Here is a 144,179-nt window from a genome sequence, read left to right on the forward strand (position 1 = left end):
TTTGTTTTTTTGTAAACTTTATATATATATATTTATTTATTATAACTCTTGTGCAAAAATGACCCTCCGTGCAAAAATGTCTTCATGCAAAAGTGACTCTTTGTGCAAAATTGTCATTTTGTGTATATTTAATCCTTCGTACTAAATTTTTTTCGTAAATATTCCACCCGTTTCCTAAAAACAGTGATGTTAGTTGAATATCAATAAAATTTACCTTTTTTTTATCAATCTTTTAACCTTTAAATAATCTTAATAACTAACTTCTTTTTTAACAGATAATAAAAGTAAAGTTTTAGTTTTTTCAGAACTCTTTGATCTATCTATACCGCTAAACAAGCTAAGAAACTAATAATGTATCATATCATACCCATTTAGCAAGAAAAGCTAAACATTAAAAGAAGTTTTTTTTTCAATACAGGTTTAAACAGTAATATCACATTTGCGTTTTTTAATATTATTTATTTGTATTAAAGACAACTAACTTTTTTTTTGATGGTGACTTACTTTATTTCAAAGTAAATTGTTCGTGAAGAATTTCAACCTCAGAAATTACTCAAGTATTAAAATTTTGTTTTTTTTAAACAAAAAAAAAATTGTGAATGAATTAAGTCATAAAGTTAGTATTATGAACTTGGTATTGTAACTTTACATTCATCGTAAAACTTCTATAACCTTTTTATTACTAAAAATTTAGACCAGTGGTCTTCAGGCTTATCAAAATGGGTAGGTGTCAGATATGCACGAAGAGAAACTTTTGCATCAAGGGTCACTTTTGCACGAAGGCACTTTTGCACGGGTTTAATTTTAATAAATTTAATTTTTTATTAATTTTTAATTTTTATTTTATTGTTTTTATAATTAATATTACCCCTAACCTTACCCTCGTTCAGTATTTTTTCCTTTTGTTTTTTTTTATGTTAATTTACATTTTATTTATTTTTTCAAGTTTTTTATTTCATTAATAACTACATGGACATAAAATCAAACTGTTCTGGTGTACGACTCGATAACTTATTGTTTTTTTGTACACCAGGTCTTGGATCAAACTTTTTGAGCATATTTTTTGTCGTTCAATAAACATAAATAATAATTTATTAGTTTTTTTGATTTTACTATCACTGTTACCCCTTGCCCTTACTTTCGGTTGGTAACTTATTTTTTCTTCTGTTTTGTTTTTTATTAATTTCTGATTTAGTTTATATTATTTTTTTATGGTTTGTTTTGTTTTATTTTATACTATTACACTCGTGCAAAAATTTCCTCTTGAAAAAGTGACCCCTCGTGCAAAAATTTCTTTAGCATATTTACCCGTCCCCAATTAAAATATGTGCACCCTAAATCGCAAAAAAAAATTAGGGTGTTTTGTTTGTTTTGATTTAAAATCTAGTGATCTAGATCTAGAAACTGTGTGACGATTTTATTATAAAAGTCTGCTTCTGGTAGTTATACTATAAACCTCTAGTTCACAAGTGTGTACTGTGCACACCAAGATTGGCAGAATTCTTGAAATAAGGAATTTTCGATTGTTTTATTTTATAAAGTCAAGCTCTAGTAATTTAAAACAATATGTTTTTCTTTTGTACTAATAATATTTTTAATGTTTTCAAACATCTATGGATTTTTTTTGTTTAACTTTGTTATGTTTAAGACTCTACAATCTACATGCATTTTAAGAGCTGTTTTTTTTAATAAGTGATATTTTGAAAACATTCATCTTAAAACAAAGTCGCTTTTGTTTTGAACGTTGAAAGCTTGAGTAGAGAAATAAGAAAGTAAATAGACTGTAGTGAACTGAATCACATAAATTTAAATGCAAATATGCATAATTTTAAGGAAAGTATCTAGGTTCTAATATTTTATTCTGCAGAAAAACAAGCTTTTAATGTTAGGGTGACTATTTTGTTTTAATAATAGTATTTCAACAATTAATTGAATAAACGTTCAATCCAGTACTATTAAATTTTTGATTTAGACTTCTATATTAAAAAAATTACTATTGATTTTGTTGTTAAATGAGAAAAAAAATCAAGGAAGACTGTCTATTTAAATAGTATTATTTATATGTAAATCTATAGCTGGTTTTAAACTTACAACGTTACTACAGTTTTTACTACAGTCATTATTTTATTAAAGATAAATAGTAATAAGACAGTTTTATACTCAGAGTTTATTAGTTTAGCAAGCAATGATCACAATAACAAACTCAGATTAAGGCCATAGGGGGGGTAAGCCATGTATTTTTCCAAGTTGATCTTATTTTATAGAATTTTTTCTAAGCTCAAAGATGCATTTTATCAGTTTAAAAAAATCAAATTATTTTTTGAGATATGACTAGTCAAAGTCAGGCCGCATAATAGGTTCTCTATGGAAAGGGAAAACTAAAACAGCAAAAAAAGACTATTTTATTTAAAATCTATCTCCTCCTACATTTTTCAAGCAATCTTCTTCAAACTTTTACAGTCTAATCTTTATACAATAGGAAAAAAATGTTACTTTGGAATTTCAAAAATTTTTTTAAAATATTATTAAAAAAAAAAACGTTTTTTTTAATTTTTGTGATAAAATTTTTATTTTGTTACATTATTAAAATTCAAAAGTAAAATTTTTTCCTTTTAGTATAACGAACCAGGGTTGCCACTTTACCTGGAAACCTGGAATTCAACAATTTAGGCATAAAAAACCTGGAAAAACATGGAATTTGAAAAATTTTGAAAAAAACCTGGAAAAACCTGGAATTTAGATCAAAAATCCTGGAAAAACCTTGAATTTTAATTTATTTTAACATTTTCAGTGGTAAAATTTTTATTTGACACAAAAAATCTATCATAAAAAAAAGATTTTTTTGTCATCATCAAAAATTTTTTTTATTAAAAAACACATTTAAATTAACTTTACATTATCTTTTCAATACTATTTATCACAGTTTCTTGTATAGAAATTAACTTAAAACTAAAAATAGACTTAAAAATGTGTACTTTTAAAAACCTGGAAAATTTTTTGAAAAAACAAAACCCTGATGAACATGTTCTGAAAATTTAAAGAAGATTGCTTGAAAAATGAAGGAGGAGATAGATTTTTAGTGAATTTTTAAATTTCAGAGAAAATTGACTCTGAAAAATTTGCGTTACATACGTTTGTATCGGGAACTTTTTATAAAATATAAAATATCTCAAAAGCTAAATGATATTTTTGAATTCTATAAAAACTGGCTTGTAGATTGTATTTAAAGCTTTCATATAAAAGCCAAAGTTAATTTTTGTAAAAAAAAAATGTTGGACCCCCCTATGGCCTTAATTATATCAAAAAATAATGTTTTTCTCATATATAATGTCTTTTTGTTATTCTATAATCTATGAAGTATTAAAGCTGTATTAGTATTATTTTTTCTCAATTTTGGCTGTTAATAATTATTAAAAACGTATATTGTTGCAAGGGGTAGAGATTGAGACTGATGATTTTTTACCTTAATAAAAACAAAAAAATTGTTATGTTGAAAACTCAAGCTATTTATTTTTTAATTAGTCCATCTCTTTTATCTGATATGTCACTAAGTAAATTAATTTTTATTAATAAAACTGTGTAATTTACCTTTTTTGAAAAAAAAAATTGTTATTTCTTGATTTTTAATTAAAATTGAAAACTCTAAATTTAGTTTTTAGTTTAAAGATATACAAGTATTATTCTATTAGGGTCACCATTAACTTTTTAAAAGTTTAACAGGTAATTTAAAGTACATTTTGTTGACCCTTTTTAGTAAAAAATTAAATTTAATGTGTACGAATGTTTTCAATGGTTTTCAAAAAAAATATGCTTAATTGCTATTTTCAATTTGCTATACAACTAATGAAGATTTATATAAAGTATAATATTTAAGTCCTTTGTAATATGTCTTACCTAATCTAAGTTTTCATATATAATAATTATTCAAAATTTCAGGTTCTACTGTGATATTTTCGCCTAAATTTTTAGGTATAATGGCCAATCTTTAGGTTTAGAAAATTCTTTTTGTAACTGTTTATTTATCTTAACTTATTTTTGTCTTAATTATAATCTAAGAATACTAAATATACAAAGGTCTTATTGTAGCACTATACATACTTGAAAGTTATATATCATTTTTTTAATTTATAACATTTTAGTATGTCTGTTTTTAGACATAAAATGTAAGTCCACTTTACATAAGCCTTAAAATAGTGCTTTTAAAAGTTCAAACTACAAATAAAAATCTAAAAGTGATATAATGTTATTTAAATGTATAAATATTCTTTTAAAAAATCATTGAAAATTAAATAAGAAGTAATAAGAAGGCTTTAAAGTTTTACATTCACATTAAGTTTATTTGTTGTACATAGTTTAAAGAAGTTTTTGTTAATGACTAAATTTTATTCTAGAAAAGATAAAAAAAGTGTATGGAATTTCTAAATACATTTTCTAAAAGTTTGGATTCAAAAGTATGTTTAATAAATTATTAACTGTTTTAGTACATTATAATATTTTTTTATACACTTCATAAATTAATTTAGTGATTATTATTTAAAGTAATACACAAATTTATGTACAAATTGCTGTTAAGTATTTAACTTTTAAGATGAAATTTTTAAACTAAATTTTTCAGAAATATTAAAGCACTCAGTGTTTTAATTTTATAAAAGAATATATGTATAACTTTTGAGTTTAGTAATGTTTCAAAGCTTAATTTAATAAGTTTAAATACATGGTTTTAGTAAGTGTTTTAGAATTTAAATAAGTATATAACTTAAGTAACTTTTTTTAATGTGTAAGCAGATTTTTTATTGTTGAAATGTTTTTTTTGCTTTTTTTTTTGATTAAGCAATCTATAATTGAGGTTTATTAAGACTTATACCTGGTTAAGTTTTGGTGCTTTGCTAAAGTTCTAAAGAAATTTCTTATTGAATAACCTTTTCACACATGGATAAGTAATTAGCACCAAAACTTAGTCATGTATATTTTTTATAAAACCTCCATTATAACTCTATTTTCCTAGCTGGTTCCAGATTGGTTCCTCTCTCAAGAACATTTTTACTCTAATTAAATATTTATCACTTCACTTATAATTTCAGATTTCAAGAAAATGCAAGAAAAATGAAAAGGATCAAAATTTCTTTAACAAAACAGCTCCTATGTTTACTGAGATCATGCTTAGTGTTAGTTTAAACTTGTATACAAGTACCCAAAGTTTTAATAACAAGGAAACTGAAGCTAAGCTTCCATGTTTTATTTAATAATGACAAACTACTTAAAAAATATTAGTCTGGTCATTATATTTTATTGTAATTGGTACAAAGTGAAAATAAAGTTACTGGAAATTTTAATATTCTTGAGTTATTAATTGCTGTTTTATAAAGATGTTTAATAAAATAAATTTTAACAGGGTTGTCATTTTACCTAGAAAATTATAAATTTAAAAAATTTAGGCTAAGAGAACATGGAAAACCTAGAAGCTAAAACTAAAATAAGAAGAATCTGGAAAATAGAACAATTTTATTTAATAAATAATGAGTTTTAGATTAGAAAATAAATAACTAATGTATACAGATAAAATAATTATTTGCAGTTTTATTTATTGTAAAACACACTTAAACTAGCATGACAGTATCTTTTCAATAATTTTGTACTATTTAAAAGCTGTTATTACTTTGAGTTAATTTACATACTAAAAGGAGAAAATAAAACTTGTAATTTTAAAAACCGGGAAGAAAATATTGAAAAAATTTAAAAAAACCGTGGCTACCTTGTTTTGAATAGAAGTAAGACTTGAATTTTTTTAAAGCTCTTTTTATTTACACAATATACAATCTGTAAGTTTCTTAAAATTACAAATTTATAAGTTTATGAATAATTAGAAACATAGACAATGTTTTTACATATAAGTATACCCCTGTTTGAAAACTTTAAAATGCTCCTTTTTTCTGAGCATCAAAAGTACTTAGCTTTTTAAATGCTAAAAACTAACCTTAAGTCTATGATAAGACATTTTATATTAACCTTTAATTTTTGTGGTTGCCTCCTCTATTATTTTACAAAGTTTAATTTTTGAAAATGTTGATAAAAATTTATATATCATAGTTGTTATAATAGGAATTTTGCTAAAATGTTTTTACTCTTTTGCTAGTTTGAATTGAGAAGCTTAAAATATAGTTAAGTATTCGAATCATTCAAAGTAATTCTGTTTCATAAATTTTTAATAAAGCTGGTAATAAGTTGATAAAACTTGTGGTGTCAGGTATTAGGTAACAGTTAACAATTTTTAATAAATTCATTAAAAATCAACATAAACTAGGGTCAAAATTGATATTGAAGCTAAATTAAGAAGCTTTTGTTGCACACTATATTGAAATAAATGTTTTTCTTGTCTTTATTTTAAATATAGATGCTTTTTAAACAAAATAAGATATTAACAGTTAAAATGTTTTTTGTTATTAAAGACCAATAGTTGTTATTTTTAAAAATTTACATTAAACTGATTATTTGCTAAACTTATTTTGTAACAGGCGCTATCAAGTTTTACAAACAAGCGAAGTAACCATGCTTTGCCATTGAAAGATTCTAACAGTTTGAAGAAGAGCAGCAGTAAGAATTCAAAAAACAAAAAGTTAAGAAGAAAAGATTCATCAAAAAAGATATTAGCAATTAGAAGAAAACCGAATTACACAACTCCTGTAAGTTGATATAACATGTTATTATCTTAAAAAAAATTGCTTTTTCAATTCATCTTTTTTAGAATCTTATTTAATAAATATTTCAAGTCTTTTGTTATGTATTGTTAAATCAGTTTTGTTTAAAAATTTGATTTAGAAAAATCAAGAAGTTTTTTTTTTAGCTCGGTCTGCGGCAACGCTAATTAAGGTATATATTGACCTCTCTCTCCAACTTTTTGCTATTGTATCTTAAAATCTGAAAGAGTTTTATCAAAATGATAAACATAAGTGTTAGCTAGGTTAAAGGATTTCAAAATGGTTTTAACTTTAAAAAAGTGCCTTATCATCCTGTACCCTTAGATAGTTTTTGTAAGTGCAGCACAAATTTTCGAGACTAACTTAATGTTAAAGATTGCCCTAAGTAAAACATATTTTGTATAATAAAATAGTAAAGCAAAGAAGTTTATATTTACTTCATTTTTGAAATGCTAAGTGTAATTTTTTTATTTTTTCTCATTGAAAAGTTTATCTTGTTAAATATTATGTCATATGTTCAAATACATTGTTATATTCTGTAAGAGTCTGTTTAGTTATTATTAATATAAAATATTTACTAGGTTCAAAGAAAACGACGAAATGTTGAAAAAGAAGATACAGATACACCTGAAACTGATAAGGTAGGTTGTGTTTTTGTGCTGTAAAATTTTAGTTTTAATTATTTTAAAAACTATCAAACTTTTTTAGAGTTAACTATAGGTTGTACTAAACTAAGATTGTTTTCGTATTACTAAGAACTTGTTATCAACAAATACTGTTGTTGTGGTGACAAAACGTTTGATAGTGAATACTTTTAAAATATGCAAAATAATTACAGCGTAATCTACCAGCATTTTTCTATGATACCCCTCAAAAATTTGTTCCAAAGTTATCAAACGCTTTGCACGAAGCTGCTTGCAGAGAGTCGCCTATAAGCAATCAAGTTAGTATTATTTTTTGTTAATCTTCGAGAAAATTTTCCATATTTTTATTTTATTTTACTAAAATAATGTTTTTCTGCAAAAATGTTTCTTAAGGATTTATATATTTAAAATTTAAAATTTTTGTAAATAATTTTTGTTTATTTGTAATATTACAATCTAAAATTAAAATCTTTGCAAAGTGACAACAACTTTAAAAAATTGTTAGTTAAAAGTTGTAAATATTATATTAAAACATAAATGTGTATTTCAATTAAAGAAGTCGTTTGAAAAAATTAAATATAGAAATGTTTACCTGGATAATTGTAATATCAACACTGGCATAAATTTATTTTTGAAATAGTTTAAAATACAGATAGGCTTTTTTTATATTCAGGGAGCCATTTTTGTAAGAAAAAATCTTAGCAAGCTTAATATATTAAAAAATCTTAACAGGTTGTGTAAATAAAAATAAAATTACTAAAAAAATTCAAAAAAAAAGTTTTCAACTAAAATTGCAATGAATGATTTTGTTAAAAGAACTACTAAAGTGTACTGAAAATAAAATTAGAAGCACATTTCAAACTATTTTTTATTAAAAAGCTCAATATTGTTTGATTTTCAAAAGATGTTTTAAAGCAAAAATAAGACAACATACGGCCTGCAGGGTGGGATTTTGTTGGAAAGGTGGTTCACGACCTTACGGCGTACATTGCCCACAATCAAAATAATTTATTAGTTATCAGTAAAAGTCGTTTTAAAGTGGTTATATTGTCTGACCTTTGATATTTATCCTAACCTTTAGGTTACTTTACCAAAAAAACTACTACTTTTTATTTAATAGTTTTATTATTATTCTTATTATTAATTGTCTTTTTATATAGTTTGTATTGTGTATTGTGTTAAGTTGGTTTTGACATTTCTTATTGATAAAAATAAGGTTATAAAACGAGTTTATGTATTAGTTAAACATGACATAACAATAAAAAAATGGTTGAAACAAAATTTGCTTAAGTTTAAATATTACATCTATTGGTAATTTTTTAATCTTAACTTCTAGACAACTTACTTAAAGACTAATTTCATCTAAGAATTGATGGCTCAAAAATTTCAAGCAATATATCTATATAAATATTATACAACTTTTTTGAAAAAAAAAAAAAAAATCTATGTTAATACTTTTTTAGGGGACTAGTTTAACCGCTTATCAAGCAACAAAGTAACTTTTGAGATAGTAGGGATCTTTTTAAGTGCGTTTCAATAGGTTCATCATAGAAGGCGGGAATAAAAAAAGTGAAAAAAGACTATTTCGCTGTAAATCTGTATTAACATTAATTTTTTACCAAACTTTGTTTAAATTTTTAAGAGTAAGTCCAACACTAAAATTTATAACGTTCACAAAAAAAAACTGTTGATAACTACACTTTTTTCGACATTTTGTCTAGTTTTTTTATTTTTACAACTAAAAGTTTATATATTATTTAATTTTTCGAGCTAAAGACCTCAAATTTTAAGAAACATTCCTAAGAAGTTTAAAATATTTCACAAGTTGAAATTTAAAACTCAAAATAATTTTTATATGATATATAACAAAGTAATATTTTTAAAGTATCAAAATTACTTATCAATTTTGTTTACATATAATCTTGAACATGTGAACTGCTGGTATGATTTTTACAGTAAAGGTAAGCTCTTGTTAAACACTGTAAGAATGCACTTATTATTTGTCTTTCATGCCCGATATATAACACGTATTGTAAAATTTGGAAATAAATGTCATAAGTAAAATAAAAAATAATTAAATATTTTATAAAATTTAAGTATTAAACTTAACCATAAAAATATTGGTATATAACGAATTATTGCATGAATATTTTGAGAAAAATACAAAGATAACCTATAATTTAATGGAACATATCAATGCATAGCTTCTTATAACAAGTTTATCCTATAAATTTCTCTAAAAAATTACACTTTTAGAGTTTTTATATTTGTACTAAATGAATTTAGTTTATAAAGAACTGGTAACATTAAATAATTTTAATGTTAACGTTACATAAGTATACCTAATACTTTAAGTTCCAATACTATACAAATTGTTTATCCAATACAATTTAGAAAATAAAAATGTCCGCTTAGTTGTAGTAGAGAGTAATTTGAAATAAATGTTAATATTGCGATTAAAATAATATAAGTACTTTTTGTTTCTTAAATAAAATACAGCAGCTGTATTGTAACTATTTCGATCACAGTTGTTCCTTTGTTGAAGAAAGATGGATATTAATGAACACTGATGTAATAATTTATAAAATAAGAATATTCCGTACAAGTAAAATAATAATAGTAACATTAAATGTTAAACATTTTATGCTGAACACTAAATATTTGTTAAAGTTATAAATGTAATTAATGCTAAACACTTGAATTCATATACTAAGTTTTTATAATTATTAAACTATATCTAAATGAATCTGATGCATATAATTATATTTAATAATTTTGAGTTATGTTTACTGCATTGGCTTTAATTTATTAAAACAAAAAAATTATAATTAAGATTTTTATAAGTAACTAACTCATTTCTAAATTTAGTTTTTAACTACCTAAATAATATGATACTGAACCTATGTATTGTAGTAATAAAATTGTTATGAAGAAAAATATGCAGGCTTTATATTCAGAATTCTATGGTTTAAATAAATTAGTTTTATATTTTACCAATTTTTTATTGTTTATTATAGTTGACTAGTGATGTGTTTTGCGTCTGGTGTACTAGTCAAATTTTAATTGTGAACTGATTAGCAGCTTTATCATAAGAAGAGATGGTTGTTTGATCTCCAGATATATATATTTGAATGAAGCGTCACCCAGAACCTTTTTTTACCATTTCTCTTCTTTATTGTTGCTTCGTTATCTGTAAAGTAACTTTAACTTCACGCTGTGCCATTGTAGTTCACTTATTCAAACTTTTGAAGTTTCTGCATAATTGTCATAATTTTATTGTTACTGTGTTTTATTTTTAGTAATAGTATCCGAGTAGTTTTTGTCAGCTTTTTGTTTACAAAGTTTGTTGAGCTTTTCCATGCATTTGTTAAAGTAATTTTGTCCGTACATAAGAAGATATATGTAATACGTCTAAGAAGTAGTGGTACTTAATAAAAAATACATTTTGAAATATACACTTGATTTAAAAGTTGTGTAGGACTAAACAAAGCAATAAACTTGATACTATAGTTAATAGTACTTTTAAGCTTAATTAGGCTAATAAAAAATACCTTAAGTTTAGAAAAAGTCCAAGCTTGTCTTAATTATTCAATAATGTACACAATGTTTAGTCTTAATCCTAAATTATAAAAACATATGTCTGTAACACGTGTTATCTTATTTAAATACTTAACTAGGAAAATTTCAATAATCTACAAGTGTATGTATTTAATGAGCATATCAAAATTAAACTTTTTTTTTTGTGCAAACTGTTGTTCTGCTTTTTAGACTTAATAGTTATATCTGCTTTATATGTTAGACATGTTTAAGTAGTAACCATTCTCCAAATATAAATCTTTTAAGTATAAGTTCCTTTTTTGGTAATTTAAGAGAAATAAAACAACTTTTTTTATTGAAAAAAAATGTATTTTTGAATTTTTTTGTTTGACTTTCAACTAACTAGTTTAAAGTTCCTAAGTGAGGATCTTTCTCTTATGTTATATTTTTTTTCAAGTTTTATCTAAAAATACTTATTATAACAAAAGTAATGACATAGAAAATAATGTATTACTTTTAAGTAAACTGATCAGTCCTCGTTGAAAATATTTATTGAGTTTGTTGTATTGAATTTATATTTATTCAAAAGATAATAACTCAGTAAAAAAATGTTTAACATAGTTTATTGCTATTCACTTTTGTAAACTTGAAAAAAAAAATCTAAATGTAAACTGTTCTGTCAGAATGGTATTTATTTGGGTCTAAAAACGAGTTTTAATAGTTTAGTACTAGATAGATGACTAATATAATTCGAGAAGTTCTATAAGTTATGTAAACTATAAAAAAATAAATGGTAAAAAGATGATTAAATTTTAGTTTCTCTGTTTAGTCTTTTTATATTTTAGTATATTATAAGTCTCTATTATAAAACTAATTTAACTCTATATAAAAATAGTCTTTCTAAAACTTAGTTTGTGTGAAAAGTAAAATAATTCAAGTCGTCTGGGTTTATAATTTGTTGCGATCATTTAATAAGTTTATTACTTTTAAATTAAGCATGTATCTTTTGTTTTTTAACTAACATTTTTACAAACCTACTCTCCATGTATTGCAATAAACGGTAAATCAATTTTAATTAGTCATACCTTAAGAGCTGAAAACTTGTCTGCAAAAAACGAGACAGACAAAACGCATGTATTTAACTATAACAAAAAGTAACGAAGTTTATCAAACTCATCTGTTAGAGCAATATGATGTGTTCACCAAGAAACCTTTCACTTTCTTTTTTGCTCTTCATTTTGTATTTTCTCTGGCTCGCTGAAGCAGAGTACTTATTGTGTCTTCCTAAATCAACTGTTTTTGAAGTTTGTTTCTTGGAAGTTGTAGTCGTTTTTGATACTTGAAATGTGTTGGTTTGCACAAATGACATACAAATTGTCATAGTTTGTCAATACAGTTAAGCAAGCTTGTTATCTTTATATCAAAATCAAGATTTTGTGTTGTTTAATCCTATTTATCTATGCTATTTTTTAGTATAAAGGTTTATTCAAAAAAAAAATTACTTAAATAAAAGTAAATTTTGTTTTTAAAACTTTCTAAACTTGCCCTGAAATGTTAATGTTTTTACAAACATGCATTGAAATGATTTAAGATTAGTATACACTACCTAGATAACTCATACTTTTTGGTATGACCTTTATTTAGGAATAAATTCAGGTTTTATGTTTAAGGAATTTGTGTAGTTGCTGCTCAAAGTATACTTTTATTTTTCTCATCGAATGATTCTAAATTAGTTTTAAATGATGTTTGAAACAGGGTATTTATTATTTGTCAGTATCGTACTTAAATTCTACGAAAAAATACTTTATGACGATAATATGTGATGTTTCATGAAAATAATAGTTATAATTATAATAAGACTTTTCTAATAAGAATAGAGTAGCGAAAGTTTCATGTCAAAAAAGTATAAAAAAATGAAACTGTAGGAAAATGTTACGAGCATAGCTGCGGCTTAAAGATAATTACAGTTACATTATAATGCCAAAACTAAAGGTAAAACATATAGTAACGGTTGTGGCGATAAACATTTGGTTGCTGCAACTGCTGCATGGCTTAGCCCGTAACTCGCATGAATTATTGATCTCTTCTTCTAACTTGTTTACAAAGCCACTCTTTCAAATATGCACTTTATTATTATGTATAGCCTTTCGCATCTTTTGAATCAAGAAAGATTTACGTTTAGTCTATTGTTTTTTCAAGTAAAACGATTCTAGAATTTAATACAAATCAATATGGCTTGATTTTGATTATTTAAAAATTACAGAATTAAAAAATACAAAGTTATTTAATTTTTTTTAGTATTTCTTATTCTAGCAGTTTTCAGTGCTGTAATAAGCAAGCAACTTGTTTTGAAAAGTATCATAACTGTTTGAAGTTTTTTTTTACCTTCAGAAGACTAAAATTGTTGAGTAACTAATTGACAATAAATATTAACAAACTGTATCTTTAATTACTGCAGCTGTTAATTAGCTACAATTCAGATTATGCTTTTTATTATAGTTGTTATGTTTCCTCAAAAAAGTATTTTTAAAGCTATATAATATTTATGTGATATATAAAAAAATGTTTAAATCACTTAAAATAGTTAAATAAAAGATATCTATGTGAAATTTATAAATTTCCTGGTCCTTACTAACCAAAAGTTCTTATGTATTAAGTTAAGACTTTACGTTATAAAAAGCACACTAAGTTGTTAATTTTCTAACTAATTCATTCCCAAATTTTTACCTATTTTTCAGTTTATAAGTTGAGCACTAGAAAACTTTGCTATTACATAAAAAATATAGAAGTAGCTGTAATAAGTAACAACTTAATAGAAGTTTAAAAAATTTTAACTAGTTTTGCTGAGTTAAAAGTTTCGTAACTAAAAAACAAATTTTAAATTATATGCTTATATTTCGTATAATACTGCTCTAAGAAGTTTTTTTTAAAGTTGACTTTTAAAGAAATAAATAATATTAAAGATATATATTTAGTTAGTTTATTTGTAGTATTACACTTATCTTTTTCATAAAATGTAACACTAAATTTTGCACAATTTCATCATTTATCAAGTTTGCAAAAAAAAAATTAATTTTAGAATTTAAGTTCTTAATATTGTAGTTTTCAGCAAGAGATTAAACTTCTGATAGTATAGTATTAGTAGAATGGAGTTGAATTACATTAATCAAATTAAACACAAACGAATAAACATAATCTAAATCATTCAAGTTTAATTTACAACATTATATTTTAAAATAAGTTATTATAGTTTGTTTCACTGGTTATAATCGCTTAGTTTTATTTTAATAATAAAACTTTTTAAATCATGATTTAGTTCAATTAAAAACAAAAGTTGTGAAACACTTTGAATAAAGTTATTTCTAAATTTCGTGGTAACACCTTTTTTCGCTTTAAGTTATGGTTTGTTTTTAGTTATAATTGTGTATATTTTAAAATAATAAGATAAATGTTATGTTTGAAATATGACATAAATTAAACAAAAAATAATGTATTGTTTAGACATCATTTTAATTCAACAATTTAGAGGTATAAAATTTTATTTTTTCGATAATAAATATTTTAGAATAATTTATAGTAGCATATGTTTTATTTTAGCTTGCTTTATATTGATATATTATTTGATTTAAGTTGAAAAGGGTTATTTTAATTTTATAAAAATTTTTTTTTGCTTATAAACAAGCTATAGGTAAATTACCTTTATTGAAAATCATAGTTTTTGTCTTACTTACAATTGTAATATTTTTCGTAAAATGTTTTATTATTTAATTTCTCCCTAGTGGAAATGGAGTTTTATTTGAAATGTTAAACGTCATTCGTTTGAATATCGTCAGATAAATTGCATCACAGTTTTTGTAGAAATCAATAATAATGTTGGTACTGTATTTTATCATTAGTTATTATTTACATGCTTTTAGATATCTTTATTAATCTAGAATGAATTAATTTATTAATTAGCCATTCGATAGTCAAACTTTAATTAATCATTTATTATAAGATATTAATTTGTTAAATTTGATATTATAAAGAATAAGATAATATACTTAACATACTTTTAGTTACTTATTTTTTTACTTTTTTTATAAAAGAATTATATAAATACGTGTACATACCACAGCTATGCCTAGTTCATATCGTTCAGAGAGCTTTCTACAACTATGACAAACTTTGACTGAAAATATTTACTTAAAGAGCAATAAAAATGCTGAGTTATGTTAAACTTGTCGAGCTGAAATTAAATATTTTAAATTGAAGTTAATTTTACTAGATAAATAGCTGTTTTTTAAATAAAACTCTTATCTAGTATAGCTTCTTTTCTATTTAACTACTGTTTTGGCAGGTCTCAAAATTTTTTAAACCTAGACAAAACTTCCTCAAGAAATAAAAACAAATAGCAGAATAAGCTTTTAATTAAGTCTGAAAAAATATATAAATGAATCTTTAAAGTACTTTCAAATTATAAGCAACTGGATTAAACTAAAACGGTTCTTAAATTGACTAAAGTAATATAGTCTCTTACAGAACATTAAACTTTTTTATGCTAAACATGCAAAAATAATGGTCTACGAAACAAAAACATAACTTACTTCAGTAAAATTTTAAAGATGTTATAAATATAAGAACAGTCTTATAAAAAAAATTGAATCTTTTTATTTATATGCATAAAGTATTGTTTTCTAATCGATTGTATCAGATGGCATTTGAAACATATTCAGATTTATCAGATTACAAATGTGCTCGTATTAAATTTCATGGTTTTTATTTCTCTTTAAGTAAGTATATTTCTAATTAAATTTTATTGTATTAGAGCATAATAAAACGGTTACTAATTTAAGTGATAGGGGGAGGTAAGTTTTGCAGTTTTTCAATTTTGTTTTATATTAAAAAGAAGGTCTTTGGAGTTTTAGATCAAAAAGTGCACCTGTACACTCAGTCTGCATAAATTTGTTTACTGTTTATTCAAAGATATTAATTTCAGTTTTAAACCTATGGAAAGAAGTTTGTATAAGAACTTAAAGTAAACCAAACTGTATGTTTTTATGTTGTTCTAGAGCTAAAGACTTTAACTTAATTATATACCTTTTTTTAAGTTAAATTAAGACATAAATTAGTAAAAAGTAAGATATGATATGAAATTTGCTGGTAACTTATAATAATAGTTAAAACTTTATTATATTATAATAAAAGATGAAATTTTTCGATCTACTTGTATAAAAGTACATATAAACTTTGCTATCTGTTTGTTAATTAAGATTAACATTTTGTAATCAACATCTTTGTAATGTGCCATTGATGTTGTTATAAGTAGTTCAAACCTTTTTTATTTTATTAATTGTCTACATAAGTTCTAGAGTGTAAAACATTTTTAAATAAAATACTTAGACAGAAATTAGTTACGTCATTTTTATCTTATTATTTTGTTAGGTTGATTTTTTTTGAATTGATAATTGATTTATAAATTCTCTAATTTTTTATTGAAAAAGTAACATTTTTTACAAAAAGCGTTGAAATAAGTTTTATAATTATATAGTCTCATAGAATTGTTATTACCTTATTTATATTATTAATGGATAAAGCTAAAACGTCAATAAAAAAAGTTTCTCAATGTCTTTATTTGATACTGTTTTTTATTGGTGAAGTGTTGATATTTTTCTAATTACGTTTTTAATATAACGATTTTCGCCTGCTAGTTTTGAGTCATTTCCTATAGTTATGTAGTGTAAATAGCATGCTAAATTTGAACTTGAGAGTTGATATCTACTTCTAGTTAGCTTTGTGTTAAAAGCTTTTCTTAATGTTGTATACATATTTTTTTAAAATTATCTAAGAGAACTGCTTTGATAAGTAGTTATAATTGAAGCTTAATTACATTATTACTTATTTAGTCATTACAGTTAATGAAAAGCGTTTAAAGTTGTTTATAGTTATTAGATACTAATTTTGATTACTTTATGCCTATTATTAATTATGATTACTAGTAAGCAAAGAATTTAAACCCTGTTTAATGTATGTTAATCCTTAAATAACATCTAGAACTGTTATGCTTCAGCTTAGTGTAATAAACTTGTATAAAAACTGTTTTAGAATTAGTGTTTTTAGTTTTAAAGGATTATTATTTCTTAACTACAAAACAGTTAATAGTGACCTCTAGTGATTTATTATAAACAGCATATGATTAATAAGTTATCGTCATATTTTTTTTTTCAATTAAGCTTTTGTTAACGTTTAAGTTTAGTATTTGTTTTTTCATTATTTTTTTTTCTTGAAATAACAATAAGTTAGTTAAAAAGAATAGATTTTTAGCATATTTTCATTTTGTATACGTAATTTTTAATATAAACTAAAATTATTAGCTTTTTAAATAACGTTAAATAATTTCAATATATACGGCTCAAGCTATAGATATAAAACTAAAAATTACTATTTTAATACTCAATAAGTTGTTTTATAACTTTTTTATTGAAAGTTTTAGGTTCATTTTCTTTTATTAGAAAAACGTTTTTTAAGTTTGGTGTAGGTCACAAATTTTCTTCTGGTGTTCTAGTTTATTTATATTACGAAGTAATGGTAAAAATTCAGTATATAAATTGTCTTAAATGTGTACATAAGCGTTTAATGAGTTTTTATAACAAGTTTAGTTTCTATTACATTTTTACTAAAAACTTTTAATTAAGTATTTAAGTAATGTAAAACGCAAATTTATTAATCAGTACTTTGAAAAAGTCTTAAGACAAAGCTTTAATTTTTTATTAACGCTTAAACTATTATTTGTTATAGGTTTTAGGTTGTAAGTAAACTTAAATAGTTATAAAAAATGCAGCAGTGTTTATAAAAAAAAAATTAATAAATATTTTGGTAAAAAATGTGTTTTCTTTATACTTGTTAATTTTTTTTAACTTAATTGAATAATATCATAACTTGACATGATAAAAAACGTCTATTATTTTGTAACAAAAGCAATATTCAATAGGTGGTAATATTTTAATCACTTGCTTTTAATGAAAAGAGCTCTGAAAATAAGTTAAACATAATCCTTTAAAATCTACTTCTTTCTTTTCAAATTGTTTAATTTAAATGATTATTTACGAGTAATTTAAGTGTTTAAACTTAACGTATTAAATAGAATACTTAGTTTTTAGTTTTATTATTTCAGTTAAATCAATTTTAGCTTATTTAGTTTAAAACACATAACTAAAAATGGCAAACAGAGTTTAAGTCTTAAAGATGACTAGCTAAATATTGTACCAGACAAGCTTATTTTCTGTAGCATCAAAATTGTATTTGTAATCCAATTATTAAAAAGTAATTATTTAATACTTTATATAAAAAATTTCTTAATTTTATATTCTGACAAAATATTTTTTTTGTTTTTTCTTTCTCAATTACTTGTATACTAAGTTTTTACACTAACATATTTAAGCAGTTTGTAGGTACGATTTTTAAAGATTTAAGCTAACTAGTCTAACCGAAATATTAAAAGAACTGTTGCAAAATAGCTGTCAATAGTTTTACATTAAACTGGTTTGTAGGTATTAAACTAATTTACTATCAGATTATATTTTTTGAATAAGTAATTTTTAAAAGATATGAACAAATAGACTCACTTGATTTCTGTACTTGTACATGTTTCTACCGTTGTATAGTTTTGTACGAGAATAAACTAATCACCTAAAAATTTGGTTATAGGGGCTAGTTAAATTTAAATTTAAAATAAAAGATGTTTGGCAAGAAGAGTGCAAAAAATCGCAAGAACAAAAACAATGCCCGAACATTTTACGCCGACAACATTATCCCAGTTAAAAACGGCATGGCTTGCAACGGAAATGACCAATCTCAGCCTGCATATGCCTCTTCAAATGGATTTTATAGGACATCTACAGTTTCATATCCTATAAATGCTGTAAATACAAGAATACCAGACTCCGAGTGTAGTTCAAGAACAGCTTCTTCAGCTTCCAGTTACTCAAACAACTTCGTTGAAAGAAGAAGGCCAAATTCGGCATTTTTTGAAAATACTTCCTTAAATATGCAAACTAACGAATGGACTAAAAATAATGATCAAAAAAAGCAAAAGAATCCTAAAAGGAGTAGCGGAATTTTTAGTTTTATAAAAAAGCTAGGTCGCAAAGACCACACTCGCGGTAGCAGTTTTTATGACATTATGGATAAGAATGACAAAATCGTTCGAACCTCGACCGGTAATTTTAACCATCAGTATATGCCAAGAGGAGAGGCAATTTTACAAAAGAAGTACAAAAGTTCTTCAACACTGTGTGAAGATGACTTTTCAAACATGTCTATAGAAGGAACCGCTGAACCGCATACAGTTTTTACCGACTCTGTCGAAAACGTTTCTATTCAAACGGACAATGATAGCAGAGTTAATATCAACGAGTTTATAACCGAAGAAATTCAAACTCAAAGATCTTCTACACTTTCCTTAAACTGTAAACTTGAAAGCGTTCCAGAATCCGACACTACTTTAACTGTCAAAAATAGTAGCCATGTGACAAAATTATCTGAAGACGCAAGATTTAGACCGAAATCCTCACACCTGCCTAAAGTAGTTTCATTTAACCAACTCAGTGGCCCTCATTCTCATCCCTCCAACTTAAACTCCCCTATTTACAAATCCACGCCGCACTTAGACCTAATGGAAACTCCCAGCCTGTGCCGCAACCGCGTTGACACGCCAATAAAATGCGCCATTTCCCGGCCGGGCGTCCTCGACGGCGTGAAGTTGCGGCGAAAACCAAAGAACTACCAAGCGCACAAAGAGAAACACAAGAGCTTGAACATGGACGACAGGTCCGTGCAAGAAGAAATGTTTCGCAGGAGCTTCATTCTGGAAGATCTTGTCGGTGGCAAGATGGACGAAGAGCAGCTCAGCAGGGGGTTGAGCAGGGTCTCCCAAGTGATGAGAACCGCAGAGCGGGATGTTTGTAAAGACGAGGTGGAGCAGATCTTGATGATGGACGAAGACGAGTTCCTCAATTACTCCATCCAGTGCTCCCCTACGGTGATGCAGGTGACGTCATAATAATGCTTGAGACGTGATAATGCCTGTTTGCGTTTGCCTTGACATGTTTTAGTAAATTTTGATGTTTGATGCTTTGGTATCACTAAATAATCACTGCTTTTGTTATGTTGTTTTGTGTTAAAATGTTGTGATACATTTTAAGTTTTGTTCTAACATTCAAAATCAGTTGTTGGAAATTGTTGAGCTTTCGCTAAAACGTGGTTTTAAGATAAATGTCGGTATCTCTTATGCTTTGTTGCTAGAACGCATACTAAATCTCATTAAATTTTTTGCATTATTGTGTTATGTTTTGTTGTATAGCACAATGTCAACTTTTTAGTTATAACAACTGCTATAGCAATACAAACAAAATAAAATGTTGTATCTCACTTATTTTAAAACCGTAATATTATCTTAGCTTTTGTCGTTCTGTTTTGTATTTTAAGTGAGTCTACACTATTTTCAGTAAACCAATTACAAGATGTTATCGTTAAACTTAAAAATATCAAAGTTTGTATCATTATTGCATGAAAACTGTGTTTTACAGAAACTGTAGAACCTTAAAATAAGTGTGTATCGAAATCCTAGTAAATAACTTATAACAATAGATACTTAAACTTTATATTTGTGACTTGAGTATGATCCACAACTTGTTGTTTTGTTATATTAGTATTGATAAATTTAACACAAGTTGCTTGAAAGTATTTACATAAAAATATTAAAATGTATTTTATAACTAACAGAACGGTAAGAAGGTGCGACCGGTACGGAAGTCTGTAATCTCTTCAGTAAATAGTTTTGCCAATTTCATCTCTCCCAGTAAACCGAACAATAACAAGCTGACGGTTAGTTATAAAATACTTGTTTTTTTTGCTTTAACGTTAGTTTCAACTACAGCATAAATAATTAAGTAAAACTCTAATAACATTATTTCTCTAATTAGTTTCTTGCTACTTAAAGCAAAAATTACAAAATTCTAATTTTATTAAACCGAAACACAAAATTGTTTAATTAGAACTGAATTACACAAAGTTACTAAATTTTTGAGTTAACAACATAAAAGTAATAGTTTTTCAACACTTTTCGTTTAATTTATTTTTACTTAGTTTTATGTTTTTGTAATTTCGTTTACAACAAAATTTGATAAAGTTTAGTCTTACAATATAGTTCTTTTTTAAGTTTTATAGTTTATATTCGAAGAGCTTTGTATGTGGAACCATTTGTAAAATAACTCCCTCGTAAAGGTTTACAACGGCTTAAGCCGTAAATCTTGTAAACTTGTTATATTTGTTACGCTGATACAGTTTAACTTTGACTTATTAGAAACTTAAAAAAAATTTTTGGTGTAATACGTTTGTTAACATAAAGATATTTTTAAGTTTCATCTGGCACATGCAAAACATTGTGAAAAGTTTTTAATCGGCAAAACATTAAATACAAGTTTTGAACTATAAATCTTTTTTCCAATTCATACTAAATTACTTTAGTTGTTCAGAACTATAAAGCAGTATTTTAGGTATCATTTTTTACTGTAATATCAGTTAAAGATTTATTATTTTTGAAGTTATGTTTTTGAGTGGTTTAATCAGAACAATAGATAATTAACTCTGTGTTTATACTTCACTTTTTTACTGAGCTTAGTTTAAATCATAATTAGGAACAAATAATATCATGACATTAGGATTTATTTAAAAACCAAAATTATATTTTACTGAGCAAATTATTCACGAAAACGTGTAAACATCTTCGTGTCCTTTCACGATGGCTATGACACAAATTAGTTACTCGTTACTGTGATGTCATAAACTTGGTCATTTGGTGTCGCTGTGTAAGTTTCTCATTTGAGTGATCCTTATAACGAAAATCAAATAAGTTAATATTAAAACAGCTTGGCCTGTTTTACAATAAAAAAAACTACTTAGGAGCTTAATAACTATTTATATATGAATGTAATACAAAATTTTATAAGCTTGAGGTTTCTTTTACTAACTATTTTGTTATTTTTTTATTAAAATTAGAATAAAAATAAAATTACAATTTTGCTTTAACTAAATAAGAACCTTATGAATAATGAAAATTAAGAAAGAATTGTGCGTGATTTGATTTTAACATAACTTGTTATACATTATTACAAAACAAATATGACGTCACATAGTGTTGCACGCATGAGCAAGCATAATAAAAATGAGATACAAAGCCATAAAGAAAAAAAAGTTTCTTTATTTTATTGTTTATCGAATTGCAATTGTAAAAGCTGCAAGTAAAGTTTTTTTCTATCGTTTTAAAACGTAGAATCTGTTTTGGAGTAATAATAATACTATATTGATAATAATAATAAATTATTGTAGAGTCGAATTATTAGATTAGTTCGTTATGTGTTTGAAAGAGATGTTGTAGAAAGTATATATTGCACTTTTCATATACCTTATAGATTTGTAAAGTTACTTTTAGTCAGTGTAATATAGTTGGTGATTTTTTTTAGTTGTGTTTTTTAACTGAAATAAAAAATCTTTTAGAACAAAGGTCGAACATTAAGAACCTATTAGTACTTTAAATGACGTACTTGCATAAATCTATTACATTAGTGCTAGAATCAGATACAATTTTAAATTGTAACTGATAAACTTGACCTAAATTTTGACCTACTTAGATAAATAATTTATTTATTTGTTTTTGTACTTTTAAAATACGACGAGTAAAGTTTTAAACACTAAATATTTATAATTTTATACTTAATTATTTAAAATGAAAAATATTTTTCTGTACTTCAAACTAAAAATTATGTGTATCATTATCATTCAGCTAATAATCATATTTATTTAAGTTGTCATTTTTAATTTTATGCGGTTTAAAAATAAGCCATTATTGTTCAATTTTAAAACATCTAAAACAAATAGACTGGCAGAAAATTTTACTGTTTTATGTGCAACAATAGAGTTTGATTAAAAATTTTAAAAATAGTAACGTTAATTTTAGTTATCTTTTATGTCTATGATAAATTTTACTTTATTTTTAACCGAGGATCTGGTTGACTGAAGTCTTATAAAGATTCAAATGCGTTGATGTGATACGGTTAAGTGCGTATGATTTGTACAGACGTTTGTTTTGCAAAACACATGTTCGCCATGACTTGATGTAGTTTTGTTGAAACGTAGCTGATGTATTAGACACGATATGACATGAGAAACTGTTTAAACGTTATAGTATTGAGCATTAAATCTGTTTTAGACTTAATTATGACTAATTGTCGTTTTGTCTTAGCATTGTTTTATCTATTAGCTATATTTACTATAAATATATAGAAGTTTACAGCCTTTGTTAGTTAACATAGGCAAATAATTTACTAAAATAATTTATATAGTGTTTGAAATGAAAGCAAATTAAGTAACATCTTAGATATTTTACTGTTGAGTTTTGTTTATTTTTTATTATAATTTTTTATATGACTTTTATTTTTTATGAGACAGTCTTTTTCTCTAGTTGTTTTAATCAGTTTAGATTATTAATTTTATAACTTAATTTTCGAAAACTAAATACTTTTTAAAACTTTTAATAAAATAAAGAAGAAATCATGAAATCACGTTAAAACCCTTGTCTAGTTTTACAAATTAAGAGGCACTTAAATTATCTAAATCTAAATAAGTGGTAAAGTCTATAATAGGTATGAAACAAGCTAACACAACAAATGTGTTTTACTTGGTACTTGGCAGTACATGGCATATATGTTATACATCATAGTTGCCATAATTTGGGTTTTTATATATATAGAAGTGGTGAATATTAATATAATATCAATACAATTAGATCGTCATATATTTAGTCTTGAAAAATAAAGTACAAAAAAAGTATCAAATTTTAAATCCGTTAGTTTTAATGAAGCTTAATTAATACTGTCCTTGCTTTGAAAAAAATATTTGGTACGAACTTAAAGCAAAGTAACACCTGAATTACGCATGTTTCAATTAATACTATTTGAACTACAGTCTACTTTTATACAAAGTTATTTATTATAAAAAAAAAATATATCAAAATTTTTTTCTAAGTAACTTTATGTTAATAAACTGAGTTAAGTTCCTTATGTTTTTGCTTTATTAATCTTATAAACAACAAAACATTGTACCACTAGTATATGTTGTTATCTTGTCTTTACAACTGATAACGCAAGCTTGTAAGTTTAAAGTCCTTTTTATTATCTTATTTAAAGCTATCTACCGCTTTTGAAGTTTTATTTTGTTACTTTTTTTTAACTTACTAGCTCGACTTTATTTATTTAAAAGGTTTTACAAGCTTTTTACTACTCAGTTAGATATATTGTCTATTAGTAGATAAACCTTAAAAAGGATAGGACAAAATAAGCACTAGGTAATTGAAAATAGAATAATAAAGTATTTTGACGCTGAGTGTTTTTTTGTCTAAATTTCTTGTATAAGTTCTAACTTTCCTTGTATAAGTTAAATAACGATTTGTTTAGGTTCTTCGTAAAAAAAAAATTGATGAGCCTTTATTTAGACTTTGATTGCTAAGCTGTTTTTTATATATTATGTGATATTTTTTAATTCAGTTTAGCTTAAGCGCGATCAAAATAAACCTTGAAAATAAATTTTAGATCAATATTTTGAAAAGTTTTTTTTCATAGAATTAAATAACCCAAAAAGAATATTTTTAACTGACAGCTTTATTTATAAAGTATTTCATAGGTTTCATTTATAGTTAACATTGTAAATGGTTTAAATATTTTTATACTTTTAATTCTCTTCAGCTTAAAGATTTAGACAATAAATATTATGAATGTCAAAAACAAGTAAAATACGCAGCTTGATAATGGTCTTCACTAATAAAAGCTCTCAATATCAAACGTCAAATAGTAACGACCATGTGCCTACACCCGGTCATGTTGCTGCTGGAATAAGATTTTTTACAACGGTATTTATTTTTATCATAAACAATCCATTAAGTAGCGGTTTGTAATACTTAATCTAAAAAATTCACAGGGTTGACTATTTTTCTTTGCAATTTTTTTGTAGATTCTAAATTGTTTTACACCGATTAGTTTTATGTAACTAATACTAGTAATACTAATAACTAGTTTTATAAATCATAGTATTTTTTTAGATAGTATTTCTATTTTTGATACTTATATTAGTATTGAGTATACATTTTTTTTGAACATTAAGTTATTTTACTATTTTTATATAAGTTTGTTTGTAAAAGCTTATCTCTAGATGCGATTATAAGTATCTTAGCAGTGCTAGTTACGCGCAAAGCTTAATTTAATTTTTAGGGAAATTTATCTTCACTATTTGCCATTCAGAGCACGATTTTTAAACGTTTTAATGCAATTTGTTTAGAAAATAAGACAAATTTTTCTTACAAACGTTAAAGCAGGTGAATTTTTGAATAAAAACAGACATTTTATGTATTGATAACTTTATAGCTGTCTCCTTTTTGAAATTTTAGCATAAATTTTTTATAAGTTTTATAAATAAAAATTATATACAACATTTGCGTTTTAAGAACCAACTGTAAAAATGAAGAACTTATTAATTTATCTTAAGGAATAAAAAACTTATTCATATGTATATTTGAAAATGAGTATTGTTTAAAGTAATGCTTTGGTGTAAAAAAATACACTTAATTACTTGTAAAAAAACTAATTTTAAATAATCTAAAAAGTATTTACAATTTTTAATCTACCAAGTTTATATAGTTATATAAATTAATATGATTTTTTGCGTATTTAAAGAAAAACCTACTGATAAAATGTGTTTGTTAATTAGTATTTTATGTAATGTTTGTAAAACTAGTAGAAGTATATAACTATGTTGTAAAACTAAACAATTTCATACATTCTATTATTATATATTTCTTAATCTTTTAATCGATGTTTCAAAACTGTATAAGTAGTTTCTCATCACTTATTCCTAGTAACCGATATTTCAAAGCAATGTATATTAAGAAAAAGTTTTAGCACTAACTTATAAATAGTAAGTTTTTAAAGTGTTGTTGTTTTTGTAAACAAAGTTTTTATTCTTTATTTAAAGTTTGAATAAGCATAGTGTAAAACTTGTTTTTAACATAGTAAAGATAAAATCATAGTTTAACATTTTACTTTATCCTACAGAATTCACATTTATAAGCTTTGTAGATATTTGTTTTTAAAGTTTTCACTAATGGTACAATCAGTCAATTTTTCTTTGTTAAATCCATTCTAACTAATAAAGTTACTATATAACTAAATATGGATTAATTTAATTTCGAAAGATTTCATTTTCTATCTAATGCACTTCTTTAACCAGTAATATAAGATTTTCTTGTACCCAAAATATTTTTCAAATTTTAGTTATCCATAATTTTTATGCTTTTGTTATAATGAATTTCTCCTATTTTCTAAAAGAACGACTATATTAAACAATTAATGTTACGACTGGTTTGTTATAAAACTAGTTTTTTTTTTCTTTCAAGTGATAAAACTCACAATTACAGTATACTTTGATATGTCTGTAGAATAAAAAGTACAAATTAATTGTCGTTCAAATGTACATGATAAACGAATTTAGATTGAATTTCTTAAGGTTTGCCTTCGAGCCATCAACAAAAAATTATAAACCAACATAGTAGCGATACTTTATGCGCTCACAATAAATTATGCACATTTTTACCAAAATTTATTGTATATTTATTTATTTTTGAACTAGTTTAATTCGTGCATTTACTGTTTCTGTGCTGACTTGATTTACAATTTCATACAACGAGTTATAATATGTGTCAAACTTTAGTTTTATAAATATCTTTCTCATCTACACATAATTTTAAATAAAAAAATAATAATAATTTAAAGTTTTTATTCATATTGATGATTATACTGACAGTGAAACCTTATATATATTTATGTCTAGACAGTTTGCTGAAAACTAAACAAATACAAACTTTTCAGCGTTCCTCTAGCTTCAAGGAGAACAGCGCATCGTCATCTATACCTCAGCGAGGAACTACTGTTGTTAAACCTTACAGACCGCCAGAAGAAAGAAAACAAAGTAAAAATAATTCCAGGTTATCGCACGTTTATGTGAATTTAAGCAGTGTGTTATTTTTATTTACAAAATTTTTTTTTTTATAAACCCTAATTTAAGCATATAATTGTATAGTTGAGAACAATTTAAGACAAACATAAACTAGAACTTTAAGAAAGTTGTATGAGAAATAAATTAAACTTTTAATTTAACTTTGAAACTAGATGAAACAAAACTCCATACAAAATCTCAAATAAGATATTTTAAAATTTAATAGTTTAAATGCCAAATTAAGGTGCTTAAAAAATAAAGTTTTAGCTGTTTTAAAAATGTTATGTTTTCTTATTATAAAATTTTTCGTTAAATTATAAAAATGTTTACAAACTCTAATTAAAAGTTTAAATTTGAAAGTAAATTTAAAACTATTAGATAATTTGAAAAGCTTACTTAAAACCATAAATTAAGATCATAAAATAGTTTATATTTTTTAATTTTACGTGTTATAATTTTTTATAACGCTGACATTTGCTTAATTATTTGTTTTCTTAGTAGACAACGCATACAATTAAACGTAAGCACACTAGTTCACAGTAAAATATATAAGCACTTGAACATGAAATCACGGTTTTCATTCTTTATTTTTTAATATGTTTTGAGAAAGCAATTATAAGTTTAGAACTTCTTAAACCCCGTAATTACTTAAAGTTCACAAATTAAAGTTTCAGAAAAGTTTTATAATAAGACTTTGATGATAAAAGTGTTTGTTAATTTTTTTTGAATGTTATGAAAATATAAAACTCGAGTTTCAGTTATTAAAGACCCCATGATATTATTCTTAGTAGCTAAAACATTTTATGACACTGTTTGAGAGAATTTATATTCCGAAAATAGTTTTTTTGTGGAATAGTAAACAACAAAAAGTACATTGTATTATTTTCCAAAACTACGCTAGCAACTAAGGCTAAGACAACAACTGAAATAATTGTTGTCTCAAACGAGTGAAATACTTAACAAATTGTTGATTTATTTATAATTTTTAAATCATGATCTTAAAACTTGCTGTTTGAAAAAAGAATCATTACTATTACTTCAAGATGTGTATATAACACCTGTGACTATATTTTACAGGATATTCACTCAAAAACTGTGGTGTGAAACATACGATAGAAAGCAACTGACCAAAGATGAAGTTAAAAGGCAGAATGTAATTCATGAACTTTTTCAAGGAGAAGAAGAACTCGTCCATAATCTCGAACTTGCAGAAAAGGTTTTTACTTTTTTGTTAAGCTTAAAAATTATGAAGTTGCAATTTTACAGTTTGGAATTCGAATTAACTGAAAGTTTAATAGTTTTTTATTTGCTCAAATTTTTTTTGAAGATCTAAGATAATCTCTTTCAGCACCATATTTGTATAAGATAATTAATTAAGCAGCAGCAGATACTTTAAAAATAAATTTAAGTTGTTAATAAATAATGATTTATTGCAATTTGTTCTCAAAAACAACAAATCACAAAACACAGACGTACAGAGACGCGATGTTGACGTTGAAGTTGCTGACAGCCGAACAAGTATCGCTGGTGTTCAGTGAACTCGACTCATTGCTGCCATTGCATAGAAACCTCATACAAAAAATAAAGGATATCAGGGACTCGGATGGCAGAATCAACGAGATTGGGCGTGTGTTTTTGGAATGGGTTTGTACGATAGTTTCAGAATATTTATGTAGTTGCATTGTTATTAACTTACCAAAATAAAGGTCATAAAGTAATGAATCGAGTGATTTTATTGTTATATTAATTGTACATATAGCTAAGCTACCGCTACCAGTCGCTTTTAAGGTATAAACTATCCAATTTAGATAGTTTTATAAGTTCCCTATGAAAGGCGCAAATTAAAAATGGAAAAAAAAAGATTATTTAACTAAGAGTCCATTCCTACAATTTTAAAGCAACTGTTTTAAAACTTTCTTAGTCTAATCTCTTAAGAAAAATTAAAATTCGGTCATTAGAATTATTTAAGTAATTTGATTTTTTATTTCCAATAAAAACAGTTTTTTTTTTAATTACTTTAAGTCATAAATCTTTAACTTTTTCTGACAAGTTGTTCTAAATACTTCAAGGAAGATTTTCTGAAATATTGAGGTAAAGTTGCTTAAAAAACATAGAAGGAGAAAGATTTGTTTTTGTAATTCCGATAAAATTGACCATAAGAAAATCTCCATACGCTTGTGGAAACTTATTACATAATTTAATGTTTAGAACTAGAATTTAACTGAAATTATTTTATTATACCAAACGTATGTTATAGTGTGTACTTCAAACTTTATAATAAGCGCTAATATCAGTTTTAATTTTTAGTTATGTTGCACTTAAAATGTTTCAGTATAACTTAACGTGTGAGCTTGTTTTGTTTGATAAACACTATTAAAAATATTTTTGTCGTATCTATTTATGAATATTCTTTTAATCTTTTTTAGTTTTTATTACATTTTTTTGTTGTTAGAAGTACAAAAAGGTATTAGACATTAATAACTTTACTTGGTAGTTGTTAGTATTATATATTTCAGTGTTCTTAAACCTTGCATTAATAAAAAGTTTTTTTAATTTTTGCTGTTAACCACTAATTATTTTTGAGATCTTATACTTAAGTCAAGAAAAATTATAAGGTTATAACTAATTTCGTGATAATGCAACTTTATTTAATAAAATTAAACTCCTGTATAGACATGATAAAAACCAATTTACATTATTAGACGTTGAAGTTATAGTAGACATAAGTAATATACTGGTTTTTCCACTAACTTTATTCACAAACAGGTTCGATTAGACTTTACAAATTAGCAGACTTGTTATTATTAAAAATATATTAAAATCACTTAACTTACATAATAATTAGATTAAATTTTATCTTGTTAGTAGTTTGTCTTGTTAGTTAATGTCACACAATTAAGTTTGTGTTGAGTATTTATTGTAATGTACTTAATAGAAAATTCGTAACGTTTATGATTGCTTTGTCTTTTTGTAGTTAATTTCAGGTAACTCACACAAATTTCATTGTAATTTTTTTCCAAATTTAACATGATCATAATTATTACTAAATCAATACTTTCAACGTATTAAACATGTACTATCACTATAGTTATAACTTCATTTAGATTTAAACTACCAAGTCAACAGTTTTTCTTTGCAACTTGAACGAACCAAAAGTTTTACTAATTTTTAAAAGTGAAAATTTATTTTAGCTAATTTAAAAAGTTTATATTAATTTAACAATCATTTATCTTACAGCTGCCCACACTGACTCCTTACTACCAGTACTGCGCCAACATTCACACCGCCAAAGAAACCCTGGACACGATTGTGAAGCAGGACAAGCGGGTCAGCGACTATCTACGGAGGTGCAGGGAAAGTCCCTTCAGCAGGAAAATGGACTTGTTCATGTACGTGGACCTGCCGCGGCAGAGGCTGATGAAGTATCCCCTGCTCTTGAAGAGGGTCATGGAAGCGACGTTGTCGGAAAATCTCACCGATTACAATAATTTGAAGAAAGCTGTGAGTTTTAAATTAGAGATTTTACAAAGCATACCGTGTACAGGTCAGGGATGGGGAATTGGGTAGATTTGCTGAAAAATTTTTTGAAGGCCACATTAAAAGAAATAAGTCCTTCGCGAACCATAGTATTTTTGAATAAATTTATTTTAAAATAAAAAATATGTATAAGAGCAATAGAGTAATGAAGTAAACATAAAGTAGACAAGTTTACTCACAAGCGAAACTTATTTGTAAAATTTTGTTTTGAAAAGCTTAAAATTGCCCTCTGCATTAATATGGTTTTAGCTAAAAAAGGTGAATTATTTATAAAAGTTTAGTATACTACTTCAAAAATAGCAGTTTGTTTTTGTCTTACTGTTTCTTAATAAAAACGAAGTAATTAGTGGGGCAACTAAAACAAATTTTAGTGTATATAATTTTAATGTAAGTGAAATTAAAATAGGATAAAAACAAAATTAAGAGGCTAATAAGGTTAGTTTTTAAACGTTTTTTATAACCGAACTGAATGAAAGATTATATTTTTGAATTAATTTATTACAAACAGTTTTGTTGAAAAATTATGTATAGAAATAAACCTGTTAATACTTTGTATGTTTGTAACCAAGTTTATTTTAATTAAAAAAGGAAAATGAAAAAAGTTAGTGCCAGAATAAAGTTTTGTATTCTTATTGAGTATAACACAAGTATTCAGAAAATGTATCGAAATTTTAAACAAAAACTGTAAAAAATATAAAAGTTATAAGCATATACAGAATCAATTAATATAAAGTTGAAAATACTTTTTAATGGCATAGCGGTCACTTTTTTAAAATAGTTTTAACAAAAGTATATACTAATATATATTTTCTAAGCTTCTGTATTGGTTTCTTATCTGTATAAAAATGATATATGAAAGCAATAATATAGTTTTTTCAATAAATTAATTTTAAAAGTTACAATTTTTGTGTCTTATTCTTAAAAAATTATAAAGCTCTTTTTTTTCACAAAATTAAAAACTAAACCTACTCTTTTTAAAAGCTCGTAATGAAACCGTTTTAATTTGTTGTGTATAATTAAACTAGAAACGTATTTTAACATTTAACAAGTATAATTGTACATTTTTCAATTAAAACGTTTTTATAAATACGTAGCCTTATGAAAAATTTTAATTGTTTTCAATGTTAAAGTGTTGCTAATTTTATTTGCACATGAGAAAAGTTTTCTTAATAGAATATTTGTTTTCTTAAACTTGCACGCTCATGACAGTTTTTGCGCGTAATTATGATGTCACAAAAAACATTACTAATATTAGACTATTGTCAATTTCTTTTTTGTTATAATAAATCTAGTTTGTTGTCATTTATTTTTGCATAAAACTAATACTTTATGTAACTTTTTTTCTAATATACTGAAAACAATGCCACAAATTAAAATTTAATTTAAATAATTTTCGTGGTAATAAACATTGATACCACAATAGATTTGTAGGTTTGACTTAAGTTGTATATTTAAACTAATCTTTGTAGATAAAAAACTAAAGATCAAGATATATTAATTTTCACTTAAATCTTGCTGCACATAAAATATTTAATTTTAAAAATGTATAACTTTGTATGACAGATATATAATTAATAAAAAAGTTCTTAATTTTTTCTTTTAGTTATGAACATTAACTATAAATTTTATATGCAAAAAATATGAAACATTAACATACAGTTTTACGTTTTTTTATGTGCACTATTTTTATGTCTATATATAGTATAGTATATAGTACTTTTTATATCGTTTTTATTTTATATATTTTTTTAATAAAGTTATAACTATCTAAAAGTAAGTAAACAAAGTGTCGTCTAAAAGTTTATTAAACAATTTCGTTGGTCAATTTTTAAAAGTATATTCATTTTGCGCTTTTGAACATTGTTGTTGTTCAGTATGATATAATTTAAACCCCAAAAATATTATTAGATTGAGCAGTTGTCTCGCATTGTGGCAGAAATAGACCAACTGGAAGCTCAGTCACGATATAACGAACTGATGGACAAAATCGAATTTCAGTGCGATGTCCAGAAGAAAACTTTGGAAGATTGCACTCAGCTGAAATGGAAAGGTGACCTCAAAGCTACAAAGGGAACTGTTCGTTATTAAATTAATTATACCCTAACTCAAAAAACTTTTTTTAATGGTAAACTATTTATTATTAGTTATAGATGATATACAGAGCGTTATCCAGAAAAACAAAGTCATTTTTTGAATTAAAATTTATGCTTGTTTTATTGACAGAAACTGACTGCGTTTTTGTTCGATGGAGTTTTGCTGCTGACAAGGAACACAACGAGAAACGACAACAAGCCTTACCAAGTGTACAGGCAGCCAATCATACTGAAGGATGCCTGCCTCATACTGGAAGAAGGTAAAAAGGAAGGCAGCTTCAGAAACAGCCTACGCAACAACGAAAAAAGTATTGTTTGAAGTGTTATAACTTTAATTCGAAAGTTGTTTTGATAAAACATATAAAAAATTACTAAAAGCATCAATAAAATAGTAAGTCTTACCAACAATCAACAAACAGCGATCAAGCACTCGTTCAAAATCCGATCGACGGTGGAAAACCGAACGTACACTCTAGTTTGCTCCAACCAAGACGACAAGAAGCTGTGGGTGAGGTACTTGCAGCAGGAGATCGCCACCCAGCAATCGTCGCTGGCCGCCAAGAAATCCGGCGTCAGAAGGTGCAGCTCCCAAGCGACTCCCAACGAAGAGGCGAGAAAGAAGGATAAAGCTCCGATGCTGAAGCAGCGCGCCAGGAGCCAGACTGTGACGACACTGTCGCCTGGAAAGCAACCGACGACTGTTTCCGCTTCGATGACCTCGTCTTCCTTCGCCTCCACTTCCGGCTGCTCGTCCAATTCTTCCAGCTTCAACTCGAACAACGGCTCGTCGGTGGGAAGGAGGGATTCGTACTCCGACGTGTCGCTGCAACACTCATTCTCCGGAAGCGTTACGTCATCGTCGTGCGACGAAACAATAGAGAAGGCCAAGTTGAAAGCGGAGGATTGTTGTGATGACAGGATGATTGTTGAGAAATTGGTGAATGAAATGGTACAGAAGATTTCGATTGACGAACAATTGCAGCTGGTATGAACCATTTAACAGCTTTCTTGTTAAACTATTTTCAAGGCCGTCGGCTATGCAGTCTCAAATAAATTGTACCGTTCTATGAATTGAAGCGATCTTGCCAACACCAAATTAATTCTGAAACCTAAAAAATGCTAACATACTATTATTAACCTATATCTAAAATAAAATTTCTTGCCTGGATTTTTTTAAGGAGCGGCGTCTGAAAAAATCCAACCCACTGCCTTTCCAAATGCCCAAAATATTTCTACATTTGCGGTTCGAAAATTGTAAGCTACCTATGCAACTTATTTGCGATAGAAAAATATACTACTTTTTTAATGATAGCTTCTTATTCAAACACTTGATTTTAAAAATTCTTAAAAAATCTATCGTTTTTATAGCGTTATTCTGTTCAATGTATTACTTTCAGGGCATATTTTTAGTTAATTTGATGAAGCCTTACATTTGTGAATTTTATTGTATCTTTTAGTAAAATGTCGATTTTTATCATGCTACTTGTGTTTTACACTGACAATTGAGTTGTTGAAATTTTTTTATAAATAAAAATCACTCGTAATTTTTGTGTATTTTGAATATAGTTCCTTTTTAACTTATTGATTTTAACCTGTTAGAATATTTTTAATTCCTGGACAATAAATAACCAGCGTAGTAAATCGCAATCGTAGCGCTTTTACTTTTTATCAACACTTTTAAATAATTATTCAAATAGAATGCGTTAATTAATTAGATTTTTACATATTTTTGTAAATATCATATCAGACCTAAAATGTGCTTTTTAAAACTAGATTAGCCAGGAGTTTAAAATTTGAAAAGCATTGTAATCAAAAAGTCTGAATAAAATTCACGTCTAGTCTTTAAATTAAGTAATTAATTAACAGATATTTAAACAAAAACTAATTAATTTAAAATCATATTCAGGAATGTAAATTTACTAAAAATACAAACATTTAATGTCCCAATTAATTTTAAACAGAATATATAGACAGTCAGTGCAAAAATCCAGATATATTTCACGCTATTTTCATTAGTGGATATGTTTGTCATAATAAATTAATATTTATTTATGATGATCACCACTGTTACTATATAAATTTAATTTATCTTTTATTTATTGCTATGTATCCACTGATAAAAATAGCGTGAAATATACCTGGATATTTGAACAGAGTGTCTTTTTATATATTGTTGAAAATTTATTAATGACAAAAAATATGGTTTTGTTTCAAACTTTACAGTTTTTTAGTTTTAAGTATACAGAAAATTTTACCTTATAAACATCGAATCAAAAGTATTGATTTTTATTAAACATATTGGATAAAAATAATAAATATTGTTCTTTACTATATTGATAAGGTGTATGAATACAGATAAGTGTTATTATGTTTTATAACATTATGACAAGTTTATTGCTTACTAATCATTTAATATGTGTAATTTACTAGTCGAAGTTTTAACACATTTGTTATAGACATTTTTTATTTGACGATTTTCAGAAAAAATCAGATTATATTTATTTTATAAAACAAACACAGTTACATACAAAAATTTATATAAAATCTTTTGTTTTGTCTTTCAGCTTCAACGAAAAATTTCGCTAACTTTGTTGAAGATTCCACCTTTAAAAATTAATACTCAAAATAACTTATAAACAAATTTAGAAGTTTTATGTGCTTGATTTTTATCAGAAGATCTACTGATTAAAAGAATTACATTGTTGTAAAAAAACTAAAAAATAAACTTATGCATACTAATTCCTTTAACCTCTAATTTTCATGATCAATGGTTAATTATACTAGTATTGTACAGAATCAAGTTAGATTTAGTAATTTTAATTGCACAAAATATCTAAGGAACAACTATAAAAGCTATGGTAAGTAATAATTGAACTTGGTTTTTACGTGTTTTACCCTACTTCATTTCATGTTTTATGGTTTTTTAAAAGTTTCACTTACAAATTAATTTGAAGCGTTATAACTTATTTTTTACAATAAATAACTATTAATGACATAATTTTGCTGTAAAAAAGAGACCTATTGCGTTTCCAAACTTCATTACGTTTTCTGCATCTTGCAAATTTTCAATGAGTGTTTTGAATAGAAGTTGAGGCGCGTTTTTGTTCCAAATGTAACTGTAGTGGTCAAAATCTTGTATCTAAAATGTTTTAAACAAAATATTATGTGCAGATATACAAATTACTATATGTTATTATCTGCAAAAAACTTATTTTATGAAACTTATATAACTATCGGGTAATGAAACTTAAAGTTGCACAATTTCAAATTTAGTTATTAATTACTTAAATTCATCGGTAGAAAATTACCAATTTAAAAATAATTTTGTGTATATCAACATTAAAACGAAAACAGTACATATATAATAGTGAAACATTTTTCTTATACAAAACTGAACTTAAACAAGAGTATTTATTATTATGACATATGTCGCATGGTTACATGATAATTCGATTAACAACAACTTAAATTCTAATTTCAAAAAATTCAAATCTCACAAAATAACTTTAATTAGAAAAAAATAAAAAACACTTACATGTACGTCTAACCATGTAGTTTATACTAATAAAAGTTATTTACTAAAAGAAAAACATCATAATTACAAAAAATCGTCCTCTTTTAGTAAGTTTTAAAACTTTTTTTAACCCTATCTCATGAAACACTTTAAAATTGAAAAAAAATCATGGTCTAATTAATAAGATTACAACTGTAAAAAAAAAGTTTATTAAAACAGGTAATTCACAATAGATAACAATAGTTTGAGTTCGTGCACCCCTGCCGCATAACGAAGCATGTAAAAAAATCTTTTAAGACTTTATTTTAAATTGAATGTAAAGAAAGATGTTTACATGATTTAATGTATCAATTTATTTCCATTTAACAATTTAATTTAAGCAGTGCTTTCAAAATTTAACTAATTTTTATTTCAAAATAAACACTCACAAAAGTAATTAATTAAACAAGATACGAGTAAACCTAATCATCAATATAAAACTAATCAATTTAACCAAAATACTAAAAAAAATATTTAGAACAAAAATGGAATGTTTAAAAACGTTAAAGTAATTCTAGATCAGGGTTTCTCAAACTTTTTTTTTTTCAAACTGCCCCCTTCGAAAAAATAAAAAAGGCTATTGCCCCTCCAACAAGACTACCATATAAAACATCTAAGACCTTTTTTTTGCTCTTCATCTGTAACTCAAGAACTTCTAGTGTAAGTACCAAAATTTTAAAATCGCCCCCTTTACTATCTATTGCCCCCCAACTTACTAAAATCGCCCCCAGGGGGCGGTACCGCCCACTTTGGAAACCCTGTTCTAGAATTACTTTAACGTTTTTAAACAGTCCATTTTTGTTTTAATTATTTTTTTTTAGTTTTTTGGTTAAATTATTGATGATTAAGTTTTTGTTACCTTTTTTATGTAAAGAACAGTTTAATATTGTTGTCTAGAAAGGTGTGGTTTATCTTCTAATTTTCGTAGTTTTTCAAATTTTTTAGTTATAAACTTAATTAAATAACCGTTTATTAAAAGAAGATCCTTTATTCTATTTATTTATTGGTTCTCTAGTTCTTCTGATACTAATCTTTCGATTCTGATTTCTGATCAAGTTTTTCTTCTATGATTGTGGGGTGCCAGAGTTTAAATTTAGTAAAAAGTCTGTGTTTGATGGTTTCTTGTAAATTGAGGTAAAAAAACTGCTCTTTTCTAATTTCATACTTAAGTCAAGAAAGGGAAGTTTATTCGATGTACTGGATTCCATTGTAAACATAAGATCTTGATGAAGATTATTAAATTTTCGGTTGAACTCATTTGCTGTTTTTTCATTGGAGAATATGGTGAAAATGTCGTCCACATATCTAGTGTACATTTTTGGTTCAATTTCACTTAAAAGACCTGTTTCTAACTTACTAAGAAACTAGTTAGCTAAAAGTTAGCCAATGCAGATCCCATGGATAGTCCATCAATTTGTTTGAAAATTTGACCATTGAAGACGAATATGCTCTGGAAATAAGTTTTAAGTATGTTCTTGAACACTGTTTTTGTTATTTTTTATTCAGTAAATATTGAAGAATTTACATTTGAATATACATCGTCTGCTACTGTGTTTATTGTTTCACCTAATGGAGCACATGCATATAGGCTTTTTATATCAAAGGTTCTACAAACACATCTTTTTGTGGTTTTATGTTGTTTAAAGATTCCATAAATTCATTGATTTTATTGATTATTCATTTACTTTTTAGTAACGGTTTGAGTTAATTTTCTAACCACTTGTAATTTTAAATGCCTAGTTTATAATGTCTAATAAATTTCCATATTGACTGAAGTAAACTTTTATACAAAAAAAAAATGCTTTAAAAAAAATTTTAAAACACATATCTGTTTATAATATTTTTTTTTGCCTGTTATAATACCATTCATCTATCAAATTTTGTAACTCTTTTTTTAATACTAACAAATAAGATAACTATCCATTTTTTTATGCTTTTACCAAAAAAAAAGTTTTAGATAAGCATTTCAAAAATCGTTTGAAAAATTGTTAATACTTTTAGCAAAGACTATTAAAAACTAATAGCTTTATTCTGAAAAATTCAAAACTTGCTTAATTTTTGTAGAAACAAGCTAATTTTTTCTAATGCTTGATTTAATTTTATTTACAACTCAAGATTACATAAACCTAACTTTAAGTCATATTCCAAATTTTAAATTGTATGAATTAAACGTGGTTAGTAATATTTTAGGACTAAAATAGCATATAACCGTTTAAAGCTTAATATAAAAATAAAAGCAACAGTACAAACTAATTGAGTGTGGTTCAGTTGAGTTAAATTGTTGGTCAGGTACTTTATATTCTGCTCAGGAACTAGCAAATCTTTACTTCCGAAGTATAAGTAAGTCGGACATGTTATTTTTGACAAATCGTACAAAGGCGGTTTTGTGTTATTGTAGAGCAATAAGTTTTCCTTTTCTGTAATTTGTTATATAAGGATTAAATGTTTAACTTTGCAATAAATGTACTTTATAAAAGTTGATTACTATGAGTTTATGAAAAATTACAAAAACTGTTAACTATATTTAATTTTTTTTTAACTTCAGATCATAAAATTATTGTGTATAAACATCTATAAGGTTAATTTTTAGAAAAAAAAATATTCAGCATAAAACTCTAATACCTGCTAAATATTTAAGTTTACAATTTACTCAGTTGCCACTCTTAAGGAAAAAATCATCTCGAGTTTTTTTACTAAAAAAATTAGTAAAAGTCAAAAACTAAAAGTGTTTTACAATCGATCTTTGGGATCTTTTATTTTTCTTAAAGGTATGGTTTTTCTCCAAAATATTAAACATTTGTTATTTTCATGATGATATTATTCGTTACTTAAGATTGATCAGTGTTTTTTTAGTTTTTGGCTCTTCTTTTTTCAAATAAAAAAAGCCTCAGATTTAGGAAAAATGTTTACACTAACCTGACTCTTGTAAAAAATAAACTTAAAAAAGGCCTGAGTTTTTTAAAATCTAATTTCTAAAAAGTTCAAACTTAACTGAGGCAGGTTGAATTTTTTCAAAAATTTAGCCCAATAATTCTGATTTTGTTCAACCACTTGAACTTTGTTTATAGTTAGCTAGTTTTTAATATTTATTATTTATTTACTAAAATTGTAGTGTAACATAAAATTAATCTATATACATAATTAACAAACTAAAGCTTTGCTAATTGAATAAAATAAAAATCTCAAAACACCAATTAACTAAAAATAGGTACAAATCTGTATTTCTAAACTAAATGTAGTGATTTTTTTAACCAAAACCTAGAAAAAAGTAAACCAGATAGATAAAATTTTAATTAAAAAATCAAGTCATTATTTTTTAACCTTAAAGATATAAAAGGTAACAACTAGACATAACTATAGTCTTGCAAAGCTGTTTTTTTTTTTTTTTAAACTTAAACCTCCTAAGTCCAACTTTCTTGTCTCGTTACTATCAATGCACTGCGTATAATGCAAAATATTATGAAGGGAAGTTCCACTTAAATTGGCCAGGCAATAAAAATCGTTACCAAAATAATCTTCCATTTCTAATCCTGCACTTTTTAACAGTCCGTTAACTGAGTTCTTGCTAATTTCCTTGCTAACTCTGAAGAAATTGAATTGAATTAAGTTAATCAAACAGATACCTTAATTTATTTTTATCTCTGTATTTCACGCAAGTTAAACTACTGACAGGTTCAGGCTGTTCCATATAAAGTCGCTGATAGGGGTCTTCATGGTGAATTGCCCGCCTTGAGAGTTGGCAGAAAAAGTGTTCTTGAACAAGTTTGATGCCATCTTGACTGAGTCCGAGAAACCGCCCATTTTAAAAACAGAACCTTTATAAAACTAACTTTTAAAACAAACATAATTTTCAAATGTTATTAATAACTGATAAAATTTATTTCATAAAAATCAACTTCGCTTTTAACATCATTACTTTAAAGTTTTAAGAAATATAATACTATTGAATAAAAATGCACTTTCAATTCAGTTTTCACAAAATTTTTGTGCTATAAGACTAATTACATAGTATATATTAAAACTTACATACACAATGGGAGAGAAAAAAAAAAGGGGTATAAATAAAACTTAAATCTAACTCACTATTTTTGCCTAATGAAACAATTTTTTCTAAAGGTTTATAAACAGCTACAGCAAAGTTTACCAACAAACACTTTAGTAAAATAAACTATAAACACAAATTCATTACAGCATAACCGTAACAAAAAAATACAACTTCTAATATAGACAGTTGTTAAACCTTTACTTTATAAATCTAATCCAAGTTTTTTAGATTAAAAACTATAAAACAGTACAACAAGTATAGTACTTAAAATACTTAAAATAAACTATTTCTTTCTTAGCTTGTCATTTACAGCCTAAATTTTTGTGCAACGTTTTACGTATTCTATATATATATATATATATAGAATTAAGTTATTTAACTTGATAAATTAAATCTTTTACACTGAGCCCACCTTAAGGGCTTTATTAATAAAAAGGTTTATTTCAAGATGTAAAACTCAAAGGACTCGAGTTTCGTGCTTATGCACTCATCAGCTTCAAAACAAGTTTAAAATAAAGCACAAAACAAAACACACAAATGAAAGTTAAAAAATTTAGAATAAATAGATTATGACGTAATTTTGAAACTATCAAAAATCATGCAAAACGGATTGTGCAAAAAATAATTTACCAATCGACAATAAACTGGCAAAAATTCTTAAAACTTCAGTGAGTAACTATATATTAGGACAGATAATTGAAAGATATAAAGATAAAATTAAGATAAAAATTTAAATTTAAATTATTTTAAGATGAAATTAAAACTTGTTAAACTTTATAAGCGATTTTTTATATGTCTAAAAGACGATACAAACTCGCTTCTTTTATTTAGGCATCTCTTGTCTTTCAGTGCATATACAACGGTTGTTGCTTCTTTGAGACACAGCCTACATATTGAGGTATTGCCGTCAGCTATAGGCTGTGCTCTTTTTATGACTTCCCAGGATATTTCAAAGTCAATACCGCTGCGCTTTGAGCCACAAACATACTTCAAAAGTTCAGTGTCATTTTCATATATGCCGCCTTTAAAAGATTTTTTATGATTGGCACACCTGAATCTAAACTGAGTCGAGCACAAGCCAACATAGAACCTCGTCTCAACGCCAGAGTTAACTGTGGCCTTGTAAACGATGTTCTCTGAACGGCAATTGCCCCCTTCCAAATTATATTTACAGCTACCAGCGCAGCCACATTGACTTCGAATTCATGAGTTTTGATTTAAAATTTTGGTTGTGTGCCTTAATGATATTCTCTAAATTTGCCGTACACGAATACGTTATTCGCATATTATGTCTGTTGAAAATTTTTGTTAGCGGATTTTGTTTATTGAAGTGTTTTTAGACTAGATTTATAAATTTTCTTCCAATATTAGTTTTTACTGAATTGCTAAAATGAGGGTTGTACCAGATTACTTTTTTTTTCTTTTATGTTTTTGATTATTTTTAGGTTGTTGCTCAGGTTTTTCAAATTTAAGTTTATTATCGTACCCGCATTTTTTTATATTCATCTTTTGTCTTTAGAAAATTTTCTTTATTAATAGATCGTTTGTTTAAGTGTTGATTTATTATGTTAAGAATTTGTTTTATGATATTTTTAGGGTGGCTTGATTGTTTGTTAACATACATAATTTTAGCGTTTTGTTTTTTATAAGGCATAAAAGAGACATCATTCAAGTTGAGCTTTACATCTAGTAAGTCATTTATCACTAGTGGCGATTCCACAGTGACTCTTAACCCCATAGGTCTGAAGAAGGCATGAGTTTGTTTTTTTAACTTCTCAACTTTAAAGCCAGAAGAGTTGGACAATACAGCTAGACAATCGTATCTGTATAACCCAACTCTATTTAAACCAAAGATATCTTTAACCCGTCTAACAAGAAAAGTCCAACAAGTTCGCATAGTTCTGCGCCCATGTAAGATCCCTGTGCTACGTCAAAAAAAGAGTTGGTGGTATTTACTCCCTTTTTACGCCACAGAGCTCCTTGTTCGCAGAGTACCGATTTGCAGGCATTTCTTATCAGGCTTAAGTCCTCAGCAGGTACGCTAATGTAATTATTAGCAAAGTTCAGTGATTTAATTACCAACTCTTCACTAATAGAAGGATAATAATCGACCACATCGAACTTAAAAAAGCTGTACTTCTGTTCCTCCAATCCAATAAACCAACTTAAGACTTGGTCTGTGTTGGTCCACTGCATAAGTTTGGATTTCAGACGCACAGCTTTGTTAATGCGGTCGTTTTTTACCTTACTTATAAATATTTTTATCTAATTTTATAAAATATATATATATAAAATAAGGTTAATATTCAACTTTAAACACCTTCTACTGAGCCCACTTGAAGGGCTTTTAAATAATTTATTGAAATGTACGGCTGAACTGGCTGAAGATTAAAGACAATCTTTTTTGTCATTATGAAACATATGTTCCAGTATTTTTAAAATCGTACATTTCAATATATATAAGATGTAACGTTAAAAGGCGTGAAATCCTGGAGATCCTGATAAGCTAAGCTTATCAGAATATATACCACAGATGTTTTTGTGTTAAATATTTATTCCAACTAACGGCGTTTCACTGCTCTCAAATAAATTTAAGAACAGATCTACGGAGTCTCTAAAATATTAACACACATTAGAAAAAAAAGCATGTATAATTATGTATAGTGTTTATGTGAATAAAAACATAAAATTATAAAATTGTCTACAAAAAATACAAATTTAATAAAAGCAAACACTAACCTCAAAAAGCTCTAAGAATAGGAAAGTTTTTAAAATGAAAATTAAATTGAGTTGTGCAGAAATGTTACGTCATAATAAATTTAACAAATTGGTCAATAATTAATGCAACTTAAAAACATGAAGTATTAAATTTGCAAGTGTTTGTGATTGTAAATGTGAGTGTTGTGAAATAAATAAGTGTATAAGTAGACAGAGTTATTTAAAGTAGAATTGTCGGTTGTGGGGACAAATATTCGATAAATCTTGCCGCTTATTCAGAAGTAGGTCTTTATCTTCTGCTGCAATTACTACTCTTTCTGTATTGCAAGTTGGGCAAATTTTACTTTGTTGGATGAATGTTTGATCTTTGAAACAATACTCCACACGAATGGAATATAATGTCTGTATCTGATTATCAAAATTAGAAAGTTGGGATGCATAATCTAGTGCGTTAATTAAAGCGCATTTGTAATAGACTTAATTAACGCACTTGATTATGCATCCCAATTTTCTAATTTTAATAAATCAGATACAGACATTATATTCCATTCGTGTGACTCTTTACTTTTTTCGGGTGATGATGTATGGAAGAAAAATGATACCGATAGTTTTTTTGATATACCAATGGGTAGTTTTCATGGAGCGGAGGTATGCGATCTTGTAGGGTTATACATTCTAGATAAACTCAAAAGTATTTTTGATAATTGTGGATTGTATAGAGATGATGGACTCGGTGTCATTGATCTTTCAAAACCTCTTGTTTACGAAAAGATTAAAAAGTCAACGTTTGGATTGATGTCTGATATCGGTTTTAAAATAACTTTAGAAATAGGAGCGCAAATAACGAACTTTTTAGATGTTACTTTAAATTTATCTAATAATACTTACCGTCCGTACCGTAAACCGAATTCTTTATTAAACTTTATTAATATTAATTCTGACCACCCTTATCATGTAAAAAAATGCCTCCCGGTAATGACACAAAAACGTTTAAGTACCCTCTCTTCGAATGAAAGGATATTTAACGAAATTAAAGCACCGTACGAAATTGAATTAAAAAATCGAGGTTTTAAATGTAAATTAAAGTATGAAAAAATAGATGTAGATAAAAAACGCAAAAAACCGCGTAACCGACATATAATGTGGTATAATCCTCCATATTGCTCTTCAGTTAATATAAACTTAGGTAAAGAATTTTTAAAGCTAGTCGATAAACAGTTCCTCGATAGCCACTTTTATAATAAATTTTTTAGTAGAAAGACAGTTAAAATTTCTTATAGTTGCATGAGTAATGTTAAAACTTTAGTACAATCGCACAACAAAACAGTAATTTCAAACTTTAAAAATAGACATATCAAAGCTAATACAAATAATAATTCTAGTAATAAAGTTAGTAATAACGTAGATATACATAACATTTCTAATTATACTAATCATATAATAATAACAGTAATAATAAAAATAATAATTTTAATAGTAGTGATAATAACAGTAGTAATGATGATAATCCTAATAGTGGTAATTTTAATGGTAACAATAATGTAAAACATATTAAAACTTTAAACATTAAAGATATAAGATGTAATGATAATTTAAATAATTATGATAATGAAAATATTCATATCAATAGTACTAATAATAGTGTAGATTATAATAATCAACGTATAACTAGAAGTATCTCTAAAATGATAAAAGAAAACTTAAAACAAGTAAGTGATAATAGCGCTAAAATTATAAGTAAAATGCATAACAATAAAACTATAAACCAACTAAGCCTAATAGTAATAAGTTAAGTAATATGCCTAAAACATGTAATTCCCGTAAAATAAATAAAGATAACTGCCCATTAAAAGGTAACTGTTTATTTAAAAATGTAATTTATAAACCTAAAGTTGAAAGTAAGGGCCAAGATAAAATTTATATCGGAAGTACAGCAGGTAGTTTCAAGAATAGATATGTTAACCATAAACATACTTTTAGAAATATAAATAAAAAACAAAGCACGCGTTTATCGGATTATGTCTGGAGCTTTTTTCACAGGTACGGTAAAAGGCCAAACATGGAGTGGAGTATTGTTTCAAAGATCAAACATGCATCCAACAGAGTAAGTAGAATTTGCCCAACTTGCAATACAGAAAGAGCAGTAATTGCAGCAGAAGATAAAGACCTACTTCTGAATAAGCGGCAAGATTTATCGAATATTTGTCCCCACAACCGACAATTCTACTTTAAATAACTCTGTCTACTTATGCACTTATTTGTTTCACAACACTCACATTAACAATCACAAACACTTGCAAATTTAATACTTCATGTTTTTAAGTTGCATAAATTATTGACCAATTTGTTAAATTTATTATGACGTAACATTTCTGCACAACTCAATTTAATTTTCATTTTAAAAACTTTCCTATTCTTAGAGCTTTTTGAGGTTAGTGTTTGCTTTTATTAAATTTGTATTTTTTGTAGACAATTTTATAATTTTATGTTTTTATTCCACATAAACACTATACATAATTATACATGCTTTTTTCTAATGTGTGTTAATATTTTATAGACTCCGTAGATCTGTTCTTAAATTTATTTGAGAGCAGTGAAACGCCGTTAGTCGAAATAAAGTTTTAACACAAAAACATCTGTGGTATATATATATTAAAAAAAATAGTAATAAATCTAACATCAAATAGTTATAATTTACTAAAAATTAAGGACTTTTCAATTGCAAGGCATAGGTAACTAACTCAATTTTCAAGATGGAAAAAACAACAACTTAACAAGTGTAAAGTGTGTTGCTGTTTAACGTTTTAAAATTTTAAATACAATTAACTTCCGTTAGTTAATGTACAAATAGCTCATAAATTATTTTATACAAACAAATCCATTTTAATCATTATTCAGTTTAGCAATCTTTGTTGCAATTACTAAATAACATATAACTGCTTAGATTTTTTATTAATCGAACTTGAGAAGCAAGAATCAAAAATACAACTGTAAAATTATTTTAATCAGCTTAAAACAAATAAAAAAAAATTTATTAGTTGACTTTTATAAATTGTTATAAAACGCACAAAATAAACTAAAAAACTGTTTTTAATGTTCCATTGTATATAATAATCAAAGCTAAACACTCATAATATAATTTAAAAAATTATTAAACTAAATTTTACAACACGAAGACTTTTTTAAGCGAGGGCATTAAATGAGTGTAACAACTATATAAGCTTGAATTTTATGATGCAGCAAATACATGTGAATAATATTAAAACTTTTTTTAAACGCTTTCTATCGGATAAAAATAAAATATAGTGAAAAGTCGGTTTTTTAAAATTTAACTTTGCTGACAAGTAAGTTCATTGAAAGTACAAGCAATTTAAACTAAAAAAATTAAAACAACGAATTAAACTATTTTAAGATAATAAAACTCATAAACTACATCAGTGAAAAACTATATTTAAAATAAGAAACTTAGCTAAGTGTGTTTCAAAATCGAAAACAAACAATTTTGAGACTAACATATATATCATAATATTTTTTTTTTAATTTCAGAATAAAAACAAATCTACCAAGGCCATGCAGACTAGCTACTTTGTTGTTATAAGAAGGTTTTTCGGATAATCCTGTCATACAAACCAAGCTTCCTTGTGAATGACCAATCCAATGTAGTTTCTCTTTATTTGTTTCCTCCAATACTTTGTCTACCTAAGAAATATTTCCGATTAGTTATATAATGTAAAACTGAGATCATATTGTTATCAATAGCGGTAAAATGAAAACTAAATAGAATTTAAAGCTATTTTACAAGTTATAAATAAAAAGCAGTTAAAGAAGCAAGTTTGATGTTTTATTAGCATTTTTAGAAAAGAAAAGTTTTTCAAGACTGCCACTAAATAAAGCATTTTTAGATAAATAAAATGGTATTGAAAGATAGTTGTAACTAGTTATCAAACGGAATCAGCCAGTTATTGATTTAAAAAAGTATCCGTTTCCAACTAATAGGAAAAAATATGAGACAAGCTTTTTTGTAGAAACAAAACGTTTGAATAAAATAAATAGTTTATATTAACACTAAGTTTATCAAGTTCTAAGTACATATCAAAACACAAACAAATCCACAACATTAAATATTCTTAAAAGCAGTATTCTACCTAAGTTGTAAATGTTTACAAACATTTTGTTTTTTATCTTTGCTACATAAATTACAACAGAATATAAAAGATTTAAAGATAGGTTCTTTAAGGTGCACATTATTAATACGTGTTTTTTTAATTAGAACAATGAAAGCATATTGATAGATTGATTCATATTTATTAAATTAAAGAAAAAAACTTAAATTCTGAAGTAATGAAAATATACTTATTAATTAGTAGTAGCCATTTTTTACGTTGATATACAAGTAAAGCATTATGGTCAATATTAAAAGTGATTTGATGAGTAAATAACTTTATACAGAAATTGAAAAACAAAAAGTAATTAAAAAAAAGTTAAAACTATGTGTTAGAGTTTTTTATAATTAGTTATTTATACTCTTTTTAGAAAATACTTTAAATTACATACAATAGCAGGAAAGTCTTTTTCTCCCATGTCTGTAAAAGAAAACTTCCAGTACTTCTCATCTAAATTTGAATCCAAAGTTGCATGTCTTTGAGAATTTCTAGCACCTTAAAAAACTTATTTTTGTTTTACCAAAGATACTTATCTAGAGCTAAGCAGTTTCTAATAAGCATTTAACTGCATATAAAAAATGTTCAATAATTTTAACTTAGTGTTATAACTGGATATACAAACCACAAAGCATTGCCATTTGAAAGGTTTTCATTTATGATTGACTTCAAATATAAAAACTACAATTGTGTAATTTTTACCAAAAATTATAATATATAAACTTTTAGACCTCTTGATTCTGCCAACCAAACGTCATAGTTAGATTGGACAAGCATAAATGGAAGACTTTGAGGATTTTTGTTGCACATCCAGGATGAGGCATCAGCTAACAAATCTAGAATAAAACAAATCTGTTTCATGAACCAATAAGCTGTCTCAGCAAAAACAAGTGTCACTTTTTTTTAGTTACCTTTTGAATTTTTTAAAGATTGAATAAAGACTAGTTATAATATTTAAGTATATCTAGACTGTATTACTAGAAAGAATAAAAACAAAATTTGGCTGGCAGCAAAACGACAAGTTATTAACTGAATAGCACACAAAACAATCATTTAAACGAGTTTTAAATATCTTTGAACTTTCAATAATAACAATTTTAAATTAAACAACTTCAACACTAAAATTGATAACAACATATTTATATAAATCAAACACTTCACTACAGCCTTTTAAACGTTTTTCTTCTAGATAAAATACATAATTCAAAAAAATTTAGTAAAACCATGCTAAAATTATTTAGATTAAATAAGTAGAATAAGAGGCTAACAAATTAAAAGCTTTTAAATACTATAAATGTATTATTTATCAGTAAGCTAGCGAACTATTATATACTTATTAAATATTCATTAAATTCACGAGTTGAGTAAACATGTTTTACATTATTTATATAACTAACTTTAAAGCAGTATTTCTTACAATATTTGACCAACAAACTCAAAAGCAGTAAAGTTATTTACCGTGCAAAAGAACAACAGAATGTTTTTTGGTACTTCTTTGTTTGTAGATTTGTGTCATATTTTGAAGCTTTGGTTGTATGCGATATAATTTAAGAATATAGTCATCTTTAGTTTGAACTTCAAATTCACTGCAGTCGTAACCACATTTCGAAACAAGTTTATCCTTATAAGAAAAATTTCGTATCATTATTTATAAACTAGTTGATTTCTTATTCATAAAAAAGAATTCATAGATACTTACCTTTATCAATACAGAAAAAATGTGTATAAAATTATTTGAAATTAAGAATTTGAAGAATATTCTTTTTTTTTTTTTTGATTTCTTATCTAAATAATCTTATAAAGATGTAAATGTATTTTTCAAAAATTCAACTTTTAGTAAATTTTTTTTAGCAGTCTAAAATTGTTATATAGTTTTTGTTATAATCTGATAAAAAATAGATAAGAAAAAATACTTCTAAAGCAAATTTGTATTAAATCTTGGATATTTCTATAGTGAAATAATCATTATCAAAACTAATAGAACTAAATTGGTTTTATCTTATATTTTGAAGATCTGCTATTATTCTTATTTACCTACAACTTAATTTTAATTCGAAAGATTTTAAAGTACAGCTGAAAATAATGTTAATTTAAGTTAATAATCAAGTAATAATGTGAGTATAGTTAAATCTAAAGCTATAAAAGTTTATCAGTATTATATTGTTTATGATATTATTTTCAAAATTAATTTGTTTTTATTTAAGTTTTTCCATTATTCAACTAAAGTTAAGTTACTAAACACTGCCTAGAACCAAGATAGGACCTAAAAATCAAACTTATTTTAAATCGAATTTGTTCAGAATAACTTGCTTAAACAATAATATTATATAAACATTATGTTTAATTTTAAGTAGTCTAGGTGCTTATTTCATGATCATATCTACACTAAAGTTTTATAAAACTGTTTGATGTTAAATTATATGGCCGCTTTTAAAAGTCTTGTTTTAATAGTCAGCCTTGCAAAAGAGCTTTAATTTTTTTAATCTGACCTGGAAACTAAAGATTTTGCCAAGACGTGACTAAGAATATATGAAATTTAAAAATTGATTTCATAAAAACTTTTTCTACATAAGAAACTATAAAAATAACAATTAAGTTCACCTCATGCAATCTGGTGAATAATGGTATATTTCTAAGGTTTCATTTATTATTTTAATTTGTTTATTACTTACATGTATTACTTACCTAAAAAGCAGTACTTTGCAATTAGAAGTTCAAGTGTCTAAATTCTCTGAACTAATGTTATTTATAAAGGTCTATTTCATTGCTAATAATTAAAATATGCTTACAGTGCACTTCATAGTAAGTGATTAACAGTAGCTAAAAATCCAAGGCTCCTTAAAAAACACTTAATGCAGTCTATATCTGCAATTGTATAGTAGTGATTTTTGTGCTTTTAATCCTGGAATCACTTTTATATATTAAGAAATAGAAAAAACCTTTGAAGTAATTTTTAATACTAAGTTTTCAATCGGTGAACAAAGATTCCTGCATTTATACTTTTTTTTGTATTTTTATTGAATTATTTGGCCTTCTCTATAACTATTAATCATGGTGTACACAACAACATATAAAATAAAAATTAAATGAGGGGTCACTTTCAAAAGAGAATCCACCTTTATTAATTTTTATCTTAACTTAGCAAAACTTATATTGTTTAATAAGGCAAAGGTAACAATATTCAAAGCTTCTTTTTGTTTGTTATAAAAGAACAATATTTAAATTGACAAAAGTTTAAAAAAACAAATACATTACACAACTTCAAAAAATCTACTTAAAGCCATTTTGATAAAAAAAATTTATCCTGATTTAAGTAAAAACATGTTTATCTTTTTTATGGTTTTGATAAAATTTAAAAAGTTTAAACTTGAAAACTAAAACAAGAATGAATTTTTTTAAATAACCTGGGTGAGTGCCAAACATACATAAAGTACTATATTACAAGTCAATTAAACATTTAAAACACAGGGTAAGTATAAAAAGTTAAAAATATTTGTTTTAGTAATAAAATACATTTAAGAATTTTCAGGTCACTACTAATTGTAAAAATGTAAAAATATGGAAACCATTTTGCTCATACCAAGTTTAAAGACTCAAATACAACAAAATCCAAAATTATAACATGTAAAAATTAGGTTTTAAAATGTTTAACTAAAACTAACCATAGACTGGATTTCAGTTGGAGCCACAACATCTTTAAAATTAAATTATTTCAAAAAACAATAATATAATGAATTTCTATTATTTTCAAAAGTATTCTAGACACATTCATTATTGTAGGTAGTAAGTTAGTAAAAAATAAAACAGATAAAGTTATAACTTTGTTTATCACTGTAAACCAAATATTTAAAAAATATTTAAATTAAAAAATTTAAAGAACAATTTGAGTACTACTTTTACAAATACTTAAAACTTAATAAAACTATCATTAAGATTTTTTATCAAAAATTATTGTTACCTTTATTATCCATATTTGTCTATTGATTCATTGATACTTATCAATGGCTTTAACTTAGTAAGGTTTGATGCTTATTGAAAATTTACTTCATAATAAGTTGTAAACAAAAGTGTTTCTAAAAATATTACAAACTTCATTGAGTAAAATGTTGTATACAAAGTAATGTTTCTAAACAGCATAAAAATATATAGCGAACATCAGTCAGTAGTTAAGTTTTTTTTAATTTAACGTAACTTAGAAATACTTTTTTTACTTTCTTTCATTACTTATAAATGTTAAAATTGTTTTCTAGATTAATGATCTGCCTGATTCAGGGAACGAGCGTTAACTTAGCTCGAATTTCAAAAAAAAAAGATCCGGTTCTGTCCAATTTCCAACTCATACTTTTACGAATATTATTAATTCTTTAGTTTATTGTTTAAAACAGAGCCGTTATAAATAGAGTACAACAAAATTTGGCTATTTCAAAACTTCGAACTTTTTCATCTAATTTTTAAAAATGTTTTTACACTTTATTTTCGATATAAATTTTGACTTAACAGATTTTCTTAGCAGAAGAGGTGTTCGTAGTGTACAACTTGATAACCAAAAGGTTCTTCGTACACCAGGTAATAGAACCAAATATTTTGAGCGTTTTTTTGTCGTTCAATATTTAAACTTGTTTCACTTTTGTTTCAAACTAGTAATATTTGAATTCTAATTTGTGTAAAATAAATACAATGCAGCAATATTATAACAAATATTTTAAAGGTAGTTATCAAATATTCACGAAGGGTCACTTTTTCACAACGACACATTTGCACGGCGTCTATTTTGCACAAAGACACTTTTGCACGGGTTGAAATACTTTAGTCTTTTTAATAGTTTTATTATAACTATTACCCCTACCCTTGGCCGGTATTTTAATTTTTTTGTTTTTTTATTAACTTTTAACTTTTTTTGATAATTTATTTTTTCTTTTTCTCACTGTTACCCCTTACCCTTCGCTAGTAACTTTTTTTTTAATTTATTATTTTTTTTATAAATTTTAGTAGTTGTCTTTTAATTTCACTATTACTGTTAACCCTAATTTTTGGTCGCTAACTTATTTTTTCTTCTTTATTTTTGTTAACTAACATTTAATTTTCTTGCTTTTAATTTATTTTTTACTCTCGTGCAAAATTGACCCCTCGTGCAAAAGTTTCTTCGTGCAAAAATGTCCCTTCTTGCAAAAGAGTCCCTTCGTGCATACTTGACCTATCGTGTAAAAAGGTATTCGTGCATTTTTTACCAGTTCCCATACTTTAAAGTGTGGTTAAACCATATTTTTAAGACACAGTAGTGCTTAAATGCTTAATTAAATACTATTTATCAAAAAATGTTTTAGCATTATTTTTTAGTTCACGTGATCAGTCTTTTTTTTTATGATGTCTGTTTTGCGAAAGATTCTTACGATAAACCTGGTTTGACGACTAGTAATTTTTTTTTACTATTTTTATAGTTAAAAAATAAACTATACTCAAAGTATAACTTACCATTAACAACTTTAATTAAGGCTTTTTTTAATTGATAATAAATACAATATAAATAGTTACTTTAATTTCTCTAGAGATCGTAAATAATACTACAAATCTAAAAAAAAGTAATTTACAATTTCTAGATAAAGAGAACCTAAAGGGTTTCCAATATGTATAAATTTAGGGGGTAATAAGCAGTAAAGGGGCCATAGGGGGGCCACAAGGCTAAAATTTGAAACTTACACCAGTTACTCTGGAGATGACGATTAATAGCAAAAAAGGTCTTAAGCGTATTTAATGGTAGTTTTTTGCGAAATCTTGTCAGCAGGGGCCATAGCTTTTTTATTTATTAGCTTTATTTTTTTTTGACGGGGCCTTGTGAAAAAAAAATTTAGGAAACCCTGACCTAAAGTGAAAATGTATAAAGAATTTTTTGAATAGAATTTAAAACTTGGTATTTTTGTGTATAAGTTGGAAACGTTTTATTGTTCAATTTAGAAACATACAAAATTAAGAATTTTTGATAATTATAAATTTTCTGGATTTAGTTCCGATCCGATCTTGATTTTCATAATAGACTTGGACTCTAATTCTGTCCAAAACTTAGTTAAAAAATAGCTCCAGTAGTTCACTATTCAATACTAAAACTTAATGAAATACTTGTTGTTTTAACTTTAATTTTTTAGTTAACGATTAGTCTTTTTGTTAACCATATGTTAATTAAAGTATTTTTTTGTAAATATTTTTTTTATTGAATGAGGTAGAATTTTTGCAAAACAAACTGTACAGCAATTCAAAAAAAATAATATTTTGAGAATAAGTACATATTTTTACAACATTTTCTAACTGTGATACATTAATGGCAATTAGTTTTTGATAAATCATTTATAAATTATTAAAATGTTTAATAAAAAAACTTAAACTTTTGTAATAAATTTCAAAGTTTTAAAATACATTTAAGTTTGAAATAGACGTCTAAAGATCTTTTATATCTCGTGCATCTTAATTAAGCAGAACTAACATCAACAAAGTTATTCTCTTTATTAGATGCTCCCTTTCTTTTCAAGTTTTGAATTATCAAAATATCAGGCTTATCAATTTTTTTTTGTTAATTAAAAGATCAAAACTATTCTTCCTCTACATAATAACCTGCTTGTAAACATACTTTACTTTGCTATTAAAACTTATTTTATTATTTCATAAACCTTTCTAACATTAGAAAATACATATTCATCCTTTTTTTCGAGTTAACTACGGAGTACAAAAGTGTCTTTGTGTAGAACTGACCCGTCTTGGATAAATGAAAATAAATAAAATAAAAATAAATTATGCGCAACAAAAAATTCAACTAACTTAGTTTATGAAATAATATGTATAAAATAAAAACAATCATATTTACAACTTTAACAATTATCAAAATTTACATTAAAAAAAATTGTTTAAATATAAAAAAAGTAAACGAAAAAATAGGGACTCTAAAACTTCTTGAAATCATTAGCTGATATAATTTTAGTAACTGGATAAATAAAATTGTTCAATTATGGATAAAAGGCTACGTGGATTGAATTAAAAGGAGTTTTATTGAAGTATAAATGCATTATTGGCTTGTTATAAGAAACTCATATCTTTAAATGTTAATTGATATTACTATAACAAACAATGCACAAAAAGTGTTTTTGTCTTTTAAAAATAATTTACCAATACCGTTTACAAATACTGGTCTTATGCTTTATAAATTTTTTACAAAGTTATGAAAAGGACCAAAAAATATTCAAATTTACCTATAAATCCTTTATTTTGCAAACTAAACTAAAAATACGTCGAATTTAAATTAGCTGGGGCAATAAGACTGATTTACATATTTTTAATCACAAGTTTTATAAATCTGTAGCTTAATACCACAACAAATTAAGCAACTGAACAGATGATTTATTATCACAGTGAAAATTTTTACTAGTGTTATTTAGTAAATGTACAAATATAAATAACGCTTTAATTAAATTGTGGATGAATAAAGAACTCATAAATATTATCTAAGTTAATCAAAAACCCTTAAAATAATTTTCAGCCTTTTTTGATAAATAAATAGAAGTAGTCCATAATATTTTGAATATTTTACTTCTTCAACTTCAAATTTACTGATATTTAACAATTATTATAATGTATAAAATTGTTTTAATTTGTCATAATGTGTGTGATTAAATCGCAAAATTTAAACACTTTTTGTCACCTTCGTTTAATGGCATTAGCAATTCTCTTTCTAAGAAAATTTACGTCAACATCTGTATTTCTGCTACTATTATTTGTAGATTTTTTATTAGATTTACTCTCTTGCTTAGGAACTAGACTGGGAAGTCCAAGTGATCTTGAAGAAGATCTACTGCTCTTGCACCTTGAAGAGCTTTTTGAAGATTGGCTTTCGTGACTGATAGAAAGTTTCTGAGGACTTTTGCGTATTGGAGACAAACTGTTTATTGCTGATACTGGTAGTTGATTGTGCAGTTTTTCTTGGTTTAGATTATTGTTCGAATTCTGTACAATTTTTAAATACTTAATAAATTATTAAGCACAAAATAGAAAAAATAAAAGCAAAACATTTTTTAATAATTTAAAGATATGATAAAAATATAATTAAGAGCTTTAAATTATTCTAAAATGGTAACAGAGCGGGTTTATAAAAATAATGTCTTTTTTGGGGTATCATGTTTTAAAAGTTGTACTTTTTTTTAATTGCTTAATTTTATCGTATTATCATGAAATTAGCACAAAAGGTATGATAAAAATATGATTAAAAGCTTTTGTTCTAATTTCATGATAATACGATAAAATCAAGCAATTAAAAAAGTATAACTTTTAAAACATGATACCCCAAAAAAGACATTCTTTTTATAAACCCGCTCTGTTACCATATCTCATACTGACTAGAGAAGTTTTAAATCCTTATATAAATAAGATCAAAAAAAAAACTTTGAAAAGTTATTGTACACATAAACACTTTAATAAAAAAATAATAATAAGAGATAAACCTACAAGCTTATAAAAAGTTTACTTTATACTTTTTTTATTAAAATTAGTTTTGTATTCTTTTTCTATAAATTACTTTTTTAAATTCAAAAAAAAATTACTTTTGGTATTCTTTATCTGCTTCAAAAAAACAATAAAATATTTAAAAATATTATTAAACATAAACTAACATTTTCATTTGATAGTTGAGTTTGAGCAATGTTTAAAGCGTTAAGCAATTCAAACCTTTCTTCGCATTCTCTACGAACCGTCTCTTCCAGCTTTTCAATCTGCTTGATAAATTTAGTTGTAAACATGATATACGTATAAAAGTTACTTAAGTAAAAAAATACTTATTTCATACAATATTTTACTTCTGGAATTCTCTAAAAAGGCGAAGAAAAATTAAATAATTTTTATTTTTATAAAGTAAAAGTATTGTAAATTTTATGAAGTACAAAAAATTCCTACATTTATTAAAAAATTGTTTTAGTAGCAAGTTATTTTATTAAATATGTTACAGTAACCTGTAGTTTTTGTTTAGCTTTTACTTTTTTAAGATCTTCATTTACTTCTACTAATCTTTCTATTTTTTCTTTTAGCTGCTTCAATTCTAAAGAAACTTCACTACTATACTTTTCAACAGTTACTTTCGAGAGCTTTTCTTGAAGTTCGTTGACTATGTTTTGCAAACTTTCACGTTCTACAGAATAAAAATTAATAAAAGATGTTTTTTTAATAGTTAATACAAAACATTTTACGGATATTTAAAACATGCTTTCTGACACAAGAATTTTTGATTTATAATTTTAAAGCAAAAAAAAACAATGTTTAGTTTGTTTAATAGCTTTAAATTAAAATCAAAACTTTGTGTTCTCTAAGAATCATCATAACTAAAAGGCACTTCTTTAAAAAAATAGAGCTATTACACAGTTAAAGATACCAGTAGATTGAAACTAAATTTTTTTTTTTCTATTTAACAGGTTTATGTGAGCAATGTGTTCAAAATTAAACAAATTTCAAATGTCCAGGAGATCTGGATAACCAGTATATTGGAAAAACGAAGCAGCAAATTTTTGTCAGAATTTAAGAACATACAAAACCTATAAATAAAGTACTTTACCATTGAACAATGTAAATTTTGTCAAAATTATAATAAAATTTTTAACTGTTTTGGTGTAATCTCATTTGGACAAAACGAAGTAGTTTATAAGGTGTTGAGGTAATTGTGATAATTTTGTGATTTAGAAAACTAAATCGAAACTTAATTATCAATAAGGTCCTGGATAAAAGATCTTTAATTAGTCTTAATGATTTTAATAGCTTATTTTTGTTCTAATTATACTTTCCTTAGCCTTTTTTACTTTTTTTTTGTTATTATTTTGTTGATTTAAGTTTACTCGTGTTTTTGTTTGACCAATCAGTTTTGTGAGTATTTATTCTGTTTTTAAAAAGAAACTAGTAAAATTTTGAATTTATTGCTTAAGTAAACCAAGTAAACCTGTTAAGGGAATAGGGGGTGGTCCACCTTGATTTTTACAAGTTAACCTTATTTTTTACAGTTTTATTTGAGCTATCAGACATTTTTAACCGCTTAGAAAAAACTCAAATTAATTTTGAGATATAAGTGATAAAAATCGGTGACCTCAATAGGTTCCTAATGGAAGGCGAAAATCAAAAACGCAGAAAAAAACTATTTCATTAAAAATCTATCTTCTGCTTCATTTTTTAACCAATCTTCTTCAAATTTTCACAGAAAGTCTGTTATTAAATTTAAAAATATTTAATGCAGAAAGTATTTTAATTTTTACAAACAAAATAAAAAACCATCTTTTTTTTGTATTTTTATCTTTTTTTTTTTGTTTTTAAAATCGCAATTTTAAAGGTCTTTTAAACTATAAAAGAAAAGTTTCTTGAAGTTTTAGTTCTCTAGCTCAAAAAAAATAAGGAGAAGATAGATTTTTAGTTATTTTTAAATTTCCGAAAAAATTAATCTCAAAAAATTTTCGGTCCATTCCTTTTTATTGGAAACTTTTTACAAAATTTACAATATCTCACTTTGAAAAAAACACTTTTACCAACTTGACATTTTATTTAAGCAGAAGGTGATTACACTTTAAAATACACTGTAAAATATTGTTTAATTAGATTCAAACCTAGATTATAATTAACTTCTTTGTTTTCAATTTGCATTTTATACAACTTTAAAGAATGTGATGTTGAATTCAGTTTCCTTGTTAATTCTTCTATTTTCGCCTGAAGCTGATTTTCTTGCTGTCATTGTTGAATTTTAAAAGTATCAAATATTATGTAGAAAAAGAAGTACAAAATAAAAAGGTAATAAAAATTTTGCTTATATTTATCTTTATAGTTTTAAAAACAACTTCACAAGCTTATAATTCAAAAAAAATATTTGTAATTCATGTAAATAAAATATCTTAACTATATTGGTTGTAAAAAGTTAAAAAAATAACCATTTGTAGCAGTAATAAACAATTCATAATTACCTCCACATACTCTTCTTGTAACTTTTGATGTTTAGATATAGCATCGTTCTTTTGTATTTCCATTTCAATATTGCTTTCAACTTGAAGTTTTTCTTTTATTTGCAAAAGTTTTTCTTCGTATTTAGAAGTAAGTTCTTTTTTCAAACTTTCAATTTGATGTGTATTGTTTTGCAAAGATGCAATATCTTGCTGAAATTTTTTTGATATGGAAAGTATTTGCTCTTGATGTTCCAAAATCATTCTTTTTCTAAAACACATAGACGTAATAAAATTATCTAACATATGTAAATATACAAATAAATAAGCTGTTTAGAAAAATAAAATATTTTGTTGAGGACTTTTGTTGACAAAATATTTTTACTTCAATTGTTTATAAAACTCCAACGAATAATAAAAATCGTAAAATTCGTATCAAAAATATTTAATTCAAAAAGAGTTTGTATGCTAAGTACGTACATTCTAAATCCTGGTAAAATAATTTTATTTAAAAGTTCTAGATTTATGTACAACAGTAGTTATGTCTTATGAGTTAGTTTTAAAAACAGCAGTTAAATCTTAAATACATGAAAAAAGTTTCATAAAAACCTCTCGTTGACAAGTTTTGTGATTTTTTCCGTCGCTTCTTTGCTTATTTGTTTTATACTTTTGTTTTCTTCCCGTGAGAAGTCTACTTGTGATTGCAAAGACTTGATTGTCTCATCTTTTTTCTGAATTTTTGACGTCACCAAATTATTTTCAGCTTCCATATTCTTCAATTTGTTGTAATAACTCTGCTGTTCCTCTTCGTATCTGAGTACAGATTGCAATCGGTATATATTTCAAAAACAACCCTAAACTAATAATTGAAGATTTAAAATTGTAAATGTTAAGAACAGTTTTGTAATCTATTAAAATATCATAAATAACTTCAAACAAGAATAGAAAGCCACGTCAAACTTTTAAATGTTGTTCTAAAAAACACTTTAACTTTGACATGTATGAAAACCTACCTTTTTATTTGTGATTTTGACTCACTTTCGATTTGCTCGATTTTAGCTTGAAATTTAATTTCGCAATCGCTTATTTTTTGTTCTTTAGATCTAAAAGAAATATATTATTTTAGGTCAGTAAAGTGATCATTTGAAAAATATTTTGGCAAAAAAGTAAAGTAGTCATTAAGTTAGATTTCACTTTTTGAAACAGTATAGTTTTTTACAAATTTATACAAGGACTATGCACTTGGTTAATGAAATAAAATGTGAACATGAAAATATTCAATTTGTATTTGTTTTAACAATTTTTCAGTACATTATAAAACTTTGAATGCTCTTGTTTATAGAAGACAGATCTTGTTCAAAACATTTGGTTTAAAAAAACTATTACCTACTGAATAGTCTTTTAATTTAACATTTACAATAATTTTATGTATCCGACTGTACAAACGTGGATATACTCGCTTAAATTACTTTTAACTATAAAAGTTAAGTACGAAAAAAAGTTCTGAACAGTCAACAAACAAAATGAAATTAGTATCAAAATAGTTTGAGAAAAAGTTAAAGCTCAGGAATAAATAGTTAGTAAAAGTTTAATGTGTTAAAAGCACATTAAGTATGTAAGAATATTTGTAAGGACAACATTATTAAGAATAGTTGTTCTGTTGAATCAATATTTAAGTATTTCATACTTTAATATTCAAAATTTTACTTACTTCTTAAAATATATATATATGATTTATATAGTAAAACTTTAGTTATAAATATTTAAATACAGTAAAAACTAAGTTATTTTATTTATGGCAAATGATAAAATATTTTTTTAAATAGTATACTTATTTATATAACCATTCTACAAGTACTTGTGACAATTATAAGTTTTTTACAAAACTATTAAATTCAACATTAATAATTTTGACGTTAATTTTTTTTTATTCACAAAGGGTTTTGATGGTTTTTCAAATACAACTGTGATTTAAATTTTTAAAAACAAATCATTTATTTTATGTTTTTCTGATGTAGTTGAAATACTTTTGGTAAAAACTAGTAAGTAAATCAAAAGAACATCTATTTCAATTTAGTCACAATATTTTTTTTTTATTTACAGTTATGATTAAACAAACTTAATTTTCATAACTAAATGCTTATACATCATTTATGTTCAAACAAGGATTAGTGTCTTAAATATTATACTAAATGCTTTAAAAACTTTTGGGTAATTTAGAAAATACATTTATATAAGTTATTTTATCCTTTACAGTCGTAAAAAAATCAACTATAAATGTTTTATCATTATAAGATGTTTAAGCACTTATACTAGAGCCAAAATATAAGGTACTTAAAAACATGCTTTATTGGTACATGGACTAGCTTATTTATTTTTGTAACTAAAAACTATAAAATATCAATTGTAAATTACAAATTTTTTTTAATAAAATTTTTATTTTAAACAGGTAAATTATCTCTAAAAATGATTTAACTAAAGCGTTTCCCTAATACTTTTTTATATTTAAAAAAAAATGTTTTTCTAAGAATCTACATTTTTATCGTGAGAAATACAATTTTTACTGAAAAACTCTAACTACAAATAACTAAAAAAATTCTCAAACTTTTTGTTGCAAAGACTGAATCATATTAATTTACAATAGACAACTTGAAAAATGTACAGCAAAAGTACTATCAACCTATTGTTTTTTAATACTTTTTTAAGCACATGCTAACTTTACTTTGTACTAAAACAACTATAATTTTGTTTATTTAAAGATACATGTCATAAACTATCATTTGTAAAAAAAATTTAAAGTATAGATATGATGTGTGATGTACTAGCTTAATGCTTTAGATTTTTCAAAGGTCAAATAGAAATAAATACTTACTCTTAAAAAACTAAAAAATTCTGAGAATTTATTATAGTTATTAAAACCAGTTAGAAGATATATTTATAATCGTTTATACAATAAGTAAAACTCGCATGTTGCTCTTATTATGAAAGAAGATCAGACGTCTTCCTTTTTTTTTAGAAAAAAATGAAACACATAATATGCTTAATGCCTTTATAAGGTTAGCAGTACATACTTTGAAAATTAAAGAAAATAACATTTACAAATACGTTCAAACTATTAAAAAACAATATTATTTTAGCAATTTAAGTCATATACAATATCATCTTACCTGATATTTTCAGTAGCGTCTAAAAAACTTTTATTTCTAAGATTAATTTCTTTTTCCAGATTTTCCACTTTAGTTGAAAGCTCTAAAACAATACTGTATTTATTTTCTAAAAATATTTCATGTAGAAAACTTTATGTTTTCAAAAAACAACAATGTAAAACACATACTAAAGTTGAATAAAAAATATTTGGAAAAATATACCATTTATTAAGGTAAAGGGTTAGCAACGTATGGTGTGTTGGCCAAGTATGGAAAGCAAAATACCTTACGTATTTTTAAGGTTGAAAAAAGCTTGTAAAAACAAATTGAACTTATATTTTTTATAAAGTATGTTAATAAATGAGTTTTTAACTTAACTTTTTTTTTTAAGTAATTTCTATTAAATAATAAGTTCATTGAAGTTTTCCTTTCATATCATATTTAAGCTTATGTGTTTAATTTTTCATAATTATACCTCCGTGAGGACTTTTTTCTAAACCCCTTAACTTTACAACAATAATAAAAAGTATATATCAATGAAAATAAAAGTCTTTTCCATTATACATCATTTTGATTAAAGTTAAGCATTTAAAAAGACTGCTTAAAGAGATAACTCTTAGAACTTTTTTTTTAAGTTAAACAAAAATTATTATAAAAATTAAGAAATATGTACCATCATTTGCTAGCTGATAGTCTTTAAGGTCCATTTTAAGTTTTGAACAGTCAGAATCTAGTTGAAACATAAGTTTGCTTTTTAACTTTTTTTCCTCTTCTAATTCGCTCTCTTGTTCAATAATTTTATTTTTAGATAGTTCAATTTCGTTTCTAAGAACTTTTACTTGTTGCAAGCTTGATTCGAAACTAAACTCTGTTTGCTGAAACCCTAAATATTTTATATTAATGAGTACTTTTTTAGTTGTAAAATTTAAAAATACTTAATAAGTGAAATATATAAAAAACGTTATATTTTAAGTCATTTAAAATAGAAATCATATATTTTATACTTACAAAATCTAAATAAAAGTAGTTATCTTTTTTTTTTTTATAAAAAATTAATTATTCCCTAGAAAACATTTTTTAAATGTATTTATTAAGAATTTATCATATGAATTTTAAAAGTAAATAAGAGTCTACTTAATTAAAGATATTTATTCTTAAACATATTTTTTGTCTTAATGATTTCTTCAGTAATAAAAATTTTATAGAGATAAAAAAGCTTAATCAACAAAAATACTTTCAGACGAGAATATTCATAGCATAAGTTCGTAGCAGACAAAAACTTAATTCAAATCATTTTGACTGCAGTTTTAAATACTAAAAATTTTAACCTGACCTTTTTTATATAATAAACAATAACAGTAAACACTGGTATTCACTACACAATCAACGACAAAAGCATACAAGACAACCAACGATCGGTTTCGTTCTTATTAGGACTTATCAAGCAGGTATAATCGCAACAAACCGCTGTTGATTTCTAACCATGCGTAATTAAGTTCATCACCACTGAAGCAACTGTTTGTGGGTAAAGCCCGAAAAATACACTATTACTATTACTTTACTATGCGAAATACTTTACTAATAATAACTGCGGGTATATATATTCTTTATGGAAAACTCATAAGTTAAATCCAGATATTATCAAAACTTGCAGTATTAAAGATATACCAACTAGAATAGTCCAAGCCGCTGGTAATACATATCTAAGTAGGTTGACAGCTGTACTCAACCTAATATTGGAACCGATTAGTGTTATTTATTGCAAAAATGGAATAAATGAATATTGTAAAAATTCAAAAAGTAATTTAGAAGACTTGGAAACTTGGAAAAAGTCATGTTATGATAAAAATTGTATTTTGGGTACAGTTGATGTCGTAAATTTGTATCCATCATTATCAATAGATTTAGTGAACAAAGCTCTTGTGGAAGCATTAGAATTGTGCTCAGATTTTGAGACACCGATGATCAAATACTTAGTAATGCTATCAGAAATAGCTTTACGCAATAACTTTATAGCATTCCAGGAAAAATATTTTAAACAAAAGAAAGGTATTATTACAGGTGACAACAACTCCGTTGTCATAGCTAATATTTCTTTACATTATATAATGACGAAAGCTTCTAAATTAAATAAATCACTATTTGTAAGACATTACATTGAAGATATATTATTGATATCAGAGAATATTTCAGTATCAAAAGAAATAATAAAAGATTAAAAGATATCAAGAAAACATTTAAAGAGTACGATCTAGATTTGACATCAACAATAATGTCGGGAGAAAATGAGGTAGATAAGTTACCTTTCCTAGATATTGAGCACATTCTTACTGGAGTAAACGAAAAAAGTTTTTTTTATACCAGAAATTTTACAAAAACTACCGCTGTAAATTCTACTTTTTTGAACGGAAAATCTTTCCACCCACTGAACATCTTTAAAGGTATAATTACAGGCGAAGAAAAAAGATTGAAAAGAATAAATGAAAGAAAAGAAGATTATTATGAGAGTTTGAAAAAACTTAAAACTAAATGTTTAGCATCCAATTTCAATCCCAAACTAGTAGAAGACCAATTTAAGAAAATTTATTGCAAAAATGAGAATAAGAACGTTCCAATTGAACAAAAAGACATAACTAAAAACGAAAATGTATATTGGTCTACTCAATTTAAGAAGCTTCTAAGTTTCACTAAAGAGGAAACAAAACTTTTCCCTTTAGGTAAAATATCTTTTACAAAACCAGCAAGCCTAAGAAAACTTTTAAACAGTTTTAGTCAGATTGCAAAACAAAAACAAACGAGTGCTAAATTAAGCAAAAAATGTGAAAAATGCGCACTATGTGGAAATCATGGCAAACACAAAAACATGGTATTTGATAAAGAAATTTTAAACATTCAGGGTAAGACAATAAAATTGAAACCGAATCTGAACTGCAAGAGTTATGGAATTTACGCAGCTATATGCACAAAATGTAATAGCAACTATGTAGGACAAACTAAAAATAGCTTCAGTACAAGATGGACAGCACATAGATATAGTTGGAATAGATCAAAGTCAAAGTTTAACCCAAAAGATATAACAGATGAAAATGCCTTATATAGACACTACTATTTTAAACACAAGAACAATCTACAGAAAGAGTGTTGTTTTGATGACGCGTATGAAGTTGCTTTTTTGGAAGAACCAAATTTTAAGAACCTTGACTATAAAGAATATTTTCGGATAAATAAACTCAAATCAAGTATTAATTTAGCTAAAACACAATACAGTGATTTATAGGGGTAGAGTAGTTAAAGTACATATTGTTAGATGCATCTTTTTTGTATATTTTTTGTATATCTTTGTGTTATTTAGTAGTTCTTAACATACATTTATATATTAATTACATATGTAGTTTTATAAAACAAAACTCTTTTTAATATTATAGGAATAAAGTAAATGTGTTTTTTATTTAGTAAAAAAATTTTTTTTATATAAAGTGTTTTGTTTGCTGTTAATAGATGTCATTTTATCAATTAAAAACATTTTTTAATATATATATTTTATGTTTTAATTTTTGTTTTTACAGCCGTATTTTTGCATTGGCAATGTTCTAAATAAAGGACGAAAGCTTTGCAACTAAAGTGTTTTGGTTATTGTTTCATTAGACAGCTATTTAAGGGCTATTTTTTAGCTTTTTTGTATTTGAAAATTCAAGTATAGCTTTGTCTGAAACAATAGTTAATTGGAGTTGTTTTTGGACCCCGGAGTACGGCTTACCTGTTTTCTATTACTATTATTTAATACTTTTTTGTATTAAATACGTTTAACATTATTTTTAGTTTTAGAAACTTTCTTGAAACCTCTAGAGCGAATTCAAGTACTAGTGAAAATATTGTAAAAAAGTCAGAACTTGTTTTAAAGTTTTAAACCAAAGTGCAAGTTCTAAACTTTTAATTTTATAATTTTGGTTGCTAAAAAATACTAGACTTAAGTCATAAACATATCATCCTAACTTAACAAACAAAAATTGTATAAAATGAAAAATAATTGTATCATATTTATACTAAGATCAAATAATTTACTTCAATATTTTATACTGTACTGTAGCACAATCAATGGACACAAAACAAAGTAATCTAATTATTGTATTTATTGAACAATTTCGAAATACTGAAATATAAGAAGATTTGTTGACTAAAAAATACTGAGACAATTCTTCAGAAAAGGGAAGCATAAACATTTTGTGTGTGAAGAAATTAAGCAACTAATTTTAAAATACTATCTCATTTAAAACCATTTTAAAATCCTTTTGTAACTTTCCTTTTTTTAAGTGGGAACACTGTAAAACACACTTGATAGAAGTTAATGATATTATGATCAGAAAACTACAAAAATATTAGTAACTTCTATAAGCGATTACAATTTAAAGAGAAACAACCTTTTAAAATAATACCAAAACATCTTATGTAGTTTGATTATCTTGGTTTCAAATAATCTGATAGTTTCATTAACTCTAGATTTTCCTATTTTTGAAAGCAGATTTAAATGCAGTCAGATGAATAGTACAAGTTTAACTTTTATATTCTTATCATATATAAAAAATTATCCTATGAAGGCACAATATATAAATAAATACGATTATATATATCAGTGGTCTTCAAGCTAAACAAAATCTGTGCACCCCAGTGTACAATTTTCTCATAATGTCTACTGCAAGACTTTTTTTTTGCTCTATATCTGCAACTCAAGACTATCTAGTGTAAGTTTCAAATATTATTTCATGCTCACCAAAACAAATTTCATACACCCCATAAGTTTTATGCACACTAAAAATAATTTTCATGCACAATAGTGTGTACCAGTGTACACCTTGAAAACCACTGATATAGATTATAATCAATGCTTAAACTATAACGGTACAGTTTTCATATTTTTTATCTTGTTGATATTGATTAATGGTATTTGTGTTATAAACTTAAGGTTTATATCAAGCCTTTTGTATCAAGCCTTTTAACTTGTTACATAAAATCTAAACTAAAAAACATACCTTTTTTAATTAAGCCTAAAACAACACTTCCGGTTAATATAGAACTTTTTAATGTAAAGCAGAAGTGCTTAGTTTTCGCCACAATGCAAAATTTTATAAAAATGTAAAAAAACAAGCAAATTATTAAAAACTATTTATTGAAAATTATACAGTTCACTGTCTTTTTTAATAATAAATAAACCCTGACCACATTTTACCACATAGTGCAGCTTCAAATATCTATAACACCTCTAGTAACTTTCAGCTCAAGATTAAATAGATATATTTATATTATATAAATAGAACTTGACCATTATTAGTTTCTCGTATACCTAAAACAAGAAAACATATAAATATAAACAGCTGAAGATATAAACTAACTTTCAATTTCACACATTATTCTTTTGACAAGTTTTTTTTCAGTTTTGAGAATGTAATTTTGAAATTGAGGAATAACATCTTTTGAATATTGTTCAACTTGATGAAATTCCTTTTTGAACTCACTGACTTTAGAATTTACATTTTGCAATGAAGTAAGATAACTATTCTTTTGTATTCTGTAAAAAATAATAATAAAAATTTGAAGATAAAAAATTTATTAGAAAATTAATAATAATAAGTTATCTTTTATTTATAATATATATGATTTGAAAAAAACTATACAAACTTTAATTTTAAAGTTCATTTAACATTCAGGAATAATATTTATAGTTATTACAAGTTTTTAAAAAGAGTTAAAAAATCAAGTATGAAAAAGCATGCAATTAAAAAAGTAAATTATCTAAGAAAAAAAAAATTAAGCATTTTTAATTTAAAATTTCAAATATATAACAAAATTTATTTTTGTAAAAAAAAAACATTTTTTGTTAAATGTGAAAAACTATATAAAATTGATTAATTATTTAAGAATTTTTTTTACACCCATGATTTTCCTAAGTTATATTAAACTAAATTATAACCAGAACTGCTTTAGAAAATCAAGAACAAGCTTACATAGTCTATTTTGATACAGTAAAAAAGTAGAGAGAATATAAGGAAATAAAGATAAAAGTTATAGTATCTATAGTTCATACTTAAAACTAGAAACTATTATAACAATTCTATCATAACAATTCAAGTTATTGTTTTATTCTAAGCTTAAAAAGTATTTTTTTTTTAATTTTCCACTTTCTCAAAATGAAGTCACAAAAGTGAATTTAACAACTTTGCTCTTATGTAAAAAATAAAATATCATACATTGTACATAATTAGTTGTAAATTCATACCTAAATACAATAAAACAGGGTTGCCACTAGTTTTTTAAAAAAATTTTTCCAGGTTTTCAAAAGTAATTATTTTTGGGTCTGTTGTTAGTTTAAAGTAAAGTTTAAGGTAAGAAAATGTGTTAAATGATACAAAAACATTGAAAAGATATTCTAAAGCTGCTTTAAATACGTTTTTTACTGAAAAAAATTTTTGGACTATGTCAAATAAATTTTATTTATATAATAGATTTTTTGAGTCAAATCAAAATTTTACTACTGAACTTGTGAAAATTGTTAAAACTTCTGTTTTTCCAGGCTTTTTGTAGAATTTCTCAAATTCCAGGTTTTTCAAGGTTTTTCCAGGTAAAGTGGCAACCCTGAATATAATGATTTATTTCAAAGTCTAGCTTGATGTTCACAGAAATTATTACTTGTATATTTCAAAAAAACAATTATCTAAATATCAATATTTAAAGTAAGTCCTAATGACTGTCTTGTGTATAAAAAAATAAATTAAGTAGTAATTATAAAAATATATAAAAACTAACAACATTTTCTTTTGGAAAACTTTTAATTCATTTTGAGCATCATTAGATAATTTTTTTAACTTTTCATTTTTATTTTGTAGGTTTTCAGATTCCAATACTTTGTCTGTAAGCCTATGTACAAAAATTGTTATTATAATAAAAAAATAAAAACACTGTAAATCATGAAACAACATGTTTGAAGTGAAACTATTAAAAACTACATTATTTTTACAATTACTTTATTAGGCTATATCTATAAATTTATAATATTTATTTCATTTGTTTAACTAAAACTAAGAAACTTAAAACTTTCAGCTTAACATAAACTTGATTAGTGAATTTAAAAACAAATGCCTAAGTCTTTTTGCATAAAAAATCTTTTTTATATAGGCACTGCACTACAATTATAAACATGATTTGAATTTTATTTTAATTTTAGTTACTTTAATTAGTCTTGATAATTTTCAAGTCCCATTATTTAAAGTTTTAAGTTTAAAAAATGAAACTTTTAAAATTCACAGTTTAGCCTTATTCTATTTAAAAGTTTTTTAAATGAATTTAAAGTACTGAAGTAGTTAAAAGACTTTGTTTAAAATTTAGTAAAATGCTATATAGACTTTACATGAAAAGAGTATAAAAAGCAAAAGAAATGTATTTATTTTAACTTCCAAATACAACTTATTAAGCCTTAGTATTTAATTAAATCCCATACTTGAAATAAGTATAACCTAAAAATAAAAACTACACAGTTTAAATTTTGAAAAACTATAAAAGCCTGCTTCAAAAGAATATATAGACATTGAGTAAGCTTAGTGAATACATATATCTATAAAGTAGCGATTACTAAACTTTGTAAACTCGAGAATTTAAACTTAACATATTATTTAATTTTCTATAGTTTATTCTGCAAACAATATTTTGCTAAGAGAACTCATCAGTGCTTAGAAAACTAGATTTATGAAAAATATATATTTGAAAGTCATGCAAAATAGTTGGTACTTAAGAGGTTAGTTAAAGTATTGTTATGTTAAACAGAATTTAACTCTAAATTTTTAAAAATTTAAACTTTATCATGTTTCACTAAACACATCATTGTTAAAATTTGTTTAAACTAAAGAAGCATTTATCATGACTAACAAACTTTTACTTTCAAACAAGCTTTGCTTTAGTTGAGATATTTCATTTTTGCTTTTATCAATTTTTAGGTTTAAATCATTTTTTTGGTTTTTCATATCATTGTATCCAATAAGCTGTTTTTCTAACAAAGTAATTTTTTCTTCTAATTTTTTTATTTCATGGTGTATAAGGTAACTTACTCCACAGAACTGACAAACTGTTTCAGATTGAGGCATATTCTATATTTTAAAGAAAATTAAAGGTTATTAGCAGCAGTTGAAAATTAAATTTACATTTTACAATCAAAAAACAAACTTACTATTTTTAATGAAATTTTATAAACTATTTACATTAAATTTATATTTTTGTATTAAATTTTTGTAAGTACAGATCATTTATAGATTATTCTTTTTATTTTGTGGAAAGCTTGGTAACAGTAAAAATATTAAAACTTCTTAATTATCTCAATGGCAAAAGACAATTTCATAAAATATAAAAGTGCAGCATTACAAAATTTTGGAGCAAAATAAATTTTGATTTAGATTTATTATATATATATAATGGGAAGCTTTCATGGCGCAGAAATTTGCGAACTGGTTGGCCTAAACATTTTAGATAAATTGAAGAAGGAAAAGATCTTTAGAGATGGTAATTTTGGTATATACCGTGACAATGGGTTAGCAGTGGTGGACATCCTACCGGGACCAGATATGGAGAGAAAAGTCAAACATCTAAGAAAAGTCTTTAAAAACATTGGTTTTGATGTCACCATCGAAGCCAATCTGTTTGTAACAGACTTCTTAGATGTAACATTAGATCTTCAAAATGAAAGCCATAAGCCGTACAGAAAACCAAATGCGCATACGGTTTATGTGAATAGCAAGTCCAGAGCATGTGTTAAAACACATACCGGTTGCAGTGAACAACCACCTCCAGAAGATTTCTAGCAGTCAAAGCATTTTTAAGGAAACAACCCAACAATACCAGGAAGCTATAAGAGAAAGTGGATACGATCACGAGTTAGCCTATAGCCACAAAAACGAGAAGGGTAACAACAAGAAAAGAAGGAGAAGAAATATTTTATATTTCAACGCTCCATTCTGCAAAAGTGTGGCAACACGGGTTGGGAAGCGCTTCCTAGAGATTGTGGACAATAACTTTACTGAAAACCATCCATATTGTAAAGTTTTTAACAGGAAGACACTAAAAGTGTCCTACTCCTGCATGCCAAACATGAAACAACTTATAATGGCACACAATCAAAAGATGTTAGACACGCAGTACAAAGAGAGGCGAATGTGTGACTGCAAAAAACAAGAATGCCCGGTAAATGGAAGTTGCCTGATGGAAAATGTTATACATAAAGCGACAGTCATAACTGATAACCAGACCAAGTTTTATGTAGGCTTGACTGGACTATCGTTCAAGAATCGCTACACAAAGCACAAGTACAGCTTCAAACACAAAAAACATAAAAATACGACAACTTTATTGCAGTACATTTGGAAACTAAAAAATAACGAAGTTAATTTTAAAATTCAGTGGGAAATATTAACAAGAACGAAAAATAAATACAGTTTAAAAAACGGATGTAAATTGTGCAATGCGGAAAAAATCAAAATTTTAAAAGTTAAGAAATCTGAATCTCTTAACAAAAGAAACGAATTACAAACTGGCTGCATACATTATAGAAAGCAATTTATCTAAAAAATCTGTTAATAATTTTGTCTAAAATCAACTATCTATTATTACGTAATACCTAATTTTGTATAATTTTATTGCTGTACTTACAAGTTTGCTTTTCATTGAATAAAACTTGGCTGAGGACGCGTATTAAACGCAGAAACAGCTGTACCAAGCAAAAGTTTATTTTGTGTATGTTATTTCTATATATATATATATAAAATAAGGTTAATGTTCAAACTTAAACACCTTCTACTGAGCCCACTTAAAGGGCTTTTAAATAATTTATTGAAATGGCGATTTTAAAAATTCTGGAACATATGTTTCATAAAGACAAAGAAGATTGTCTCTAATCTTCAGCCAGTTCAAATTTAAAATAAAAAGCACTTTGGTAAACAAAGATGCAAAAGTTTACAAAAAAAAACAAAAACAATATGACGTAAGAATTGAACATTGTGCATTACAAGTATTCAGTACAAAAATTGATCTATCATCTAACTAATCAAACAACCAAAATTAACTAAAACAACAGTTAATTGACTATAAAATACTTCAAAATTTGTTGTATTTTAAAAGGAGCTTTTTCATATGTCGACAAGACGATATAAATTTGCTCCTCTTATTTAAATAACCTTCCTTTTTTAACGCATACATAACAGCTATAGATTCTTTTAAGTTGTCTAAATAAGAGGAGCAAATTTATATCGTCTTGTCGACATATGAAAAAGCTCCTTTTAAACTACAACAAATTTTGAAGTATTTTATAGTCAATTAACTGTTGTTTTCGTTAATTTTGGTTGTTTGATTAGTTATATGGTAGATCGATTTTTGTACTGAATATTTTTAATGCACAATGTTCAGTTCTTACGTCATATTGTTTTTTTTTTTTTTTTTGTAAACTTTTGTAAACTTTTGTTTTAAACTTTTGCATCTTTGTTTACCAAAGTGCTTTTTATTTTAAATTTGAACTGGCTGAAGATTAGAGACAATCTTCTTTGTCTTTATGAAACATATGTTCCAGAATTTTTAAAATTGCCATTTCAATAAATTATATATATATACAAACACAAATAGTATTTTTTAGTTAAAATGTATACTTTGTCAAACAAAAATAAAGTTTTCAGATATAGTACCTGTATCTCTTTTGGTAGAGGATGTTTTGGCACATGTCTTTCACCAGCTTCATTATTGTACATTTTTTGTCAAACCAACATTAGCTAAAAATACTTACAATTACTTATAAAACAAAAACAAAGTTCATCTACTAAATTAAATTAGGTTCTGTTTTTATTTTATAGTTTTGATTTAACAAATTTGAATGTGAAATTTAAATTTCTACACATTTGTTGACATTTTTGGAGCAACACAACAATGTTTAAAACAATTTTTAGGTGTTTATTTTAGTGGTTTAATATTTAAAAACACTACAATATCAATTTTGCTTTTGTGTTACTTTAATCATTTAGTGTAAAGCTTTCAAATCGTTATGGTATAAAATGTCAAATATCATTTATGGAAATTTAACACAAAAAATAACACTTTAGGGAAAGTAAAATGTAAGAACCTAAAGCAAAATTTTAGTATCGAAAAGCTACAAAGAAAAAATTTTAATTCATTATTTATACTTTTTCTGACTAGCCAAGTTTCAATATTTCTAAAATAACTTTAGTAGCACTACTAACAGTTTTTTTTTTTTTTCATCATCATCTTATAGATGTTTTTTAAGTAAAGGCTTTGTCAACAAACATGAAAACAGTTGATAAATTTTTAATTTATTAATAATTCAAATAGCATTGATTTTCTTAAATCAATAAATCTTATAAAGTAGTAAAATGTTCTAAAACGAAAATTTAAAACTTCATAAAATGCTATTCTTCTTAAACAAATATATAATTAAGCATTAATTATTTAGCTTTATAAGTATTCGTTTGAACAAAAAGCACATTTTTAAGGTTTATGATTTAATGCGTTTAATTCTTTAAATTCACAAAAGTTTTTTTTTTTTTTTTATAAATTATGCTTTATAATTTTTTTAACAAGTTTAGGATTTTTTTTAGAACATTATTCCAAATATAGTCTACATAAATGATTTAAGACAATGTATTTTAACAAATTCTACAATTTACGGTGTAAATCAAACTGCATGTTTTTGTTACGCGTAAATTTTATTGTTAAGTAACAAAACAAAACATAAGTTTAAGAGAGATTTTTTTTCACGGATTCATTGAAGCGTACTATTTAAAATTCATCTTTTAATGGAAATATATAAAGTTTAACTGTGCAATTCAAAATAGTACTACACAATTAATCACAGTTTAATATTCAAAAACCTTTTATCGTAGAATATTAACTTTTTTTGATGACTTTATGTATAAAACCCTTTATGTTAAAGTAACATACTTAGTTGATTCTTAGCCAAAACAGCATCTAAAAAATGTATTGTATATTTGTACGAAATACATAATTTTTTGCTCTTGTCTTGTTGCTATTGTGACAGCTATGCTTTTGATTTTGGCTGTTTAAAACTATTTTAAGTCAATCAACTGACCGTACTAATAAACCCATCAAATTTAAGACTTCCAAGAGTTTATTGAAGATAAAGTTTTTTTTGTAAATAGTGTTGAAATGACATATTTTTTTACCTGTATTAGCTTCAATATTTTAAACGTATCACATTAAAACTTAAATATTTATAGATGTACAAAAAAGTGTTTATGTTATTTTTTTACTTTTTGTTAAAATAAACAGTTTTACTCCATATTTTTTTAGAGATTTTGTAAAATTTGCAAAATAGTTATATAACTTATTCTTAAACTATTTTTTAACTAAAATTTCTGTAGTTTTATTCGCTTAAAGTGATATTTAAGATCTAACTATTCAAAATATAAGTTTAAGTGTTTGTTAACAAAAGATGCTAATTAAACAAGTTCACTGGTACTTAAATAAAAGCAAAAAGATGTTTAAGATCTTTATTTTTTAATACTTTCAATACTTTTTTTACTTTAACATTTTGTTTAATAATATGGTGATGAACATCAATGGTGATGAAATAAAACAAAACATTTCACGTATAATACCTAGTCCAACAATTAATTCAGAAACAAATATTTAGTAAGACTTAACCGAAGATTTAATACAAATTTAAAACAAACTATTTAATCAGTCTACATATAAGTCTAAGTAAAATATGTTTAAATCTATTAACTTTAAAAAACAACGACTTGTAAATATGAGCTTTGAGATTTATAAAAAAAATTAATGAAAATAAAAAATAAAGCTAAAAAGACTTATAATTAATCGTAGAAAAGTCTATAATTTTGACAAAGTCTTTAGTAAGGTAGTCAGAAAAAAATCTGACAAAGTAAATGTTAAAGTAGTAAAAAAATCTGTCGGATTTTATAAATTAGTTTGTACTGCCTGTTAAAATAAACAAGTTAAAGTAGTTTTTCCTAAACTACAAAAAGTATGCTCTAAATAAGAAAGTATTTTTTTATGTGAAACCTACTTTAAATTGTTTCCAAAACATTAGAGTAAAACTGTTTGTTTTAATGAGGCAATAAGCAGCTTGGATAATAAAAACAAACAACATAGTAATGGATATTTAAAAAACTTAATTCTTATGTTTTGTAGCTTGTTTCATTGGATTAATCTAAACATTTTCCATTCAAAGACTTGAGGCGAAAATAGTCTCAAATCTTCTTAGACATGTTTTTTTTACTAATCTTTATAAACTTTTTATCATAGTGGATAACACTTTTTAAGCTTAATTAAATGTCTAATTTTTGTAGTTATTTTTTATTTCTTCTCAAAATGTTGTTATAAGTTTTTTGATATTTCTTCTTTTACGAAAAACTTGAGGCTACTACCTTAAACGGAAATCTATCACAAAAATGCACAAGCTTTACGAAAAAATCATACTGTTTTAGGGTTCGTTTTTTATTTTAAGCATAAATAAATAAATTAAGCACTTGAAAAATATATATATGGTAGTTTTAGAAATGGTACTAATTACTTTCTACGTATTTTAAATTGTAATTTAACTTTAGTTTCTTATTTTTAATCACACAATAATAAAATTTAAAATAGAATTTAAAAAAAATTCTAAATAACAAAACTTATATAATTTTAAGTACCGGGTACAAATAAAGATGGTTTATGTTAAAAATATAACTAGCTTTAGAAAAGTTTTTACCTTAATAAATATAAATAAGAAGCTATATATAACTTAGTAGAAGCAAATGTAGTTTTAAAAAGCTTAAACCGTGGTAAAGTCAAATTTTGAAGATTTCGTAGCTCAAGGGAGCAAGAGCAAAAATCAATTGGATTTAGATTTTTGTTTTAAACTTTTAAATACATTTTTACACGAGTAATTTTATATTTTTACTAGCTAAAAGCTAATCATATAAATAAAAATTTATGGTAAAAGTTTTTGAAATCTGCAATCAACTCCTTTTTAAAGTAATTTCCGTCCAATCTCTTATTATTTCTAATAATCTAATAATCTCTAATAGTTTCAGATATAAATAATCTCGATCATTTTTTTTTATCAGATCAATTTTAAATGCAAAATGTTTTTTTTATAAGTTAACTCCTAACTGACATGTGTTCAAATCTTTCCAGCTTTTTAAACCAGTTAATTTTTTTCCGACCGATTTTAATATAAAAAGAAATATTGAATAAAGTTTAAATATCGTTAGACTATATGGAAGTTTTTCAAAATCACTGTATGTTTAAATGAACAACTAAACAGTTATATTACTTATTAATAAAATTCAATAAATAGTATGTAAACAGTTATATAACAAAACAAACTTTTACCTTGTAAACTTTATAAGTATATCCCATTTAATTTTATAGTCGCTATCAAAAATTTTAATTTTAATCTGTTTAGTTTTTCACATTTAGTTTTAAAATCTGTGTTATAAAATTAAATGGGAAATACTAAACAGAAAATATCAAAATTTAATTCTAAATTAGGCTGCAGACTTTTCAATTTTGAAAATCGAAATTGATAAACCAGACAAGAGCATAACACTATACAAGAAAAGCGAAAGACAAATATATGTATTTATTACCAAAAATAGTTTTTAAACAGAATAAAACCTAACTAAATATCAAATCAAAGTAAAACTAAGCCGCGCGCACGAGCAGTTTAAAACATTTTTCTAGTACAACCTTTGCTTTTCAAATTTTACTAAATTTAATTAGTAATTACTGAAAATTTTTCAAAATGCACAAATCCTTAAACCAGTAACAAAACTAATACTAGAGTATTTTTCAAAATTAGCTTACTGCACAAAAACCTTCAAAAACTATGTAATTACATCATAGTCTTTGACAGGACGTTAGAAATTATCCGTAGTGTGCGACTCGATAACTGAAAACTTCTTTGTGCATTAGGTCCTAGGACAAAATATTTTGAGCGTTTTTTTTGTCGTTCAATAAACTATAATAATACTTACACAATTTTAAATTCTAAATTTCTGTAAAACATGTTTAATAAACTTTAGCTTTACTGAGGAATATATGAGATATGAATATCTCATGCACGAAACAGCTGTATAAAACTGGTAGTAAAACATATAATTAAATGATAAGAAAGTATACATACATACTCATTTACCAAATTGAGTTTTTAAAAAATGCTCTTTTTTACTAAATAAATAGTTTATCTTAAATTCGTAGACACAGAAATTTTTATAAGCGGTAAAAACTTGTTTTAGATAAAATTTCAGTTCTTAATTTTCTTAAGGTGTTCTTAATAGTTTTGAGGTCTTACATTAATACATTACTATGAACAATAAAAAGTGGAAAGTTTTATAAAACTGTTATTTTGTAAGAATTCGAACGCACACAGTGCAAATTTACTTTAATAGAATTAAAGATTTGTTTATATTAAAAAATTGAGAGAGTTTTTTTTACTTAGCCGGCTGTAAATGTTAAACTCAGTAGCGTTTGGTAAACCGATGTTCCTATTTGAGTACTTTTTACCATAAATTTATTGTAAATATTAAAAAAAGGTATGTTTCTCTTAAATATTTAGATAAAGTCTATTTTGTATGCGCTAAAATTTTACTACCAGTTTTTGTTGATGAATAATAAACGATACAATTGTAAATTATTCGGACAAAATTAATCAAATGAGAAACAATTAGAACATAAATTGATTTAAATAGGAATTGGTAACAAACCATGTTTATGAAATCATCATCCTTTAAACTTATCTAAAAACAAAAATCATTTAAAATAAACAGCTTGAGATACAGTAAATTCTTATTTTTAGCTATTTAATATTTATTTTTAGTTTGTTAATGTTTTATTAATATCAAATTTTCAGGAAGTTTTCCTTCCAATATTTATAATAAAAAATGTTGAGGAATTTCTGACTAAAAGATTTTTTTTTAAACAATTAACAAAGTTTTTTTTTTTGTTTGGTCATAACTTTTTTTTCATCGTGAAAAAATCTTTTGCGTAATTTACCTTAATTATGTAAGGAGCATTTATCTTTTAAACGTAGAGGAGATAAACTTTTAGTGAAATAGTCTTTTTTGCTTTCGCCTCTTATAAGAAACCTGTTTTACTATCCGACTTTAACAGTGTATTCAAACTTAATTTTAATTTTGTAGTAGTGACATAAAGTAACTGTAATAAAAAACTAAAACTACAATAAATAGTTAAAGTTGTGTAATAAAATATATATTATTACTATTACATACTATACCAACTAATAGAAAGTAGTGTATAGTATTCTATATATACCATATCCATTATTTTTTAGTTAAACTAAATACCTTTATTAGAACATTTCTTTTAAGACGTTTGTAATACGTGAACTAAAAGTATTTATAGTATTTTTGTTTATTAACAACATTTCATGTGTTGTATTAGATAATATTTGATTAAAAGGATTTATTTTAAAGTAAATACCTACTTCTAGGATGAATAAAATGTCTTTAAGACCAATAATGTTTTTTGGTAAATAATTTTGTATTTTTTGTTATAACCATTAAAAAATTAATAAACATCAAAGTTTTTTCAAAAGTAGTTCATTAAAATCCCTTTTTTTTTTATTCGAAAAAAAAAATAAAATATTTTAAAAATAGAACTAAATTGAACTAAGTAGATTATAACAATTTATTAATGTTATATTGAAATTTTTATAAGTTTTTAACTTTAAAACTTTAAAAGAAATAGTATGTATAAATATTGAACTAAAATAAAACTTGTTATAACATTTATGTTATCTTAATTGTAAGATATATATTGGCACTTCTGAGGAAAGTAAGCAATTCACTTATATCATTTTCGTTCTTCAGAAACTTGAAAACTGTATATAGACAAACTAAAAGTATTCACTAACTAGCTTTTAGTTTAATAGTTAAATTTAAAAAAATACATTTAGTTTTATATATTGATAAAATTCTATTTTCTGTTTAGTTATTTTACTACATAAATACTACTAAACCGTTGTTAAACTAAAATAAAATTAAAACATAGTTTATATTAGAGGTTAAGAAGTTTTAATGAAGCTTTTAAAATCTACTAAGCTTAAAGTAAAAAAATAATTCATTATGTAAATAGTTCAATTTTGCACAATCACAAAGTTATAAATTAAATAAGAAATTCAAAAGCATTACAAAAGCTATAATCTGAAAAAACAAAACTAATACACGTTTTTAGCTATACTTTACAATTTACTACAGTATGGGTTCTTAATGTGTATTTTTTGCGTTCCTTATTCAATGAAATAGTATGTTACTCTCAATTTTTTTTAGCACACCGCTTTATACTATAGTTTGATTGTTTTAAAAAGATTTGACAAGTATTGAACTATATTCAAATTTTCCATTAATGAGTTTTAATTTTTTGAGATTTTTAAAAGTATACTCAACTATACCAAAGATGCTCTGGTCTACAAGCAAGTATATTTCTTGAATAGAGTTTAATTTTTTATTTAACCTCATTTTATTATCAAGTTATTGTTATACTTAAACAGAATTCGACCATAACTTTTATAATTTTTAGAAGGCTTTGTAGACCTATATAAAAACAACATATAAATGATTTATAACAGTTTTATAAAGACTTCAACTTAAATAAAAATTTTGACTCGTTTAGTTCTGTTAAATAACAATATATACGTTCTAAAGCACACGTACGTTTTAAATTGATATTTACAAAAAAAATCTATAGAGACAATTTAAAGTTTTAATTAAGTTTTCTTTTGTTGTTGAAATAATGAACAATTAGTTGTACTTTGTTAATATTTTATTTTAAAAAAATGTTATGTCAACAAATTTACTGTAATGTAAGTCAATAAAAAGCAAAGCTATAATATAAATTTAATTTTCAATTTATTAAAAATATAAAAGAACTAAAAGTTAAAAACAAAATTCTCAATTGAAAAGATTTGTAAGAAAATATTTCTATATAAAAGTGTTAATGCTCGTTCTTAACTTACGTTATTTTATTTACATTTTTGTTATACTTATAAATGTTAAGCGTATTTAAAATTACCTAACGTTTTCAAGCTCCTATTTAAAAAACTTTTACGCGAAAACCACTTAACAAATTTATCGTTATATAAAAGTTGTAACTTTTTAAGGTTTTTAATCTAGCTAAAAAAACATTGTTAGAATTTTAATGATAATCAGATTAACTATAACGCTTTGTATAAGTAGATTAATTAAAATTTCAAAGTGAAGTGTTTTTTGTTACGGTAAGTCGAGAATAGATACTAAACAACAAACTAATTACAGTTTTTCTTTGGCAAAACATGATTGGTTATTTAAACATGTTTGTTTAATTCTTATTATAACGTTTGTACTTGTCTACTAATTGCAAAAACAACTTTAACCCGCTAATATGAAAACAGGAAGTAGATTAGGCACATAAAATCCTTTAAACTAAACAAACGAACCTTTGAATTGGCACTTGAAACAGTGTTGCAACTAAAGTAATTAAGAATGTAGTTTTTACCAAACACACATGTACAAATTGATTATATTTTTTGTTGATTTAGATAATATTAACATGTGTATAAAATGCGTCAATCCGCTATATTTTACATCCATATTGACTTTTTGTTGCGCAAATTGGCAAAATGAAGTTGATTGTTCTTTTAGCGTTAGTCGGAGTGGCCCTCGCCAACCCCTTCGATCCTTTCGGAGGAAAAAAGAGTTCCGACACTCCTGACATGATTATCCCTGACTTCGGAGGAAAAAGTAAATACACTTTACGTTTTTTTTTCGATATTGTGTTACTAAGCTTTTTTTTAATCTGACTTCGGAAAATCAAACTACTAGTGAATATTTCGGATGCAAAATTATTTTATGTTAAAACTAGTACTTTATTATAAAAAAATGGTAAGAAAAAAAACTATTGAAATATCTAAAATGTTATATATGATATAAACTCTAAAATTTTGGTTCAAAAGCTAGTTTTACTTTTATTTTTAATTAAAATTGATGTAATTAATTTTCTTATTTGAATTATTATAAAAGTCTTAGATATAAAGTAGTATTTTTTTGTTATTTGATATTATAAGTCTTTAAAAATTATCTTTTGTATGTTTTGAGTGGTTTTTAAACAGACTTATTTTTACAGTTTTTTGACAAAGCTTTAGCTTAGATAGTTTTTTACTAAGACTTACTAAAAAAATTTTTTTGACTACTGTTCGTTTAATTTCGTAATTTGCTAAAGTTTTAGATTTTCAAATTCTAAAAAAAATGGTTGTTAGATTTTATATGTTCATATAGTTTTATTTAATAAATAGACGTAAGGTATGGAACAGAATGCTATTTTTATGTTATGTTAAATTTTGCTGAAACATAATTAGGTATCAATAGACTGAGTTAAAGTTATTTAAGGTATGCATTAAGTGACTGTTTAGTAAAATTTAAAACAATTCTTTATCTAGGTTCATACAGTCCAAAGAGTTACACCCCAAGCTACTCACCAAAGAGCTACTCACCAAAGAGCTACTCACCAAAAAGCTACTCACCAAAGAGTTACTCACCAAAAAGCTACACCCCAAGCTATTCACCAAAGAGTTACTCACCAAAAAGCTATTCACCAAAGAGCTACTCACCAAAGAGTTACTCACCAAAAAGCTATTCACCAAAGAGCTACTCACCAAAAAGCTATTCACCAAAGAGCTACTCACCAAAGAGTTACACCCCAAGCTACTCACCAAAAACCTACTTACCAAAAGGCTACACCCCAAGCTACTCACCAAAGAGCTATTCCCCATACTCACCAAAGAGCTATTCCCCATACTCACCAAAAGGTAATTTTTTAACTAAATTTAGCACAAAATTTGAACAGCTTTGCAGATGTATTTGATTCTCTTGTTTTAAGAAGTTTTTAAGACCAAACTCAAAGTTTAATGTTTTAAAAACTTACACATCGTTTTCTACAGGTTATACTCCAGGATACAAAGGAAAAGGTATAAGTCTTTATTACATAAAAAAAACAATATTTCAAACTAGTTAAAAAACAAAATTTAAACTAAACTAAAATAAAAAATAGAACAGTTGATTTTTTTATAAGTGAAATAAAAGTTTTTAGTTAATAAAGATTAGTTATCAAAAACAAACTAACAGAAATGTACGCTCCAAAAAAATTCCACGCAAAAGGTAAGTTTTTTTTATTAAGTATGAAATTTTATTTAATACCATGAATATTTTCTCAATGTAAAAAATTTTTAGCAAACTCTATATTTAGGTTTATAGTAAGCAACTTTCTTTTTTTTGTCAAAACACTTAGTATTCTAAAAAAAGACTATTATTTAATTACATTAAAGTTTTAATAAAAAAATTAAACTGTTTTTTTTAAGTGATTACTTTTCAATTTTATATATACAATTCATAAATCAAAAAAATATTAACATAGTTAGCTTATAGTTACTATAATTTTTGTTGACTTTAGACACTTTTCTTTTTAACTAAGTATGTAATACACAACAGAATTCAAAAATAAATACTAGCATAAGAGTATCCCAATAATTGTATAAACACAATTAAAATTTTTACTCGTTAAGTTACATACAAAAAAAATCTATCAAATGAGAAAATAAGATTACAAAAACTAGGTAAAACTTTTATTTTTAATAGAAATGTTGGTCCCAAAGATTCAAAAGTCAGCTGACCCAATCATGATCATCCCAGGAATAACCAAAGGCAAAGGTTAAAAATTCGTTATAAATAAGTGTTTAAGTCACTAGATACTTTAGTCAGTAGACTGTCTTAAGCTTGTTTTACGTAATTTGTTTTTGGATTTAAAATAATAGTATAAATACAACTAACAGTAAACGTTTGTTTTTTAACTGAAAACATAAGTAGAATTAATGATTGAAATTATAATATGTCAGTACAACTGTTAAATGTGCAAAACGGTTCGTTTACAGTCAATAAATTATTTAAAAATGTTTTTAAAGGTATCTTTATCCCACAAGATCCAATGAAAATTAAAAGAGACATTAAATCTAGCGGAGACTTGGTTATTCCAGACATTTGTCTTGAAAATGTTCCAAAAGTAAAAGGTTTGAAACGATATTTTAAATACTTTTTTAATTAGAAATTTAACATACAAAATTTAAAACAGATGTTGTGATTCCTGATACCCCTAAAAAAGGTAAGCTTTTTATTAAATATTTTCTGAATCTGCAAAGATTCTATTGTAAAAACTTAAAGTTGTAAAACTCAATTCCAGGTTTTACGTTTTATAATTGTAAAAATATAAAATTCTCTTTACACTTTAACCAACGTTTTTTATTGAATTAAGTTGTTTTCTAGTAGTTAACTAACACTGATTCTGTAAAGCTGTGTATCTTTTAGTGTCGTTAATAAGCATCGGTGTTAATTTCTTGGATACTTTGTTACATCTTGTTTGTTAAAGAAGTTTTTTTAGCTAAACTACTGATCAAAGTTGATATTTCTTGTATTATAACTAACAAAAGTGTAATGCATTTGTTCTAAAGCGTAACTTTTAAGTATAACAATTCTTATTCAATAAATTCTTTGAGAAGTTTTATTTTATTGATACTATATACATATAACTTTTTTTATTTGAACAGTTGTTCCAAAGGTTGTACCAAACAAGGGCAAAGGTTAGTAGTTTTCTATAAGTTAAAAGCTTAGCGATAAAATATTTACACCATCACATATGTAAACACTTTTTAGTAAAAAAATAAGTATTAACTCATTTTTTTATAACTTTAAAACAGGTATGTACTATAACCCACCACAAAAACAACAACAAAGAGGTAAATTTAAAGCTTTTGTATTGTATTTTCAATCTGATTACTTACACAAAAACTTCAAAGGTTTATAAAAAATATCGTATCTAATAACTTTAAAACTAAGCAATACTTTAGAACTCTTGCATTTTCAAACTTGAAAGTTAACCTTGCTATATAAATATATTATATTCATATAAAACAGAATTAAATCTAATTTCACTGAGCTCAGTTGAAAAGTCTTTCTAAATTTTATACTCAAAAAAACAGTACAATTGTTTCATGTAGTACAATTGTTTTTATTTATTTTATACTTTAAAATAAGTTATGTATAAATATGTATATATGTACTTATTTGAAAAAAAGTATTTCTTAATGCTGCTGACAGCTGTTTCAACGCTTAAAGGTGTTAGTTATTAAAGCTTTTTTTTATTAAAACTTTATAAAAGTTGACAAAAGTACAAACTTTAACGTAAAATATATTTGGTTAGTCCATTTTAAACAATTGGTTATCTCTTCCATAAAAGTTGCATAGAAAAACTGTGACAATTGCCGATCAAAAAACAGCTCATTTTATATATATATAGCAAATTATAAAATTACAATTATGAAAAACTAAAAAGCTAGTACCTTTCTTTATAACTTAATGCTTTTTTTTAAGTAATTTTTTTTAATCTTAATCTAAATCTTTTTTTATAAAATTTCTATAACAGAAATGTTTATTCATTAGTTAAGCTTAATCTAAGAAAGTTTCAAAACGAATGCTTAATAACTGTAGAAGAAGATAGGTTTTTGATAAAACAGTTTTTTTTTTTGCCTTTTTAATTAGGTATATCTAAAAAGAACCTGTTGATCTCTCTGACTTTTTACCCTCAGTTCTCAATAACTTATTTGAACTTTAGGAAAAAGTTAAAATAAAATCCAAGTAAAACATCTTTAAAATAAAATTAACGTGTAAAAAAGTATCTTACCCCACCCAATGGCGTTAAGTTCTAAAAGTTAAAAAGTCGAATGTTTTAAGTGAAAATGCTAAAGTTATAACTTTTTAAGTGCATTAATTTTTTTAATGTTCTTTTTTTAATAACGTTTTTTTTTTATATGAAATCAAAAAACAAACTTTAACTAGCTTAGACAAAATATATATTTTACACTCAAAAAGGATACGCTCCACAACCAGCCTACAACAAGGGAGGTTACCAAAAGGGATATGCTCCACAACCAGCCTACAACAAGGGAGGTTACCAAAAGGGATATGCCCCACAACCAGCTTACAACAAGGGAGGTTACCAAAAGGGATATGCTCCACAACCAGCTTACAACAAGGGAGGTTACCAAAAGGGATATGCTCCACAACCAGCTTACAACAAGGGAGGTTACCAAAAAGGATATGCTCCACAACCAGCTTACAACAAGGGAGGTTACCAAAAAGGATACGCTCCACAACCAGCTTACAACAAGGGAGGTTACCAAAGACAACAATACGCTCCACAACCAGCTTACAACAAGGGAGGTTACCAAAAGGGATATGCTCCACAACCAGCTTACAACAAGGGAGGTTACCAAAGACAACAATATGCTCCACAACCAGCCTACAACAAGGGAGGTTACCAAAAAGGATACGCTCCACAACCAGCTTACAACAAGGGAGGTTACCAAAGACAACAATACGCTCCACAACCAGCTTACAACAAGGGAGGTTACCAAAAGGGTTATGGTAACAGAGGATACGCTCCACAACCAGCTTATAACAAGGGAGGTTACCAACCAAACAACAGAGGATACTACCAATAAGAATAAGATGTTTTTTAGGTTAGTGTTTTCAAAAACTATTAAAAGTAGTATGCAACTTTTTATTTAAAAATAAGTAGGTATAGTTCAAAATTTGTAAATTTAAACCAAGTCTAACATTAAATCCAAATTAAACCAAAAAGTGATTCATATAATCTTTAAAATGTATATCTTTATAATTAAAGATTGTGGTTCTGAAATAATAGAACTATAAACATAAGGTAATAAAACTTATCAATTTTGTAACTGAAACATACATTTTTAGTATTTTAAATAGGTTAACATAAAATTAAAAACATTGTTCATTACTCTTTAGTAAAAATATTTTTTTTTCTACTTTTATTTTTTTATACTTTTTAAATATGATTTTTTCCGGTTTTAAAGTGTTTAATTTTTGAAAACTAACACGTCAATAAAAATTACAGGTCTTCTTTAAACGAATGGGGAAAAAATACCGAAAAAATTGTTCTTTTTTTCATTTTTGCATTGAAGAATGAGCCTAATAAATTGTTTTGAAAACTTTGATTCTTTTTCTATTTCAGTCAAGAACTTTAAAATGTTATTCATAATGTTACAAATTACAGTACTTTCTAAAGGAGCTTGGGTTTTTTAAACATTAATTTTTTTGAGAAAAAACAGCTTTTTTAGGTTTTCATTGATGTCTTTTTTATTGAGCGATCTTAACGTAGATAATGCTTTATATGCGTCGGGCTCGACAAACTTTTGTTTTCATTCTGTTTGAAACTTAATCTCAAACTTTTAAATCTCTAGTCAACATAAAAAAACAATTAAATAACTTAAATAATTTTTAATAAAAACTACTGTAAACTTGCAAACAAGTTTATTAAAATAAAAAAATTAAAAATTAATAGAGTTTAAATAAATGTTTCTCATTTTTTAAGTACAACGGGTTTTATAAAAGTTAGCTGTCAGAATTAAGATTAATATTTTATATAAATACATAGTTTATTGAACGACAAAAAAGCGCTCAAAAACTTTGGTTTAAGGATTTGGAGCAAGAAAAATCCTTTCCATTATAAACTCTTACACCAAGGATACAGTATAATGTTTTGTCCATGACATAACAATTTCAAATCTAACAAATGTAAACATTTGAGTCCCTTAAATGTAAATATACTACTTTACTAGCTAGTTACACATACACAAGTTAAAGTGTATACACAAGTTAAAGGGATATAATAAAAATTCAAATAAAATAACTACTTTGGATCAGTTTATATTAGTTAACTTATTATTTCATAATATATTTTAAATAAGTCAAGAACATCACCGTTTAACTTATAACGCCAAAAAAAAATATCAACAATTAAAACACTTTAAGATATAACCTTTACTTGAATCTCATATTGTCAAAGAAGTAAGAATATTTTTCTAAAAATTTGTTTTAAAATATCATTAGGGTTTAAATTCAAGTAAAAGCTTAGCCACAGAAAGGTTTCTAAGTTTTTTTTTTTTTAACTAAAGTATGTAACTGCTTAAATTAATAAAACTATTGAAGCAGAGGAGGTGTTAAAAAATTAAAATCTTACATTTGCAAAACACCAATCCAAACTTTAAACCATATAATACAAGTTAAGTAGTAAATAAATTAGTAAACATTTTTTAATTTTTCAAGTAGCGTTTATGAGAAGGAAAAGACATCAATTAAAATTTCAAATAAGATAAAGACAACGTTTTTACTAATCAAAAAAAAAATATTTTAAAACTTAAACTATGTTCTCTATTTTTTACAAATTTCTTGGATTACTTTTAGTATGAAGTGAGGACTAGGGGTGGCTATAGACTGGTTTTTAGGAGCCTGTGCTAAATCTGGTTAGAAAAAATAATAAAGTTGAAGTTTCACATTTAGCATTAGAAACTTTTAGACGTTAGACTTTACTTTTGTCAATATATTTGCTTTAACTTCATTACTATTAAACTATATTAAATGTTAAAATTACAAGATAAAATATTAGATAACAGCACAATACGTAGCACAAGAACGTTTAGAACAACTTTAAAACAGTTGTATCTACCAAAATACATATAAATTCATTACGGTTGCACAATTAATTTATAATTAGTGCGAGCCTGTTTAAAAAGTCTGCGCTAAAATGCATAATATTTCTAATTGAAAGTTCTAGTATTTGTAAATAAGTCAATATTTCTTAACTATAAACTACAACTTTAGTTCAAAATTGTTAAATTCTATATCATCAATGCTCAATTAGCTTATTTATTTGTATAAATCAGAAAATTTCAAAGGTTTAACCTTTTTTAAGTCATTTTAAGTAAATGGCATTTGAAAAATAACCGATATTATAGCAGACCCCAAAACGGCTTTAGCATTATTTATAGTTTTTTGTTACATGAAATCTTAGTTCTTTGGCTCACTAAAGCTGGTCATACTATTTCAACTATAAGTTCACGACATTACCAGACATCGTAGACCCAAACAGTGTACTTTAAAAAGCGTATAAAAATTTTCAAATAATTAAATTTTTTAATCTTTCAAAAATATATTTTAGTTTAACCAAAGGTTATATCAAGCTAGTTCTAGTGGTGAATAAAAAAATCCTATCAGAACAAAAGGACTTAATAAGTAGCTTTTTAAAGTTTTTTCTATTATGATTTTTATTTTAAAAAACAAATTTTTTAAACATAAAGTTTAGACCACTTAAGTTTATTATTTAGAAATTTTTGTATTGTAGTAGTGTGTAGTTTTTAAATATATGATAAATATTAACTTTTGATAGGATAACGATTTTTTTCATTTAAATAGAATTAAACGTTAAAAACCAAGTCCTATCTATAATATATTTCCGAAGTATAAGTCGGCTAAAACTGCATAAAAAGTTTAAATAATGTTTACTACGGATTCGCGCAGAATTTTTTTATAACTTAATTAAAGTTGACTAAATCTCAGCTGTTTAAAAACATAAAATTGTTGATAGTTTGTTAAACGACTAAAAAAACGCTCAAAAAAAGTTTAATCCAAGGACCTAGTGAACAAAAAATCTTTTGGTTACCGAGTCGTGAATTACTTGGATACACTTGGATAAACGTGTCCAGGACAATATCCCGTGCTTGTCCATTAACTATTATATTCTTTACCGAAGCTTTACTTGGTAAACGACAAATAAGGTAAATTATACAAATTATCTCTATTTTGTTATTTTTGCGAAGGTAAATAGAAAAAATTAATAAAACTATTAGTTTATTAACAAAATTTTGAAGTATCTCAACTAAACTAAAAAAAATAGTATATATCAAATAGTTTTCAAGTGATGGTATTTCTTTTAAAGTATTTGTCTTTGACGATGAATATTCTATTTTTTAACACATCACAATTTGATCTATGAAAAAACCATTAAAATCGCCTTGGCCAACTAGTGTTTTTTTAAAACTTAGTTTGAAATTGGAACTTTAAACGTGCTAGAATCTTGCCTTTCTTGCAATCAACTTTAAAAGAAACTTTATTTCAAAAACTTTCTACAACAATAGTTGCGGGTCCTTTGAGCCAGATTTTTTAACATTTTATTTGTTTTTTTAATCTTACTAAAATTCAATGCCGATTTGTCTTTCAACAAATTTTTTTTACTAGCCATGCTACTATTATTAAGGTTTATTATAGTTACTTTTCAATTTTTTTAACTAAATTAACACTTAAACTTGAAAAAAAAATTAAGTAAATATATCTAAACGTTTAGAGAAAAAAATTCAATGTTTAACAAAATATTCAAAACTTCTATACCTTAATGTCTATAAATTGTTAATAGTAAAAGTGACATGATTAGTTTTTAGTTAATTATAAGAAATAGAACTTGGAATCAAAATATAAGGTAATATCAAAATATTTATTTGTATTTCTTTTTAAAGTCAAACTTAATACTATGAAACCTAAAATAAAAATGATTATTAACTTAAAATTAATATTAACATTACTTTTTTATGTTTGCATTATAACTTTTAAAAATGTTGTATTAAACAGTTAACACTTATTTCATTTTATAGAATACCTTATAATAAGTTATTAAATTTTCGGAACAATTTTATCCTGTGTTATTTCACTGTGGAATAATCTTTATCTATATAAAATTATTATAAAACTATAAACTACTAGATTTTGTTTTTGTGCTACACTTTACAAAAAAAAAACCCTTTAATTACTTTTGTATTGTTTTGACTTTTTTCAAATTTAGAAGCTAGTTTTCCATTTGTTTTAAATTTTTTTAACTCTTATTTACTTTTCATTAAAAAAAAAGCTAAAAATTGTGATCTAGTTTAAACTTAAAAAAGTTAGAGTAAATTGAGAATATAATTAAAAGTAACAAACTTGCTGTTACTTTTTCAACTATTTTAGTTTTAGAAAGTATGTTTAATAAATGAGTATTTTTGGTCCACGAGTTTATTTAAAAAATACTAGTACATGTATTTGAAAAATTTCATTTAAACAAATTTTATTTTTGATAAAAAAAAAAGAATAACAATGTTAAACAAGTATTTTCTAATAATAATTAAAAATAAATTTATTACTAAAAGTAAAAGCAAATAAAATATTTTTATAAACTGTTGTTTTTACACCGACAAACAACACCATTTTATAAGTCAGCTTGATTTAAGTTTTTTATTAAAATAAAAATGCTATTAGTTGATTATATAAAACTTTAACTACAATTAAATAAGTAAATAGAATAAAAAAATCAAACTACAACTAAACTAGTAAAACAAATAGTATAAAAAAATTTGCTTACCCAAATCTTAATATAATTGCACAAATTTTCTTTAAGGTAAGTTAATATTTTTATTTATACTATAATTATTGTAATCTGGTCTGAGAAAATAAAGCTAAAACAGAGTACATTTTAAATATTGGGTAATTACTGTTTATATAACACAGTTTTAATTATGTGTAGTAGAAAATATTTAAGATTTTGCAAAGAAGAAAAAGTAACTTATAGATTTTAATAAGGTCTACATATGTATTCTTTATTTTTTTCAATTATTTTTTTGGAGATAGAGTCTTTTAGATATTTTTTAATAATTTGAATTGTCAGAATTTGAGTTGTCCGAATTTGAATTGTCATGTAACCCTTTTTATACAGGATGAAATATTTTGTTGACGATCTTTATTTTTAAGAATTATTTTGTTTTTAACAGGTATAAAGAGTATTTTAGAGGCTTCATTAAAAATTATATCCAATATTTGATTTTTTGTGCGTACTTAAGTTGTTTAAAATAAAAACAAATATTTTTATAGCTAAAAAGATATTAAATAAACTCACTGTTAAAAAAAAATAATTAGAAAAAGAATAGTTTCTTATTTATCACTAAATTTAGACGGTTTGCAACCTACTAGACAAGTCTATTGAGCATGATAAAAAAATCAACGCTTAAAAATTTTGGTCACAGATCAAGGAGTATATAAAGACCTTACGGTCATCGAGCTACACACCAAAAATTATTAAAAAGAAATTTTTGTTTTTAAAATATGTTATTACAACTAGACAAAAATGTAAACAAGTAAAGGGTTTGTACAGTACCGTATAAAACTTTAGAACACTTTCGCTAAATTAAATTTAAATCTAACTATTAGAAACTTAGTTGTACTTTTGATTATTTTAAACTTTTTAACCTTTTTTCCTGATCTGTATGATCCGGATCCTAAAGTATTAATTTGTTTTTAATGTAAATAGAATACAAGCTTACAAACGATAGCTTATTAAAATGCTATTACTATTATAAAAAGTTTGCACAATATTTTTTACGTATTAAAAGTATCGGTATTGTTAAAATACTTTATTTTTAAAACCTACAAAAAATATTGCTAAGAAGAAGAAGAAAAATTTAATCTACAAGCATGATAATTTAGTTTAAATTTTTGACATGACTACAAGCTTAATTTACGATAAACTTGTATATTCGTGATTTGTTTGCTGTAATTGAAAAATTAATTAAACATTGATTTTAGTAAATGATTTAAGTAGAAAACTAAATACAAATAAGGTTAAAATTTCTTGTGTTCAACTTAAGACTTAATTTTTATCGTCAATAAAATTGAAATAACCATTAAGCGTCTTCTTAAATAATTAAAATTTTAAAACAAAGTACAACTGAAAATAATAATCGACTCATCATAAAAAATAAATACACTATCAACTGTATTTAAGTCCTAAAATAGAAAATAAAAAACAATCAAAATAAAATGTTTATACTTTCAACTTAGCATAAAGCTTTTATCAACACAAAAAACAAAAAATTGAAAAAATTAATGTTAGCAACTGTTGAAAGTATTCAGTAAACTTTTATTGCAAAAAACATATATACACTCTCAAACTTCATAACAAACTCTTCTAATTTTTCATTTTGTGGTGGATAAATAAAAGCTTTTTGTCGGTCTTTTGAAGCAATTGATTACGTTTTTGTTGTTACAAAATTATTAGTTTCAAAAATAATCATCCAGAATAAACAGAAAGCGATGGTTTAGAAAGATATTATTATAAAGAAATGATTATAAATTTTAAATTTTACAATCAGTAACATACAATAATCTAAAACGATTTTTATCATTTAGGTTACAGTGCTGTTAACACTTTTTAACTCTAGGTCTAGATCTTTCTAACTCATAAAACTTTAACTTAGGTACAACAACAAAAAGAAGTTTAAATGATTTATTTAGTTCAGTAATCTACCATATCCATAACATTAGAATAAGGCCGGATCTAAATATTATTTTATAAATAGGAAGCGGGTCTTAAAAGGTATCTTATCCTAGGTCTGGTAGACCACTACTTTTTTTTAAGATTTATAACTAGTAAATATAACTTACCTATTGAATTTTTGTTAAGAATGTTACTCAAAAAATTAAAACAAGTTGAAAACTAAAAAGTTGTATACAGTTTCTTATTGTTTAATAAAAAATACTATTAAGGAATAATAATCTTTAATAATTCAAACAGTGCGAATGTGTAACTTAAGTATATGATATGTATATATGTATACTTTTATTATAATTACTGTTTATTTATTACCCTTTAAACTTTGACCGTGGAGAGTTATTTATGCTCTATGAGAAGCAAAACACCATAGGTTAATAAAGTATTTTTGTTTTAATTTTATTTTTAAAGTTACTGTTTTCAAAAATTCAAAAAAGACCTTTGAAGTGAAAAAGAAATATATTATCATAAAAAAAAATTAAACTGTATTTAATCATAAATTTGTCTAAAAGAGTTTTAGTTTTGTTAATTCATGTTAAAAAAGACTGAAAATTTTTAAATTAATATAGTTTATAACTATTTAAAAGTCAACAACATAAATAAACAACTTTGTATTTTAAATGTAAAAAAACTGTATTCTTTAATTTTTGCTAAATATTAATTGAAACTATATTATCTTAACAAGAAAAAAAAATTGTTGTAATTGTTAAAACGAAAAGACTTTTTCTTTAAATTAAGCTTCTTTTCTTACAGTAACTTTAAATTTTGAAATGAGCTCTAGCTGATTAAAATTTTATAAATAATTGGTGTTTTAGGACTGGAAGCTTTTGAGTTGTCTTTAAGGTTAGAGGACATGATTTATATAAATTCTATTGTTATGTTGTTCAAAATTTATTCGAGACCGTTTCGATCACATATATTAAGGCATTTTTTCACAAGTTTAAGAGTTTTTTTATCTAAAAGAGTTAACGTAAAGAAAATGTATAGCATTGAAAAATAAGGTAAACCAGTTTGCAATAAATAAATATATAAATACTTAAATACAGACAAATTAACAGATAATAATACTTATAAAACCGAAGTTTGGTTTGTTTTAATTTCAAAGAAAATTGCTTCAATATACTTGAACTATGTGTAAAGGTTTAAAGCTCGCTAACTATTTGAATTATTATGAGTTTATTTATATTTGATATCTACTTAACTTTAAAGACAGTGTAAAAAAGTTTTAAACAGTTTAAACAGAAATTTTTTTTACTTGTAGTTAAACAAGGATGTAAGACTAGTTATAAATTTTTCAAATATGTAAGTATTAAATTTAAATAAGTTTCAGTTAAAAAAAATAATTTTTTTAGCTGCTAAAAATGTCTAAAAAGTTTTGAATAAAAAAAAAATGTGGTAATCAACTTAATCGCTTTTTTAGCTTTTACAAAATGTACTTTTATAAAAAGTTTTAAATAATTTTTGGAATCATTGCAAAACTTTACTTTTTTTCCTGAACATTTCACATAACAATTATCTCACATGCCATTTTCAATTTTATGATGAAAAATCCTGCTACACAAAAGCAATACAATTGTGAGTTGTAACAAAATGAAAAAATCTATATATTTTTTAATAAAAGTTTTCTTTTGTAGTTTAACCCTCTTAGATTACTTAAACTAACAGATTTACATTTACTTTAGAAAAATAATTTATCTAGTTGACTGTGTTTATTTTACAAATTTATCTATAATTCTGTTGTTTAAAATAAAAAAAAGTATACCTTCTTATGATTTTAAAGTATAAACTTTATTATAACAGTAGCAAATTTCATTAAAGTCTACAATCAGTTGTAATGACTTTGCCACAACAAATTGAGTTTATGATTTTAAGGACTTAACAAAATCTTACTGCAAGAAAAATATTTTTATTATTAATAAAACTACTTAAATATTTTAGTTAAGAATAACTAAATTTACGTTTTACTATGTATATATATATTTAGTTTAAAACAAAGTAAAGATTAGAATAAAGGAAGATTACTGTATAATTTGTTTTTATTTATATTCCAGTGAAGTTACTTCACTAGGATCTTTTGTTAGCAAACAATTAAAACTATATTTTGAACAGTTATTATTAATTTCTAACTTTATTTATTTTCACTCTCAAAATAATTAAAATTATTTTTGTTTCTTCCTGAGCAGTCACTGTCTACTTTATTCAAACTTTGGTAATATCTTAAGCTAAACTGTATTGGTTATTCATGTTACTCTAAACAAATTTCATTCAAGGCTAAAACAGGGTTGCCAAAAAACTTGAAAACCTGGAAAAAGATGGAATTTGAAAAAGAACATAGAAAATCCTGAAGTTTTTAACAATTTTTACATATTAAAAAGAAATTTGAAAATTATCTAAGATGATACCACACCTTTATCAAGCTGAAATTATATTGTATTTGATGTGTTTATTAACCTCAATTCTAGGCTAAAATTCAATGTATTAAGCTTACAAAATTTAATCTAAAAAGTACTTTGTTTTAAACTAAATATATAAATACAAAGTAAAACGTAAATTTAGTTATTCTAAACTAAAATATCTTAGTAGTTTTGTTTTACAATACCATAATTGATATAAATTATTGTACTTTTGTAATTGCATTCTATTGTTAAATAAAAGCAATTAAACATGTAAGTTTTATCATTTTTTTACAATAAATAAGTTAAATTTTGTTTATTTACTTAAAAAATATAACATTTAAATTTAAATTATGGTTGAAAAATACATCAAATATAATATTATTTCAGCTTGACATTGGTGCGACATCATCCTAAATTTTATAATTAATACTCAAAATTTAAAATCTAAATCTTTTTGTCATCATCAAAAATTTTTTCTAGTAAAAAACACATTTGAAGTAGCTTTACATGTAGTGGTTTATTGAACTAAATAAAAAAATGCTCAAAATTTTTTTGGTTCAAGGACCTGGATAGACAAAAAGACTTCTCTGTCATTGGGTTGCATACCCAACTTAATCAAAATTTTAATGAGCTAAAAAAAAAAACTTAACAGTCAAAATTTAAACTCTATGAAAATTGAGACTATTAAACTTAACAACATTAAATATTTCTCAAAAAAAAAATCTACTAAAATAAAAAGAATTTTTATTTAATATTATCTATCATTATACAATATATAAAATATATATTGAACTCTACGTTTGAAGGGGGTGCACGACTATTCAAATTCGTACAATTCAAATTCCAACAAATCAAATTTTTATAAAACATTTGGAAGGGCCACAACTTAAAAAGTAATGCATATTTGTCAAATATAAAAATTACAAATGTAGGTCCTTTTAAATTAGTAAAAAAGTAAAAACAAAATAAAGCTCTAACATAAAAAAAAAGTTAAAAATAATAAATAAATAAAATGAAACTGCAATATTCAAAAAAAAAAAACAAAATAAAGCTGTATCCAATAAAAACAAAGGAAAAAAAATGCTTTAACTAAATAAACAGTATAAATTAAATACATACTTCTAATTAAAACTGTCAGTTTTTATAGACTTGAATAAATGTATAGATAAAGGAGTTTAACTAAACCAAAATAATAATGTAAATAAATACAAAAAACACTTGAAATAGTAAACTATTTTTTTTAATGTAGAAAACAATAATAATCATAAAATATGTCAACCTAATACTAGTTTTACATTTTATCAGTGATTTCAGCTAATGGTTTGAATATTTAACTTTCTTTGTTTTCTAGAAGAAATATGTTTGGAGATTAATATTTTTATTTTAGCAGATAAAATGTAGACTATTAAATGAAATTGGTTACTAATACACTGACAAACTACAAATAAAAAAAACATATTACAACTGCAAACTAGACTGGAACAATGCTATTGAAACCTATTTAATACACACAAAAAAAACCTACTCAGATGAAAAATGAATACTTATCTCCTGTTTATAAACAAATAAAAAAGTTCTTGTTCATGTTATGTAAACGCTATTGAATTAGTTAATCATTTAATAAATTATCCTTTAGTTTAACCTGGAACCTTCCAAGATGGCTTTAGTCTTTTAAATTAATAGGTAGGCCTGTCCAAAGTTTACTACCTTGATAAGCTAGTAATTTATGACCATTATTGCTTTTAAATCTTGGTAAGAAAATAATTGTCTTTGAGGACGTTGTTGAATGGCTATGTGTTTTAGTTATATTTTATAAAGTAACACTTAAAGATTACTGGTAAAAAATTATTTACAAATTTGAACATAAAAACTCCCAACTTATATTTGAATAAATTTTCAACACTTAATATTTTTTTGTTACTTTTAAATTTCTTACATTCTCATTTTACTTTTTATAGTGAATGCACCTGAGTGCTTTATTTAAGAGTACATTGATTTCATTAAATTTTCTTTTATTGGTTCTGCCCCAGCATAACACACCATACCTTATATGGCTCATAAAAAGTGTTCTAAAAATTAAGTATAAAGATTTTTCATTTTAAAAGTACCTTGTTTTAAAAAGAACACCGATTCCCTTTAAGGGCATAGGGGGGGGGGGGGGTAAACACCCTTTTTTGGTTTTTGATCTTATATTATATAGTTTTTACTAAGCTACAAGATGCTTTTTACAGATTTAAAAAAATCAAAATAGTTTTTGAGATATAGCCGATCAAAGTCAAAGCCGACAATAGGATCCTTATGGGAGGCGCAAACTAAAACGAAAAAAATAGACTATTTCACTAAAAATCTATCTTCTACGTTTTTTGAGATAACTACCTCAAACTTTCAGGAAATGTTCCTTGATATATTTAGAAAATTCTGTCAGAAGAAATTTAAAAAAAAAAAAAAAATAAAAATTTTATATAAAAAATAAACAATTAAAACAGTTTTTTTTTTGTTTTTTTGTTATAAAATTTTTATTTTTCAATTTTTTTAAATTCTGTTCCGACAGAATTTTCTAAATACTGCAAGGAACATTTCCTGAAAATTTGAGGTAGTTATCTCAAAAAACGTAGGAGGAGATAGATTTTTAGTGATTTCTTGTTATTTGCAGTTTTAGTTTGCGCCTTCCATAAGGATCCTATTGTCGGCTTCGACTTTGACCAGCTATATCTCAAAAACTATTTTGATTTTTTTAAATCTGTAAAAAGCATCTTGTAGCTTAGTAAAAACTATATAAAATAAGATCAAAAACCAAAAAAGGGTGTTTACCCCCCTATGCCCTTAATAATTTATTTTTTGCCATTTCAGTATGTTCTGCCCAACTTAAATTATTATCTATTATTACTTATTATTATAAGTATTTGTAAGTTTTACCATTTTTTCTTCTGTTTACCTATTTTGACTTTAAATTTTCTACCTTTCCAAAAAATTGTTTTTACTGGATGAAATAAAATACTTTTAGTTTTATCTATATTTAATTTAAGTCTATTTTCTTCAAGCCAATTTGAGACTTTTTGAAGTTCAAAATTAAGGTTGTCACTGTCTTGTAAATATGTGTTATTATTAAATGTTCTATACAGTATGGTATTGTCTGAAAAATTTAATACTTTTAAGCTAGTATTGTTTTGTAGGTCATTAATGTGTATAAGAAATAAAAGAGGTCCTAGGACTGAACATTGTGGTACTTCTGTATCAATTTTTTTACATGTTGATTCATACCCACAGAAATTAAAATACTGTTCCCTTTACAGTATCTTTTGAGTGTTTTTATACAATTTTACACAGTTTTTATACCTTAAACTTAACTTTAAACTAAAAATAGACCCAAAAATATGTACTTTTATAACCTGGAGGAAATTTGGTAACCCTGCTAAAATCACTTTCTTTAAACACTTAACAGAATACTAAATAATATGAAAAAATACCTTAAATCTTCCCTTTTGCACAACCTTGCTTACTATTGGATTTCTTTTTCCTTAGTTGGTATTCAATTATTTCAGAAGTTATTACTTGAAAAATTCATAAAGAAATCAGCAATACTTTATTTGCTTACTAAACTTCTACAACTAGTTTTGATTATCAATCATTATCAAGTAGAGATAAACTTTAAAGAATATAGCATTTTTAATTATGTGACATAATAGTTATACACCTACTTGATACAAAATAATACAACTACTTGTTTAATCACACTGTCAATGAGGATGAAAAAGTACTAATAAGTTTTAGATACAAGAAACAGAAAAAAGTAAAATATATAATTATAAAAAATAATCAACATATATCAATCCACCTCTACTTACACCCAGTTTATGAGACCAACAGCAATCAGCCCAAAAAAGAAAGTACAAACACCAATAACAGAGATGTAAATTTAACCAATAATGGTATGTAAAGATTAAGCTTGATATTGTTCTGATTGTGTTTAAAGTAAATTATCTCTTGGTCAAAATTAAATGCTCCAAGATAGCTCTGATCTTTTAAGTTTCTAGACAATTTTTCTCATAGTTTACAACCAAGATAGGATAATGACTTGAGACCATAAATACTATTTACCCCAAGAAAAAAAAGTTTCTGAAAATCTTATTATATGGTTATGTATTTTATTAACATTTGTAAAATAAGTTTTAAAATTAACTGGTAATATATCTCTTTCGAATTTGTGCACAAATATACTTAAGTCATATTTGATTACTTTTTACTTTAAAGATAACAACCAAAGTTCTCAACTTAATTAAAAGGAGAATGATCAATTCAAAATTTTTAATTTTATTACCAAAATAATGTTTCACTTGAACCTAGTCAAACAAGATCATCAGTTGAATAAAATCTGTAAAAATTTCTACAATAACATGCAAGAAGACATTAGGCTAAACTTGAAATAAAAAATATAAAAACAAAAAACTAAATAAAAATCTAAATAAACTTATAGTTTATAAATATTAATAAGAAAATCATAATGTTATTTATAGTTTTAAATTATATATAGTTTACTTAAAGTTTGAAAAATTTAAGCTACTTAATAATATCATAATCTTAAAACTCAAACAAATAAATAAGAATACTAACATTTAGTAGTCTTGTAAATGTTGTCAACAACCAAAAAAGAAAACAGCTTTTCAATAAAAGCATTAAGCTGAATTTACTTGGTTAAAATAAGTTTAAGTATTGTATTGTGAGGTAATTATAAAGTATGTTTAAAATCTAATGGCGTTATGCATTTGAAAATTTAAAATTGGTGTAAATATTTGCTTGTATAAATTAAAATAGTGATGTACTTATCAAAAATATTCTTAAGTTTTAAAATAAATCTTTTTAAATTGTACACATGAACATATTAATTTGTTCCTTTTATTTAAAGAAATTCCCCCGTCGGCGTTTGCTATTTCCATCTTTTCATAAGTGCAGGTCATGCAGATTCTCTGCGGATTTCTTATTTGCCCGATAGGGTGTAAAATTTTTCATTTAATGTTGTAATTATTATTATTGTGTTTTAGCTTCCAAATATATTTCGACAGATCGGTTCTATTTTCCTTGCAAACTTTCATATCACTATTATGGCCATACCACCTTGTTTTAAATGTTCTCCCTGTGCTCCCTGCATATTCCTTTATTTATTTCTTTGTTGTAACCGTAGCTTTATAGATTGTGTTTTTGAGCAGGCATAGGTTCTTGTTTCTACAATTACAGAGTGACTCTTCTGTGTTAGTATTATCAGTTTTTCTATATTTTTTAATGTGTCCTTGAATTAACATTTTTACATTGCTCATACAACTATGCACCATCCTATAGTTTTATTTGTTAACTTGTTTAGACAGTTGTTTTGTTTAACAGTCTAAACAAGTTAATAAACAATTTTTTTAATTTTTTTAAATTTTGTTTTGACAGAATTTTTTAAATATTGCAAGTATCTTTCGCACGTTGCTTGTGGTTGATCTGATGGACCAGGTTGGCTACGGCGCGAAGAGTGTGGGTCAACACCCCTTTTGTTAATCCCTCTGTCTATGTTACGTTGGCTACAGCGAGTTTCGGGGTTGTTGGCTTTGTCTAAAGTATGATGTATGTTCTCTTTAGAGAACATACTATCCTTTTTGGTGGGCTTGGATCTATTACTCATTGCTATACCAAGAGTTAGGTGTGGCCCACTAGTTTATTTTAAAATTAATTAAATTTGGTTTATAAATTTCAGAGATTATTAAGAGCACCAAAAGCAGCTTGCTACTTAATTAATTATCAACAACAAAGCTTATTTATTCAATTTTATGTAAAACCAAATTACAGATAATTTCAATATAATTAAGTATTAACACCAAAGTTTATTTATTCAAATTTATGTAAAATCAAATTACAGATAATTTCAATATAATTAACTATTAACACCAAAGTTTATTTATTTAAATTTATGCAAAACCAAAAGTACAATTAACTTCAATTTAATTTTATCAACAGCAGAGTTTATTTATTCAAATTTATGCAAACCACAGTAAAATTAACTTCAATTTAACTTTATTAGAAATTTCAATTTAAGAGACAGAACTAAAAAATAGAGATTAATAACAATACTCACAATTTAGCACATAGAAAGTTCAGCTTGAGCTGCCACAAATCTAATAACTCTCAATCTAAGGTGGCAATTTAGAAAGTTAACAAATTAATAAAAAACCCCTAATTAGAGAAAACTCTTTTGCTGAATTTAATTTATAGCCAGAGGCGTTACACAAGGAACATTTCCTGAAATTTTTAAATAGTTATCTCAAAAAACGTAGGAGATAGATTTTTAGTGACTTCTAGTTATTTGCCGTTTTAATTTGTGCGTCCCATATGGAACCTATTGTTGCCTCCAACTTTCATTGGCTATATCTCAAAAATTATTTTAAATTTTAAAATTTATAAAAAGCATTTTGTAGATTGGTAAAAGCTAAATAAAATAAGATCAAATTGTGAAAAAAGTTTTAACCCCCCTATGCCCTTAATTAATAGTTTACTATTTTTTAAATATGAAGCTACTGTGTTGTTATCGTCCACAACTGCTACCAAATTCTTTTCAGCCTTAAAACTCCCAGCCTCAAAAATAAAAAAATTTGTAACTTTTTTGAATGATTTTATTCACATACTCAAATCCTTGACAACCAACTTTTTACATGATTTTAAGTGCTGACAATTTTCAAGTCTCATTGTTCACAAGTAAATGAAATATGAACACTTTTCAGTTTAAAGTGAGCCTTCTTTATAATAAAACAAAGGCAGCGCTTTTGTCATTGTTTGTTTTGACCGAGCAACAATAATCAAATAGTAATACACAATACGCTAAAATAATAAACACAACAATTTAAGATGTTAGTTTGACTACATTTATTTTATATTTTTGAAGTTTTATCATTTAAAAGTTTTTGAAGATTAAGTTAATTTCAACTTTAAATAGTAGCAACAAAACAACGAAATGCATAAACTCAAACAATCATAAATTTTGACTTATTAAGCAACTATAATTAAACCCTTATGTTGGTTTGGTTCTTAATCTGGCACATTTCAAGTGGAATCAGCATTGGCACTTCTCAATTCCGCACTGAATCTAAAAAAAAATTGTTTACGTATTTTATAAATAAAAACTCTATTTAAATCTTTAATGATTGTTATTTGTAACCTTAAGTTGAACTCACCCACAAAAACTTTGTTTTTTTTTGTATCTAAGTCTTCATTGCAGCAACCAAAGCAATAGTCTAGGTCTGGACCAACATTTGACGGACCTGAATAACAAAGATTATGTATGTTGTAAAACTTTTATTTTAGAAAAGACTAATTTACCTTTAGTATATATACTAACCTCCAATCAACAATATTTCATCAGCAATAAGTTTTCTTTTACTTAGTAGCTGTTCATCCCCTTCTAACTTCAAACTACTAACCTCATTATTCAAATTTTGAATAAGTTTTTCTGCAAACTAATTTTTTTTCATGTACTGTTTAATTTTTTAGTTATTAAAATAAATCGCAACTTACATGGAACAAAACTAAATACTCATTATTTGTTTGGCTTTGTTTGAGAAAATTATGATTTATTGGTTGAAATTTTAATTCAACAGAACATGTTAGCTCTTAAACACGTTTTTGTAGTTGTTCATTATAATTTTCTTTATAAAAAGGATTTAGATACATTCAGACATTTTTGATCTTGTTTACAAACTGTAAAAAAGAATATTTTGTATAGAATATAATTAAAAACATACTAACTCACTATTAATTTAGGTTGCTGAGCTTCTATGAAAAAAATACAAAATTTTCCTTCTACAGGGCTTTCAGCAGTTCTTTGATCTAAATTCATTAATGCTGAACCTGACATTGCGTCAAAATCATTGTAAAAGCAAACACTTTCATATCATAATTTCATTTATGAAAAAAACTTTATACATTTTCTAGGCAAAATGCTTACTTAGTACATTATCAAAATTTATACTCTAAATATTAACTAACATGGAAAGCACTTGTACCCTAACAGAAACTTAACAACTTCTAATTTAGCTTTATTTCCAGGCTTTCAAGTTTTAAAGTCTTCCTGGGCTAAACTAAACTTCTTTTTGTTGACATAAGCCACACTTGCTAAAACTGATACTTGATAAAAATAAATGTTCTGATAACTACAAAGCATAAACTATCGTTTAAGACTTTTTGTTTAAATTGGTTGAGAATTGTGAACGTGATTGACTATTTGAGTCTAGACTCAAAAAATTCAAAAATCGGTTTTTTAGGGTATTTTGTCATTTTTTAGGCTGAAAAGACCACAGTCACAACTGCTGGCCTTTCTTCATCTACAACTGCTGGCCTTCCTTCTCCCACAACTGCTGGCCTTCCTTCTTCCACAGCTGATGGCCCTAATTCATCCACAGCCAATTGCCTTCTTATCCACAGCTGCTGGTTCTTCTTCATCTACAGCTTATTGCTCTCCTTCACGATCTGCTAATGAAGGAGAATATCAATTCAAACCTTTGTGAGCTTTTCTCTGAAAAAAAAGCCTTAACTTCTCTTCAGCTTCTCTAAATTTTTTTTGTTTGACCATTTTTTCAGGATGTCCCATTTTTTAAATAATACTGTAAAAGCTTCCTTTTTATTAGTTTCTAATAAAGAATAAAAATTGCAATTGTGCACTGCTCAAAGGATTTTTTTTTCTTCACTAAAAAACTATTTTATCGAAGATTTTTTTGGCAAAATACTTTGTAAAAAACAAAGAATCTGCAAACAAAAACCAATACGTAAATGATTTTTAACAAAGCCTCTTAAAAAAACCCTTAAAAGAAAACTTAACAACTGTTGAAAATAAGATAAATCAAGTTTTCAACAAAACTAGTTATAATATAACTAAATAATCCTTAAATAGTCTTTTAGTAAATTTAACACTGAACCTTTTATATTATAACATTCAAGTTTTATGATTAACCGTGTTAAATGTTTTAGCTAAATCCAAAATACAGAGCAATTTATCAATTTTTCTCACAAGCCTCAGTTAACTCATCAACAATCTGCTTCACAGTTTGTTCAGTCGTACTATTTTCTCCAATCCCATATTGTTTCTCATGTAGTACCTCATTCAACAAAAATAATTTTTTCAATTTCTCACATATTAAAAATTGCTCAAAAATTTTTGAAAATGGGGATGAAAGAAATAGGTCTATAGTTATTAATGTCATTTTTACCAGATTTATAAATTGGGATTACCAAATTTAAGTGACTCAGGAAACACCTTATTTGACACATTTTTTCACAATTTAGAAAGATTTGAAGAAATTATTTTTGAACTGAGCTTCACAAAACGAATACTAGAGACATCAGAACGCATACTTTTATTTGGATTCATAGTTTTGTATAATTCAGAACCTCACTATCAGAACTTTAAATAAAGACAAAATAATTTTTTACTGAGTCAGATAAATACTCATCAATGTTTACATCAACAACATCTTTTCTCTCTTTTAATAAGCTGTCAGGAATATTTAAAAACATTTTATTCATTAGATTTCCAACACATTTTGGGTCATTCACAATTTTACCACACTGATATGCATTGAAAAACTACTTTATTAGAAATGTCACTATATGACAAAAATAAGGAAGACACACATGAAATGAGAGACCTTCAAGAATGCAAATATAAAGTTTCAATGTTTTAAGTTAAAAATAATCGTTTTAAATAAAAAGTCTTTTTTATTTTACAAAGAAATCTACAAAGTTATAAGTACTTGTTACATTGCCTAAAGTACTTTCAAAAAAATTCGTCTTCAGTAGGCAATTATATTAGAACTAAATTAATTTAAAATTTTCTTGCATATAAAAAGTTTTAAGAAGGTATATTATGACGTAACTATAAATCAAGTTTTAAACTAAACTTTGTTTTAAAATGCCTGGCATTGAAAATTTGAAAAGTTTATCAAATAGTAAATCTTATTAGTATGTCTAGTTTAAACTTGCAAAAACTAAATGAAATAAAATCCAATCAAAGACAAAGGACTAAATGAAATTAGATTGTTAAACTTTGATGTGTTTGAATTAATGTGTTATAATACTTTAAAATGTAAAAAGAAAATAAAAGTACTAATAAAAATAGTAATCGAGCGTATTGTTAGTTAAAGTTTAAAAAAAAAAATTGATAGAATAAATAATCATAATAAATAAGTCGATAAAAGTAGTAGTGCGTATTACCTTAACTTGTTAAGATATTTAGAAATGGATAATCAAAAACTTTATAAACATTAAAACATGTTAAATAATAGTATTCTTGTCAATTATCTGTAATTTGGTAATATAGTTTTGTTTATATTTATTGTTGCTTCAAGTTTATTGATCCATTTCTTTCCAAAAAATCTAAGTCTGAATAATTATTAGTGGTGTCTACAAAGATAATTGAAAAAGCTTCTTTTAAATCTTTTTTTGATGTTTTGTGTTTTTTGGCGTAATGTAGTTTAAGTGCTGCTCTATCACTAACATCATCTGTGATTGTACTCTTCCAGATGTGTCTGTGAGAGCACCATTAATGTGAGAGTTTAAAATAAGTATAGTTTTTTTTGAAAGTATTTTGCCAAAAATTGAAAAATACAGTGAAAAATAACTTTAAAATCATTAAAACTAGACATTTATAATAAAGTTATTTTTCACCTCATTTTAAACTATTTAAAAACTATAATTAGTTTCAACTAAAAACATTAAAACTAGACATTTATAATAGTTGAAACTAAGTATAGTTTTTTTTAAGTATAAAGTCTTGTTTGAACATTGAAATATAAACTGATAATTCACTGTATTAGGAATGTCACTTCTTTTATACCTTGGATATTTTTACAATGTTTTATACCCAAATTTAACGTTTAAAATTTCTTTGGTTTCTTTAAGACATTACTGCAAAGCTTGAGTAAGGTTTTTAAGAGTTGTTAGTTTTAGAGTGAATCAAACTCAAAAATGTATTTTATGCTTTTCTTTCAGTAATAATTTCAGTTATCAGTTTTGATTGCTTTGAAGATTATGAATAAAAACTTAAATTCAACTAAAAAATTTAGGAAAAGTTTTTTTTTTAATTTTTAAATGTGAAACTTTATTCCCTGGCCGTAAACGTTTTAGGCATTTCCAAGTTACTGTTGACAATTGGTATTTAAAAATAGTACATTACAAATAGCACCCTACTAATCTCCACATTCTCACTTTTTAGATTTATCTCAATGTAGTCTAGCTGAAAGTTGGAACTTTTTGTTTCCTCCTTCATATCCATCAATTGGTTGAATCTTTCATTATCCATTCTGAGAGCATATACCTCTATCTTTAAATTTAAATTTTCCATTCTAGAGTCTAAAAACTTTTTGATTATAAAAGCAAGTGAATTCTTCAAACAACTGCTCTCTGTTTTGCTATGTCTCATCTCAGTTCCTTAATTTAATTGAGAAGAGATTGGTTGAATTTTTCTGTCCTTCAATCATTTTTACACTCAATTTTTCTATCATTTTCTTAATGTTTGAAAACTAACCTTCTCTGTTATTTTCATTCAATTATTTATTTTTTAAGTAGTTGTAGTTATAAAAGATCTTTTATTTGATTTTTGATTGACATTTTTATTCTTCCGTCCCGGTTAAATTTTCAAGTTCTTCAATTAGTTTTAAAGGTCTAGGCAATTGATCATTAAGGAACTGCAGTATTTTCTTATTTGCGCTTTCAGCACAATTATTCGTTAAAGGAGAACAAGTACATGGACAATTACTTTACATGCACAATTTTTAATTAAAGGATGCACAACTTGTTTCTTAATTTTGGGAAATATTTTACATAATTAGGAATTAATTGATTCATTACTAATTATGTATTGTTGAGAATTTAAAATTAAATTAAAGTTTATTTATAGTTTTACGTTGAGTTAAATTTTTTACCATTAATTTTAGTTTATTATTAGATTTAATTTTTTGTACGTGTAAATGACAAAAATGAATATCTATGTTATTAAAATTGTTATTTAAAGAACTTACAATACTTGCTTCCTTTTCAGTGTAAAATGAAAATAATTGGTCAAAGGTTTGATTTATATGTTTTTGTTTTATTAAATCTTCCATTAACACTTAAAGTGTTTAAAAATTCACAGAAAATTTCTTTTCTGCTCAATTTGTGAATTAAAAGTAAACATAAAATTTGAACATGCTCTTGGGTTTTTTTAAAAACTATTTGATAAAAATGATATTGTGGACACGTGATAGATAAAGGTATAAAATGTTTTATCAAAAAAGGTACCAGTTTTTTAACATTTCTAAAGTTATCACATTGTCATAACAGATAATTACGGATAGATCACGGTCAATAGAATTAAAGTCTTAAATATTTTTAATATTTAAAGATTTTTAGAATTAGCCTTCAGGACAATTAGTTTTAAGTTTGCCCGCTATACAAAGTTTAGGTCTTTTATTTTCAATGGGGCATTCTAGTTTATTTTTTTTTAATATTGGAGATATCCTGATTATCCCTAAATATTTCTGGATTTTTAAAATTAATTTTTGATGGAGAAAGGATTTTAATCATAAAAAAATTTTTTTTTTAAATATTGATTTAAAAAACCGATTTTATACGTTTTTTGAATTTCAATGAGGAATTACCTACATACATTGTCGTGAAATAAAGAGTTTTTATTTTCTTTTTTTGACTTGGTTTTGCTTTTGGTTGTTTGATTTTGTTGAACTGTAGTGTTGTCAACTTTTTTATTTACTAAAAACTTATTGGTTTTAGTTTCTATCAATTGCAAGATACTTGATTTTTTTAAAGTAAATTTTTGATTTTAAAGAGTTCTTCTTTAAATGTCAAAATTAGAACTAATGTTTAGTGCCTTGTTTATTATTAACCTCAGTTTCCAAGCTTTTGGACAGTACTTGTATATTGCATAATTAAGTTAGTGTCAGTTGGTTTTCCATATACATTGGTTTGTAGTTTATTTTTAATCTTTTTATTTCTGTGTCGAGACATGGTAGTTTGTTGTTGTTGTTGTTGAGTTGGGTCTTTCTAGAGTAAACTACGGATTATTTTATTATCTTTTAAACAAAAAAAAAAAAGTTCACATACCTTTAAATATACAAGATGTCAGAAATATTTAGTTTTTATTCAACTTCACAGTTTTTCCAGCCATGTCAACATGCAGGCTAACTCCTTCAGTCCACTTTGTATTCTCAATGGCTTTTCTGGAAACAGGTCATTTTTGCACTGTGTCATTTTTGTACAAAATTTTAAATTAAGTAAAAGACAACTATAAAAAAAAAAAGAAAAAAGCTTAACAGAAATCAACTTTACATTAAATCAAAAATAAAATAGGTAAACAGTTACTGTAGTGACTACTAAAATAAAACTTAGTTTTGCTTTAACCTACATCAAAGAAATCATAATAGCATAAAAGTACAAACAAGTACAACTATAATTATTCTAAAGTAAAATAATGAGAGATATCTCTCAAAAATTATATAATGTTACTGCAATCATTAAAACAAGAAATTAGTCAATTAATTCTTTCATCTACCTTTTTATGTTCAATGGTTTCCTGGCAGGCCTTTATCCTGGGACAATGTGTTCTATCCTCTGGTCACGAGAGTTTTGAGTTGATTTTAGCAGTTCAATAAAACTCCAAAGATGAGAGTCATTGCCTGACAGAAAACTTTACAAAGATCGTTGTGTGGTTAGCTAGCTGAGTTTAGCTACTTATAAAAAAAATTTTGTCTATTATAACTTTGTAAGTCTGCTAACTAGTTAGCTTGACTTTTTCAAACTATAACTTGTCTCCTAAATACCTGAAGTACACTATTTAAAATTTCACATTTAATTCTGAAAAGTTAACTTACAGGTTGATCCTAAGGTATCATTTAATTTGGAATTTTTTTGGGGCTATAATGTGCCAAAAGGTATATTGTATCTAAAAATACCCCTTTATTTAAAGAAAATTCTCCTTCATTATCTCCCCTAAATTGTAACTTATGGTAACCTAAAAAGTCATAACTTTTATGAAATACCTTAAAGCTTTTATATTTCACTTAACTTTTTTATGTAATCTGAAATGGACTTATTTTGAGGAAACTCTAAGCTTTCATCAATACCTGATTTTGATAAAAGATCGAGGCTGAGTAAACTAACTTTATGGCCTTCGTACACTCATATTCTCTCTTCCTTACAGCTATAAAACCATTATTGATATAACCAGATATCACAATTTACTTCTAGCACCTTTATATGAAAAACAATTAAAAGAATATCCACATTAATTTAACAAAGCTACTCTTTTTCCTTGATTTATTTTCTGTATAACTTTGTGTATACGATTTACCATGAGTTGAAGAAGGTAAACCATTGGTATTGCTGGTAAGTTTACACTCAGTTTTTGCTGCATAGTTACTAACTGTTAAATTTCAGTCTAAATGTTTTGGATCTCCGTCCCCAACAAGATACCTATACATCAAATTATAATCTAACATCTTTAGGAACATATTTTTTACAGCAACCCTTTCCACTTCAGTAGAGTGACCTTCCTAGTTATTGCTACAGTTGCTTTAAGCAATATGATTGTCTCTACATTTATAAAATTCATCAGCACTCACTATATCCTGATTTTGGGTGCATTAGTGGCAAAACTTTGTTATAATTCTGTATACTAAAAATTTGCCACTCTGTGCATCAATGAGAAGAACTACCCCTATTTTTGAAATGTACCCACGTCTGCAATGAACCCTTTTTTGGTACGTACCGTCGATTTTTAATGCAATAATTGCTTTGCCGTCATTAGTATACTTGCAAAGCATTGTCAAACGAGTACTTTCGGTTAGCTGCTAAACTTTTTTAGATATGCATCAAAGTGCGATCGGTTACTCTGATGCAAGGTATCAAATCAGTCCTGTGGTTAAGTAATATATATGATGCCACACAGCAATTTCAATTGGTCAAAGTTAAGGCCAGCAACATCAAAAGCAACGGCAAATGATCGATTGATTGAAGTAACAGGCTCTTCTCTGTAGCAAGTTCATTCTCCTTGATAAACATAAATTTCCATTCTGAAATAAGAGCAAGACATTTTTATACATTGTACGTGGGCTGTGCTTTGCTTTTAACTTCTTATAATTCTATCTTATAAAGTTTTCAACAATTTCAACAAATGGTTTCCCTTCAAATACAATCCTTTGTTACCAAATGCATCTTTTTCACGATCAACGTCTATTTTAAGATTTGAACCTCTCTCTGTTCGTTTTACTTTTGGCATTTTACTAAAACTATTACAAATTCACCTGTTGTAATATTTTGAAAATGAACTAACAAACAGACATTTAAAAAGGCTTTTTTTTTTCTTTTCTGGACAAACATTTTAACAATTGCCAACATACAATCTTTTATGAACTCACCATCCGTAAAAGGTTTCTTCTTTCAGCATTAAATTTTGCTACCAAATAGCTTGCCTTTAGAGATCTTAAACTACTAAAATGTGCATTAATAAATATTATTCGATAAGTACTAATTTGTTAACTTACAAAATCCAAGAATAGCCCAAGCAAGATGAAAGATATTTTAACAGAAACTTTATATCAATAGAAGCAGGAAAGACCCTAATGTTTACACTGAAGAAAAACCCATATGTGTACAATCTCTCTTTTAACCTTTTTAAGTTTAAGCAGTAAAATAATAGAGTATTTTATATAAGGAGAAAAATATAGAATAATTCAAAAAACAGATCTTTAACCAAAAAATCAACTTATAAGTCAATGTTTAGTGTGCCAGATCAACATGCTCGCTAGCCACAGAATTACCAATTATATTAAGATTTGATTTATCAAGTTAAAATAACTTTTCTGTATGTATATATATATATATATATATATAATAAGGTTAGTATTTAAACTTGAACACCTTCTACTTAGCCCACTTGAAGGGTTTTTAATAATTTATTGAAATGACGATTTTAAAAAATACTGGAACATATGTTTCATAAAGACAAAAAAGATTGTCTTTAATCTTCAGTCAGTTCAAATTTAAAATCTATATATATATTCTGGTATAATTTATTGAAATGGCGATTTTAAAAATTCTGGAACATATGTTTCATAAAGCTTTAATTTTTCATAAAGTTTTAATCATCAGCCAGTTAAATTCAAAATAAAAAAGTGTTTAAAGTTGAAAGTGTTTAAGTTTAAACATTAACCTTATTTTATATTCTGGTATATATATATATATATATACAGAATTAAGTTATTTAACTTGATAAATCAAATCTTTCACACTGAGTCCAATTGAAGGGCTTTTAAATGTTATACAATGTTTTACAAACACAATTGTTTCACTATTTTGTTAAACAAAACAGATCTTCAGTTTGTTTGTTGTGATATTATCTTGAAACATACCTTAAAATGTACATGATATTAAGCGAAAACTTTGTTACGTCACTCAAAAAATCATTAAAAAATATAAGACACACTAATGTTCAAAATTGTTTAAAATAAAAGCTTGAAAAATGTTTACAATTACTAAAAAGTTCATTTCGTTTATTTAAAGCTAGATTTAAGTTTAATTTTGAGATCTCGTGTTTTTCCATATTGCAGAGAGTAGTGCAGTCATGTTTTAAATTGAGTTAGTATTTTGTTCGTGCTAATATTTCCCAGTTAATGCTAAAATCTTTATTTCTATCGGTCAAATCCCAGATATATTTTGAAAGCGTAGTTTTTAGTCTGTATTTACTGTTGTTAAAGGAATATTTATGCCGTGTGTATTTACTTTTAAACGATAAACCTGATGAGCCAAAATACTGCATACTTTTCTCTGATGTTATTACCGTCGCTCTATAGATAACATTAGTTAATAAACAATTTCCACCCACCATGCATTTATCTCTGCAGTTGCATTGCTTTTGTTCCTCTGCCTTATCTTCTAATATTTTATGATTATGAGACATTTTAAATAAAGACTATAGAAAATTTTATGGTACGGGTGCGTCGGGACAAAATTTCGGCTAACGATTTTCAGGAACCGTTTACTGATTTTTGTCTCTACCGACAAACAAAATGGTGGCGTCAAATATAGGATATTTTTCCTCCTGGTATTTTTCTCGTTACAAGCGTTATATTTCAAATCGCGATTGTGGCCTCCTTTAACCAACGCTTCCTGGTAGTGCTGTTTCGCTCTGTAAAAGGATCTCTCATTCTCACGTATAGTTGTCAACCTTTTGTTGATGGATTTCGGTACTTGGATATATATCTGAATAAAGTTGCACAAAAATAAACTTCTTTTGGAACAACTGTTTCTGCGTTCAACACGCGTCCTCAGCCAAGTATTTTATTCAATCCTATAATTATATATATATTTAAATTCTCTCGTTTTAGTCTTATTCTCAGTTAGAAAGCTTGTATTTCTCACTGAATTCAAAGTTAGTGAAAAGGTCTTAAAATTAAGTATTTAAAGGTCAAATTTGGTGGTTTGTTTTTAATTGGTTGTAACCAAACACGTAATAGTGTGGGATCATAAGTTTTAGTAAACTTCCTATAAATCCTGTAAGAATAATTGAATAACTGATAGAAAGGTTTATTTATAGTTTTGAAAAACTTCAAGTTGCCTTAACCCTTTTTCTACTACCAGGTTTTTAGCAGTACTTTCTAAATATTTAAGTATTTTGGTATGACCACTATCAGAAACTGAATATCTAAATTAATTTCTGTTAAGATAATTATTATCTGATTATTATAGTAATTGTTTTTGACTACTTCATTGAATGACATAATATGATCATATGAAGAAAAAATATGAAGTTTATAGTCTCATTGGTCATAAATCGAATATTTTAAGTTGTACTGAAATTTTACTATTCATTTCAGATTATTTTTTAGTTCTGCTATATTTGTCTCCAATTAACACGATTTTTAATAACATGGTTAATTGACTCGGACTGGTTTGTTGTCAATGGATTTGATATTTTTTTTCACATAGGTTGACTTACATACAGTTAAGTTTTATATCTGATATTATACCTAGCCAAAAATCAGTTGTCTTTTTTTTTATTCGATTTTAACAATTTCTTGTGTACATTATAGAGTACAAAATAATGTGAAAATTATCTTAAATCTATTCCTTTTTGCACAATCTTTTTCTATTGGATTTCTTTTACATTATCGTATTAAATTATTTTGTGCAGTTACACTTCAAAAATTACAAATGAAATCTGCAATACTTTTATTTGCTTTCTTCTACGACTCGAATTAATAATCATTTTCAAGTAGATTATGTTTAAAGTATTCAGTTTTATTTGAGTTCTGGGGTTTCATTATCCTATTTGTACCTCTACACAGAAACTTCTTAAACTAAACTATTAGGTGATTTATATATTTTTTCAAATTATTTTTAACTTATTGATTAATTAATAAACAAATCAAATATAAGCTATACCTAGCACCTTTCTGAGACGAATGGAGCTGTATTAAAACTAAAGACTTTTTTGCCTTCTTAGTTTTTCTGCACAGCGGTGATGTTGCACTATCATCGTTGGCTCGACCTTTGCTGATAAACTATGCAGATTTGCAGGACTTTGTATCTTCTCAAAAATTTTCCCAGTCTTCATTCCGTTCGTTATTAGCAATTCACATCTTGTTCCTACTTCTGACAAGTTGCATACTATCCTTTAAGAAGCCTTTTCCCCTAAAAAAATCTCATTTTTTTGCCTGTTGTTTCCCATGAATAATTCTCTAACTTAGCAATGAGTGTTCATTTTCGATTATGTTAGAGCTACAGGTGCTTAATTAACTTCTAACAATACTGGTATATACATTGAACGCTTGATTTGAGTAACCAGGATGTAAATGAAAAGCCGGAAGTTGCGTACATATTTATATTTCTAAAGTGATTGGTGAATCCTCGATTGCAAAATGAGTGTCAAACTATTCGGCTGACAAGTTCATCAATGTTTAAGTTAGTTTATAATAAGTTTTACATATAATTTTTTATATTATGTCTAATTGTTTTTAAAGCGTGTGAAATATACATACTATATTTGTTATTTTTAAATATTTTATTTTACTTAACATTATACTTAATGTTTATTTAAGTTTATTTTTTTATAAAGCATCTTAAATTGTCTTAAAATTTACTGTTGACCGTTAAAGAAAAGTTAGATTGTAAACTTAATTGCTTGTATATTATTAGTTTACCTTATTTGTAATTCTTTTCACTAAAATGTAAGTAAATTTTACTCCTCACAGTATCAAATTTTTAAATTTAAATTTGATTATTTTGAACATCGTATTTTTGTCATGGGTCGTAAACCTTTTAAGTAATCGATCAGTTTTTTTTAAAGTTGAAAACAAATATTTGATGTTTTTTATAAAAAAGTGCGGGCTGCAGTTACTTAAACTTATTGTAGTAATCCAATAAAATACTATTATAAACCAAAAATTTGATAAAATGAGCAATAATAATGCACTGATAATTACTAATTATCGAATTTGAGCCAAATATAAGTGCTAAGAACTAGTAAGTGCTTAAAACTTATAGTAAAACTTTTCGTTTTAAAATATTGTAACTTTAATTTTGAAAATCCCCCATTAAAGATCAATCGCTTTTGTTCATCTATCGTTATAAACTTGAAAAAACATTTTTGTTAAATATTTTATGTAGTTTTCATCACTTTTTGTAATCTTTCTTAAAATTTCAGTTTTTTTATCAAAATTTCAATAAGTGCTAGTTTAATAAAACTTTTTGAAATCATATTGAAGTGTGCTCAATGTACTTTTGTGATAATTGCCATATGGAATCCATTTCCAGCTAATAACTCTAAGGTCGCATTTTTTTGGTCCCAAACATTGCGTGTTTTTTTTGAAAATCGAAAAGTGCTGCTATGATAGTTTCTTCAAAGCATATGGTTTTTGCTCAGATATCATCTATTCGTGGTATTTGTAAATGTAAAACAATTTTTAGCTAAAAACTCAAAGTTCTCTGTTTTTTTAAGCACCCACAGTATTTTCATAGAAATTTTTAACGTTATAAAAGGCAAAAACAAGTTAACATATTAAAATGACTTCAGAGTGCATAAAAGTCTTTATTTTTGTCTAGGTACCTGATGACAGTCCTCAATAGTAGTTGCAATGAACGAAGGAACATAATTGTAATGCTTTTGCAAGGAAATTATAGTTTATATATTTTTAAATAAAATGTCGATTTAAATTAATTGCTCTTTGAATAAATTAACAACAACTCTAATTTGGTTTTATTTTTTTGATAAATTTTAAAATTAGTATTTAATAAATCAAATTATAAAGTGTAAGTTTTTGTTGTTAAAGTATAAATTATATACTTAATACTTTTAGATAGAATATTTAAATTATGTACTCCATTATGTTTTCTTTCTACCAATTTTTCTCTGAATTGCTTAAATAAGCTATTCGTAAAAAAAATGGGAATTTAAATTCAACGCTTTATAAAAACAATACTAAAGAATTCAACCCTGCTGAGATTGAGGTTTATTGGTAGAATTGGGATGATTTTTTTTTATGTATCATGGTTTACTATGACTAGGGGTGGGCAACGTATGGACTGGATACTGTAATATTTTGACCGCTGCGTGTAATACCAGCTTGTAAACATTTTGAACAAATCGAATAGAGCTGATGTTATAACAAATATCTAAGATGTGCTCTAAGACTGATTATTTGATATAAAAAATGCTTATTTCTAATAGTCAAAAGGGACTTTGTTTTATTTAATTACCATATACAACTTAAAATCACCACAATTTTCATTTTAATAAATTAATTAAATACTTAAGTTTTTTTAATTGTATCTAAATTCTTTGTCGTAAGTTAAATAAAATTTAAAACAGTTATGCGGAATGTAACAATTTAAACTGCTGAAGACGTAATTATAATTGGTTATAAGAAGCAAGCTGTTCAGACTTAAACTAAGAAGAATAGTTACAGGGTGGCCACACCTGGAACTCGATAATTTGGTCAAAAAAAAACGGAAGTTGGGAAGTTTTAATACAAACCTGGAATTTTTAACAATTTTGATTTAAAGAAAATGCAAAAAAATAATCTGGAGTTTTAGAAATTTGTAACAAAATACACTAAAAATCCTCAAGTTATAAACAATTTTTCTATGCTATAAGTAACGAAATTTCGATTAGAAAAAAAAATCTATCATGTAGATCAGGGTTTCCCAAAGTGGGCGATATCGCCCCCCCTGGGGGCGATTTTAGTAATTTGGGGGGCGATAATTAGTAAGGGGGCGAAAGGGTGGGCGATAACTAGTAAGGGGGCGAAAAGGGGGCGATTTTAAAATTTTGGGCTGTCATAAGATTTTTACTTTTTTTCTTGCTATTTTACTAATTTTAGCTTGCTATATATTAATTATTTGACCCTGAGGTGAAACTTAAACAAAAAAGTTTCTTTTATTTATGTAACAGATAGAAAAAAAATCAAGTGCTTATGACTCCTACTTTCAAGTAAATATTTTCTTATTTAACAATTACATAGATCATAGACGATTTAAATCCCTCTCACTATTTTATAACCTGACATATAAGTTATTTGGGATCATAAATGGTTTGTAAAAATCTATGTTATTTATTATTAACTATCACCTCATGATATTTCCAGTTTTTTTTTTTTGAAAAGTTACTAAGTTAGACTAAGAAATAAAACTATACAGAGTTGCCAATTTACCTAGAAACCTGGAAAATTCTGAAATTTGACAATTTAGGCAAAAATATAACTTAGAAAAAATCTGGAATTTTTAACATATTAAGTAGTAAAATTTAGATTTGACACAAAAAAGCTATCATATAGATAAAAATATGGATCCCTTCGAGGCAGATACTTTTAAACTAAACGACTTACAAACTGACCTTGAACTTAAAGTAAGTTCTTCCAAAGAACGATATGAAAACTTTTGGACTTAACAAAAACTAAGGCAAAAGTATCCAATCATTTGAGAGGAATTTAGACTGTTGTTTATAGCTTTTCCTTCCAGCTATGTTTTGAGAAAGCTTTCAGTTCAGTTATCAGCATCTTTAGCAAAAGATCTAATCTAGATATTTTTAAAAGAGGTGACTTAAGGCTCTATTTTACTGATTAAGAATCAGATTAGAAAAACTTGCAAGCAGTCATGAACCTTATCCTTCACATAATATTAGACTTCAGTAGCAGACATTATTTTTTGAAAGTTTTTTAATTTTATTTGATCTTTTGTAATATTTCTTATTTAGCCTGGTTTGTATTGTATTTAAGTAGTCTTTTTAAAAAAATAACTTTTTTAAGCTATTTATTCTACAACAGGTTTGCATAATGCCTAATAAATATTAATTATGGTAGACTTCCTCTTGAGTTCGTCTTTTTTACCCAAAAAAAAGTGCAAATTTATATTTTCTTAAATTTAACTTAAGTAAAGTCTATTACTAACTAAATATTTATAAAACAAAATATATATAATAGTTAATAGCTTGTATAGATCTTTTTTTTAATGAAAGTTTGTTTATATTAAAGTGGATTTCATGTTTAATCTTAACATTATTGCATATAACATATTGAAATTTGTCATTTTGTAAAAAAAAATTGTAATAATTTTCTGATTTTGCACTTTTTGATTTTTTTTAAAGTGCGAACTCAAGCGGAAGTCTACTATATTTATTAAATGGTTTCATGTTTTAAAGTTGTTAATAGTTTTATTTTGACCTTGTTAATTTTGTAGTTCATATTCGTCGTTTTACATTACACTAAAAGTTTTTATAGCATAGTGATTTAAATATTTGTTTGAAAGACAGGTTTTTGTTATTACTTGTTTAATCTGTATATAACTTATATCACTATATAACTATTATCTGATTGTAAAATTCTGGTAACCATTAAAGTTTTTATGTCTATAAAGAATTTTTCGGTTTTAAAAGAGTATAAATTTGAGGTCTCTATTTCAAATGACTTCTACGTTTTCATTTAAAAGTTTCTTAAACTCAATTTTTTTTCTAACTGTATTTATTATTTAAAAAAATTTATTATTATATAAGGAGTTTTAAACTATTAATACAACTGTTTTTTGTATTATCTTAATTCAACATATATTAGCAATTAGAACATACTTAGTTTATTTTGATACTTTAACACTAGCTTTTAGTCTTTCACTGTTTTCCTCTGTTAAATTTTTAGAGGCTAATAGCTAGAAAAAAATATTTAAACAGAACTAAATAAGCCATCAGAAAGACTGCTACAGTTACAAAAAAAAAATTAACCTAGTTAAAAGTTTTTTTTAATTGATTACTTTCTGTTCTCAGAATTAACTGTAAAACATTGGATTTTTATTTTTGAATTTTAATAAAGAAAAAAAATTGTTAGAATTAAGGTTTAGTTCCCTAAAGATTATTCCAAGTCAAATACTATTACATGGTGTTGTACTACAAAACAAATAGTTTAAAAAGTTTGAAATTAAATTTTTAATTTTACAACTAACTTGCTTACAATATATCTTAGCATTGAAATTAATAAATTTACTGCATTAATTGAAGCTGTTGATGAAACCACTGTTCATGTAAGATAATCAACCAGTCGGTCAAACTTCCTTAAACTAGATCAGAAATTATTTTTTAATTTTTATATTATTATGTGTAAAATAAACTGTTCACAGGGTTGCCACTCGGTCAGGAAATCGGGAAAAGTCAGGAGAAATTAAAAAAAAAGAAAAAAATCAGGAAAAATTGGGGGGTTTTGAAAAAAGTCAGAAAAAGTCAGGAAATTTGATAAAATTAAAAAAAAGTAAGATTATGTCATTTTAATTTTACAAAATACCTTGTTTTCCAAAGCCTTCAAACGGTACAAATTAATTAGAAGTCCTTTGAAGTCAGAAAAAATTTCCAAAATTTTCCTAGAAATTTACAAAAATATTTAATTTTATTTCCAATGCCTTCACCTGGTATAAGTTAAGATAAAAAACTCCTCACAGTGGAAATTGTAAAAATAAAATTGGAACACAATTTCAGCAAAGTAACTCGATTATTGTTGATGAAAATTTGTATGCGTCCTTGGAACGACGTCAGTATCAGTAGAAATGAAAATCAGCTCCATCCTACCACTATAGTTACGTCATGATAGAAATTTGCTAATAGAATCCAATAATTTTGCTTTCGAAATAAAATATCCTTTATAAAACTGCAAAAAATTTCTATTAACATATTAAACAAGTACCCTACTTTAACAAGCAGATTTTGTAGGCTTTTTAGTATTGATAATCTGTAGCAAGGACACTTCCATAGTGAAACTGATATATACACAAAAGTTTATCTAGCATAATTTTAGAATCTAAGTGTTTTTTGTTTAAGTAAATAGTTAAGTTCTTTATAGTTAAGCAGTTAGTTTAGTATTCTATGGATCAAGTTGATGTGTATACTTTACCTCTTTATAATTTTTTATAGTTGTTTAAATTTATGAAATAAGTTTTGAGAGAGGTATATGCCATGATTAAGTTTACACATTATTTGTATTTTTTGTAGAGTAACTTAAGTTTTTAAAGTAAATAAGAGTATATTTATTTGTTACAAATTTTATACTAAATGATTAGAGGAAATATTTTATACAACAGATATATAGTTTACTTTTTTATGTCTTTTTTTAAAAATTACTTCACTTAAGTACTGGAAGTTTGATGATAGAATTCAGCAAAAAACTGTTGTTTTTAACCTGTATAAAAATTAGATTGAAAGCGTTATATAATTTCAAGTGTTATTTTATGTATTTTAGAATAAGTTTAGTTTAAGAGTTTGGTTTATAAAAGTCAGGAAAAGTTTGGTAAAAAGTCAGAAAAAAGTCAGGAAAAGTCAGGAATTTTTTCTCAGCTTGACCAGTGGCAACCATGTGTTCATTATTTTATAGTTTTTTAATCTCTAGTATAGTTATTTTAAAATATGCCTTTTTATAAAATAATTTAAGTATTTTGTGCGGCTTAAATAAGTTACTTAGTATTAACTTCTAAATTTCCGAAATTTGTTATATGTGATATTGTTATCATGTCAGGTTTCAGTTAAAATTTAAGATGGGTAACGTACGGCTCAGATCGAGTCGCAGATCCAGTTGAATTTCGACCCGCTAAGTAAATTGAAAACTACTTGTGCAAAATAAATAAAATATAGTTTTTGATACTTAACCTTTTTAAAATACGCTTTCATTTCGCTTTCAGTTCACAATAGTATTTCATAGATCACAATAAAATCTTAATAATTTTATTACAATTTTGCTCGAGTTTTTTAATTTTCTTATTTGTTATTTTTTTTAAATCATGCAGCCCGCATTTACCTTTTTTTAACGAGTTGAAACTAGAAAAGATATTTTAGTAAATATGAATTGCTGACTACAAAAGTTGTCTACCACTGGCCTTAAAGTTTCACCAGTTTCACAACAGTTCATACTTAAACAAGATTGATTACAGATTACACAAGGCTTTTTAACAATTAAGTATTTTAATACACTTTACTGGGCTTCTAAGAAAATAACTGTAAATTATTTTCTCAAGCCTTGTAAACTACTTTGAACACAAAAGTGTGTGCATAAGAAGTACCAGGCTAAATTACATTTGGAACACAACTTTTTTTAGCTCAAAAGTTTGTACTCAAAAGAAAAACTACTTTTTAAAATTGTGGGGGGCGATTTTTTTTCAAATTACTGAAAAGGGGGCGATTTAGTAAATTAGTTTGGGAAACCCTGATGTAGATAAACTTTTGTCATAATTTTTTATTCTATTAATAAGCACATTTAAAGTAGCTTTACAGTACATTTTCAATGTTTTTTACTATTTAACACACGACCTTAAACTAGAAACAGACCCAAAATTGTTTACTTTAAAAATCCTAAAGATATTTCTAAAAAACAGTTGGTTTTAAAACTGAGAATAGTAAATTTTATACTCAAAATTGTAAACGTGTTTTCAACTAGTAACTGACAGATTATTAGTTAAACTTCAACCTAAGCAAATGGAACTTCTTTTTTTACTGAAACTACTTCCCGAAAATATTAAAGTTTTAAAAATAATTACAAAGTTCACCAGATATATATTTTACAAAAACAAGTTCAAACTTTTGAAACGAATGTAATTGCTTGTTTTGTCTATTATTTCGTGGTAAACGTGAAATGTTTTTAATATGCTAAAAGTTTGTAGAAAATATTTCGTTTAGTCTGAAGCTATAAATGTTTTTAAGATTCTTATAAACATACTTGAAAAAGTGTCTTCTTTATAATTTTACTTAAAGTTAATTCAAATATAGTTAATTACACTCTATTTGCACTTTCGCCCGAAAACGGCTCGAGAATCGAAAGTCATAAACGAGTCAGCGAAGGAGAGACAGAGATCTGATGTACCATCAGCGTACGGTGGTCGAGGTGGAGAACAGATGAGGAAACCAAGCGTGTACGGGTAAAACAACGGGGAGCGAGTACTATCAGTGAAGAATTTCTTAAAATTATTTCAGTTTTTTTGTAAATTTTTCAGCATTTTTAATTAATTTTTTACGTCATCTACGGACTCTATAGCATTTTCAAATTTAAGTTCAGTGCTTTTTCGCTAATCCGGCCAAGTTGGGCAAGATTTTTTTCAAAATACGGCCGGATTTGCCTTTTACCGGATAACAACAAAATATCGCTTTTTTTACAAATTATTTACCTTAGTTATATTATGAATGTATATAACAAAACGTACTATAAAATTTCTGTTAATTTAATTTATTTTACTTTATTCAAAGAATAAAAGAACTAAAACAGACAAAACTAAACGAAACAAAATTTTATAAATTCAAAATTAATGGAAAAAAACTACACTGTTAACATTTTAACTAAATTAAGATTTTTTTTTTGAAAAATGGAAGATTGTTTTACAGTGCTTTCTCGTTTCTTAGCAGAAAACTCACGAAATTGGATGAGTTTTGACACATCTTCAGGTGTGGCTACTGGTTGGCAACGATAGTAAGCTAAGTAATCGTCCATTTTCTGCATGGCTTCAGCATGAGAAAATGGACACTTAGAAGGCTGGGAAACACCAATTTCATCTTCAACAACTTCAACAGCCTCTTTTTCGTTATCCCCAGTAACCAGTTCAACAATTCCTTGCTCGTCCATATGCTCATATCCAGGACCATCGCAACTCATCCATCTTTGAATATCATCTTCTGTAAACGTGATATTTAATCTCGCAAATTGCTGTACAAACTCGTTGTCTTGAAATTTTTCTGAAGGGTCTAAGTTTTGCATGGAAGAGCTTTGCTGTAATGGTATAAATTTCTTCCATGAGTTTCTAATTGAAGAAGGCTTTACCATACCCCAAGCAGATGTTGCTTGCTTACTCATAAAACGTAAATTGAATACTTTTTTGAAGTAAAATGAAATTAAACGCTAAAGTAAATAAGTCGACTTCTCGACTAAAACCGGCCGGATTAGCGAGGAACCGGTTTAGCGAGAACCGGATTAGCAAGGAAGCACTGTAATACTTTTTTACAAATAATGAGAAAAAGTCGACGACAGTCGGTGCCCGGTGGTCAATTTAATTTATGCTTCTATATTAGAGATTGTTAAGTGTTTTTACAAGTTCAAAACTAACTAAAGACAGTACTTTTCTTAACCCAAAGTGGAAATTCCAAAATGACGAAATAAGTGGACAGAATGTAACACTTCAGTAGTGTTTTTCGCAGTCGAAAGTGGCTTTCTTTCTTTTCTATCAAATTTATTTACATTAAACATACTTGTTTGTCGGGTTAGTTTTCAGTGTCTTAGTTGATAACGATTATCTATTGCAAAGTGTTGTGTTCGCATCGTACACTTGTATGATGGCGACTGTTTTTCAAATGAATTTTTGAATTAAAGTTGTTTATTTGTACATTTTGTTGTATTTTTTATCGCATTTTCTATTCTTCGTAATACAGCTTTTTGTTTCTAAGACTCGATTTCTTTATATACTATTAGTTTAAGCAATCTTGCTACTTAATTAGATTAAGTTTAAAAGTTGGCATAAGTTAAAGTTCCGTTTTATAAATCGACTTAGCTAAGTTATTTAGCTAAGTCAACTCTAAACATTAACTTAAGTGGCCGTCACCAATATTGTTCTAGCGCGTTAAGTCAGTTAATATCCAGGTTCGCGTAAATATAAGTAACAATTCTACATCGGTCGATCGGTAAAACGTAACAATTTTTAGCTAGGTATTTCAAAATTACTGTTTATAACTAAATTTACAATATATTATTATCAGTTTTTAACAAGTTTATTCTGATGATGAGCTTCACAAAACTAATTGATAAACCTTTTTTAAATGAGCGACTTATGTTTAAATTCTTTAGTTAAAACCAGTACCAAAACCAAACTATTTATTCTTTTTTAATCTAAGTTTGATATTATTAATTACAACAGCACTTAATATATTACCTTGTACTTTACCTTCAGTCAGTGCAAGCCTTGCTGGCTCGGTCATGTTCTGAGTATGGATGAATAGCGAATCCCAAAATCTCTGTTTGATAGCGAGTTTGTCGTTAGTGAACGCAACTTAGGTCTTCCAGAACTACGTTTAAAGGACGTATACAAGCGTGTCCCAAAAAGCTTGAATATAAGAACTGACGAGAGGGAGTTGCTTGCAGATGACCGCGCCAAATGGCGATCTTTTGTACACAAAAGACTGAAAGAAAAGGAATAAAAAATACTTTAAGAAACCGAAGCAGACAAAGAAATAAGAAGCAAAACAAACTTTATTTAAGTATATTTTCTTGCACTACCTTGTTTATAATTAATTTTTTTCTTTATCTATACACAGTACACATAGCCGATTGCAGCTGATTATCATTACTTAGCATATTATTTTAAAATTGTATCTTTGGTACAAGAGTACATCCATACTGTTTTGTATATTTTGTAGCTAAAAATTGTTCTTCAGACCATTCTTCATTGTCCACATTGTAACATAAAGCTTTTTCTGAGCTATTACCAAGTATTACAAGTTTGCTTCCAATTGCAAATATTCCTCCTGAAAACCTAAAACTTTGACGAAAATTATTAGGCTTAGGTTTGAGATACACAAACTTGTGACACGCAGAATCATAAACTTCACAACTTTCTGTGCTAAGCCAAGGTACACTTCCCAAAACAAACAACTTGTTCAGTCTGGCAACTGAGATGTGACAAGACCTTCTTTCGATCATGTTAGGCATTGTTGACCACGTTTTAGCAAAATAGTCATAAGCCACAACAGTGTTAAAAGTTTGACCGTGGTAAACAGTCCCACCAGAGACTACAATTTTTCCTTCAAAAACTGCACAAGCTGCATCTGATCTTGCTATGTTCATTCTCGCAACTTCTTGCCAACTATTATCGTTGGTGTCAAACTTCATACAAGAATTGAAAATGTTAACAAAACTATCATCACGACCCCCAATCATAAAAATTTCATTCATAAAAACGCACGCACAGAAGTCATTTCGACAATTTGGCATATTTCCTACAACTTCCCAGGTGTTAGTGATCAAGGAATACTTTTGCACAGGTTTTGCAAGTATTCCTGTGTTTTTATACTTTCTAAAACCTCCAAAAACATAGACATAACCTCTACAATATATTGTTTTAGAAGATGTCAGTCTTAAATTCATGTCAGCTAGTCCATTTACAACTTTGAAGTTTTCACAGTCAATCTCGTTGACCATGTCTAAATAAAGTCGGCCAATTTGTAGTTGCTTGTAACCTCCAGCTAATAGAATGTTAAAGTTATTAAAATCACAAACTCTGTTTGAGAGAAAATAACTATTTTTACAATCAACTTTTTTATACTGTGAAATTTTTTTAAGTAATGGAACACATTCTTCAACTTTATTCAAACTTAAACCAGATTTCAGAATGTTGTTTAAAGAATGATCTGGCAACGTGGGATAACGAATTTTTAACAAAAGCTGTTTTGCAAATATACATCTTTCTTCAAAATTAAACTTCACCCAACTATCAACTGCATTCAATACTTCCAGTTCAGTATCGATACTTAATCCAGAACTGGAAATAATTTTCACAACCTGATTAAATTCTAGTTCTAAAAAGTTGTTAGATTTGCAAACTGTTGTAAAAAACCGTTCTATAAATTTAAACGCGTTACTAGAAAGATTGTTACTAATAAAACATTTAGCAATTCGGTAAAGTGTAGCCACGTTTTGAAAATCTGCTGCGCCCTTGAAGTTTTGAAAGTTTTTGAAGTTCTCCTTTTCTAAATCTTCAAGCAACAAAGTACAATTAGCTTTTAAGATTGTGATAAAGTTCTTTTTATTACGGTTTTTGTATCCTGTAAAATAAAAAATAAAATTTTTAGTAGTATGTCAGTAAAATTCTAAAGTTTATATATTTAATTTAAATTTTATTTCAAGTAGTAAGCTTATAATTTACTTGCTTGACTTCTGTGATCAATTTTTATATCAAAATATATGTTATAGCGTTTTAAAGGTTTCAAGTTTTGAGTAAAATACCCCAAAAATAATTATAACTATTGTTTTAGTTTGTTTTATTTAAAATTAATTTCCTATTACTTCTCTTCAAGTACTTTGATTTACTTGTTTGGTTTTAAAGCTTTGATTTAGCACATCCATAATAATAACACTTAATTATGTTTGCAATTTTTCTATGTAAAATGCTTAATTTACCACAGGTACTAACAAATGTTTTATTCACAAAAATTGTTTTTCAGATAAATATCAATCTTTTCAACTTAAACTATAACAGCAATTCAAGGAATGTTATATATATAACACAAAAATCATTTATGCATAAAAAAAGATACTAATCATTGATTGCTTGCTAATTTGATTAAATTTTAGCCATTAAAGTTGTACAGAATGTTTTACTTGCGTTATAAAATGTTATAAAAATGAATTTAAATAAAACTTGAGTTTTTAGCATACTCTTGGAGGAAATTTGCAAAAAATCTTTTGCAATCATATAAATGACTTTTTATAAACTGATTTTTGAATTCTTGTGAAAAAAACATATATTTGCATCCTTTTTTGTATAACAGTTAAAAATTTGTTTAATTTCAACTCTAACCTGTTGCTGAAAATTCATTTAATACTTGCAAAACCTTATCATCACATATAGACCTTCTTTTGCACATTTTGACAAAAAAAATTCTTTTAATTTCAGTAGAAATCGCATCACAGCTTTGTTTTTGATATAAGTTTTCAATTTGTGTTTTTTTCGTCATGTTTAGCGTTTAATATATATTTATTAAATATCTATTGTTAAGATTTTTTGTTAAGTTTAGTTTTCAATAAACTTTTACTATGCTGAGAAATGGTTCTAGTTGAAGTATATGATTAATACTACAATAAACATAAAACTTTTACATACTACTATATACATTCTAGAATTTATATAGCATTAATAGCATGAAACACCGTGTTGAATAAAACTCTTAATCTGAAATTGTCTAATTAATGTACATTCTAGAACCTCAACTTGATATTAATATCAAAGATCAGGGCCGTGTCTAGTATTTGTCAGTGAGATTGCACAAACATTTTGTACAATAAGAGAGCAATTTGTGTTAAATCTTTTAAAAACTTACTTTAGAAAATTACGTTACTGTTCACTACATAACTGTCTAAAATTTTCAAGTAAATAAAAATGTTTAAATTTTAATAATTTTAAAAAATAAAAGAGTGCAAAGATTTAATAAACATTCCAGTTCTTTAGTTTTTAGTAATATAATTAAAAATTAAACCTAAGACTCAATTTTATTGATAATAAGAAGTTTTTACCCTTTTATAAAGCTAACATGAATAACGAAATATTTTATACATAACAAATTAAAAACAAAGTACTAATCAAAATAAGTAATTAACTTATCAAAGAAATAGAAAAACATATTCACTGATTTGAAAGAAAACTATTTAGTCAAACAGTTCCAATTGTATTATATAGATTAAAGTCAAATTTAAATCAAAATATAATTATAATTTTTAAAACAAACTAATAACAAACGTGAACAATTATTTAAATCTTGTTGAAAAGAACTAATTGTAAAACTTTGGTTATTCTAATGTTGACAGGATAAAATAAATATGTAATTTGGTCAAAAGTTTCCAAAGTTTAAAATTAACCTCTTCAACTTGTACAATCATTTAAAAATAGGTTTTTAAACACTTTTGGTTAGCTAATTTTGAATAAACAGTTTCATATTTCAGTTGTGCAAATTAGTTAACTTTTTTTTTCACTTGGTAAGTTATTATATAAAGTAACAAATTTTATAAAAAAATTATAAAAATACAGTTTTGACGTAGTTCTTTAATAGAAATAAACTAAGCTTTGCTTAATAAAAAAACTTAACATACAAATATGCGTTTTTAGTGAAGTATTTTAAAATAAAATAATATTCTGTTGCCTTTTTATTAAGTTTATTTCAGTTATATCAGGGTTCGCACAAGTAACAGGAAACAAGCCAAAACACGCTCCTAATAAAAAATAATACGCATCTAAGTTTACGAACATTTTTAACCGAAACATAACTTACCCTATCATATTTAACCCCATTTTTTGATCAGATCATTGACGATTGTACCGTTGACTTTAACAATTAAATTCTGCAAAATTGACGTATTGTTCAAAAGTGACTTCTTGCAAAACAGACCTTGGTCCTGAGACGTTTAGTAGAAACTGAGCACCATTGTCAAGAGTGGTGACTAATGAAACTAATGGAGCTAAATTTCTACTGGTCGGGTTATAAATGATCTCGGGTTATAAATGATCGAGTTATAAATGACAAACTAGATGCTATACTGTTAAAAATGATCAGCTCGCAACATATCTAAAGGTAGTTTTGAAACTTACACTGTATATTTCGAGAAAACTCGATATTTAGTTGGAAAAATTGAGAGTTTCATAGGATTCAGAAAGATCCGAATTTTAAAGTAAAAGCAGGATCCGGATCTGGTTCCAGCCGGATCCTAGTTTCAAAATATGATACTGATCCCAGGGTTGCCACTCATTTTTCCAAATTTCTTCCAGGTTATTTAAATTACACATTTTTGGTTCAATTTTTGTTTAAGGTTAATTTTAAGGTAAGAAACTGCGTTTAATGGTATAAAAACATTTAAAATATACTGTAAAGCTACTTTAAATATGTTTTTCAAAAATACTTTTGATGATGACAATATATTTTATTTTTATGATAGATTTTTTGAGTCTAATCGAAACCGTAATACTGAGCATGTGAAAATTGTTAAATTCAAGTTTTTTTTAGTGATTTTTGTTCAAAATTCCAGGTTTTCCAGGTTTTTTGTTGCCTAAATTGTCAAATTCCAGGCTTTTCAGGGTTTTTCCAGGTTTCCAGGTAAAGTGGCAACCCTGTGATCCGGCCTGTTACTAATTTTAAAATAAGATCAAGTTTGGCCAGATACTATTTTTTTGAAGCGGTAGATCACAAATACAAAGTCTTTTAGATCATTGTTTATTTATTAGTACCTGAAGTTCTGCCCTTATTAGTGAAGCTTAGTTGTACTAAACAAAAATAACTGAACACCTGTGTTGTTAATCTTCCCGCTCACCGTTTGTGTTCGAGCACTTTACAATTTTGTCCAGTTTTTTCAGTCAAACATCGTATTTTAACTTTTTTTAAAATCTTAGAACCTATATATTTTGGAATTCTAAACGAAACTCATCAAAAAAATTTATAAAAATTCATTATTAAATAACTCTTATTTTTATGTGGTGTTTTGAAAATACATATGTAAATTTAGTTAAAAACCAAACAAATTATGTTAATAGTTTAAACGTACATGTTGTTTATGTTTTTAAACAAACTTATTTGAAATCAGAAAGTTTTTGTTATTTTCATATGTTTTATAGATTTCGTGATTTAAATACAACCAGATAAATAATTAATGTAAAAAAAGTTATAAAACTGATTATTTCTCAGTTTAAAACCAAAAATTTAGGTTGCTTGTTATTTTTAATTTATTATTTTTATTAGTTATTTTACTACTTTATTTGAGGCTAAGTTATCAAATTACTTATTATTGTGTTCTAAGCTATTAACTTTAGTATTATCATGTAATTTTTTATGAGACGTTTATTACTATGTAAGCTAATTACTTTTTCACTATAAATTGAACATTTAAAATATGCTTAACTGCATCTTTGAAAGGCTTTTAATAGTAATTTATTATAAATAAATTGCTTTAAGTTTAGTGAATATAATTATTTTTAAGCAACCAAGTTTTGTTGGTTTTTTAAGGCTTAACTTCTTCATAGAAAATTCAGATTTAATATTAGCTTTTTATAACAGAACTTACTTTTTTAAAATTAATATTGTCAGTAAAAAACTGAAGAAAAACTTAAGTAAATCTTTAATCTTGAATAAACTTATCTTAATAAACATTTTCTACAAAATGTCTATTAAAATAAACTGTTGTTTAAATATATCAACTATAACTTGAACTTTGTTTGCTAATATCTTGTTTCAATATTTACCTTATGTATTTTATACTGTTATATCTGTAGCGAATTTCATTTTGTTTGGATTTTAAAAAATAAACCATAAGTACTTACATAAAAAACCAAAGAAAAATATTAATAGGAAATATTAAGCTAAAAATTGTGCAGAAATCTGCTTGATTTTGACAAAGTTTTTATTGCTAGTTATTTTAAATAAACAAAAACTTACTGCATTTAAACTTTTCTTCTACACATAAGTAAATATAAATACTATTTTTACTAATAGTTTAGTAATACTATCTTTATGCGAACTTTTAGTTTCCTCTTATAAATTAATGCATCTCCTCAATTTTATTTCCAACTTAAAAATTTGTGCAAAGTAATGCAGGCTCTATTTCTAATTCTAGCTTTCATAAGTTGTAACTTTTTTAACATCAAAACATTTGATTTTTTAACATGTCTTCAAATTAAAGTTAAGTAATAATTATAAAAAAGTAATTTTGGTTTGCAAGGTGTTCATCTTAAACCTGTACATATAGGTTGTCCACCTAAAGTTTGAGATTTTTAAATCAGTCTATAAATTCAGCATTTAAAATTTTAGAAACTTATAAGAAAGAATGAGCGAGTATTTTATCATGAAATACTTTTTGTAAAGACTTTGATTCAAAATAGTTGTTTTGTAAACATTCAAACATTTTTTTATCAAGGGTGACACAAGCATGAGAAAACCAGTCTTTAGCTGCCTTATTGTGTAAAATGAGTAGTCAAGCTATATTTCTTATATGGAGTTTCGACTAAAACTTTTTTAGTATTCATCTTAATCTAAAATATTTAAAACACTTAATATTAAAAAAGTCTACTTTAGATCCTCTAAAAAGTCTATTTTAGAACCTGAATTTAAATATTATAGATTGTTTTGAATCACCACTTCTCATTCTTATTTTTTCAAAGAATCTTATTATATTTATTTATTATATAGTTACCGTAATCCTGCAACAGCTCTGTATGAGTTACTGATTTGTACTAATTTTATGATAAAATTGACAAATTAGAAGTAAAAGCAAAAACATAATAAAAATGAACTTAATCAGGCTTTTTGTTTATTTAAAGATCTGTACAAAACTTTGATAATAAAAAGAAGGACTTTTTATCTTTGGTTAAAACACAGTTTTTATAGAAAATACTTCTTTAGCTATATAAAAATTAGTAAGGTTTTTGAAAATTAGTTCAAGTTAACCGCGTTTTTTAAGAAACTGCAAAACATCCTGAATCAGCCTCAAACTAACAAAAACTTAAACTTTTCTATTAACCTACAAACTAAACACATTAAACTTCAAATCTTACATTATCCTACACAAAAATTATATTTTTTAATCAATTAATACTTTGAAATCTACCATTGTAAACTGTGTAACTGGTTAAGATACTAATTTAAAAATAATATAAACAAACTTTTTATATATATGACTTTAAATTTACTTGTTTTAATTTTATTGTAGAGTAAAAGTATAACAACTTATTAAAATAAACTGTCAAAATTGTACTATTAAATATTTGAACGTAATATTTTACTAAAATATACTAGTATTGTTTAAAAACTAAAGTTATCATACTTCATAATTAAAACACTTGTATTAAAAATCTCAGTTCAAGCTGTTTAGAAACTTATATATACTTAAATATTTTTAAAGGTTATTAGTTTACATTCTAAGAAGTTGTTACTTTTAGATACAACTGGTCTACTAAAATGGCTTTTGAAGACAAAGTTTAATTTCCAAAAAAGTTCGTTTTATTTTTTCTAAATGATTCAAATTATAAAACAACAAAAAGCGTTAAGAAATACTAGATAACATTTACAAAGCAAAATGAGCAGGCTGAGATTTAATTTAAATTATTGAGAAAGTGCAAAAACATAGAATAATACCTGTTAATCAAGCACAAATGTTGAAAAAATAATAAAGAAAATTGAAGGATTTTATTTATAAAATAAATAAAAATAAAAGTCTTTTAAATAATTAAAGAATTTTATAAAACTTAAATATGGCCTGAAAACAGCACAAAAAATTAAATAAACTCGACTTTTAAAAATGGTAGAAAAAATCGAAGGTATAAGTTTACCTGTGTTTTCTTTAGTGATGGAACTTTTTTAATACTTTTCTCTTTAGTTGTTAGGAATCAAGCTTAATGAATATACTTATTTGGAGGATGTTAATATTAACGATGATTCACTATAACACTCAAGTATTGAAATTTTATTTGATAAACAAATTTATAACTTAATTAGTTATTTGTATATTTTTAAAGCTCAGTACATTAAACTTTTAATATAAAACTAAATAAAACAATATTTAGTAATATCAAGTATTAAAATTATTTTGTAAAAGTTATAAAAAAGTTATTAAAAACAAATAGTAATTCTTTTAGTGGTAACTTTAAAAATACTAAATACTTTAATAAATTTCAAGCCGAAGCCAAGTTTGTTTTAATGTAATAATTTTATTAATTTTAACTAAAACAAACTAGTAAAATCATATATTTATAATTATTTTTTTATTATAAACTTTTACTAGTGGCTATACAATAAATATTTCTGAAAACTTAAAGTTGTATTATCAAAACACAAGAGGTTAAAAAATATTGTCGTTAACTTTTAAGCAAACAATTTACTTTATTTTATATAACAGTACCTAGTTTTTATTTTACGTAATTTTAAGATAAAAAATTATAAACATTGATAAAGTATTAAGAAAAAAGTTAAAATAAGAAACTCTAAAGATAAATAACTATTTAATAGTTAACCAAAAAAATCTATACTGTTTATAACGTAATAAAAATAATAACAATCGTTAGTTTTAAAGCAATTTATTATTCTAAAAAACTCTTTTTGTCACTTACCAATTACTTGATTTTACCGTAATTTTGTTAAAATAATAAAAAAGTTGGTTTTTATAAAACTATTTTGTCATAAACCAACTTAATGAATGTATACATTCTAAGAATTTTATAATACTATTGAAATCTATACATCTTATATTTGTTACATAAAGCTACTTTGACTTCTATGAAGACTAAAAAACTGTTTTTTTTTAATATTCAAAATAATTGCTTTTTATAAACTATAATTTGTAATTTTTACTTTCTAAAGATTAAAAGTTAATATTTAGTATCAATAAAAAAAAAGTATAACGAGTGAAACTATAAATAACATTAGTATATTATGCAAAGATTTTTTATGATTTTTAATTTTATTAATTCAAATTTCCTTTTAGACTTTAAAGCTTCCTGTTGAAATTAGGTAAAAATAGTTTTGTAGTTTGTTTTACTAAAGTACGCAATAATTAAGTCAAAGTCTAGAATGAAAAGTTATAAAAATTTAATTGACTTTTGTTTTTAAATTAATATATATTACTGAGACTCAATTTTAAAAACTTTGCCAATTTCTGCTGTGCTGAATTTACCATAGATAGAATGGGCCTCAAAGGAATGTTTTCCTTGTGAGTTTCTTGGTAACACATACAAACGTGGGGTAACTGATCCAACCGGTTTGGTTAAGTTAAATATAGATTCACTAGACTCATTTTTTAATAATAAATGTTTCAGAAACTTATGAATTTTTTTTTTCAAATTTACCAATACTGTCTAGTTATTTATACACACTCATTTCACTTGTAGGGTTTATAAATCATCAAATTATTGTCATTTTCAACTCTTGAACTATTTCTCTTGTTTCAGAAAAATCCATCAAACTATTTATTTCAGGTTTTGATTTACTATAATTATATGCCAAGTATGATAAATTAACTTTCGTAGCAGTTTCCTCATCAATAGATCTAGATTTCAACATACATACTTGTTAGTAAAAACACTCAAATCCTAAATAAAATAATTCCTTATCTAAATGTTTTAGAGGGAGCAAAAAAAAAATTAAATCAAAGACCTAATGCAAAGCTCTCTTGTTCTGACAATTGTCGATCCAATATCAAAATTAAATAAAAAATGATAGTTTACCAATACAGCTGCTGTTGTAAAGCAAGCTATATTGGATCAACACCAAAACATCTTAGAAAAGGATAAAAGAGTGGGTGGCTTCGCGTTTAGCCACCAAATCCTTCGCTCTACTGAGCATAAAAGATAGCTTTTTTCAAGAGAGTGTTCAACGTTTGAAAAAATTAACTGTTATCTAATATGAAATTTCATTATCGTAAATAGTTAAATAAGATGAAACCAATGCGTGTTGGATAAATTAAATTTAAATATCAGTTTTAAACGGGCATATTTTTAAGTGTTTTTTACTGTATTCCTACACTATACTTTATCCAACTTTTACCAAATATACAAATTAGTTATGTTGTTTTTTAGGTCAAAATATCTAAATAAATATTATTTCATTTCAAAATTACATATAAAAATTAACGTTATCTATTCAAAAATTAATTCATATATATATAAAATTTTAAGATAAATTTAATGTTGTTAAACAAAACTTATAATAACAATTAAAAAATTAAAACAAGAAACTTTTATAATTTTTGTACATTTAAAGTTAAATAAAATAAAATTACACGACTTTAAAATATATTTTAATAAAAGCATAAATTTAAATACTATATTTAATAATAAATCTACTTACACAAAGGGATATTTTTAATATAAATTAATTTATTAATTTTATCTATTTTAAATATAAACTAATAAAAAGTAGCAATTATTTAGTTATAGTATAACAACAAATTGTATATAGAAAATAGTTTAGAGTTTTAGACTTAATAACTTTTTTATAACTTTTAATACAATGATTTTAATATTTGATATTACTAAATGTTGTTTTATTTAGTTTTACATTAAAAGTTTAATGTATTAAGCTTTAAAAATATACAACTAACTAATTAAATTATAAATTTGTTAATCAATAAAAATTTCAATACTTGAGTGTTAGTTAATCATCGTTAATAATAACATCCTCCAACTAAGAATATTCATTAAGCTTCATTCCTACTAACTAAAGAGAAAAGTATTGAAAAAGTTCCATCACTAAAGAAAACACAGGTCAACTTATACCATCGATTTTTCCTACCTTTTTTAAAAGTCGAAGTCAATTTAATTTTTTTGTGTTATTTTCAGCCCGTTTAAAATTTTTTAAAATCCTTCGTTTATTTAATTGATCTTTATTTATTTGATAAATAAAATCCTTTAATTTTGTTTATTATTTTTTCAACATTTTAGCTTGATCAACAGGTATTTTTCTATATTTCTGCACTTCCTATATAATTTAAATTAAATCTAAGCCTGCTCATTTTGCTTTGTAAAATTTGTTTAGTATTTCTAAATGCTTTTTATTGTTTTTTACTTTAAATTATTTAGAAAAAATAAAACGAACTTTTTTGGAAATTAAACTTTGTCTTCAGAGGCCATTTTAGTAGACCAGTTGTGGCTAAAAGTAACAACTTCTTAGAATATAAACAAAAAACCTTTAAAAAAAATGTTCAAGTGTATATAAGTTTCTAAACAGATTGAATTGAGATTTTTAATACAAGTGTTTTAATATGTAAGCATGATAACTTTAGTTTTTAAACAATAATAGTATATTTTAGTAAAATACTACATTCACGTTTTTAGTATGTAATTAAATAAAATTAAAACAAGTAAATTTAAAGTTATATATATATATATATAAAGTATGTTTATATTATTTTTAAATTAGTATCTTAACCAGTTACACAGTTTACAATGGTAGATTTAAAAGTATTAATATTTAAAAAGCAAATTTTTGTGTAGGATAATGTAAGATTTGAAGTTTTATGTGTTTAGTTTGTAGGTTAATAGAAAAGTTTAAGTTTTTGTTAATTTGAGGCTGATTCAGGATGTTTTGCAGTTTCTAAAAAAACGCGGTTAACTAATTTTCAGAAACCTTACTAATTTTTATATAGCTAAAGAAGTATTTTCTATAAAAACTGTGTTTTAACCAAAGATAAAAAGTCCTTCTTTTTATCATCAAAGTTTTGTACAGATCTTTAAATAAACAAAAAGCCTGATTAAGTGCATTTTTATTATGTTTTTGCTTTTACTTCTAATTTGTCAATTTTATCATAAAATCAGTACAAATCAGTAACTCAGACAGAGTTGTTGCTACAAGAACATGGTAACTCTATAATAAATAAATTTAATAAGGTTCTTTGAAAAAATAAGAATGAGAAGTAGTGATCCAAAATAATCAAATTATATTTAAGTTCAGGCTAAAAAAAAACCTTTTTATTTAAGAGGAACTGTTTTAAATGTTTTAGATCAGTGTTTCCCCAATTGGCCTTGGGGGCCAGGCCACGAGCAGCAAAGGGGTAAGAGGGGGGCCATGAGCAGTAAAGGAGCCACAGAGGGCTGTGAGCTCATAATTTAATACTTACACTAGTTATTCTTGAGTTGCAGATGAAGAGCAGTGTATTTTATGGCAGTTTAGAAACTTATACTAGATATTCTTGATTTGCAGATGAAGAGCAAAAAAAAAAGATCTTTGGTGTTTTTTATCGTAGTTTATGAGTAATCTTGTTGAAGTGGGCCATAGCTTTTTCAATTTATTTAATGGGGGCCATTTGCAAAAAAGTTTGGTAAACCCTGTTTCAGATTAAGATGAATACTAAAAAAGTTTTAGTCGAAACTCCGTATAAGAAATATAGCTTGACTACTCATTTTACACAATAAGGCAGCTAAAGACTGGTTTTCTCATGCTTGTGTCACCCTTGATAAAAAATGTTTGAATGTTTACAAAACAACTATTTTGAATCAAAGTCTTTACAAAAAGTATTTCATGATAAAATACTTGCTCATTCTTTCTTATAGGTTTCTAAAATTTTAAATGCTGATTTTATAGACTGATTTAAAAATCTCAAACTTTAGGTGGTCAACCTACATGTACAGATACAAGATGAACACCTTGCAAACTGACATTAATACTTTATAATTATTATTTAATTTTAATTTCAAGATAAATGTTTTGATGTTAAAAAAGTTACAACTAATGAAAGCTAGAATGAAACCCTGCACTAATTTGCACAAGTTTTTCAATTGGAAATAAAACTGAGGAGATGCATTAACTTTTAAGAGGAAACTAAAGTTTCGCATAAAGATAGTATTACTAAACTATTAGTAATAATAGTATTTATATTTACTTATGTGTAGAAGAAAAGTTTAAATGCAGTAAGTTTTTGTTTATTTAAAATAACTAGCAATAAAAACTTTGTCAAAATCAAGCAGATTCCTGCACAATTTTTAGCTTTATATTTCCTATTGATATTTTTCTTTGGTTTTTAATGTAAGTACTTATGGTTAATTATTTAAAATCCAAACAAAATATAATTCATTACAGATATAACACTTAAAAATACATAAGGTAAATATTGAAACAAGATATTAGCAAACAAAGTTCAAGTTATAGTTGATATATTTAAACAACAGTTTATTTTAATAGACAATTTGTAGAAAATTTACTTTTTTATGCATTTTTTTACAGTTACTTAAGTATATTTTCTTTTAATAGATTTTTAATTTAAAGATTTTTTATTAAATAAATTGGTAAAGTTTATTTTTCGTGTTTAGGTGTTAGATAAGAATTATTTGTACAGAAAACTATTACTTTTATGTATTAGGTTTTTAAACTCAGACTAACCATTGTTTTTTTTATTTCAGTATTTAATTGTTTTTCTTTTTTAATTATGCCAAAGTTTACATAATTCAAGAAAAAGATTTTAATTGTAAAAGTTCGTTATTGTTTTAAGGTTTGAGTTGTGAAAGTTCCTTTTTGATTTAAGGTTTTAATTGTAAAAGTTCCTTATAATACATGTCGTTTCGCTTATTTAGATACATTTATGCTAGGAAATTCTAAAAAGTTGTGTACTTTATTGTTTTAAGGTTACAACTGTAAAAGTTCGTTATTGTTTTAAGATTTTAGTTGTGAAAGTCAGTTATCAATTTAAGGTTTTAGTTGTTAAAGTTCTTTATATGTCGTTTCGTTTATTTAGATACATTTATGCTAGGAAATGCTAAAAAATTGTGTCTTTTTTCAGACAAGCTGTGTTTATAAGGTAATAGTACAAGTATTTTGCTGATAGAGCTGTTTTTTGTAAGTACATCAATCATAGAGAGATGGTTTAAGTGATGTAATAGAAGTTTTATGATTGAATTCAGCAAAAAAACTGTTGTTTTAACCTGTATCAAAATTAGATTGAACGCTTTAGTGTTTAAGTGTAAGGTTATGTATTTTAGAATAAGTTTAATTTAAGAGTTTAATTTAGAAAAGTCAGGAAAATTTTAGTAAAAAGTCAGGAAATTTGTCTCAGCTTGATTTGTGGCAACCATGCATCAAGCAACTAACAGTGATATTAGAAATTTCCAATGTACAATTTGCCCAGAAGGACGATTTTTTAGTTTTTACTTAAATCGTCACATGAAGTTTCGTAATGAAACTAAATTTTCTTAAAGTTATTGTGACTATAAAACTTAAATAAAGTCTATTTTAACTCGTCATAAAAAAAATATCATATTTATAATTATTTTTCTACGCATCAGTTTTAATTAACTTGAAATAAAAATTACAACTACAAATTGTTTAACATTAAGAAAACATAGTTATTTATTATTTTTTGCTTATTTTACATCATTTTAATAAAACTTTTATTTTGCTTTTGACCAGTTTTAGAAACGTCATCCTATATTTATTATAAAACTTTTTTAAGTGAGAAATTCTTTGGCAACCCTTTAATAAACATTTTTCTACTTCAACTAAAGTCTTAGTTTTTTTCTGTATTGTAATTATATCTATTTTCTAAAATATAATGATGGTAATATACATTGTAGTTTCTTAAAGTTAAAAAAAATATTTATAGAAATATATTATTAACCTATTTGTAGCAAAATGGTATAGGTTAATTTTTTGTCTTAATTATTATTATTTTATAAATTGTTTTTTTGTTTCTTTCTTTTAGTCATTCTTTTTTTTTACAGTATGCTGTTTGTATTCATTTTCTTAACACGTATTTTATGTAAAGACATATATGATAAAACATGAAAATTGTACCAGTAAAAAGTTAACACAAAAAAAACTGTTTTTACTAAACAAATCAGAAATGCGTAATAATTCTTAGTACAATTCAGTTTCAAATTAGATTGCTATTGGTAATACAAATTTTAAATAAAAAGTCCTAATTTAATAAAAACATGCACACAAAATACAAACATCCAAATCAATATTTTGTACATAAATATTGAAGGTAGTAGTTTTTTTCTATTTAATAATACAATATACAACCAAAGCTTTACTATAGCATACACCAAGCATCAAAGTCTATTTAAACACCTACAACATTATCGCGATTAATTTGTAGTTCTTATTTATTAGTTATATACTATTTGTTGTACATAAAATATAAAGTAAACTTAGGAAGAAGTAGAATTGAAAAATAACTAAATATTATAACAGTTAGGCTTGATGTACAACTAGTATATTTTTAGATAACTTTCATAAGGGAATGAGGGATCCAACATTTTGTTTTACAAAGACTATCATTGGCTTATATTTGAAAGCTTTAAGTATAAACTTTATTGTATTTTTTATAGAACAAAAAATTTTAATTAACTTATGAGATATGACAAATTTTGTTTATAAAATTCCGATATACAACTGTATGGTATCAAAAAGTTTCAAGGCAGTTTTTCGGATTTTTGAAAGAGATATCTAAAAATGTATCTCCTTCGTTTTAAAAGCAATTTAATTCAAATTTTCAGGAAATCTACTTTTCAATATTACAAACAATATGCAATAGAATAGCAGATTTTTGAAAAAAAGATTATGAGAAAAAAAAATGTGTATAATTTATATAGAATTCTTTTTACAACAATAAAAAAATCTGTTTCCTAAAAAACTTTTGAAATTTATTAAAGATTATTTAAAAAGTGTAAAAAAATTGCTCAAAAACTAAAGGAGAAAATAGATTTTTAATAAAATAGTCTACTTTTGCCCTTTTAGTTTAGCCGCATATTAAGAACCTAGTGAACGCTTTAACTTTGACCGCTTATATATCAAAAGTTACTTTGAATCTTAATAAGCGGTAAAAAAGAATAAGTTGCTTATTTAGTTATGTAAAAAGTAAAACTAAATTTTAAAAATGTTTTACCTTCCCTATTCCCTCAAATAAAATTAATCAAAAAAAAAACCTTAAAATTTTTTTTAACATCTCATAAGTACTTTACCTACCAACTATAGACTACATTCTATACTCAGTAAAACTTTTAATTAAATTAAAATAATACTGAGTAAAATTGTTTTAGAGAATTGTGAATAAATAAAATGATTAAAGAATACAGCAAGTTTAAAAGTGATCTCTACGAGAGAATTTTACTGATTTCTGTTGATCCTGGTTTGTTTTACTGATGTTTATGTAAATATACCTTCTTTGATAATTAACAAAAAATTATATTTTTTTGTTTCAACAAACATATTTTTCTCAACCAGGCCAAGTTGGGAAAGAAGAAGAAGCTTCCATACCACAGTCTACTATATTCATACCCAAGTATCTAGATGAGGACGGTCTGGTGAAAACAGAGGATTTGGAAAGCATAATGTTTGATAGGTTAATGATTACGGATCACGAAGATCGTTTATTGGTGAGGCATGAGAATATCGACTTGAGGTTGCCTTATATAAAACCTCAGAGTCATCTTTTTTTTTACCTATTTAACAGCTACGAAAGAGTCATCCATGAGGTTTGATATTAGTTTATTGGTTAAAATAACAATTTTTTCGATTAAAATAAGTTTGGTTGACAGACAACAGAAAAAAGTTTGTAATAAGATTATTCTATTCAATTTGGTTGCTAACAAGTGTAAACAAAAAAATACTGCAGGGTTGCCCACACATTCCAGATTATCGAAAATAATACTTGTAGATTAGGGGATGGCAAACAGCGGCCCGCGGGCACGTTAATTTAATAAAATGGAATTAGTCCCGAGGAAGAAAATTATGTGGCCCGTTTAAAAAACATATTTTTAGTCAAATTTTTTTTAGTAGTTTGATATAATTTGATTAACTTCGTTTTAAATTCCTGTATAACATTCTAAAAAAATAAAAAGACTTTACTGCTTTGGCTTAAAAATTAGAAAAAGACAGATAAGCATTCGACTAGTATTTTTTTTTAACAGTTTTATAATAACTTTTTTCTTACAACAGCAAGTTATTATCTGAAACAGAGTGTAAATAGTGCATGAATTTAGTAAGATATATGTTACTAATTTAATAAATAAACTAAATGCAAATGTTTTCCATTATGTACAAGAGTAATGTACAGTCATTAAATAAAATGTCATTTAATTACAAATTAAGTATTTAGTTTATCATGTAATTTATACCTACCTTTCTCTTGTAGATGTTTTATATATAACTATATGTTATATTGAGTGTGCACAAACACATTAAATATTACATGATAATCAAAAGTTAGGTTTATTATATTTTGGTTTCGACACACTTCAATTTTTTAGAAGTTTTTTGTGCACTTTAAATTGATTCCTATGCACACAAATGTATTCAAATGATCATTTTCTAAACCATTTTTCATTTAATACTTAGTTATATTATGTTAAGTTTGAAAATTATTTTTCATTATTATTGTTTCTATAAGTAATATCTAAGTGTGTACAGACAGACTAAAAGTTATATATATGGCATAAATTAAAAGAATTTTTGTTAGGTATAACTATCGAAAATATAAATTTAAGTGTTTGTTAACAAAAGATCCTAGTGAAACATCTTCTCGGGAATATATAACAATAACAAATTATACAGTACCCTTATTCTGACATACGTTTCTGTATGTTAACGGATTAACACACTTCAACTGAGCTCTGTAAAAAAATAAATACTGTAAGGAAAGAATAGAAGCTAAAGTAGATTTATACATGTGTTCATTAAAATAAAAATAACTGCTATATATTTTTAGAGGTTAATGGTTAATAATAGATAAAATACTTAATGTTTAACCCGACTTTTGTAAAACTATATAATATTTATAATTATCAAGTTAAATTAGATAGATTAGCAACCAGTAAACAATTTGAAATAGTTGCACGATAATTCAAATTGCGACAATTAAAATTCTTGGAAAAAACTTCAAAAGGCCACAACTCAAAAAGTTATGTATATTTTAATAAAGTAAAAAAAAAAGTATTTAGGTCTTATAAATATCTACTACCCATTTTTTATTTTTCGAAAATTTTTAAAGTTAGTTGAAAACTATTTTAAATAATTGTATTTTAAAATTTATTTTAACTATATCTAAAATTGTATTTAAAACTTTTCAATGTGGGTAAATAAAAAATGGCTTGTAGGTATTAATAATACCTAAATACGTATTTATTTATTTAATTTAAATAAAATTAAATATAAATAATAAATTTTATTTGAATATAAATTACTTTTTGAGTTGTTGCCTTTTGAATTTTTTCAAAGAACTTGAATTGTCCGAATAATTTGAACTGTCATGTAACCATTTGAATTAGTTCTTCCTTTAAATTCATGTAAGTAGTTTATATTATGATTTGTTATTTTTTCAAATCTAGACTTAATAAGTAAAAATACTATATAGTTTTATAACTGTCGATTTTAACATTAAGTATTTTATCTATTATTAACCATTAACTTCTAAAAATCTATAGCAATTATTTTTGTTTTAATAAACACATGTATACACCTATTTTAGCTTCTATTCTTTTCTTACAGTACTTATTTTCTTACCGAGCTCAGTTGAAGTGTGTTAATCTGTTAACACACAGAAACATATGTCAGTGTAGTAAAAGAAGGATACTGTATATTTTGTTTTTGTTAGTTATATATTTTCATTTTTAAAACAATATTATTCAGCAAGTTTTTTTTGTTTATTGCTACTATTTGCGTTCTTTAATAAATTATAATACTCCTTAAATTGCAGAAAAAATTTTTTTAATTAAGCTATCGTACATATTAAACTTTGGTTGTAAATGTACGCTATTTTTTAACAAAAACTTAAGACTTTTAAGTTTTAAGGACTTGAATTTGTTTTGTAATAATTGAAAATCAGAAATTCGTGTGGAAATTCGTTTGGTAAGTTTTAATTGCATCTAAAAAGTCAAAATCTATTTTTAGTTTGATGTTTGTAAAGGTTGTGGAACTTTGTATATATGATTTTCTTTTTACCTGAAACCCTCATAGTCTTAACTTTGTTTAAAAGTCATAATATTGTATCATATCTCATAGAACAACTTTATGTTTTCTTGTAATACTAAGTTAGGTTTTTAAGTTGCGATGTAAGACATACCAGAAGTGCTAAACATAGTATAACGTTTTTATATTTGTAAGCAGTAATGTTTATACTTTTAATTTACTTTTAAGAAAAGATTGAATTTCATTCCTAATTCATAGAATCTTTACAACATCAAACAAACACTTAACCAAAGAACAAGCCAAAAGTAAACTAGTTCAACGTATTGACTTTTTGTTTTTCTACTACTTTTCGAAACTGTCGGTTGTAAAGTTTGTTTGACAAGATTGTGTTCACTACTTAAGTTGTTAATTTTATATTTTTTTAAAGCTTGTTGTCTTCACACATAATGCTTCCTGTTTTATAACTAAATAAATTTAATTGATAAACAACATAAGTCCAAGATCTAATTATAAACAAAATCATATTACAATCATGTATCTAGCAATATTTGCAGTAGCAACATTGTTTAAAAAAACTTTAAATCAACACCCATTATACTTGCGCATTGCACATTTGCTATTAAAATGTCTTTATTTATTGTTGTGTTTTTTTAATTATTATTTTTAATTATAATAATTTTTATTAGTTGGTTTTTTATTTCTATTTTTACTATCACTATTTTATTTTTCTCTTTTTTCTATATATTTTTTATTCTCGTGCAAAAATGTAACTGGTGCAAATTTAACTTTGTTGATTTTTGTGCACTCGTGCAATTTTGTTCTCGTGCAATTTAGTCCCGTCGCGCAATTTAATAACCTCGTGCAATTTTGTCTTCATGCAATTTAGACCCGTTCCCCTTTTTTTTGAAGTGTATAAGCTATAGGTTTGTTTAATTAAACGACCATTTTCGACGAAAACAATAATATAATAAACTTGTATTTTAAAAACATAATACTTAGTTTTATAAAGAACTATGTCGTTTATGTGTATAAATCAATAATTAAAAATGTTTTTCTACAACTTCTTATGTAACGGATAAAAATTTATTTCAAAAAAGTTTCATAAATGTTATTTCTGTAGCAAAATCATTTATGTATAGAAAGACGTTATTATCATAGCTGAAGAATGTCCAGACTATTTAAATAACTTTAAACTGTTAAAAAAAAATCTTTTTTTTTTGTTTACAGTTGTTGTAGCAATGTGTGATACATATACAAGTTTATAACAAACAACTGATAGTTACTCTTACATAAATTACAATTAAACATTTTGTATTAAGCTTTTTTTATGATTTGCATGACGAAATTAAAGCATTTATATACATTTCTATCAATACATATAATGCATAGAGTATCACTAAGTACTTGTTATGCTTATAGTACTCATACTTAGAACTAAAATAACAAAGTTACAAAGTAAAGTTTGGATTGTATGGTATTCAAGTTTTTATGTCTAAATTTATATGAAAGTATACTTCCTGTTGTTTTAATAACTAAAAAATAGTGCACAAAGATTTTTGTTACTCTATATTAAAACTTTCGTTGTTTTAACATAGCAAAATTATTTTTTTTGAAATTAAGAAAAACACTTAGAATGAAACCAAGACAAAAAACCTTTAAAAAGATAAAGTGTACACACAGTGTTAAAAAAGTTTACAAAATTCATGTTAGTTAAAGTTAGAAGGTTAACAAAGTTGTATATAAAATGTAATAATTTTGTATATGTGACAGGTATTTAAATATCTAAAGCAACTATTAAACTTAGATTCTAAATCTTATATAACTATTTTATTTCATTATTATTTTATTTAATAGTTTAAAAGATAAATTAAATGAACCAATTTAATAAGAAACTTAATAAAAACCTTTTACTTTAATCACATATCATAAACTTAAAGAGATTAGCGCAAACAGATACATTTTTCTAAACTTGATACTAATTTTCAAACATTTTAAACCAAAATTTAAAGTTCTAGTTGTTCTACAAGTACTACATTCATAATAGTTAGCAGCAAAAAACTCAGTGTCTACCACAAAAACGGAAGCACTTTAAAAGTTATCATGTTAATAGTACACACTTGAGAGTATTTAAAAGTAAACAAGTGAAATTAAAATTTTGCTAATGTTTGATTAAGATTTTAGTGGAACCGGAAACATATCAATTTATGTTTGTCTAACACTAAAACTCCTATATAAGTCAAACGACATAATATTTAGACATTTTTATCATCATTTTGTTTTTGAAAAACGACAAAATGAAGTTAATCTTATTGCTAACCCTTCTTGGTACCGTTCTTTCAGTTCCTTACGGGCCAAAACCAGAAGTTAAAAAAGCCCCTATAGAATTGGTAATTGAGGACATTTGTCTTGATAAGCCAAGTGAACTTCCTCAAGGTAAGGAGTTTAGATTTAATGTTTTTTTATATATACAAACGAATTAACATATTAATAAAAAAATTTTAAACAGAGCTTTTCTCAGACATCAAGGTTGCAGGATCCGGAAGAAGTTAGTTAAAATTCTTCCAATAATTTTTTTTAGGTTTTTGTTTCCAATTTGTATTGATTTTACAAAGTTCATTTGTATCACTCAAATAAAAAAATAACAAGATATTTTTAATTATTATAAAC

General features: G+C 25.4%; 4 protein-coding genes and 1 long non-coding RNA gene across 12 annotated transcripts in view; 3 read left to right on the forward strand and 2 right to left on the reverse strand.

Annotated features, from left to right (window-relative positions):
- The first annotated feature begins 4,391 nt into the window (after positions 1 to 4,391).
- Positions 4,392 to 34,124, forward strand: LOC145843411 (rho guanine nucleotide exchange factor 3-like). 2 transcript variants are annotated; one of them, XM_082950889.1, is made up of 13 exons: positions 4,392 to 4,451; positions 5,082 to 5,165; positions 6,513 to 6,680; positions 7,277 to 7,336; positions 7,534 to 7,638; positions 20,639 to 20,740; positions 26,830 to 26,945; positions 28,034 to 28,172; positions 28,427 to 28,600; positions 30,194 to 30,457; positions 32,402 to 32,569; positions 32,717 to 32,894; positions 33,006 to 34,124. In XM_082950889.1, the coding sequence occupies exons 1-13, from the start codon at positions 4,410 to 4,412 to the stop codon at positions 33,575 to 33,577; spliced, it is 2,172 nt and encodes a 723-aa protein (XP_082807015.1). In that variant the 5' UTR covers positions 4,392 to 4,409; the 3' UTR covers positions 33,578 to 34,124. The 2 variants fall into 2 exon arrangements, with proteins under 2 accessions (XP_082807015.1, XP_082807014.1); XM_082950888.1 differs by lacking the exons at positions 4,392 to 4,451; positions 5,082 to 5,165; positions 6,513 to 6,680; positions 7,277 to 7,336; positions 7,534 to 7,638 and adding an exon at positions 18,568 to 19,904.
- Positions 34,125 to 54,756: 20,632 nt separating this feature from the next.
- On the reverse strand, positions 54,757 to 56,141 carry LOC145842806 (uncharacterized). The gene is made up of 3 exons (XR_014370216.1): positions 56,047 to 56,141; positions 55,711 to 55,809; positions 54,757 to 55,048 (listed from the first exon to the last, which is right to left on the reverse strand). It is a non-coding gene; the product is annotated as an uncharacterized LOC145842806 (long non-coding RNA).
- Positions 56,142 to 57,158: 1,017 nt separating this feature from the next.
- LOC145842654 (uncharacterized) lies at positions 57,159 to 71,941 on the reverse strand. The gene is made up of 11 exons (XM_082950126.1): positions 71,858 to 71,941; positions 69,063 to 69,280; positions 67,947 to 68,057; positions 66,536 to 66,711; positions 61,822 to 62,031; positions 61,170 to 61,251; positions 59,016 to 59,105; positions 58,612 to 58,815; positions 58,027 to 58,273; positions 57,676 to 57,793; positions 57,159 to 57,280 (listed from the first exon to the last, which is right to left on the reverse strand). The coding sequence occupies exons 1-11, from the start codon at positions 71,918 to 71,920 to the stop codon at positions 57,270 to 57,272; spliced, it is 1,530 nt and encodes a 509-aa protein (XP_082806252.1). The 5' UTR covers positions 71,921 to 71,941; the 3' UTR covers positions 57,159 to 57,269.
- A 7,844-nt stretch (positions 71,942 to 79,785) lies between these two features.
- LOC145841894 (uncharacterized) lies at positions 79,786 to 85,275 on the forward strand. The gene is made up of 11 exons (XM_082949189.1): positions 79,786 to 79,948; positions 80,644 to 81,012; positions 81,145 to 81,171; positions 81,329 to 81,361; positions 81,839 to 81,910; positions 82,162 to 82,266; positions 82,329 to 82,358; positions 82,801 to 82,833; positions 82,951 to 82,989; positions 84,122 to 84,771; positions 85,176 to 85,275. Exons 1-10 carry the CDS (start codon positions 79,828 to 79,830, stop codon positions 84,751 to 84,753), a joined length of 1,461 nt encoding a protein of 486 aa, XP_082805315.1. The 5' UTR covers positions 79,786 to 79,827; the 3' UTR covers positions 84,754 to 84,771; positions 85,176 to 85,275.
- A 58,484-nt stretch (positions 85,276 to 143,759) lies between these two features.
- LOC145842062 (uncharacterized) overlaps positions 143,760 to 144,179 on the forward strand; it is a 13,722-nt gene continuing 13,302 nt past the window's right edge. For 4 of the 7 annotated variants that reach the window (XM_082949430.1, XM_082949431.1, XM_082949432.1 and 1 more), the window contains exons 1-2: positions 143,761 to 143,945; positions 144,019 to 144,057. In XM_082949430.1, coding sequence (XP_082805556.1) covers positions 143,807 to 143,945; positions 144,019 to 144,057 — 178 coding nt within the window. In that variant the 5' untranslated portion in view covers positions 143,761 to 143,806. Of the gene's footprint in view, positions 143,946 to 144,018; positions 144,058 to 144,179 lie in introns of all 7 variants that reach the window. The other 3 variants (XM_082949427.1, XM_082949428.1, XM_082949433.1) reach the window with 2 other exon arrangements.

Source organism: Thalia democratica, chromosome 8 (genome assembly GCF_965202585.1).
Source record: "Thalia democratica chromosome 8, ktThaDemo2.hap1.1, whole genome shotgun sequence".
Taxonomy (NCBI): domain Eukaryota; kingdom Metazoa; phylum Chordata; class Thaliacea; order Salpida; family Salpidae; genus Thalia; species Thalia democratica.

Coding starts and splice junctions, on each gene's coding strand:
- LOC145842654 (XM_082950126.1), bottom strand. CDS start 71,920: ATGTACAATAATGAAGCTGGTGAAAGACATGTGCCAAAACATCCTCTA. Junction 66,712..67,946: donor GTTTTCCAAAAGAAAATGTT/GTTAGTTTTTAT, acceptor TATTTTTTACAG/AATACAAAAGAATAGTTATC. Junction 57,794..58,026: donor TACAAGAAGAGTATGTGGAG/GTAATTATGAAT, acceptor CAACAATGACAG/CAAGAAAATCAGCTTCAGGC.
- LOC145843411 (XM_082950888.1), top strand. CDS start 18,594: ATGTTTGGCAAGAAGAGTGCAAAAAATCGCAAGAACAAAAACAATGCC. Junction 19,905..20,638: donor GCTCCCCTACGGTGATGCAG/GTGACGTCATAA, acceptor TATAACTAACAG/AACGGTAAGAAGGTGCGACC. Junction 26,946..28,033: donor CAAAGTAAAAATAATTCCAG/GTTATCGCACGT, acceptor TATATTTTACAG/GATATTCACTCAAAAACTGT.
- LOC145841894 (XM_082949189.1), top strand. CDS start 79,828: ATGAAGTTGATTGTTCTTTTAGCGTTAGTCGGAGTGGCCCTCGCCAAC. Junction 82,359..82,800: donor TCCTGATACCCCTAAAAAAG/GTAAGCTTTTTA, acceptor TTATTTGAACAG/TTGTTCCAAAGGTTGTACCA. Junction 82,834..82,950: donor TGTACCAAACAAGGGCAAAG/GTTAGTAGTTTT, acceptor ACTTTAAAACAG/GTATGTACTATAACCCACCA.